This window comes from Caloenas nicobarica, chromosome 3 (assembly GCF_036013445.1).
Source record: "Caloenas nicobarica isolate bCalNic1 chromosome 3, bCalNic1.hap1, whole genome shotgun sequence".
Taxonomy (NCBI): Eukaryota; Metazoa; Chordata; class Aves; order Columbiformes; family Columbidae; genus Caloenas; species Caloenas nicobarica.
The window spans coordinates 33,788,621-33,907,593 of record NC_088247.1 but is presented as its reverse complement, the minus strand read 5'-3'; the positions used below and the strand labels follow the sequence as shown (position 1 = coordinate 33,907,593).

General features: G+C 37.3%; 1 protein-coding gene across 2 annotated transcripts; it reads right to left on the bottom strand.

Moving 5' to 3' along the window:
• Nucleotides 1-637: 637 nt before the first annotated feature.
• On the bottom strand, nt 638-79,762 carry SENP6 (SUMO specific peptidase 6). 2 transcript variants are annotated; one of them, XM_065631800.1, is made up of 24 exons: nt 79,162-79,762; nt 58,520-58,613; nt 52,564-52,627; nt 51,971-52,113; nt 45,816-45,917; nt 41,060-41,080; nt 34,108-34,178; nt 32,396-32,532; nt 30,761-31,166; nt 29,615-29,847; nt 26,870-27,040; nt 25,934-25,976; nt 24,483-24,662; nt 21,445-21,671; nt 20,771-20,877; nt 20,568-20,684; nt 20,010-20,132; nt 19,663-19,755; nt 14,090-14,523; nt 11,077-11,180; nt 8,848-8,936; nt 6,370-6,438; nt 6,125-6,275; nt 638-3,188 (listed from the first exon to the last, which is right to left on the bottom strand). In XM_065631800.1, exons 1-24 carry the CDS (start codon nt 79,211-79,213, stop codon nt 2,979-2,981), a joined length of 3,441 nt encoding a protein of 1,146 aa, XP_065487872.1. In that variant the 5' UTR covers nt 79,214-79,762; the 3' UTR covers nt 638-2,978. The 2 variants fall into 2 exon arrangements, with proteins under 2 accessions (XP_065487872.1, XP_065487873.1); XM_065631801.1 differs by lacking the exon at nt 41,060-41,080.
• Between the last annotated feature and the right edge of the window lie 39,211 nt (nt 79,763-118,973).

Sequence of the window (118,973 nt, the reverse complement as noted above, 5' to 3'; positions counted from 1 at the left end):
GCAACCTCAAAAATCAACACCACAGTTCTTCTGTTTGAAGTCTCTGGTCTTCGAAGAGTGAGCTCAGTTTCTTAAGCAAGATAAATAGGAATGTCACAAGGGACTACTTAGTTCTCTCTTCTGCTTTTGCAGCTATCCTGCAAACGTGCACCAGAAGTACATGCATTTTTTATGCTGAGTAATCTAAAACTTTTATAAGAATTCTTAACTGTTATTCCACCTGAGGTGAAACACAATACAGATACATTTAATTAGGTAGCCATCTGATACCTTACACTGCAAACAGTCATGCTGCTCTTAAAGCATTTGTAATCTTAAATCTTATAAAGGAATATCCAACTTTTACTTTCCTCAGTGGATGTGTTGTCATACAATTATTAAATAAACATATCTAGTTCCCACCCCACTAACTTCCACTGAATAAATCCGATCCAGAGAATTCACTGGTGAAACTCCTTGTTAGATTGCAAAACACTGTAGTGTAGTTGGACCATTATGTTAAGAACAAATACCTAACAAGTACATGTGGTAGTGAGCTTTTCAAAACAAGTCAGTAAGGTTTTAAATAACTCATTCTTAATTCTGTGGGTTTTTTTCTATTAACATCACATTTTATTAAAAAAATAACTTTCCTATATTTAACATGTGTATTAGCTTGCTGTATACGACTGAAGATCTCAAGACCTTTAACATTAAATGATAATAAAACACTTTCTTCACAGCTTTGAAAAAGGGGAGAGAGGAATAAGGGGAGGACAGGAAAGAGGAAGGAACAGGAGGAAGCACCAGGCCATTCCTAGCAAGAGAACCAAACAGTTCTACAGCATCAAATTAAGAACCTGCATCACAAATGTTAGAAAAAAGAAAACTATTATATTGATCAAATTTGGATATATTCCATATAATTAGAACATACCATTGGGAAAGACTAGACTGGGAAGGAATACATTCTATTTGCAATTGTCTCATCTATGTATTTCCAAGAAATTCTTTTCCTTCTCTACAAGCCATCACTGATTTACGTGCATTTGTATAAACTACTATTCCAGTATGTCAGTTGCACTAAAGCCAGATACACAAGACCCTGCAGGAAAACAATTCAAAAATACTTCTTCACAGATTTTCCCCAACAATGGCAAGAATGCTGGATAAACTTGACGGAGGAAACAACTTGGAGGTGTGAGCATTACATACTTAATTTGTAGTCCAGAAGATTTCCCCCACATACTTTCAGCAAGAAACCTGCATAGGAGTTACCTCTAACATAAAATAACATATATATGTGGTGCTTACATATTCTCTATAGGGCCCAGAGTCTATGCAAGAATAAAGAGAATGAACAACTCCCCCAGATCCCCAGGGTTACCTATGCAAAAGATGAGCAGCTCATGGTTGTGTTCTTCTATGTGCAATCACTGCCTTGGTGAGTGAATCCCCTCCTAAACAGAGGAGTTTCATAGCCAGAGTCATCGGTGCAGAAAAGCCCTGGCAGTAACGTCATTAGCAGCCACGTCTTCAGGGTTTAGCAACAATGAAACCTCATGGAGAACCTGAAGTAGTGGGTTAGACTTGATCTGGTGTATAAAAATTGATCTCTGGGGACACAGAGGTCACCTCATGAATTCTCTGCTGCTTCTCTTTGGGCGATGGGAATGACAAATGACATTTTCAGCAGAAAAATCAGGAGAGAAAATATTATTTGCAAGGAGAGATAAAAGTCCTTCTTTTCCCCACAAGATTCCTTCCTGGGAAGAGACAGTTTCGGTTCCCTTCAAAAGATATCTATATTAGAAGACTGGAGAGATATATATCCTTGCACGAAACATCTCTTACTTTCCTCATTTGACTACCAAAGCCTTTCTATAACAAGGAAAAAAGGCTACCTTTGCAGTTTGAGCAACAATGGCATTTTAGATGGTTGTGAAATCAAAATACACTGGAAATATCTAAACAAATCCCAACATTAGTCTGATGCTACCTAAAGCCAAGAACAAACAAGCAAGCAATGAACACTGGTATTTTGGTTTTTTGCGTGGATATTACAAAAAATAGTAATCATACACTTTTTTCTTTTTAAATGTTCATTACTTAGATAAAGCACATATGAATGTAACATTCAGAATTGTAACATAGAAAATGTAATGTGGGCAATCTGCTATTCCAAGTACACTTACCAAAATACAATTTTATAATGAAGAAAGTCTCAAAATACACCTGTACAACAACTGGGATCCACAAAATATGATTTAATAGTATCACTCAAGATCACTTCATTGAAACCACTGTTATAATACTGTTTGAATAGTAATCTCTGGTCAAAGAGCATTCTCCCCCTCTTCCTAGCCCGTCCCACTAAAGCAAGGGTGAAATTTTAATTGCAACGCATATCTTTAAAAATCCCAAATCTGAAGCAGTCCTATTAACTATTACACTGCTTGCACTTAGATACCGGGAGGATGGGAATCACCCTCTCTGAGGCCACGGTACATTGAGACACCCATATTATTTTTTGTAGCACAAGCAGAATAATCTTGTAAAGGGGCAACTAAATAGGGTCAAAATATGAATTATCTCACTACCAAATCATTTCCTATGTGTTACTTAAGCCTGTAACATTACAACTTTACTTAAAAAGAAAAAGTTAACCATTTTATCCTATAAATATTTCTTTATTTGCTTTATGTTTAGAAGTTGCTATTTAAGTTCTATTAACAGAAATACATAACAAAAGCTCCCTAACAAGTGGAAAAAAAGTAATTACAAATGCTGAAAAAGTTGGCCTCATTAACATATGTACAGACTTGCTTACTTAATACACATCTTTGTGGGAATTAAATCATTTTATGACACACATTTATACAGGCATTAAACATTCCCAAGTAACTTTGAGCAGAGAATACGCCAAATCTTTAGTTTGGGCAGACAAAAATGTATATTTTAGTTTTGACTGTGGAGCTAACATGCAACAGATACAACATTCACTCTGAGCTGCTGTTGAGAAGTTGTTCTGTTTTTTCCTGCAAAGATCTTTCAACTGAACTTGGGTCCTTTTGTCCCTTCTTTTCCTTGTTCTGCTGTTCCTGCAGCTTCAGGATTATTTTTTGTATTTCTTCTCTTTTGGTTTTCATTCTTGGGCGTGGAAACCAGTCTGTTAAGTTCATTGGTAGCTCAAAACTCAGAATGGGATTCTGAAAAGAAAGGTCATTTGGATATTACAGAAAGGAGTTATAAACTAAAAGACTGGAGACAACCATAGTGGGGTAAAGTACATTCTTCCTCACCTCATTCCACCAGTATGGAACAAAACGTCTACCATCTGTGTGTTTTGTAATTAAGGTAAAAATCAATCAAACTTCAGTATGTTACAGAGTAACATTCATCCAGATCAGTTTGGTTATAAAAGTGCTCAGATAATCAACTCTGTTTGCTACATCTTTTAGACAAAGTATTTGACTGCATAAACATATAAAATTGTTCTAATTAAAAAAAAAAAAAAAAAGGAGAGAAAATTATTGTAATGACAGAGCATATTTTTTAAGGATGACTAGCATCAAAATTTAGAGCTGATTAGGAATCCATTGCTAAATACTCTGGTTCTTATAAAATCCTTTAGGACCACAGCCAACTAGAAAAGTCAGGTTTTTTACATTTCACCCTAAAAAACAGGGCCTGTGAAAAGTCCCTGGCTATCGCCAGCCCTTTTTATACTTACATTCTGTTTTCTTGCTAGAGGTCATTCATCCAAAGAATTAAGAGAATGATTATTATGAGACATTATCTATGCCACTTCTGTGACACCCTACAACAATTTCACCCTAACCAAATAATTATTTGTGGAATAGTTTTTTCTCTCAAAGAAATTCCTCTTTTTGTGTATTCCAGTTTACATCATTAACAGGGTTATTTAAGAGTAAATTACATTAATCCATTGAGATAGCACTAGCAAGGCTACTTGGGAAAAAAATAGTGACATTTGACACAGGAACATGTCAATGCCTGATGCTGCACTAGCAACATTACTCCACATCCAAGCAGAACATCAACTAGATAATATGGCAATAAAAAAACCACATTGAACTGACTTTGCCAATGAAGCTACCCAACAGCAGCAGTAGGTAGGTTTCAGAATGCAGAACACCTTAAACAAAATCTGACTAGGTTGTCCACAGTTATGAAATAGGCCAAAGGAGTAAGAACACTAGCAGAAACTAATTAGTGTGGTTACCAACATTAGAAAGATATTTCAAATTAATCCGAACACATCCTTAAGTGGGGCTTTTTGTTGTTGTTCAGTGTGGGGAAGAAAAGCAGGGACATGGGTCAGAAGCCAGTTGTGCACGTATTGCCTCGGAGCTTCCTTCTTGCTTTGCAAGTTCTTTCACCGCCAACTGACGGCACCCATTCCCCCGCCAGCACCCCAGTTCCCGCTGTAGGGGCTTTTCAGAGGGTGGGCGGCGGTGTGCGCGGCCGGAGCCCGCTCGAGCCTGCAGCCGTGGCCCACCCGTGTCCGCGGCCGGATCCCGCCCCAGGGCCGCCCGGCCCGGCAGCGCCGCAGGCGGCACCACGGCGGCCCCTGGCGGTGGCAGCCACGGCCCGGGCAGCCCCGCTAACCTGGCCCCCACAAACCCCCCAAGGGAAACTGGGGGCCACGCATTTGGCAGCTCAGAGTTGTCTCTCGTGGGCCGAAAGGCAACGCTGAGCAGGCACGGTATTGAGGGAGGACTGAAGAAGTGCTTGCTGTGACAGCTGACAGGTATGCGCCTTATTACACTACCTAGCCTGTCAAATGAGTCTTGGTTTTAAAAAATACACATCATGATTTTAACCCTCCTTATTAAAAAGAAGATATTCGAAATAAATCCACAAAGAAGAAAAAGATCTGCCTGAATAGTCCACAAACAGCAAATTAAGCACCCCTCCCCACGTACTCCCCATTCAGTTTGTACAGCTGCTGAAAACAGCAAGACTTCGTACATTTCTCAAATACATTAGCAGCTGAAATTATTAGCTCAATAGCTGTGAAACAGTCAAGCACTGAACAGTCAGTACAGGTTTTCCTTTCCCACTAGTGTTACTTCTGAGCATAGCCTGTGATTTGCTCTCTGACACATCTACGTGCCAGCCCTGTTGCCCGGCAGACAAAGCTGCTCCATACTGCAAGACCAGGCAGGAGAAGGGATTCAGCCTGACGTAATTCAGCAAAAAGGAGGGGCCAAGATTATTAAAACTTGGTTTCTCCTCATATCCCCTGTGTGCAAAACAAGAAGTACTCAAGGATGGTTTCAAGCTCTCAAGGGCTCACTGATAAAGCAAAAGCATATCACACGTTTGGGCTTTATTTTGCATAAACGCACTCTGCTAAAGCCTAAATGCTCTCATACAAAGAATGAACAAGGGGAGGGAGGAGAAATGGAGAAGAAACCAGCAGCTTTCTCAGGAAAGGTTTGTTACAGGAGAGTTTAGGAACAGTGCTCTAAAGCACTATGGACTGTAAACAGTCAGTGTCCCGTGCAGGCAATATCTCATGCGACCATTTCTTCTCCCAACCCAGACTTGAGGGTGCTACTCCTTCCACTTGTGAAAGGAGCTGTAACTTGAAGGCTACGACAGTTAAAGTACGAGTTTAACCAATTTCTTCAGTGGAATCAAGATTTGACCTTTAGTTGTAATGATTCCACTTACATGTTTTCATGCAAGTAAAAGAAGTCTAAGCTACTGGTGGTGTAATGATGAATATATCCAGAGTCACAGTTCATAGAGAAAAAAGAACAAACTTTTTGTAAAACATCTTTAGTTTACATTTAGAACTCCACTCTTACCAGGTAATTTTAAAGGGTATGCTCTGTAAGAACATACAGGAAGACTCTAAATCTATTTTCTTAACATTTTCTCAGAAAATTCCATGGCTTTCTCTTTCTGATACATGTGTAAATAATAATGATAATTCATTTATTTTCCAAAAAATATTCATTATTATGTATGTTTAAATTAGATTAGAATGCACCATCTAATAAATAGCTATAAGAGCTACACTAGACAGCCTTTTATTCCTAATAATTTTAATAGCTCATATTTGACTGCCACGGGAGACAAAACAAACAGTTACACAAGCAGGCATATATACCTCAAAAAAGCTCTCCACATACTGCAGTATGTACACTCCACAATCACTGAAGTTGTTCTGTTGTGGCACTTTAGGGTTGGAACCTTTCATGACTTCTTTGGAAAAGCTTCTTTTGTTCCCTTTTCTGACTTCCCATTCCACCTCTAAATACCTATGATTAAAGACCATGCAAATTAAAACTCTTGTTTTCTTGCAGAATTTTGAAAAAACCAAAAAGCACCCCAAACCCCAGATGTGAAACTTACTCCCTTAGTGTTTTCACAACATTTGAGCGGGAAGGGCCTCTCAGTGAGTCCATAAGCAAAATGCAGGGCCTAGGAGAGAACACAGTTTTTAAGTACACAATATTTTACAGCAGCTTCAAAAACACAATGTTACACAGCTAGCTAGCTGTGAAATAATTTGTGGCGTGACATCGAACAGAACTAGATCAATATTATGACATTTTGCCAGCATTGCTATAATCCTCTAACTGGGATAGCAAAATGCAAAGTTATCTTTAGATTTAAGCATACACCAAGTACAGAGAACTTAGGAAAGCACATATAGTACTGTCAGACTGAAAGCATTTTTTATAGGCAAAGTCTAGTTGCCTAAAGCCCCCTCAGGTTTGTAGCGCTCTTTTATTTGCACAAGACGTCTGGGATACTGGCAAGAGACTAAAAAGTAAGGCTAAGAACCTATAAACATCCTTCTGGAGGGGCAGCCGGAGGACGGATGGGACAGTCCACAGTACCCAAGACAACACTAGGTATACATGTTCTAGAAGTGATCCCAGCCAATGAATCAGAAATCTACCTGACAGCCAAAAAACACACACCTACTCTATTGGATAGACTTGACAAAAATAATGTATCCATAAACACACATTTTCTGAAGAACCGAGTCTGCATGAACAGTCCTGTACACTACAGATGCTTACATCCTATCACTTGATCTAGAGCAGGGGTGTGAAACTCATTTTCACCAGGGGCCACATCAGCCTCGCGGTTGCCTTCCAAGGGCCGAATGTAATTTTAGGACCGTATACGGAAGGCAACCACGAGGCTGATGTGGCCCCCGGTGAAAATGAGTTTCACACCCCTGCTCTAGAGGATACCACCACCTTTGCAGTACTTATAACCATAATGATCCTATCAGCCACCTTATATGCAACAGCTGGATTTATACAGCAAAGCTGCCTTATACCAGAGTACAGAAACTCAGCATTAGATGCAAGATGTATTTTGAGGGATAAATAGGTAACAAATTACTTTTTGCAAAGCTCTGCTTTCTCTTTCCTACCAATAACACACATGCATTCATCACACAAGGCATCCTTTATAGAAACTGAAGACTAGGAAATTCAGACAAAATATCTGCATGCATTTATGTATAGGTTTAAATTTATAAATTATTTTAAATGTATGCAGTTTTTGTCACATAACCATATAACCACTTCAATAATACTTGCTTTTAATTCTACTTTCTTTGATTTCTGATAAAATTATTCTTTATATAGGCAATGCTCTTTAAAAATACACAATCCAGTACTTTGGGAAGGTGAGCGACAATAAGTGAAAGTTTTTTCAAGGTCATCTTCTTTTTCATGTAGAAGTAATTTAAAAATATGCTAATAATAAAGTATTTAAGTGCCCTCAATGACTTTTGATGCTTAAGTGTCAAATATCTTGTAAAATTTCATCCTTGGATTAAAATATTGTCTGGTGGAAAGTATTATGTACAGATAATCCATTACCAGAATGGGACAAATTTAGCCCAGCTATAATCAGAAGCTCATAAATATTCTTAAAATTCACAACACAGATGGATTTTTACCCCTTCATGAAAATGTATTAAGAATAATTCATACAGATTCCCTATAACGTAAAAATATACAATTTTATTCTGCACCATAAGATTGTACTGTGAAAGCCTTTACCTTTGTAGTAACCATTATACTCACAAAGAAGGAAATATAAAAATGGATAAATAATTTGTGAAAAAATAAAAGGAAATTGTCAAGACAGCAATACTAGTAAGAGTATTTCTGGATTTGGAATCATACATTTCTGTCACTCCAAAATGCAAGCAACTGCAGTCAATGACTATTAAGAAATAATTTCAGGGTTTCAAACAACAACAACAAAAATTTTAAGAGTTTTCAAATATAAACCAGGTAAAAAATTAACAAAAAAAGTAACAGTTTAGTACTGTGGAACACTCTATTAGAGAAAAAAGAGCAATACTAGGAACAGAGAGAGACAAAGAGAAACAGCTAGAACACTTCTAGTAAGAAATGAAGGCAGCTAAAAATGATTCCCATTTTCCTGTACTAATTTGAGTGGTGACAAAGGTTTTCTTTAGTATTAGTTTAATTATTTTCAGTTAAGACATTAATCTGCTTTTTAATATAGGATGCATTTGAACATTCTTCTGTACCTTCTTTTTGCAGGAATCTAAATGCAAGATATCAAAGAACACCCTTATTTAAAGAACCAATCTTCATTTGCCTGAAGCGCATACAGGCTTAACAGGAAACAAAAAAAACTATTATTTCACTAGCAGTTTCATTAATTAAATTTTCTGCTTACTGAAGATGATACTACAAAGTATAAAGTTCTCCAACACTAATAACATGCTGATTAAAGTGTTCGAAGACTGATGTATAGCCCTTTCCCATAGCTACTTTTACATTTCATACACCTTTATGAAATCTCCATTTTAACTGTTTTAATACTTACTGTTTGCAGATAGTAGGCTTCAGGTGCCACTGTCCCATTTCTGAATTACAGTTATCATCTACAAGGCCACCATCATCACTACTGTCATCCTACAGAAGCAACATGTTTACAGGTGTTTAAAAGCTAACATTGTTTTTCAAACAGATGCAAAATAAATTATTGCTATACTTACCATTTTTATTCAAGACCAATAACATAGGTTTAATAAAGAAGTGTTAGCTTTAATCTGAAAGCATTCATTATTTGTACAGTTTGCATTACCGACTTCTAGTCACACGGCTTCTCAAATCCATGCTGGAATGACACGGAGTGAATGGCGCTATTTATTTAACGACCGCTGAAACTAGAAAAAAGCTGCAACTGACATTTTTAAAGCAGTGCTGGCTTAAAATAGGTGCATCTCCAGTATTTAGTTACAATCCAAATTATTGATACTTTCCTTCGCTAATTATTACTAGAAAGTTGCTTGGCTGTTTCACGTATGTTATCTTGTAGATGAAATGAGACAAAATCTGCAATGAACTCAGATGTAAAATTTGATCTTTGCTTCAGAATGCACCAACTTGGTTCTTAGGGCAAAGGAAATTAAACCGCCATGATGTTATGTATCATGGGCTGCAGAAACAGTCATGCCACACATCTAGGAATATCCTTTGACCTTTTGATTTCAATATTGATTGCTATGAAGGATATGGAAGTCATAAACAAAACCACTAAGTTATCGTATCTAAAAATATCAGTGTGATCCATAGTTTCTTACCCTTCTGCTGAGTTCATTATCACTACCACAGACCATTGCATTATAGGGAAAGAGATGCTTTCTGAAAATGGGTACCCCCGTATAAGCATGATTTGTGAAATATTTGGTGAGAATTATGTACACTTCACTAATATGCAGGATCCTATGAACAAAACCCTCATTCTACACCATGAAGATGTTATCATATTAGAAACTGCTGCCTAGTTGCTAATACACTTGTTTCCGTTGCAACCTCAACTCTGGTTTTGGCAGATGTGAAGGTACACTCAGCTCGTCACAGTCCAGCATGTCTATACTTGGCTTTATCCATTCTAGAAGATATCAGTGACAGCTTCAGCCTGAGTAAAGTTCTAAGCTATACTGCAACCAGGGAACTCGGCATCTTTTCCTCCTCTCAAGGAACACAGCTGGTCATGTGCTTTCTTCCCTGCCTCATGCCACATACTTCAGATTGGAAACACTCTACTGCTCATGCTCCATCTTCAGGGAACTCTACTGCTACCAAATAGACAGAAAGGCACTTCCATCAGGTGAGAATCACAGAATGTTTGGGCAAGTGTCATGACAGGAGAGATGGGTTGAGTCTGTGTGAAAAGCATAGTTATGTTTCAACATAAACTGGAGCTTTTATAGGTGTGCACACATATACATACTATTTGGAAGACCTTACAAATAGCTGCAGACTTTGGAAAACAACTATTTGTTCTAGACTCAAAGGTGAAAAATAGCTAATTCCTAGAACATATATTTGATAGCCTCAGATTCTTTACTTTGGACAACTTGGAGTTACCTACCTGGAACATGAACAGGAAATCCAATTAGGAAGAGTAAATGTGTAACTCCCAGTTTGCTTACATTGAACTTACACTGTAGAAGCAAAAGGGCTATGGAATAATGTCCACATACCCAGTACTGAGTTAGTAAAGGACATTTTGATGATCAGTCTTTCCACAGCTCTAAAATCTAAACGTCTTCCAATATGAAGAAGAATACCACTTGATTATAAATCCATGCTGTTTAAATTTGATTTGGAGAACCCCCAATGAAACAAAACAACAGAATAGAACCTACTTATATAAAGGTGTCTGCTTATGTCTAGGAAATGCAGCTGAAAGAAGAGTAACTTGCTCCTGGGTCTGGTAGATAAATATGGAGAACAAAGGCAGAAATGTGTTTACCTTCAGAGTTTCCACTGAAATAGTTGTGTAATACTGTTACTATGCAAAAGGCTCACAAAATGAAATGCAGGACCAGTACAGCAGTTTCCTATTAAACAGTTTAATGAACAAATGGACAATCCTCTCCTGTCAGCTAATTTGCAAATGTTTATAGGCAACCAGTGCTTTGGATTTGACAATTGAAAAGTTAACTAGCTTTAGACAACACAGATTTACACTGCTTTTAAGCTGCCCATTCAAAATAAAACACAACAGTTCATATTTCCCAAATAAAATTGCTGAATTCTTTACCTGGTTATCTTGGTCTTCAGAAAAATCTATAAGCTCATCTTCATTTAGTTTACTACCATCAGCTGAGTCTTCACTGTAGTTTAGCCTGATTTTGTGCAATCCATCTGTATCAATCAGACAGCAGTATCTTTAAACATCAAATACTATGTGATCATTGAAGACCAAACTAATTTTAAATATTTTAGATTGCCTCAGGATTGCTCAGAATAACTGTGATACAGCTGCCATATAGTATTTTATTCATGCATATGAACAGAAGTGAAAAGTTTATTCTAAGTGACATAGCAGAAACTGTTCCTTATTCTGTGAAATGCCTAAAAAAAAATTCTAGAGACCCAAACTAAAACCCACCATGAAATTACCCTGTAGTTCCATGAAACCTTTACAACAGTATAAATTGATACCGCTGCCAAAAGGGGCAGTCTCATTTGATCCCTAATATAACTACTCATTCCCATCCTCAGCTGGTTCCTTCCATGTCACCAAATACATCCACACATAGAGGACCAGACTGAGAACTTTTTTTTAACTTGAACGCTTTTTTTTTTAACTTGAATAATTTTCTTGATCAGATTCACTGTGAAGTTATATGAAGGGAAAAAAGCAGCTTGGGAACATGTTGCTAGGGATGGTAGAATGCAGGATCAGCTCTCCTGGGAGCAGCAGCCTAGAGATGTCTGTGAAACTTCACTGTTAGCTACACAAAAGAGTTATCTGTAAATTCACTCTCTCACTCCTCTACTTATTTAATCGCTAGGGAAACAGCATCGGAAGAAACCATGCAAGACTTCAGAACAGACTTTGAAGGGAAAAAATAAGCTATGTGGAAATAAGTGAAAAATTAATATCTTATGCCAGCAAAACCTGAAATCTTCATCAGAAAACTTTTCCTAGAAAAGGGCTATATATCTAAACAATTACAAAAATAAAAGCATTGGTTATGGTGTCACTGTAGGACCTATTACTTATGAAAGAAAAACAGGATTTCTCTAAGAACATTAAATAGGGCAATGAACTAGCTAATGGAAAAAACGGAGAAGACTTGCATTCAAGAGTGCTTCAACAGAGAAGCTGAAGTAACTGGAAAGAGATTATCAGCGGAGTTCCACAGGGACAAACTTGGGAATTAGTCTTGCTCAATATCTTTGAAAAGACCTTAGCACAAGAAGTAGGCCATATACTAATACGATTTATTGCTGACAGATTCCTAAATTAGGTAAGTAATAAATATATATATAAATATATATATATATGATTATTTCTTCAAAGTTATTTAGGTATCAACTCCTACTGAATTACAAGTCCAAAACCAGGATTTAGTTGGAGATCAAGACATCTAAGTACAGGCTCCCATGTATAGTAGGCACCTAGGGTTTCACAATGCTAAGTGGAGACCATAATCAGAGCAGAGAACTAGTCAACTGAACAGCTACTCTATATCTGGTTTAGGATGAGAAAATGAGGTCGCTTGGTTTTATTGACTATACTATCAGAGGCACCTGCTGTCTTTTGAGATATCCTAGGATATCCAGGACATACGTATGGATTTGGCAGTCAAGACCCACACCCTTCTAGGGCAACAGCTGAAGGCTGGGCAGAAAACCTAAGGACTACATCCTCATTTTCCATCAGGCTGAAATGGAAGTTTAGATACACAACTCAATTTCGCTGCCTAAACATAGGCTTAGTGTCAATCTCAAATTGAATCTCACCCTTAAACCAGGACTGTGACCTGTAAGAACATCTGCATTAATGAAAGGGTGCATTACCTGCAACAGCTGAGCAAGAGAGTCTGAGTGCTTTAGTCAGCAATAGAATGACCATCCAATATAATGCAGCCACCAATATAATGCAGCCATAAAAAAATATGTAATCCTAGCAAAACCATATGTCATAAAGTACATTCTGAATAATCACAAATAACAGTAGCAGCATCCAAGACATGAGACCACGTCATACAGCAGCGATATCATAAAAAGTAACAATCACACGTAAAATGAAAAATAAACTTGAACAAGAGGAAACCTATGCACCTCCCCTGCTCCCCCAAGACCTTCTAGGAGAAGTGATAATGTTATCACAAATGAATAAATTTATATTAGAAAGTAGGAAAGTGTTTATACCCACAAAGATGTTAAAGTTGTACTGGTCCACAATATACAGATTAGATCATAGCACTGATAAGCTTTCCAAATCTTGTACTATAAGCTATGCAATTACTTCCTGTGTAAATTAAGTTAGTAGGAATACTATCAGTAACTAAATGTTTTTTGCATGAACAGATGTTTTTTGCATGAACACATATTTTGTACTCTATGCCTCAAGGGGATCCAAAACTTGCAGCAAGCAAAGAAAATAATCTTTTCCTAATTCCTTCATCTGCCTTTAAAAGTATGTCAGCTCCTTTGTTCACTTTGGTACAAACACTGTTCTAGACACTGAAATCAGCCTCCACAGCAGAAACGCGTTGGAGAAAACCTCCCTAAATGTAACATGGAGGTCATGTGAGAGAATTTTTTTTGATTATTATTTTCTCCTTACTCTTTTTACATACCTTCTACTGGGACATTAAAGAACTTAATGGTGTTGAAGCAAAACCTCAAATATTAGAAGACACTGGAATTACGATTGCTCACACAATCTTAATTCAGTCCCCCCATGTACATACATTATGAGGATCCATGGCCAACTACTATTCTTTTCTTAACAACTGCTGTCGTAAGTGATGCAAAGTGATACCTACAAAATGAATTTGTGTGAAGAAAGCTCACACAACTGAAAAATTAATCTGATTTAGGAAAAGTGTTTTATTTCCAGCCCTTTGCCATGAGAGTTATATCCACACCTACAAAAACATTTTATACGCAATGGCTATGAACTACTTATATTGCAAGCATTCAACTTGCATGTACTAAACTTTCACAGTATGAAATTTACACAACTACAAAAGTAGCAACAGATGTGAAAACTCCAAATTTTTCATTGAAATGTGCATATTTTTACAATTACATACCCATAGACTGGCTAGCAGCTGTGAATTCACCCTGTATACCGTTTTCGTCTGAAGTCCGATGGTCTAGTGTATGGCATGCTGATTCCACAGTGTTAGGTTCTTCCACATCACTGTCCATTTGATTTAGTTTTTTGAAAGCACTTTTTCCCCTACAAGGACTTCTTCTACAACATGAAGACTCACTGTCTTCGGTTTCAGTGTTTGGGTCAATTAAAGCTGTATTATACTTTTTGGTCAATGTCTTCTTTGCTGTGGACTTGGAAGGCGAGTTCTGTGCATCTAAATCATTTGGCAAAGGAGATGGTGTGTTGCTCTCTCTATCTGAAGAGGAGGACTTTATCGGCATTGTAGCATTTTCATGATAGAGGGGATTTGGTTCATATTTGGGTTTTTCTAAACCAGGAAAACAGATGACAGCCAAAAACCAGTGGGCACTGCAAAGGAAAAAAAATTATTTAAAAAGATTATTTATTTTTTAACATTTTCTTTATCACTGCATGAATTACTTATTGTCAAGTTCACGTTTTACGGCTGCATCAAGTTTTTTAGTAGTTCAGCACTAGCAACACAACTAGTCAGATCTAACAGTATAGCTGAATTGCCCATATTCTTCTGCCTATGAGATCTTCCAATCACAGACGACACTTCACATTTTTAAAGAAATATTGTCAACAGTGAATTAAAAAAAGGGGAGAAAAGAGTGTTTGTAATGCCATCACCATGACTGCTGTCCTCCTCACCCTTCACAGAAATGACATTCCAACCCTTTCAGGATCAAAAATCATTATATCCCCCAATACAAAATAACTTTTGTCCCAGTTTCCTCCTGCTGTCCTTGCCTCTTGAGACTTTACTAACTTGCCACTCAATAAGAAATGGAGCAGCAGCGAAGTCAGGGATTGGGGCATTGCAAGTAAATATTGACTAACCTGATTTAGAAATTTTCTGAAGGTTCTCTGATTCTCTACAGCAAATAACAAAACAGAACCTAGTTATGTATTATGCAGGTGAAGCCACATTTCAATATGTTTCAGAAAAAAAGAAAAAGTAGTAACTAAAAATGTATGTCTGAGATATTAAAAAATTAATTAGATTATTATGAATCCTAAATTCTATCAAAACTCAATGGCAGTTAAAGTGGCCCTTGAAAGCAGCAGGTGAAATATGGAGGCATTTTATCTTCAATGATTTACCACACCTAGTCAATGAATATATTAAGTATTGCCAAACCCTGGCATTTGTGTGTGCTATATTAATATAGGCTTTATGTACCAATTATGTAAACACATTAACCTGGATCTAAAAAAAAAAAATAGCTTGCAACTCTGAAAAGAACAACCTATTTCCACTGGAGACTGAAACAAAAAGGACTATACTGACAAAGGACACTGATGTAGTCATGGTTAAATCTGCCATGTTGTTCTGAAGTTAATTCTCCCCTAGATTCATCCTGCCCACCTCCAGTTACTGCAGTTTGACAACTTGTTAGATGATAAGCCCGCATTCCCTAAACTAGTGGAATGACTTTCTGGAAGTAGATACTAAAGTTCGGCAAATCAATCATTTCTAGAATGTACTCTTAAACTAGATGCCAGAATAAACCGCTGAGTCCTAAAAGACAAAAAAGCATCATCCTAGGCAGCACAGGACAAGCATTATCAGAAGCAACCATTAGCAGCATTCCTATAATGTGAGAGAAGTGCTCGGGTTTCCTCAAATCCTAGAATAACTTGTTTCACATAGTACGTAATTCAAGACACAAGGAAGAAACTCTGAGATTGGCTCTCAACCAGACCGATTTTGCCACAGATCAAGGTTTGAGACCTTTTAGAAGTAGTAATGAATGCTGATCTCTCAGTGGGACCAAAGAAACTCTTCCCCACCTTTGATCCGCTATTGTATCACACAGAGAAAATTTCTGTTACAAGGACTAATGACCAGTATCAAACCGGGTGGCAAATTCCTGAAAAATACTTAGAGAGTGCTGCAATGCGCCAAGTTGTGAACACTAGGAGAGTCATAACAACTCAAGGCTGTACATGAGTTATATGATCATACAGAAGACCCAGACAAGGAATAAACTGACAGATGTCCAGCCAAAGGCATGTTGAAAAAATTCTGAAAACCAGGTTCTCCAAAACCTACATAGAATAGCATATATTTTACTCTCTATGCACACCAGGCATTAACTGGCTGTCCCTCTTCACCACTGATTCTCCTAGTGTTTTCACCAATCCCGTGAAGTTACAAGGCAACGCCTCGATTACAAAAAAAACCCCTAGACAGCTAAACACCAAGTAGTTGGAAGTTATATTCTATTGAACACACAGCATCTCCACATGTTCATTCTTGTCAACACAAAGTGTGACAGTCCTCAACTTGCAAGTGAGAAACAGAAGCATGGGGAAATTTGGGGAAATTAGATGACACAAAAGGCAGCACACAAGGGAGTTTCTGAAAAAGCTGTAACCTACTACAGTTGCTAGGTCCCAGCCCATAGCCTTCATCATAAAACTTGAATATCCAAAACACTCACTACAGATTAAGAAGCCAACTAATATACAAATCAGCACCACAAATACATAAATTCGGCACAGAAGCAAGGTGGTTTCCTATTAACGAATAAAGTCCATGGACTATATATTTCATAACGCATTAAATACACAGGCCCAGAACGCAACATGAAGCTGTAACTTTACACAAACAGGATCTATACTGTACTTGCTAACCAGATAAAAAATCCTTCTTAGTATTTTGCCATTAACGAACAAAAATCACCACTGATACTTGTTGTCTCTTTTGTCAGCAATACGTTTAGTTCTAAAAATAAAACTTTCTGGTTCTATATCAAAGAGACTAAGCAGCACTTGAAGTGCTACTGTAGTGAAGTTAACTAAAATAAAACAGGAGTTACACGTCAGTTCAACATAAAGACAAGAGCTACATATCAAAGTAAGAGAGATAACTTGCAACAAAGTAACTTTTTTAACTGAAAAAAGTTAAGATTATTCCAGTTCTCTGCTCTTGACCCATTTTGATACACAAGAATACATGAAAAAGAGGAGTCAAATATACAGTAACCTTGTAAAACCTGATATTCTTCTGTGCCATGGCAATATAAGGAAGGGACACTTCACAAGTGACAGCTGTGCTAATAGCATAGAGGCCTAGAAGCCTCATACTTGCTGGCTTTTGTGTTCTTTCCCAGGGAGCTCCCCAGCCTCCTCTCTGTCCTGTCATACCAATTACTCCTCATAATGGGAGTATTTCATTGTCAAGTCACTGATTCTTTCGTAAGTATGTTAGCATCTCCCCCAAAAACTTCAGCTTTTTGTTCCTCAAAACTGAATTGGTTCCAGGGGATGGAAGAAGTGACATGTTTGACAACCAACAGTAAGACAAGGGGTAATGGGTTCAAGCTGGAACACAAGAGGTTCCACTTAAATTTGAGAAGAAACTTCTTCACAGCCAGGTGGCGGAACACTGGAACAGGCTGCCCAGGGAGGATGTGGAGTCTCCTTCTCCGGAGACATTCAAAACCCGCCTGGATGCCTTCCTGTGAAACCTCATCTGGGTGTTCCTGCTCCGGCAGGGGGATTGGACCAGATGATCTTTTGAGATCCCTTCCAGTCCCTAACATTCTGTCATTCTGTGATCCTGTGATGTTTGACAGGAGACAAAACAGCAAGGTGCAGCCAAGAAAAATGCTAGCAACTAATAACAATAAATCAAAAACCAAGAAGGAAAAAAAAAAAAAAAAGAGAAAGACATTCTAATTTATTCTTTCTTTGGCAGAATGCAGGTCAAAAACAACAATAAAAAGCAAATCCACTCTCCCCGCCCCCTCTCCACCCCTCCATCAAACCAGCACTTTCTTATCTCCCTGGATACTCGTTTTTTTCTGCTCTGCAATATTTTATTGCACACATCAAGAAACCACTTTTGCAAATGAATGTCCTACTATCACCACTTACCAAGTTTGACTTCACGGTACAGTTTTCTGAAAAGTGTGAACAGGATCATTTCCAGATGAAAGATGCACACCAAGAGTACACTTTTCATGCTCTAATCACTACTGGATGGGTACGTGAGACCAAGGTCGTCCAAAGCAAAATCTCCAACCCACACATGGTGTGAACATCTTGCCCTCAGTACAAACTGTTTTGCTCTGCAAATTCATTCCCACTGAGCTGCACTATTTGCCAAGGTAGACATTGCTTTAGTTCCTTATCAGTAAATGAACAAGACAGTGAAAAGTACTTTGTGTTAATTTACTAGTAAGATGACTAATTCTTGTAATGCCACAGAACTATTTCATTTTCAGGTGACTTTTAAGTCACGCTGTCTGGTATTTGCAGCATGATCAGTATCATTTCTCCTATGCATAACCAATGTAGATGGCAATGACATAAGACAGGAACGGTGGGAAGTAAACTATATAACAAGCTCTAAGACAATCAAAATTTAAATGACAGACTTCCAGGTTCTGGTACTTCAAGCTTCAAGAGAGAGGGATAGCAAGGATGAAGTCTGAAGTGGACAGGAGGAGTATCTTACACCTGAGTCATTTTTATCACCTAAGTACTGGATGTGTTCCCATGGCTGTACAAAGGTCATAGCATCTCAAAATCTTAAGTCAGTGCTTGTGAACAGCTTTCTCAAGGGTTTACTTACGACTTTATAACAAAGACAGACCTGTGGTCAGCTAGCCTGAGAATTCAGCTGGGGAGGAGGTGGGAAAAGAGAAGATTCACAAGTTTTGCTCCTGCTGCAAAATGGCACGGTATCTAGATAGGTTTCTTTGAAGAGTTTTTAATAAAAAAAAAAAAACAACAAACTAATCTTTGAATTTTTAAAAGATCAGTTGGGTATGCCTATGATAAGTTAATTACAATTCTCCTGTCTCTCTGTCTACTTTATTTATGTTTTTATTGTATATTTTTAAAATGCAGTAGTTTAACGCTCCTAAATATTTTGGCCTAAGGACTGCTTAAATTCTTTTTTTGAAATGCAGAAATGTGTTTGTGACAACTTGCTCTGATCTTAAGGAAAGCAGGCATCATTAAAAGTCCTTAACAACCATTAGAATGTTAACAGTCTGCTGCCTGATCTAAGCAAAATATCAAGACAAAAGGATATAAAGAAAAAGCATAAAGCTCCCAATACAGGGCAATAGAGATTTTCAGGTGTATTTTCTTCCAATAAAGTTTTATTCCAACCAAAGAACAATCTCATCTATACCAAAGAGATCTCATTAGAAGAAAAAGGACTAAAATAGGTAAATCCAAAAGTTATCAATGACAACACCTTAGAAGAAAGAACTCCAGAGAACCGGGTAAAACTCAGAAAAAGTACTCAGAAAAGTTCATTTTTGTGCAGTCTTTATACTGTCTGATACTTCTTAAACTACAAGAACGCACTTAAAAGCTCTTACATTACTATTTTGTTTTTATCACCTGGAAAAAATTGTTTAGTCTCCTAATTTTTAACTTCAATTCCCGCTATAACTTTTAGTTTTAAAATTGTGAAGCTTAAGCCTTTACCAAATGCAATAAAAAGGTATGTTTACTTACGCTTCGTTAAGAGGAACAAAAATGAAATCTTTCTCAAAAATGTCAACATGCCGTGTCCATGTTTTCACTCGCCCATGTCGTTTTTGTTGTATTCTGCAAGAAGTAACCAACACAGGATTTGCAAGGTGATGCATGTTAATTGGAAGACTACTTTTCAGATATTTTCACCTTAACAGCTTCTTAAGATTTTTTCAAGGCATATTCTATGTGTGTTATAGGTCTGGAAGCTTCCTAGAGTTCTGTTGGTATCATAACATTGCCTGTAAGTGTTTTTATTTCTGTAAAGCATGTGTTCTGGTAGCCTTCACTGTACTTAGCTCTTAGTTAAACTGATTTATATGACTTACGAAAGGTTTGAAGTTTCATGAATATTTCTTCTTTCTCTTTGATTAAGGCGTTTATAGAAGAATGAACTGAACACGTGTATTCTATCAGCATCCTCCTTTTTCAGTTTTTCAAGTACCAAATACCTAATTAGTTCAAAAAGGGGAAAAATTAATGGAGATGTTAACCCAAAGTATCCATGACCAGAGTAAAAAGGACAGCGCTACCTCCCCACCAAATTGTTGCAGCCTCTCACAAAACAGCTATAAGAATATTAGAGCTAACTAACCACAGGAACTAATTAATGCAAAAATCTGTGTCAATATTTCAAGGTATTAAGTGCTCTGAATTTCTGATGCTAAGAAATTTTAAAGAACCTTTTTTCCAAGTGAGGACAATGTCACTAGCAAGCAGGATAGGAGAGGAACCAAAATTTCTTGCAAAGATGCAAAACCTTTAAAATCAGAGCTATACATAGCTGGAGACCAACCGCTATCAACTGACCTATGAATTTTTAATGTCAGAACTTTTCCAGTTTCAAAGTAAAAGATGACTAAAAACTGATTTGAAAGAAAACTTACTTTAAATAAAAATCAATAATAACATCATTTAAAAATTCTCCTTCATTTAGGCAATGGAGGTCCTCATTGGTCACAGAAATACCACCTTTAGCTGGAGGAGGTGGATAAACTATCAACCTGAAAAGTAAAATACATTCAATAATAAATATGAAATTCCAAAAAACCTCAAGAGCATTGTTAGAGGGCAAAGATAAGTATCTTACTTTTCTATAGGACCAATAAATACTTTATGTGATTCTCCAATTTCTTCATCATCATCAAAATATGGTAACTGTTTATTTCGCTGCTGCATTTTGGACTCAGGGGCAACCTTAAAAGAATAAAGTCAATATTAATTTGCACACTGTGCTGAAATTTACCGAAAGATAATCAAGTCCAGCAGTGTAATATCCATTGCTTTTGAGAAGGACTTCAAGTTTGCTTCTTTTCCTTTCCTAGTTAACTTATTACACTTCAGTCTGTACTCATTTCTTGCAGAGCCACAAAACTTTCACATTTTTTAAGATGCAGTTTTGTTTAAAGAAAGAATTTATTAGACTTAACTACAAACTGCAATTTAGTTTCTTGATTAAAATATTCCAATTTCACCAGTAGATGAATTTGGAAACATTTACGTTGTCTGACTCTGGTGCAAATTTCTTGTCCCTTAATTTTTAAATGACAACATTACTTATGGACCATTGTACAACCTTACAATCAAACTAAACACACTAAAAATATTGTGAATGCACAGACTATTTCCTAGAATTTCATAACCCACCATGGACCAGCAGAAGTTGTTGGGACTTTTTTTGGTCTAGTGACCAACACACTACTTTCAGTGTATTTGTAAGCCAAGTAACATAATGACTTTGTTCTGAAACAAAAACATAATTACATTTTTAATTTTGTTTTCTCTGTGAGATGGGCTTCCTTTGGAACTCTCTTCCAAGCACTTAGTAAATGCAACAAGCCTGCCATTGGCTTCTTCAAAGGAAATTTTCACAAAGAAGTCAGAAATATTATTTCTAATACCAATGTCAGTAATTATTTTTTCAAATATTGAGTTCGCATGAGGATCAAGACCAGTTTCAAAAATCAAAATGATGTACTGTTCTTCTTGACCTACAAAGAAGCAGAGAGAAAATTATTCATTTAGAAACAAAATACGTCACAATTATAAACAGATTTCAAAGAAACGTGGGCCAACACGTGCACACTGCTGACAATACACACAAGCAGTAAAACACATGTATGTAGATGACAGAAGGATGAACTACCAAACCCTTCTACCTATACACACAAAAAGAGCGCGTTCAATTTTGGCCTTAATCCAGAAATGTTAATTTTTACACCTCTTACATTTTTAAGACACTGAATGCAAAGCCCAAACATATTTTGAAGGAACAGCTTCTCTGCTTACTGACACTAAGAGTCCATAATCAATACTTTCTCTTTTTCTTACTACAGTTCCTATCCTATTGTTTCAATACAATTTCAGAAATTACATATACAGCACAATTTCCTCTCTTTATAGGGAAACACCACACCCTAATTTCTCCCAGGTCAGCATTAAGAAATCCAGAGCAGCTCTCTCAAAAATCAATCATGATACATCCACCTGTGGAAATTTCCTAGAAAAGGAGAACTGTATTAAGAATGTAGATGGGCTTTTGTGGTCTTAATTTTTATTATAAAAATGGCTTTCATCAACTTAACTCCTTCAAAATCAACACGGTATTCCATTTTAAAAATTTCATTCTGCTTTTCTCTTACTTTCAAATAGATGTGATTGCAACAGGGGAAGGAAGAAAAAAGAGAGAACTAAGACAACATATATCAAATTTTAAAAGAAATAGTATATGATACCCCATGATTCAGAGAGATTCATGGTCTGTCCTGATGCTAGAAGTCTACAATAAAAAACATTATTGCTTTTTGAAAATTTTACATATTAAAGTCACTACAGTATATAAGCCCAGAGGTACGCAGCCTTTCAGCTGAAAAAGTCTCTAAGAACCACTTTTACATGGATATACAGCACTGACATCTGCATGGCAACTCTTTCAGCCAACAGAGATTCTCAGAAACAGTGACAAGTTGAAAAAAATCCTACTTTAACTTGGGGTAGCTAGCAAGTGGGACACAAAACTTAAAACCACTGCTTAGAAACTAAACTGAATACAATACTGAGGGACTGAATTTCAAGCCCACTGTTTCCAGTCTTCAATGGGAACATAAGCATGACGCTTCTTTAAAAAGTGGATAGAAACTGTATAACACGTATTAGAAGAACAAATTTATAAGAAAACTACTCTTATTGATTCTGGGCACTTGCTTGGTACAAAAGTACAAAAACCTGTAATGGCAATTTCACAAAAGAAACAGTTATTTTTCTCTGATCAGATTTCTGTTACCATAGAAACAGAAATCTCTTCAAGATCGCCAACCCACTGGCAACCAGTTTTCATTTCCGAGCAGTATGCATCTGAACAAGAAAAGGAATTTTAAATGTCACAGTAATAAAAAAAAAAATCTTCATCTTCTTACACAGATAAAGGGATCTTACCACCTAGAAGAGCAAAGCCCTGCTTTCAGGTCCTGTGACATAAACAAACCAAAACCCCTCTGCCCCCTGCGAACATTCTGTGAACAGAATACAGACAGGAGCTCTCTCATGCTTACTCTTGCTAGCCCTAGTAAATCTTGTATTTCTTTTGGTACAGTGGCTTAGCTTCAACAGGTCAGCCTACGCCTTAACTAAAAGTTGGAGAAAGTGAGTTAGATCAATCAGGTATTATATAAATACCATCTGCTTACAGCATCTGAAAAATAAAACAGCAGTAAGTTGTACTAAGAGGAATTTTTTTAGGCAGAGACACACAATTGCTTACACAGTTATGGATTCAGGCTTAAAGCAGTTTCCTTGCTCACAAAGCAAATAGCAACTGTCTCATCACAAAGTCCTCAGAAGTATCAAGTACAATAAAGCAGTTGGGTGTAAAACCAACCCAGAATCACAGCGTCAGAGGGAAAAGCTGTGGGGGAGAAAGGCTGAGAGTGACATGGAAAGGGGAGGATTTTTCACTGGACAACTCAGGAGGCTTTTCCTTTTTTCATCTGTGAACACCTGTGTTCATGTGGGATCTAATGCCTGTTCCCAGGATTGTCTCTAGCTCCCCTGCAAGCTCTCCAATTACTTTTGTAACTGTAATATTCCTTACAGCTCATACTTTTTATAGGAGCTGGATGATGTTAGTATAACAGTATTATATTTTGGAAGCAGACAATTCTGAGATTGTTGAAAGGATTCTTCCTCCATCTGAATGCATCACATATCTATGAGGCTGAGTACAGGTATAAATAACCACAAAACTTAACCTGGATAAAAGCCTATTTAAGGGAAAGAGGGCTCTATGCTACCTTAAAAAATAGTGTTGAAATTAAACTTAATTTTAAGAAACAGGAAGACAATCCACTTGTTTTCCAAGCAGATATTTGTCTATATCACATCACTACAAGCATATGGGGGAAAAAAATACCCAAGTCCACCCACACAACAGTTTCTACTGAAACTAAAGCCTTTAAGCAGAACAGCACAAAAAGCAGAAGTCAGTATGGCAAAAGTTGTCATATAAATGTAAAGGTCCCATATACTAAAGTTTAACAAACCAACTTGCTTTCACACAGTACAACCATTACTGAAAAAAGTTACTCTAAACTGACTACATGTAATTGCATGTGTTTGCACAGACAGAAGACTACAGTTTTGCCAAGCTGTCTGAACTGTCCTTCCCTCCTGGGATGGCAATAGTTCCTGGAAAAATATTACTACTACACCTGCCTCAGCCAATGATGGCAGTTCTATTCTTTAGTGCACTCAGTCACGAACCAAAACGTTTAAAGTTAATAGTAGACTAAAATTGTTTTACTTACTGTCTCCTTTACATTCGTACCAGACATTATCTTTACTCATTTTCAGTTGGTCTCTCAGGCTACTACATGTTGACGGTACTGTTTGTAGGAAAACTACTGGTAATTTTCGGACACTACACCATTCACATTTGGTAAGTTCTGAAGTTTTCAGGTTAATATCTCGGACATCACTTTCTGATTCTAGAAGAAAATAATGACATTATATTAAATTATAGTAAAAATACGTAGGTTTCCCTTACACCTTCCCCCTTGATTTTAATAAGAAATCAGTATGTGCCCATTAATTTTTAAGAAAGCTTTTAAAAAAAGTTTGAAATTAACATATATCCAGGAGGTGTGGTCTGTTAATATCTTAAAAGATGAACTGAATTCTACTGTCACCTCTCAGGAAAGTAATCATAAACTAACTGGTTTTTTCTGGCCAAGTTTTATCTAGTTTTTATTGCACAGAAAAAACACCATTTCCAGTGACGAATTAAATTTGCAACTATTACTATGACATATTTTACAATAGGTTTGTAAAACCTTCTTTGTAGATTTATCTTTGACCAAGTTCCCTTATGAAAAATAACTTTACAATGAAGAGGCAAATAAACACATGCAGAGAAATGATCTGATTGCCTGAGGAAACTAAGGTACTGCTCTAAATTTACTACTGAAGAGAACCGTCAGCAACATGAAAAATTTTAAACACTACATCTGATGCTGCCAAGGCCCATGCTGAGTTTTTCACAGCTTTTACTGAATTATAGAAATGGAAGGAAAAAAGTTTGAAGTCAAAGTTCTTTGAATTAGTGAAAAGACCCAAAAGTTCAATGCCAGTAATTATTTCTAGATCAGAAAAATGGTTAATGGTAGGCACTTAAAGCTTTGTTCCTTTACGTAAGGAACAAGACAGGAGAGAGGAGAAATGCAGATAACACAAAGTCCTTCTAATAAAAATATAATTTTCAAGACAACCTCTGCCAGTGATCAACAGAATATCTAGAGCTCTTCAGCCAGGATGAAGGTCAAGAGCTAGTGACCCAGTTGCACACCCACCACGAATTGCTCATTTCTGCTATCTGCAAATTTTCTGTCAGTAGACTAATTTTGCTTGGAGGAGACCCTCAAGATCATAGAGTCCAACCATTAACGTAACACTAAACCACATCCCTAAGAACTTAATCTATGCATCTTTTAAATGCCTTCAGGTGTGGCGATTCAAGGCAGAAATAATGCAAAATCATCTTGGTTTTTATTCACCAGGCAGTTCAGGTCAAAATTATATTCTCAATTTTTTTTCCTGACTACAGGCATCCAATATAATTTATTACATACATAACAAAACCAGAATCATTATGATTCACCTGTTAATTCCTTTGACAAAGTTACTTCATTCAAAAAAAAAAAATATCTATATAGAAAGAGAGAGAGAGAGACTATTAACATAAAAGGAAAGATGTACTCACCTTCTTGACTGTCCAGGCGTATTTTGATATAATCCAGGCAAAACTGTCAAAGACAACACAATAATAAGATTACACTTCTTCTCTAAATCAAACCTAAATTGACTTAATGCCTTTTAACTGTTAGTGAACATATTTCAATTGGCTAAGTACTTAAATAATGGAAATTTTAAAACAAAAATGTCTTTTTTTTATTTTAAGTGGACATTTTACCACAACTTAAGGAAGCAAGTATATTCTTTACTCTTCATTGTCTCTTTGGTCATATTGACTGTTGAAACTCAAGAACACTCCTAAGTACCTTGTTTTCAAAAAAGGTTTACAATACTCTGAAAAATACCATGAATTACAGGGAGGGAAAAAAAAAATCTTCAAAACAGAATGTTTTCTATCAGTATTTAAGCAAATCAAACAATAGTTTTGCAGAGAGTTGGAAAGAACAAGTAACACATCTCTGCTATTTACGTGCTTACCCCAGGAAAAAGTATGCATTTCATCTGGCTCGCTGCATACAACTAACATTCAATGTCTCCTTGAAAGTCTTCATGTAACTTAGAAGGTTAACAAAAAAATTGTTCTACAGAAGCAAAACTGTTCACCTGCAGACATGTTTCTTACTCTCACCTATTAATATCCATTTTTTTGGTAATTGTTGCCTTCAATTTTCTTAACAAATGCACGCTAATCCATAAGCCCTCACAAACAAGTAAAGAGGGTTTTCAAGGGTTTTGCAGGCATGATGTTTCTATTAAACATGAGAACTACATTGTACGTGTTAGTACTTAAAAGGACTTTGGGATTCTTTGGGAATCACAGCCTCTGAAATTAGAGACAAACTTACTGTTCACAGACTAAGGCAAAATATTACATTGTTCAAGAATAAAAAAAAAAGTCCATCAAAAACTGAAAGGAGATTTGTCAAATAATAAGTTTACTTACAATCACAGGTTCCACTACCATTCTTCGTAGCGTTCCTATTCGTATACTTCGACAGTTCAGAATGACACTTTCACATGAATTTTGATAATTTAGAGGTACAGTCTCAGTCACAATCTCTTGAGAAATAATTTTACGACGTTTTACTGGAGTGTTAGACACAATGTTCCCAAACTGAAAAGCAATTTTCAAGGTTTCAGAATGTCTCACTAAGATTTATTGCTAAAAAAAGCTTATAAAAAACTAGTGACTAAATTTTCAGCTACTTTTCTGTTGGTCGACAGCATCCACCTCAATCATATACAGCAGGTAGAAATTTCCTAAAGGACTTTTTGGAACACCTGAAGATGATAATATTGCCATATTCAAGAAAAAAAAGCTGACAATTACGGACGTTTTGTTAACATTTCCAAATCACAACTAACACTTCTAAAATTGCCAACACCAATCTAGTTTTCACCATTTTGAAACACTGTGCATTCTGGCAAAACAAGGTTATTTTTAATATATTTTGTTTATTTATATTAAAACACTAATACTGTAAAATCACCACAATGTTGTAGGTGTTCTTGTTTGTTTGTGGTTTTGTTGGGTTTTGTTTGTTTTGGTTTGTTTGTTTGTTCCTATCTTCAGTTTTTATTAGTCCAAGCTTTTGGTGAGTGAAAACACTCTGTAATTACTGAACCACAGTGCATCACCATATTAGCATGAGTAGAATCTTCAAGAAATATAAATAAATAAGCCCTATCAAAATTCCTTAAAGCAACTCCACAGAACTCTTACGATGTTTTTAGGACAGATTCCAGGGTCAGAAGACTAAACACTGAAAGGCGGCCACGTGGAGTTTGGCTCCAGTTCAAGAAAGTCTCTAGAAGCCGACTGAAATCGTAATCTCAATGAAGGCTCCTGTTTCCCAACAGAACAATCTTACAAAAACCTATTAAAATGAAAGCTGACTGATAGACATCAGACTAACATATTTATTTGTCGTATTGCTTATATTACTTTGTTGAAGGATTTTCTGTACGTTAGTCTTTGGTATTTATATTGTTTCATAAAGCTGTCCATTAATAAACATACTTTTGGGTTACAAAATACAATTAAACTCCCACAGAAAAACATTTTAAGGGATTCAATATTTCTATTAGGACTAAATCTCGACAATTATTTCCATGTCCCTAATCACTAGCCTATCTTGACCATCATTCAAAATATATTATTAGATGCTTCATTTAAATGCAGTGGAGAAGGCAGAGGTTCTAAATCCCTGTAATTAAAATATTTTCCTAGGACTCTTGTTGAAGGCAGCTTTTCATTTTTGTCTGCTGGACTGGCTAAATATTATTAAAAGCTCAAAACTCAAATCACAGACAAACAGTAAAACAGTAAACAAAGTGGTGCTATGTTCAAGGAGCTGATTCACTAAAGAATTAATGACTATTTGGAGAGAAAAACAAATAAACAAAGCTTCTTAAAGCTGCTTCTATCATATCTGATAAACACACTGTGATACCTGAAATTCTTGCTAGTTTCATTGAAACAATGTGAAATTTGCGTTAAATTTTTTTTAAAAATCTGCTTCCCTTGCTTTCAAAAGCAAGCTTTTCTACTTTTTTCCTAAAACACGCAGTTAATTTCCAATGTTAGAACTGGTTCTTAAATACCAGTGAACAGGAACATATGGATATACAAAGCAAAACATTTGGGAGAGTTTCAGAAGTCTGAGACACCAGTGCCTTCACAATGCAATGCTTTCAATTAATCGAGCACATAACGCCAGAATAACTGAAATTCAAAACTGTTTACCATCCAAGCTTTCAGCCCCACAGCTTTATGTAGGCTAAAGGTTCACAGCTTTATATTGATAGTGGTGACTAATTATACACCACATTATAAACATCCATAATTTCATCAATTACAGCACTAGAATGTTGGCTTCTGAATCTCAACATAGCACATAGGTTTTGTCATCATTACTTAAGTGTTCTAACTCAGAAAACACAAAGGATTTGAGATTGCAAGTGGAAATCTGATCAGACACTCTTGCTGAACCAAAGTCACAATAGTGAAATGGGGCAAGTGACCCAAGAATTGTTTTAATCAGCACTATTAATTCAACACCAGATGCTACAGGGAATTTATTCTTCTTAATGGCTCACTATTGAGGCGGTTAAGTTTCTAATATACCATGAAAGCTGTCCCCTTTGACAGCACTTACGGAGTCTGCTCACGGTGCATTTTTTGTCTTTGTTTATCCAATTCTTGCAGTGGTATTGAACTAAAAAACAAAAGCCCCATGATTAAATCCTTCAAATAAGTGCTATTAACTGGGACGGTTGTCAAAGTATTTTCATTTTAAAGGGCCACTATTCTTCCCAGTGTCTCTTTTCATATTTAACTTTGAATGTCCCAAGTCTTACCAAGCAACAGCTGGTACTGACATTCTTCTGCAAACTAAGTAGGCTCTTGAGTCTCAGAGGGATACCCTGCCCAGTCTCAAAGAGTATACATTCAACACAGAAGCATCTATGTTAAAAGCATAATTCAAACAATTATGAATGCCTGTAAAAATATAACGAACATATTTTCTTGTTTCCAGTATTATGTAAGCAGAAATTCTACTCGATGACCTGCTAAATAAGAAAAGCAATCAAATATAGTTAACTTCTGAGAATGCAAGAAAAGCCTTTACATTTTCCATTTAAGATTTGATTTTTATTTTCTTTAAACAAAGTATTAAATTAGTACCTGATCTTTCATTCTTGCTTTTCTCGGTAGTGTGACTGCAATTTCTGTATCTGTTGTTATACTACCTATTCTCTGTTCTATTCCACAACTGTTTTCCTTTAATGCTGCTTCCACCTTTCCTGTAGAAGGAGCTGGGGAGGAGCGGGCTGAATCTGCAGGACGAGGTGAAATGCTTTCCATTCTCCTAGTGCTGCCACTATCCTCCTCCTCATCATCATCACTAGACAAAACAACTAAACAGAAAATATTAAATTCTCAACCACTAAATTTTTCTATAGAAGAAATTTCTTTTCAAGGAATAGCTTAGAAGTAATTTATGTAAGTGTCCTGCAGTGCCAAAAGAAGTCCACATTTATCATTACATTATGTTTTTATTAATGTTTATGTGCAATCTGCTCACAGGCACTCCCTCATTTTTTATTTTTCATGACTAGCTATACAAGAAACAGGTATCCTTAATCCACCTCTAAACACAGAAGTAAAGGCATACATTTCATGGTTCAATAAAGAATTGACAGTGAATACAACTTAAGAAAAACTGACAAAAAATTATGACTTAAATTGTTCAAATCAGTAAGACAACACGATCTAGTAAACTAAGCATGGAGCTAGAAACAATCTTCCAAACTCCAGTTCCTTCAAGCTTATAAATTAATTTGAGTTTACACCAAAAAAGCACAAAAATTAACATTTTGCAAATCATGAAATTTAAATAAATTATAAAATCTTGATAGTGTTCAGATGCGTAGCTCGAAAGGAAAAATGGAGAAAATATATAAAAAAAAAATATATATATATAAAAGAAAAATCAAAAGACTCTCTTTCCCTTTGCGAGAATGAATGATGCAATTCTGCTGAGAATGTTTTTGGTTTTTTTTTTAGTTATAAAGTGTGAGTTTTTTTAAAAAGGAACAAATAAAAAGAAGATGCATGAAATATTTTTTTTCTCCCCAATGTTCATTTTTATCAGATAGTACCTCGGTGTATGAAAAGGAAATTATAAAAAGGTCTGTCCCTCTTCCCCATGAACACACCCACAAAAAAATTCAATACAAAATTAGTAATGTAAACCTCAAAGGATAGTTCCTTCATTACACAATATTTTGGGTTTCCAGTTTATGGCTATGTTCATAAAAAGGTACTTACTTGGATCATTTAGTTCAGATGGTCTTGCAGTCCTCTGTCTTAAGCTTCCTGTAATTTTAGGATTTTTTGTCCCAGTTATAAGACCAACTTTTCCATTCTGTCGTAACATAGAATGTCCTACAACTTCATTATTACTCAGTAGAATATCTGTTGGGCCTTTCCCAACAGCAGAACTATAAAACTTCTTTGTGTTGAACCCTGTACCTGAAGATTTTTGCCCTGTTGAATTCTGATGTATTGAAGAACGTGATAAAGGTCCCACAGGTTCACTTAATGTCACAGTTTGTCTGGGGACTCGTTGCAAATCCTTTTGAGAAGCACTTTCACAATGTCGGCATTTGGTCTGATTTTCAATTGCCCGTCCACAATTTGGACAATCAGTCACATAATCACTTTGTTCCAAAAGCTAGAGGGGACACACACACACACTGTATAAAGATACTGTTTCCAAATCTTGCATTTAATTTCTGTTCAGAATTAACAACACTGTATTAGCAATTACAGTAAACAGAGAAAGTAAACATTAAAATACAGTTGGATTTTTTTCATTTAAGAAAATGAAAATGTTCTAAGAGGAACAAATGCCATTTGTAGACATTTTTAAAAAGTGATTGGTGTTGGACAATTCAGATTTTCCTTCTTGCCTTTTTTCCTCCCATTTGTAAAAGGCTGCACACTGTTCAGATGTACATACGTATATATATATAAAAATCAGCAAGAAGCTCCAGTTACATCGTTTCTATAAAAATAGTTTCATTGGATGAAAATAAAGTAATCTAAGGATCCACAGAACAATGCTGAATAGGAAAACAGACAACCTCCTAGTTCATAAAGTTCTTTAGTCCTCCTAAGATATCTTCTAATAGTCTGGGGCAAAGCATACAGAAAAATTATTCCTCAAAACAAAACCAAAAAAAAAAAAAAAATGGAGGGAGAGAGAGAAAAAAAAGGAAAAGGAAATACGTTGTTCTAGAATCCAGTATCTCAGAAAAGAAAATGGGACCTGAGGAAAAGGAGTTCTTCAAACTTTCAAGAGGAAAGCAGGGGCTACAAAGGAAAATATATCCTATCACTGCAAAGACACAGATGTGTTCTGTTTCCTCACATGTACTAGGTCTCACTTAACTAAGTATCACAAGTGCAGAACTTGGACTTCCAAGTCTAACGGATTCAATACTAACACATAAGCTACTGAATGTGTACTGAATTGAATATGGGACATCTCTACAACTGAAATTTAATCTACATTATTATGTCATTTGAGCTCAGTGCTCCAGGAGATAACCAATGTACTGTGAACTACTGAAAATAATAAATAAATACCTACATTCCACCAAAAACTTTTTGAATCTATTTTCAAAATATAGCTACTACAATTTGCACCTCCCACCCCCAGCCATGAACACCTTTCCAATAAAGAGGACTACTTAAGTAGATGCGTTCTACCTAAACGTATCTGCCTTATAACTTGTATAATACAGCATTTTTTTAAACTTTGAAATCTGCAAAATACAAATACTCTGCCCTATCTCTAAAATAACATCAATTTATTGTACAACTGAATGCCTGTTTCCAAAATATGCATCAACTTTTATAGTTAAACAGAAGTTTCCATGTTTTTAAAATCTAACCCACCTTTAACTGAGTTAAGCATTTTTTTGTAGAAGACAGAGTCGAGTCAGACTGATATGAATTGCAGTGACGTTTCTGTTGCACCTTTCTCTTAATTTCAGATTCTGATTCTGACTCTTCTGTGTTTTCCATTGTACTGTCTAGGAAGGAAAAAGTGCAAAAATGTTAATAAGAAATGTCTACTCATATGCCATAAAAATTACCATCGACTTATTTCTTCACATACACTAACTTGAACTAAACATAAACACCCTTTTAAATACCCAACAAATTACACTGATTCAAGCATCTCATGATTTGTTGTACGCATAAGAAAAAATTCCCCAAAGTAACTTTGAAAATGTTGTTTTATTAATACTATTTCAGTGTCTCTTGGTGGCACTTTGTAGCTTAATATATTTGGAGGAGGCTTTGGACTCTGAAATCTATACTAAACTTCACTAAAACTAGAATGGAGCATCTGCTACGTGAAGTAGAAGGGGATCTGATGGATGATGCTGATGGTAATTTTCACTAAAAGACTGTATTTAGAATAACTGGAAATGTTCAGTGTAATAAGGGTTTATTCCTTCAACAGAAGACTCAGCAGTACAGTGAACTATCTTGCCATATCCTGTTTTATATTGGCTCATTCATTTAAATACTGGAAGACTGTAAGGGAAAATAAACCCATAATCTACTTTAAACCTAACAATGTACAGAGTGAGATTTTCTCAGAGTGAGATTTTATTTTAAGAAGTACAAGAATGCTGTAATTCAGTTTAATGTTAAGGTGCTATTTACACTCCCTAGTTTAGTTGCAGTCTCCATATTGGAATTTTTTTAAGCCTGTATTTTTTAACAGATATAAACACGTTTTCAATATAGATACTAATAGTCTCACAAACATTCTACTATTAGAAGACATCTCAAAACTAAAGAACCACTTGTTTCCAAAAAAGAAACAATGCTAAGTGAGCTTTTTCTAAGGTAACTCACTTTTGCATAGAATTGATGAAGTTCTACTTAACATTAACCTAAAAAGGCACAGCAGAACAGCTGGCTGGTGTGGATGGCTAAGCAGCTGAATAGCAGGTTTACAGACTGTATGTATGTCCTTACTGACAAAGCTCAACCAAACACAGTGATTTTTATTTTCCAAATTCCACAATTTCCACGCCCCAAAGCAAATTACATTTTCACTCTTGCATCTCCATCAATGGCCCCTAACCAATAATATAAAAGCATACTGAAGTTGAGCTACAAGGCAGTGCTGATTCTGACTCTTCTACTCACTACTTCGCTGCCTGAACATGCTTCATATCAAGTGCTATTTACCATGTTACATTTTGCACATACTACCAGTGCTACCAAAGTTCCTTGTCAATAGTTCACAAACATGCTGGGGGCTCGGGCTCAGACTTGATGATCTCCAGAGATCTGTTCCAGCTCCAAGAGTTCTGTGATTCTAAATTTTCCCAATTTCATTTGTTTTCAAAACAGCTGAAGCCTAATTTAAAATTAATTATAACATGACTGAATAGGTTGCAGAAATTCATCAAAAAGAGCAAAATCCTCCCTTCATGCATAAACTTGTATAAATCTAGAATAGCATGATATAAGGATACAAACAGATATGCTAAAGGTTACACAAAGTTCGGCAACACACCCGCCCAAAGCAAGTATTCAAAAAATTATCCTGCTTAAAAGAAATGAAAACTCTAAAGATAACTTACCCAGTCCTTGAGACTGTGGTAATCTAATGTGGTCTGCTTCTACTTTCTGAAGCTGAGGAGGGTATTCTTTTCTGGAAAGTAAATCAGATATAGAGTTGTTCTTTTGACAGACACTATTTTAATTTAGCCACAGTTACACATGAACAAAATAAATCTGAAATGTATCTGAAAGCTACAAATAAATAACTTCTCCTATTACATGCTATTTTTACACTTAAAATTACCAGAATGCCAGGAACAGCTACAGTACAGGTCTTAGAAATGCTTCTGATCTAAATGCCCTTTGATAGTAATCAATAGTTCCGGAGTCTCTCACAGCCTGCATCTTCTCTTTCTCTTCATTCATGAAGTACAAGACAGGTACTTTTAAAATCCAAAACCAGCAACAACTATTATTTTAATATTAAAGTAGATTCCACAAGTTCCACAACTTAAAACAAACAAACAAACCAACAAAACAAACAAAAATAAACAAACAAAAAAGGCAAGAAGAAAAGATGCAAAACAGACGAAAGAGATCTGATGTCAAAAATTATTGTGGCCAAAAAATAAAAGAACAAGACAAGAGAAGATATAGTTTCTGTATATTAGTTTTAAAAATATAATAATACAGACAAATTAATGGATAATAAAACTTTTGTTGGTATCATTTGCATAATATGCATTTCACAGTTTTTCATGCAAGCTAATGCAATATAAATCATTATAGTGAGATTTTTTTGAGTCTCTTGAAACCTATTTTCCATTTACACGCAAGCATGTCAGATAGTGTTACTGTGAAATTAAGATTCCTGAAGCTCACTGCATCTCAGTTAGTGCTTGTGGCAGTTCTCTTCCTCAGCTGCCTGACCCTGCTCTGCAGCTGGAGATAATTGTCCCTGTTATAACGCACCTGAAACACAGGAGGCCTTGCCAACAACTTCAGCAGAAACTGTCTTTATTGGCAATTTAAACCAGTGCACTGGGCTGCAAATGGGTCACACCATCCCATACAGCTTCTGCTGCTTACAAGGACGTCAACCGACAGCAAAGGGGCAAATAGAACAGCTGCAGGTGCTAACATCTCAAACTAGCAGCTACATTTTGAGGATCCACCTGACAGAAATTTGGCTATGGCTGAAGCAGACTTGAGCACTAGGCAGAAGTTTTCATTTCTTTCAGCACAGCATTTTCTAATGCACCAAATTATAAAACCTTTGAATTTTCTTCACTGAATTTTCTTCACATTTCTCAGTGAAATTATTATTATTAACTAATATCTTTGGAACAAGATGAATCTACAATGCCCTTTGGCATATTTCTTAACAAATCTGGCCCTCTGAATGTACTTAGGCCATTACTAAACACAAACATTGTGTTGAGGGGCTGCAGCATGAAGCAAAACTCGGGCAGAAAGGAGGACAGGCTGGGTTACAACACAGATGTCACAGTACTTCACCACGAGTGCCTGCAACCACATCACAGATGACAGATTAAATAGTTTGTTTGTGTCAAACATGTTTCAAACAATCCTGCTCCCCTCCAAAAATTGAACCAAAATCAGAAACTTGACATGTCTCTTTGTCCACAAATTAAGTGTATGACTTTTTCAAAATTTTGTTTTAAAATTCAAATCACTAGGCATTACTTCAAAGGCAGAGCTCAAACTAATCATTACATAATGAGAAGCTGTTACTATCAAAACCAATCCCAATGACATTCTAAAGGGTAAATACCCTGTAACATCATTATAGGAGATTTGAATAATATAAACTTTGCAGCAAGGATACGTGAGCTGTTGTCAGACGTGCTATAGTTATCTTCCGGTTGTATTTCATAACAATAAGTCTTGAACATAACCATTGCTAGAAATTTTTTCTCTAAATATTTTGAATATTAAACATTTAATTGATAAGATAACATTAAAACTATTTGACATTTAACTGAAAGCAATTAAAACAATATGGTAGATTTAGAATACTAAAATTTCTTTTAAAAATTAGTTTGACAATTCAAATTCTCTGGACATTTGTAAATTATGATTTTTTTTTTCTAAAAATCATACAGGTTGGTATTACGTTTTCAACATGCAAAAGGTATTTATCTTTTTTAGATAACAAATTCAACACTTACTATATATTGCTAAATAATTTTTTGACAATAAATTGGAACACAGTAGCATTATTTACCCTTGTCTGAATATTGTGTTATCAGGATACACTCGATACTTATTAAATGGCCAAACACTTGCAAGAATATGCAAGGGCCAGCATAAAACAAATTTCTCTCTTCTCCCACAACATAAGACTTTTGCTCACAATGAACCAGTAACACCCAAACCTAAGTCACGAAAAACAGCTCCAAGCAAACTGAGGCCACCCAACAGAGTTTTACTTGGTTAGAAATTCAAGGCCGGGTTTGAAGTTGTTTTGAGTTAGAAACAAAAGTGAAGACAATTTTAAACACTACCTAGTTGTAGATTTCATCTGAAAAAAAATGCTTTCTTGGAGATAGTAACAGCCCTCCCACACGAGGGCAGCAACTCGAAGCACCTCCTCTTAGTTTCCTATCCTGAAAAACCCACATGTAAACAAAGAGGCAGAGCTCACCACCACAAAATTTGGATAGATGACAAAACTAAGCCCTCTCCCAGCTCAGCCCAGTGTTTGTTGCCCTTTGAACAGCTGCAGATCTATTGATACCTTCTCCAGGAAAGTACTTAGTACACAGAGTGCTTTAATTGTAAGTGCAGAAATAGAATGGAAACTATAGGGTTTTGGGTTTTTTTAAAATCGAACGTGACACCAGGTTTATTTGGATAATAAAAAAGTTTTTATAAGAGATTAAAAAACATAAAGCACTTAAACCCAAACGCATTCTTGCTAAACACATCAAGATACAAGACTACATCCTGTGTCTAATAGAAAAAACAAGAAATACAATACTGATTGCTGTTCCTGTCATCCTAGTAAATATTAAAAATACACTCTTTTTTTCTTCCTGTTAGGGTTCCAAAAATATTTCTTAGGAGGTTTAGATTTTGCTTGAAGAACAAAGCTCCATACTCAGAGATTAAATCATTTTAGGCATCTCACTTATGTCACCCATTATAAGCAGTTATGATTTTAATACCTTTAAGTACAAGGGAGGTAGACCAGTATTTGATAAAAGCAACCTTAGGAACTAGGAAAGCTTCAAACCGCAAAACATGAATTACAAGACCAAGAAAGATCAGGCTCTTCCTGCAACACACATCATAAAAATACTGAGGTAGTCTGCAAACAGTTCTGAACTTTTGACACATCTTAAAAGTTAAATGGTACAGCATTCTTGACTAAACATGTTTTGCCCACACAAAATGGTGTCATTGATTTAATACTTTCAGTACGCATTCAAGATTACAGCCATATTCCTTTGCTGATGGAATTGGACCTGGTAGACAGCCCTCTGTGATATCTGCCCGTCAAAGTGAAATTTTCTTATTAAAATTTCTTCTTTAGAAAAAATAAAAGGGAGGGAGATGGGGTTGGGAAGGGACAACTCAGAGATGGGGACAATTTCTGTCTATGCCAGAAATGAATAAACCTAAAGAAACATCTGGATCTGGTCATTTAGGATAAAGTGCTGTCTTAAAGAGTTTTCCAAACTACTCACAGTATGGTATGAGCCACATCAAACCCACCATGTATGGCAGAATCATCATAGAATCATGGAATACCAGGTTGAATAGGACTTCATCTGGTCCAACCTTTCTTGGCAAAAGCACAGTCTAGACATCCCCCTAACTCCATGATTTCTCAGAGATTACAGAGACCAGCCTTACAACAATACCAGCCAGCTCTCTTAACCCCCTCGGGTGGATAGTGTCAGGGCCCATCGATGTATAGGGGTCAAGCTCCTGTAACAGCTCATATCCCACTTCTTCCTTCACTGACAGCAGGTCTGTGCTTGTATCAACCCGGATTTCTGTTCCCAAGGCCTGGGGCCCAACACTGCTGGTGAAGAAAATGTCGAGAACCTCTGCCTCTTCAGCATTGTTGGTGACTACTTCACCTCTCCTGTTTAACAGTGAGCCAACATTTTCCTTCTGTTTCAGTTTGTTGTTTACATACCTGAAGAACCCTTTCTTGTGGTTTTTGAAATCTCTGGCCAATTTCAAATTGATTTGAGCTTTTGCTTTTCTAACTGCATCTCTGCACACCCTGGCAATGCCCTTGTAGTTCTCAACAGTTATTCATCCACTTTTGCACCCCTGGTACATTTCTCTTTTGGTTTTGAGCAAACACAGAAGCTCACAGTCTCTTGCTCCATCTACTTCCCTGACCTTTAAAGGGGATTAACTGTTTCTGTGCTTCCAGGAGAGTGTTCTTGAAAAACTCTGAGTGCTCGTTTTCTCCTTTATCATCCATGTAAAATTCCCACAGAATCCCTCCCAACTGAGCTCTGAGTGATCTGAAGTTTGTCCTTCTGAAATCTAAAATCTTTGTCTTAGTAATAACCTCCGGTGTGCTGAGCAGGAACTCCACAATATTGTGACCGCTGCAGCCAAGGCTATCACTAATCAAAATATTACAACGCAGGTTTTCTTAGTTTGTGAGTAGCAAGCCCAGCAATGCCATTCCTGGTTGGCACATCTAACACTTGTGTGAGGAAGTTGTCCTCTATGCATTCCAGAAACTTGATGGATGACGTGAGCTGCTGTATTGTTCTTCCAACACGCCCAGATAGTTGAAGTCATCCATAAGAACCAGGTTCTGTTGACCCAAAGTTTGCTTAAGTGACCCAAATACTGCTTCATTTTCCTTATCACCTTTGTCTGCAGGTCAGTAACTAAGTTTCCCCCTGGAGACGACCTCTCTGATCTTGAAACAGAGGCATTCAATAGGGCTTCCAGAATCACCGTAGTTGACTTCTACACATTCAAGGTTCTTCTTAACACAGAAGGTGACTACTCCTCCTCTTCTTCCCTGCCTGTCTTTATGAAACAGCCTATAGCCTCCAGTCATGCGAGCTGTCCCACTATATTTCAGTTATTCCTATGATATCATAACTTTCCGACTCGATACAGAGCCCGAGTTCCTCCTGTTTGTTTCCCAGGCTGCGTGCACTGGTATAGATACACCTGAGGTGGTTGGTCATTCTGGTTCTCCTTTTGGGAGGCAGGTAAGGAACATTTGTCACTGCTTTGGTTGGCCTGGCTTACTCCCTAGCTGGATGCAATGGCGTGAGTGTTGCCACTTCAGACCCCATCCCACAGGTACTTCAGTTTAAAGCCCGCCTCACCAAGTTGGCCTTGCCTCTCCTAGACAGCTGGATCCCATCCTTTCCCAACAGGCTATGGTCATCACAGAGGCTGCACCAACTCCAAACTTTGTTGAGGTGTAGGCTCACACAAGAGCTATGTTTAATGTGCAGCTTGGCTCTTTGAGTGGCTGCCTTATTCAGCCCTTCCTCACCCTGCTTCGCTATACTGCTGCCTGCAGGTACACCACCGCAGGGAGGCTGTTGGTTTCTACATCATTACACAAAAAAAATCAGTAAAGCACGATAAGAAGTACCAAGCTGCTGAGGTGAGATTTACCTTCAGTGTGTCTTATAGAAAAAGCAAAGTACAAAAGTCAAAAGCTGAAAGAGAGAAGCAGCAGCACAAGGAGTTGAGTTTTCAGTATGCAGGTCAGTAGCCCCATTTGGCCCAGAAAGCCAGCTGCACTTGTCATGATGGTAATGATTAAAACTAAACTTAGCAGCTCCTGCCTAAATCATCCTGCTAGGACAGCAACATAAAGCAGGGAAGGAAAACAGAACATATCTAGTAGTACTGGATTAAGAAGCAGCAGGTGTCCCCAAGGGAAAATTACAATCGCCAGCATGTAGCTCAGCTGTAGTCTTCTGTGACATATAGTGCCAAATTAAAAATATTAATAGCTGAATAGTTAACTAATAGCATAGATCCAGCACAAAGAAAAACAAGAAAAAATACATGAACTCAAAGCCCAGGCAGTAAGAGGATGATCAGATCCCTTCTTAGAGAGCCAAAACTAACTGGTGAGTATCTCTTTGATATTTAAGAAATTACAAAAGGCTGTAAAACAGAAAGGCTTGATTTTACTACTGGATTTGAAATAAATCTAGAAAATCCTGAATTCAAAAAGAACAGATCTACACTAGATTTCTGTGTTATTTATATCTTTATCGGTTAAACATTATATACACTGTCTAAACAATTCTACTTGATATCAAGTGTATACTGCCAAGAAACACCTACAGAGACAGGATATTTACAACAGGTCAATTAATTCATTACTATCAACATTTCCACCAACATATAAATTTAAGCTATACAGAAAGAAAAACAAATGTCTGGTATTTCATATTGCTAACAAAATAGTAACAGCAGTAAACCAGATGCAAAACAAGTGAGAAATGAGCCTGAAATGAGCAATAGAAAACCAGTGTGCCTGGTTTTGCTATATGTTTTCTGTTAATTGTTTTAACATATGCACTTCGTGAACAGAATGTACACACTAATGCAATAAAAACCTTTAATGCTGTTCAAACCAAGCTGAGATGACAGAGTGAAAGCTGTTAAACACCTTACTCAGATAAGCTTCAGAACCACTCTATTACACAAACTTGCTGCTCTACAAAAAGAATTAGCAGTGAATTCTTAGATAAATTATAACTTTCTCTGGAATTTATTTTCACATTGGATATATAAATAGGTAACTGCCAGTGGAAATGTACCCAAAGTACACATTAACATGGCATTATTGAGAGGTGGATGTAAAGGCCCTTTTTTGGTCAAAGGGAGTAAGTGAACCATAAAAACAGAACAAAAACAATCAAGCTCCCTCACACATGAGCAGGTATGATTGGTGGATTGAATATTCTTTAACTAGCACTGATAAAGCACTCATTCAGTTAGTCTTCTTTATGCTCATTGCCATGCTCATTTCATCAACAGTGAGCTTACCTTTCCTTTCGGTCCAGATTGCTTAAAATATGAAAAAAGAAAAAAAAACATAAGATGCAAAGCCCCACATGAGTTGCATATCACTATATTCAAAAATTATTAAATATGAACTATAACTGTTTCATTGTCTCTTGCATTCACTGGACTAGTTTTCAAATGAGCATTATTATTTTTCACAGCATTCTTGTAACAGTAATTATAAATGCATAAACAAATGTTACTTCACAGACAGCAACAGTCAGTGGTCCAAATACTACACTGTCTTGCCTCTTTTTCCATCTGTAAAATTTGATTAATTCTGAACTCAATCTGGTCGTCTCAATTCACTGCAACGTAGAACCTGACATGACAGAATCCTAACACATGAATTAAGATCAAGCCTCATTTCTGATCCCCGACTGCCATGCAAAAAAGATAAAACAAATTTATATAACAACTCATTTCCAACTATTCAAAAATATTGAAGTGTTTAAATTGAGCAAAAAAAAAAATCAGAAAGCACTAAAATATTTAGGAGACCACATGCAATCACCCACTGGATAGAGAAGGATAAACAGAAGCAATCAGCCTGAGTTTCTGGCTAAAAAGAATCTCTAAAAATATTTAAGAATTAGGGACAAAAGTTTCAGAAATATCTCCTTTAACATTAAGGAATGTAGCTGGTGCTCACAACTCAGGTCTTTTGTATACCAAGACTGATATAAAAATAGATATAACTAAGACCAGCATGACAACAACTTGAAAACAGTATCTTTATCTCTCCTGCCTTTTCAAAACTTGTAATAAGGAATGCTGTAAGCTTTTAATCTGTGGGGCTGCTCCTCCCAAATATCAAAAGCCTGACAAACTGATGTCATATACACATTACACTAACATTATTCTAAACCAGCACAAATTCAAACTGTTTCCTGTTTTACTTCAGGCAAATTAAACAGAGTAATAATATTACAGAGTAATATAAACACACCCTCCTCACAAACAGAACGCTCACAAGAATAGAGCAAACTGAACCCTCTGTTACTCAGAGGAACAGCAGGATTGAAAGTAAACCAGGCAAGAAGGTAATCCTGATAATCCTAGAGAGTGCAGTATGAAAACACACTCAGTCTCCAAGGTGCTCTGGGTTCTGGGAAGACAGTAAAAGGAATTCAAAACCAAATGTGACCATTGCCACTTAGACTAGGGTTGGGGCAGGCAGTCAATGCTAAACACCATGTCTGTGCGGGTCACATCTGAGTTTATAACTCCGGTCAGATCCATCTTCATATTCTTGGCATAGTTAATATGTAACTTGGATTAACTGTTTATAGGTGCTGTAAAGAGTCCAACTGTTAAGAAGTGTAAACTTTAATAATAAGGAAACTTAAAGGCAGGAAAAAAAGATCCAGAATGCCTGATACTGTACATTGTCATTACAATAGATGCCTCACTTGCTTGTTTTAAAATCCCATATTATTAAAATCTATTTAAAAGAATTCTCACTTTTACATCTCAGAAAGGTTAAGAAATGAGAATCCTGGATAGATCCAGGAAACATAGTGAGCAGTGTCCCTACAAATTGCTTCATGCAGTTCATGCGTAAGATTTGTTAGACATGCTGTACATACATGCTATTCTAACGCCAAGCTTTAGAGAACCATCAGTCAATAGCATAAGAGAACTATGCATCCATTAAATCAAGCAAAATAGTTTGGACCAACTACAACAACAGGCTAAGCTGTAACTGAAAATCCATTGTATCAGAAGTGAACGAATTTTAATTTCCTCCCCAGATTCCACTAGAAAAAACATGGATAATATTTATCAAAATACTATTTTGAAATGACAATTTTGTCTGGAAACTTGTATTTTAAAAACAAGTGCAATAGATATTCAGCCAGAATTTAACTTAACATGCACATGCAAAAAAGCAGAGAAAGAAATGAGAAATACAGTACACATCACAAGCTCCAAATTCAACTTGATAAAGATTACAAGTGAGTTTCATAATTAGCTTGCCCCATGTGATACCATCCTCACTCAAAGTACGTAGCATAAATAACAGAATCTGTAACGCCAGTGCCAGAAACTCAATCTGCTCAGAACTAGTTTAATGATGTTTTTATTTTTGGTTATCCTTTCAATAATCCACTATAGATTTAAGAACGATACGTTAGGTTACTTCAGACTATTTTCCCCATGTTGTTATTGATCACGATACCATAAAACAATTCTACAAATGCGAATAATGTAAAAGGACATAACTTTGTGTTGTCTGTAAATTAGTATAGCAAAAAACCCCAACACCTTAGAAATCAATTTCCCTGCTACCAGATTTTCTTTGTCATGATATCTACATTGAATTTTATTCTTGGTTTGCCATCCACATTTTCTGCATATACTCCTTTCTGATGAGACACCACCAGAACTCCCTTTTAAACTCAACTATTTTCTAAAGACAGTAAAAAACTAGCAAAAAAAATATCCCAAACAACTAAAAATATATGATAAAAAAATTACCCACTCTATATGCACTGGAATTTTGTAATATGAACAGTTTTAAATAGTCCTCTCTTAGTTTTTTTTTTCCCTAACACCTATTCTTGTCTCATTCATAAACCTCCATTCCCCATACCAAGTAGTCTTGAGATCCCCCTTTTTTGTTAATTAAAAAAAAAAAGAGTATTACAAGAGGCCGTGTTCTATTAATTTTCAATTTTTAAACTCAGAAAGATATTTAGAAGCTTTTAAAAAGTAGCCAATTGGCAAAAGATACTGAAATTCAATATCCTTTGCACTGTTCCTCTAAAGCTCACCATCAGTCAACAAGATCATGTTCATACTGACATCTTTCTGTAGCAAAACATGGCTTGGAATTGTTATGACTATTTCCTGCCTTTGAAACTCCTAAAATATTCTTAGCATAAGAGCTATTTGTCTGTTGTTTGTGTAAATGAAGTACAACAACAATAGAAAAGAAAACATATTTAGAAACATTCAAGATGACTATTATCCAATTACTTCATGCAATATTCAGCTTGCTTGTATTATGCATTAGTTTGCTTTCTGCATGTCACACATACAAAGAAGTTGTTACTTTTTTTTTTCCACATTACATTGTAGGCTTATAAAGAAGCAAGTCCCATAGCTGAGAAAGACAAGCAGGCAAATCTAACATCCCCTCAAAATTAAGTTATCTCCGGAGCAGACTCTTGCATGCTGAAGAAGCCTATGGCACTGAACTAGGTGAATCCATGTTGACTGGCTGTTTCAAACAACCATCTTACAGCTTAATCAATACACTAGTATTATTAAGGTCAACATTCGTGACACAAGAAGAATCAGTCTCACATGGTTTTGCTTATTTCAAGTCATTTTAATTAGCACTGCAGATCAAGATTTTATCACTCAGACTTACAAATAAAAAAAAGTGAAAGGCAAGGGCATGAATGCTTAGAGATACCCTATGCTTTCCTCAATGGAACATCGAACAAAAATGTTCTAATAAGGTCTGCGTGTAAGAAGAAAAGAGCACAGGTGGTTCATCATAAACCACACTGGCAACACAAACCTCATCTTTCAGTTTAGTTCACGGGAAAAGTTCCACGAATCCTTCTTAGTCATTTCTCCTTGCAATGGTGGGAAGAAACGCAAAGAGATCTCTACTGCATCCACTGTTACTAAGGGGAAGGAAATGTCCATGCTATTTTCCAGTTACCACCAACAGTACAGTTTGAAATGGAAGGAGGTAACAACGGTGTAGGTCCTCAGGGACATGACTGTAAAATCAATTTTTCACTGTTTCTTCGACACCAGATTACCCTAATGCATGTTTGGATCACATCATTTATTCACATCAGTATATAGGCTTTGTTTTTCTGAAGGTAGCAAATGAAAGTGAGTGAAGTGGGATGAAAGAGAGTATGATGCCTACCTATGATCCCACCACCCCAAAAAATCTACACTAAAAAACAGAGAGGAAAGAAGGGAGCAGAAGAAGGAGGCTTCCAATTGCTAACAGGATAAAGCACTCTTGTGGGTTGGTGGAAATCCATGAAATTTGTAGATAAAAAGAGCTCTGAATGGACAAATTTTGAAAGAAAATTCCTTATAGCAATGGTTAGTTCATAAGTTTGTGACACGTGTTTGGTGTGAAAAGCCCGTAAAAACACCTGAAAAACAACCCTGCATTTTATAGAAGCCTGATGTAATTTAAGTTTTCAAAACAATGAAGTTCAATTCAGAATAGCTGAGTAAGATTCCCACTTTCCAGTCATCCATTCTAACAACTATTTATATAAATGCAAAACTTTGCTTCTGCGAGATGTCCCAGTTTATATGTTTTATGCTGTATTTACAGAATATACATGATCAACAGCTCGGTAACAATCTTTAGATGGAACTTACACAAGCTGGAGTTTCTGTGAGTTAGTATTTGATGACCATATTGTCAGTTATGTGAATTTCTACTGCATACCATGTTTGTCCATTTCAAAGTATCTTCTAAATATATTTACATTAGCAGGTGCTCTCCCACTGCATGTGTGTCATAGTGTGCTTTAAAAGTATTATTTATATAATCTTAGAATTTACTAAGTCCTAAATGGTAAGTTTTATTAAACTTTAGTAATTAAGATCAAAGCTCATGATCAAGAATGCACTGTATAGTTACTTATGTTTCTTTAAAACACTTCATAGCATAAGGAAAACCATTACGTACAAAACCAGAAGTGACTTTTTACAATGGGAACATCTGGAGAAACAAACGTAGTCTTACCTTTGGGCTGCTGTTTTTACTACTGGTGTCTGTGCATGTGCATGATGAAAACGTCTACCATGGACCACAGTTACGGGACAAGACATATTCTGAGTATTTTCACTGCAAATATACAGAAAAATTGTTTAAGAAAAGACTCTCATGTATTTGTACACTGTCTTAGCTAAAAATTGTGGTGTCCTGCTTTTACAATAACAGCCATACAAAACCAAAAATCAACAGAGTATTTCTGAATCAGTAATACAACTTGTTAGGATCATCTGACAGGCATAAAAACATTAATTCCTATAATAAAACAGACATAGAAGAGTATACACAATTTTATTTGTTCTCCTGGAAGAAAAGGTAAAGATTTTTAATAATTTTATCACCATCCAAAACACTGAACTAGCTCTCCTTTACTCAACCCCGTCACTGCAGAAAGACATTGCCTTTTTTAATGAATTATAGCCATCTATTATTAATATTATACTTCCAACTATACATTTTAATAATACATAATATTAACTTATTTAATATGACTTAAAGGACACAATATGTGAACAGACTGAAGTGCACGTTCAGGAATTTCCCTCATCTTATTACTCACAAGGAAAAATGAAACCAGCAAATGTATGTATGGAAGATGGCTGGTAACTCAAACAACACATCTCAAAAAGAAAAGACGGGGATTCTCAGGTGCTCAAATATCTCAGCAGGACTCTGCACAAAGATAGTATATTCACTCATGCCTTTTAGCATTTCTTTGGTTTCTTCATTTGTTGCCTTTTGACACTTTAATGTCATTACTATATGAAACAAGTAATTCTGCAGAGAACATTACTTGCCATTATCCTCTCTAGTGAAAGCTGATACAAAATACAGTAGATCAATAATACAGTATTGCTTGAAAGATTGTTAGACCCTAACAATTCTCCTGCATTCTTCTGTGACAGGACACAAAATACTACATTTGAAATGTTCAAAAAACATGCAACTTTTAACAGATAGCATGTTGATAATGCAAAATGTTTGTAATTATGGAAAAAAACACTTAAATTTTCCTTGTAAAATTGCTTGGAAATTTTAATTGCACTAAATAAAATTATGTGGAAAAGCATTCTGATTGATTTAAAATATTTCTCAGAATTATTCAGCAGAAGTTTTGCTCCTGCTGTTTGTGCTGTTATGAACAATGAAAAAAACTGAAGTACCAAAATTCTCAAAAAAGCTGACATGCAATTCCTAATCCTTCCTTTACATTCCCCCAAAAGATGAAAGTGAGCCAACTGCTTGCTTGCTTTTTAACTTTCTTTTCAGTTTAGCACTACTAAATCTTTCAGGAGTCTTATATCGAGTATCATAAGTCAATATTAGAAGCTTTCAGAGTATTTCTGACTGATTGCAAGAAGACTATTACAATCTGAACGTGACATGATCATGTACATAACAGAACGAGACCTATCAAAACCAACCAAACAGTAGAACTCTTTTCTAGGATATGAAGTTTGGAAACATCATAAATGTTCTGGGTTAACAGTTCAACTTCCTCCAGAACTAACCTAATAGTGTCCCATTCAATCGCCAACCTCTTGAAAGTAAATACACTCATCTCCCATGCTTCCAAACCAAGTCTATGCAACTCTAGCTTGTCAGTCATCATCCAGGCTAATTTACAGTGGACCTTCTGTTTAATGTTGTGACCTGAGAAATAAAAAGCTGACAGACACTTGCCCTGAATACTTTAGGGTGTCTCAAATCCTCTCTGGCTTCCGGTTTAATGTCTTTGAGAGAGATACTAGAAAAGAAGGAATGCCTTCTCAAATGCTTAAGACTTAAAGAGTTTAAATAAGCAAGCAAGTCTATAAATATACCTATCTCATGTGTTATAATTTTATTTGCTGAATCTGAGTTTTGCCAAACTGTCATGATAGGGAAACTCTAAGTCTTGTGCTCCCGCAGCACAAAAAACTGTTAAGCAGCACTTCTGCTTTCTGCCTTACACTCAAGTAGTGAGAAGCTCCAGTAGGTGCTGGAATAGAATATCGCAGCCTGCTGGGTGATCAGATTTTAATCAAAGCAGACTGTTCTAGATGGCACACTTAACTGGTTCATATGGCATCAGATATGCTTCCAAGTAGGCCAGCTGTAAAATACAATCTGCTCCATTATCCTGCTCTTTGAATAGAACATACCCAGTACAGACAGAATCACCAGAAAGTTTAATCATAAAGTTCTAGAAAGTCGCAAAATGGGCACAACCAAACTGAAATCTGGGTTTGCAAGTTTCTGCAGTTTCAAGAAAATTAACATACAACACTAAAACTAGGGTAACGGTCAGAAAGTTCACTGAAAGAACAAATGTTGTAGAAGTCTCAAAGAACTTACAATATATTAACAATATATGTCTCCTTAACCTGATCTTAGAAGCCACAGAACCATTTAAAGTCTAGGCTCTGATGAAAACAAGGTTACACTATTTCATTTTGTCAACTGATCCTAGAAACTTCTTAACGCCACAGATTCAAAAGGCAAAGCACAGAGAAATCTTGCACTGGGCAAAGAGGTGGTTCTAGAAGCAATGGACTATTAAGTTAGAGTTTGATACTAGATTTCCTTAACCAGATAACAGATGGTAACTTCTTAGTTGGTTTAAAATTTTGTACACGCAAGTGGAGATGTACAGGGAAAATTTCTTCTCACTGTCTTTACACATCCCTTCTTCCTGTCACTCATTCCCTGAATTCTAGGTAATATTGTACTACAATAACACTAATTTGAATCAAGCCCCACTGATCTGAAGAGTCTTTAATCCCTATTCTGCAGACAAAGTCACCACGAACAGCTCAAGTATCTCATCTTCCTATACAGAATCTAGCAGCTTAACTGCACAATCAGCCTTCAGAATTTTCTCTAGTTGAAGAATCCAGCTATTGAAAGGATAATTATTAAGCACTGTCAAAGTGAATACATCACCAATCTTCACTACAGACAGTGACTGGATAACAAATCTTTATTGATTTGGGGATTTCGTTGTCACATGTGTGCTACGAAATATAACACGCTGTCACAATTAAGGTATTAAATCAAGATAATCACATTTTCAAGCAGACTTAGTGACCAAAACCTGAAAGGAGTTTAATAATGTTGGTAGTGTGAGTTTTAATCAAACATTAAGTGCTTATGGCAGTCACAGTGGCCCACACACATTCATTATTCCCCACAAAATTTCTTCATTAATGACAGTTTATTAAGAAGAAGGTGGCTACTTATATTTTCCATTTAAATTCAGCATGCAGCTCAGTACTAGTCAGAAGGTAGACGGTGCTTTCAAAGTAGAAGGTGTGACCTTTAAGTAAGGTAATATACATGCAACAGATTTTACTTTTTTTTAGTTTAATTTTCTAAATCATACTAAGTTTTAGGTTTATAATGCAGCATTTGTCAATAGAATTAAATGTTTACACTGTCTAAAAAAACCTCAGCAATTATTTACTTTAAAAACAGAAGAAACCCACATACCTTTCTGGAACTTAAGAAAAACACAAATACAGTCAAGTCAAGACTGCTTTAACAGAAGAGGGACAAAAATTACATAGTAAGGTTGGATTTCAGTACAAATCCCACAGCCAGATAGAAAAAAAATCTAGTTTCCAGAGGATTAGAGGAATCATACTTTAAATGATTACGTTTCTCAAACAACAAATACAAGTACATGCATGGGCTTCTTCACTACTAAAACAGAGCAAAGAAGTCCTGACAGATTTATAACAGGCATTTCTATCTTTATGTCTACATCCATGAATAGAATCCTAAAGAACGGAAGTAACCAGAATGATTCCATGAGAACTGGCCAATTTGAAAAGAAGGAAGCCAGAAACTTGGATTTAATCTTATAAATCTTCTGTGTGTCTTAAAAATTAAAGACTGAAACACAAAACATCATTTGCATAGCATAAATCAAGGATAATGAAGTACTGCGTTAATTTGTGTAAAAAGAACTAAATACAGGGATGGAAGTACCCATATGCAGAGTTCGCAAGAACTGCCAAGGAAGTGCTTGAATGGGTTGAAAAATAACAGACACCTGTACAATGACTAAATTCTAACCTATGAAAAAAAATACCTGCCATTATTAAATCTATTTTATTTAAAAAAAGCTTTTAAGTTCCAAATAACATCCTATCAGTCTTCCTCAAAAAACAAGACACTGTCTGTATTCCCACCAAAAGAAAAGAGGGAAAATATAGGTGCGCTCTCATCAAAAAGCTCAGCGAAATAGTTCTTGTAAATGTCTGATTTGTGGATCTGATCAGGTCTGAAACATCTGTGGAGAGAATGCAGAGTTTGCTTTTATGTTTCCTTGGACGTCGGGAAGGCAGTGACTTTGGTTTAGGTTTATATGAACAAACCCTATACAACAAAACTCCATGGCTAGAGGTGAATTTTTAGACAGTGATGAGATGGGAGAGAGTAATACTTTTATGTACGTTTACAAGCATTTTTTTTTGTTTTCACTAATGTAACATTTAGCTAGAAAGCATGCATCTCAGACAAGTTCATGATCGAAAACTTAATAAAATGTAAAAAAAAAAAAAGTGTTAAAGATAGACACTTAAGCTTATTCAAAATACCCTACTATATAATACTTATTATTCTGTAGTTACTGCTCCAAACATACATTACATAATAATGTATGTCATTTATAAGAACAATAACTTGAACTATTACAAGTGCAGAATTTTACTCATCAGTGAAAGTTCCACTGGTTTTTGTCAAAACGAAGCCACCAGAAAAAGAATGCAGGATAAGAATAGCCATCATTCACCTAGTACATTAAACTATTGTTTATGTGGCCCTTACAGCAGTAGTCCCTAAGAAGAAAATGTTCATAACTGGTATTCTTTCATCAGAAAATTCAGGATCTGTGGGGGTTAGTTTTGTTCTGGGTTTGTTGTTTGTTTGTTTTGTTTTGTGGGGTTTTTGGTTGTTGTTGTTTCAGCTTTTTTTGTTTTCTTTTGTGTTTTTTGTTTTGCTTTATGGGGGTTTTTTGGCATTTGTTTGTTTTGTTTCGATTTAAGAGCATGCATTAATTTAAGACCAACCAGAAGCTACAGAAAAACTAAATTAGAGTGCTATGGATCACATTTGGTTAAGATAGTGGATGAAGAGTCATCCAGGTTTCGAAATGCAACAAGATAGATTAATATGTGGGAATAGGTTATGATTACAACATAAAGGCAAGAAGAATCCTTATTTTGACTGAAATATGTACAATTCTTGTAGTAGTTCTTCTCTATCAAACTGATGGACCACCAGTCCAGACTGGAAATTCTGGATTTGTTCCCTGTACACCAGCCTCAAAGATCAGAGCAGCAGGAGAGGACACACATCGCATAGAACCTCAAGAACTTATTTTCTCAAGTAACTCTGATAAGACAGTTCTACTAACCAACAATGCCCTATGGATCAGCATGCACGAATGAAGACGAGGACATCCCTCACACAGCTATGTATAGGTTAGATATTCGACAACTGGCCCAACTAGAGCTACCTATCTTATGAATTTTTCCTTCCTGCAAAGGCAACCAAATTGAGTGAGTGCACTTTATCAATATGAAACACTCCCAGGGAAAGTTACATGAACATATCACTTTTTATTACACACTAAATAAAGAGATCGCTCTGTTACAAGCTAGGGTCAATAGAAGCAAACAAGTACAGCACTGAATGTTTAAACGCGGTTCCTGTCAGCTCTAAATGCAAGCGACAGTCTCAAGCTACCATGTAGGAGTACAGGTATTTGCTGAATCCTTTAAAGGAATAGCCCATGACTCCTAAATCAAATGGTATCTTGCAGTAAAGAAAACAGAAAATACATCCTGAGTTAACCTTGGCAATTCGCAGTCATGGAAAAAGAAATTCTTGATGGTGATGTTAGAAATATCCTTCTACTTGCTAACACTGCATAGAGGAAACAAAAGCACACGCAAACAACATTGGCAATGCACTGACAAGTATGCCAGTGAATGCTCTATTTTAATAATCTTCTGGAATTTTAATAATGTGCTATTTAACATTTTGGAAGAGGAAAGACCTTAACGATCTAGTTCTGTTTATTTATTACTGATTTATATCAATGATCAAGTAAGTAAACATAAAACTAAATGTAGTACCTCAGTTTCTTGCTATTTCCCATCATGTTGAGGCCAATTGAGTTCCCTCTAAAAAGTCTCAAGCCTCCAGCTTTGCCTCGCCTGGCATATGGTTTTAGGGAATCACCACTGGTGCCAACAGCTCCAGGCCGACAACGAAGTGACTGTAACAAGAGGATTCAAGTACATTAAAATAGTTGTATAAAATTTAAAAGGAAAATACAAATTACAAAACATTTACGTAAATATTACTTAAGCTTCATTTTCAGACTGTTTTTATACAAAATTTCATGTAAAATACACCCCGTCTACACCTTTACTCACTACGATTCCTTACTAACCAAAATATGAATATTTTCAAAGTATTATGAAGCATCGTGCAGTAGTAAGCTATTTCAGTATATATCAAAAACCACAAGAAGCATGGCTTTTGCCTATGACAGAAGTTAGAGGAACACACAAATTAAGGGTACACAGATAAACATTTTGAACATATGTTGCTATATCAACACAAACTTTCATTTTGTAATACCACACAGATGACTATGCAACATTGTTTAAGAATCTAGCAAGCTTTAAAGATACATTTTCACCATGAGATAAACAGTACTTACCTTTCTTTCTTCACTGAGACTGAAAGGTCCATCACTGTCAGTTATGCTGAGCAGATTTGCCTCACTAGATAAGGGAGAGAAAAGTAGATACACTGTAATGCAGCAGAGCACCAGCAAAACACTTTAAACACACAAAGGGTGCTTTTTTTTCCCCTTCCCTAAGTTTAAATGTATCACATACACATATATATATATCTATATATCTATCTGCCCAAAACAACAGGAATACAAAGTGGGCAACATAGTGATTCAGATGTATTATGTGAACTTGAAGCACACATCAAATTATTTCACAAAAGGCAGAATTAGAACGATGTTATTAATTCAAAATACAGAATACTATTGAACCTTCAATACTGTTATGGCAACATTACAGATAACATGAAAGATCCTATGAAACCCTATGCATAAATTGAGTCAGATACCAAATTAACCCATAAACCATAGTTTTAGTTTGTTCAAGCATATTAATGTTCAAGTATGAAGTTTATAACTGCAACCTTCGCAATGCTTTAGGAGAAGAATTCACATATAACTTAATTTTACCCTATAGCAATTACTGCCAAAATATGTCTTTGCTAAAAATACTGTATTCAGTTTGGCTCAACTGCTCATTAAAATGTGTTTCTTCAGTACTTCTGTCTATTATCTTCAACTATTATAATGGGGAAGAAGATAAAAAAAAAAAGAAACCCACCCCATGATACTGTGAAAATGTACTCTTTTCAGTAATAGGCAATTATCCTCAAATAATCTTGAATATTTAAATTAAAACCCCCATCATACATTTATACTGATAGAAATGAGATTAGGCTAACGCATTCTTGCTTCCAGGAGAAGCAACCTGCAGATAATCCCATCTCATTAATTCTGACATGGTTACTCCTCTCTTGGCTGCAACAATATAATACAACTTTTAGCCAACTTGCAATTGCATGTATTTTAGGGCTTTTGGTTAAGATCATTCAGGCAGAAATTACTTAAGAACACAAGCAATTATGCCAGGAGTTCCAAAGAACAGCTACAGAACAGAAACAATGATGGAGGTGAAAGTGGAATATTTCTTAGGTGCAGGTACAACATGTTGACTGCAATATACATAGTGACTTCAGCTCTTTAGATATAAGGTCACTACTCAGGACTCCACCCTTCCCAATTTCCTAAAAAACTTCTTCCATGCACAAGATTTCCCTTCATGATACAATTTATTCCTCCATCTTATGCAATACAGATATTTCTTCTGCAAAATAAAAGAAAAAAGTTTTTGACTTGTAGAGTGAGAACTGCAGACCCTGAAAGTTCAGGAGATAATACTGCGCGCACAGTTGGTTTTGATATGGGAAGAATGTTGTGAATGTCAACGCTTTGCCACCGGCGCTGTTGTGTTTTCCTTCCATTTACAGACCACAACAATTCTAGGTGCAGAATGGTAAAACAAACACTGTAGTGGATCATGACTAATTTCCAACGTAAAGTGTCACAAAAACAAAAGAGTACAGTTGTACTTCTGTACAGACTATCCATGGATATTGAAATTTTAAAATACTGTCATTTTTTTAAGAATAAATAAAACATTGCAGCACAAACACGATACATTTTCCTCCTTCAGCTCCAGCTTGTACAAAAATCACGATGATTTTCAAAATGCCTGTGTACATAGCTATACTTCTAGGGCTTCAAGATGCCACAATACTGCAACCATTTTAACAAAGGGGGTTTGGGTCAGTGAAAGAGAAGGTAACAGACTACAAATGAAAAAATAGTGAAAAGAATCCTTAAACCAAACTGAACAAGTCTCATGATGCAACTAAGATGACAGGACTAGAAAAATATTTGGGAATTGGATGTTTTTAAAGAACCAGTATTTTTAGATTTTAAGGAATGCAAAGTATATGCACCAGTAACAAAAAGGCTGTTTTTTCAGACAGCAGAATACATAGCAACTGAGTAATGTCTATTTGCTCATGTATCACATGCTTACAGTTGTCTGCTTAAAATGTGCAATTTATACAGACAAGGAAAAAACCCACTATACCACACTCCCACATACCAGACAATACCATATTAACAGTATTGAAATGAAACCTCAGTAGTCTCACTGGGAGGAGGTGATGCCTCCACACTTTGCCACTTTTAACCAGGGCACCAGAGAAAGATTTCCACATCAGAACAATCATTTCTAACTTTTCAATATTTTAATTAAAATTTTATAACAAATTAAAGTTAAGTCCTTACTAAAATTAAGAAAAAAAAAACCGGAGTTCTTTGCAAAGCGCAATTCATAATTACATTTTCAAATTTAGGCATTGAATATGAAAAAAAAAAATCTTTGCACTTCACTCTAATCACTTGCCATTTGTTTAATGTTCTTAAACATTAAGAACTGTGCAATAACTACTTAGATACTTCAGTTAAATAGACCGTGTTTTTAGTACTATCTACAAGTAACCCAAACTTTAAACCTCTGTTGATCACTGAGGTTACACTCCAATGAGCTGCAAGCATTCTTTACTCAACTACCAACTGATGCAGTCACATTTCAAACATAATTGGAATTTACTTCTGAAAACTCTCACAGATAAAACCAGGCAGCTGACATATTTCCCCTCACAGCACACTGTGTACATTCTTTATTTTACATTACATGGTGGTAGGCAGCACATTAAAAAAAGCCCTGGTATCAGAGGTACAAGAGAAGCAGCAGTATTATTCAACTCATGCACAATGCCACCCTATTAAAAATAACCTTAGCTAAAACAATTAAAAATTAAGAACTGAGGCTCTGAATAGAAAGTTTTTTATCAATTTAAAGGTTATAGTGCCTTACTAACGGAGTCAAAAAAGAAGCATAAAACACCTATGTATATATGGCACATTTCTTGAGAAAGGAATAAAAAGAAAAAACGAATTGAAAAAAAGCTAAACAGAAATTAAAAAACCCCACAACTTATAATTATTTTTCCAGTTGGGAATACAAGGGAACAAGCAGCTTATCCCCCTAAATAAAATGAAACAAAAATGTAAACTTTTTGAAAGAAAATGTTAGTTAAGAAACGATACCATAGTGCAAGTAAATTAGACAGACGCATTTATTTGTATTCGTTTTTTTGACAAGGCCATTCTTGAACAAATCTCAGTGGAAGGTCCAAGTCTGGACTATTAAAAAAACCAGTATGACAGACAAGACAAACTGAGCCCATCAATTTACAAAACCACTATGTGGCATATATCAAGACATATTTCACACACATTTACTGAGCTATTAAAAAGGAAGTAAATATAAACTGGTCTTTTTTTCTGCTGTTCTACATAAAGGTTCCTCTCCTTCTGTGTGATCTCCAAGTACAAAGCAAGAAAAAGTCTTAAGTCACTTGCTATCATCTTGATTGCTATCTTAAGTAGATCAAATCTTGTAAATCATCAATAATGTTATTTTTACTCTTTCAAGTGGACTGACAAGCATCTGCAAGCATTTACTTTGGGATAAGATACTTGTCAGTTCCCATTTTGAATTTCCATAACTCATGCTGAGTATCAACTCCGTCAGCACTTAAAGAAATATATATTGTGTTGGGTGATCATTTATTTTTCCAAATCTTCTTCAGTTTACAGAAGTTCTTTACTCTTTTTGTGTTCGTTACTTCACACATTACCATTACAAGACAGCTCATCTAATTCCCCAAATAAGTTAAACAACACACTTCTTTTAAAATAAACTACCTACTCTAAAAAACGCTTTGGTAGGAAGTCATCAGCCACAAACTTTATGCTCATCTCACTGGAAAGATAGTCCAAACAGACATCCATTATTGACCAATAACGTTACCACAGATCTCATCGGACAATACAAGAATACAGCCAATCCTTTAAGCACTGGAATGTTATTCTTGGGCCAGTTCAAAACAAACTATTGTGTGTCTGCCATTAGGAGGGTAAAAAGCTGTGATAAGGTCAGACACTAAAATGCTGGTGCCTCAACAATAAGCATGAGACGGATCCAGATGTTTGCTTCAGATTTACAGCTCTCTCCATGCAGAAATACACTAAGTTCCAAGCATTGCTAGTAAATATCAGCATACTATAACAAATAAGAATGACACGTAAAAAAAAATTGCCAGAATGCATACTTATCGCATAGTATACTCAAAATATTTGTGGGAAACAAAGCTTTATGCTGGAACAATTCCGTGAACTAAAGCTGATAATCTTTGAAATGTTCTGCTAAGGGTAAAGGGAATTCAGAAAGAAAAGCACAATTTACTGTCAAATCATCTGTTTTCACAAGATTTCTTTCTGTCAGTATTTTGTTATACAAAGCAAAAATGTATCAGAAAAGTAAAACAGATAAATTATTTGAAAATGCTCAAAGCTTACAATGCCATTGAGACCAAAAAAAAAATCTGGTGTTACCAAAAGTAAATACGTGGGCAGCTTAAAACATAAAGCAGTTTGGAGGGAGCAAGAAGTTGCCTGAAACGGCATCAGAGGATGGGGAAGCAAAAAAGGCAGGATCTCCAGTTTAAATCAATTTTCAACTACTCTTTCATCTATACTTCCAAATAAGATTCTGCATAATTCATAGGTATAAAACCAAATTACTGATGTGAGTAGGTAATAAAATTTCAATACTGGCTATGGCAAAACTGTTCATTGTACAGAATATTTGAAAGGAATGAAAAATCACTCAGAAATACCATGTTAAAACCAGATACAATTATATAAAACATATGGTCTATAATCATTTTTTAAACTTTTTTTTAGCATCACTACACTGTGCATATCTCATCTGTGTTCTTAAGTCAACATCAGCTGCAGACAGATGGAAAACAGCAGTGAATTACTAGAAGAAAAAAAGCTGCTATGCTTACAAATATGAGTTATTTTTATTTCTCAAGTAAAATGCAAATACTAACTGTATTGTATGTACTGCCACTACCTTTAGAACATATTATTGTAAATTACTGATGTAAAATTGCTAAGAAAAAAGCAAGTTTAATTTTAGAAAACTAAAATGTCCCTAGATTGAGAACCTTTTAAAAATTGGTTTTAACTTCTGATACAGTTCTGTTTTGACAAAAGCCCTTAATGTTTACCTCACACTTCAATGAACTCCTGAACTCATGTTTTAATGATGAAAACATCACATTTCTTAATGTTTTTGTAAGATTACAGCATAGCCCACTGCTGCAGCCTAGGTGGTTATGTGTCTACTAATACTTTCCTATCTCCCTTCCAGTGCACAACATTTGGCAGAATATTATAAGATAAAAGTTCATATAAAAATTATTTTTGAACTTGAACTAAAGGATTCTGTTTCTCTTTACCAGAGATCCATAGCATCCTTTTAAAACTTACAGGTCCTATTCTCCAAATATCTAAGAAAAACAAATAAAGCTAACATGTATTCTTCATGCACGAAATGTTGTTCTTTTAACAATTCTTTAGTCTTTTTTGGAATAAATGCATTAATATTGAGAAAGCATGCTAGTAACAATAAAATGTCACAAGGACAAAGTATGTATTCAAACAACACACATGGGATTTAAGCATCAGTCAAAATCCAAACATACGAAGAAATAAATGATCTGGGAAGAAAACCAGCCATAACTCTACCCAGTGAGCTAAGTACAAGGGAGAAAAACCTACAATCTTTTAAGCTCAGTTTAATTTGATGTAGGCCTACAGCTACTGAAGTACCTTAATCATAAATGTGAAGTACTGACTAGCATCACCACTAAAAGGAAAAGTTGAAGCCTCACGTTCACAATTAAATTTACATTATAATGCATTTTTATATGGCAATATCATTTAAAATAATCACTTATTTGAAAACATTTTTCTTAATCACTGACATTTTCAAGATACTATATATTGTTTCTTATTAATAAATTACAAAAAATTTGTATTTATAAATAGACACTTATACTTTCAATAGCCTAGATAAAAGCATTCTTACTCTTTCTCTGCATCTCCTTCACTTTCTTCAGCATGATCAAAGCTCCAATTATTTTTAAAACCTCCATCTCTCTTGGACTGTGATCTATCCAAAGCTGAAATGAGAACAAGTTACGGTAAGTCTTGATTTCAAGTTGAGTAATTAGTTAACACAAACTAGAGGAGTAAACCAGATGTATATATTTTCCACAAGTATTTATTTTGTTGATGTCAATGTTTATCATACAACAAAATGAGTTCATCAATGCAGTGGTGATTCATTTTCCTAAATAAATGAAAGTGAGTATCTGTCAACACCTTGATTACTAATGCGACAAGCTAGCAAGTTATTAAAAATGATGACATGAGGTAGTTTTACAAGGATTTCAACTGTTTTACTTACACCTGTAAAGTTAAGGGCTCCTTCTCTGATATCAACTATACGCCACACAGAGAAAAGGTCCTTACATTTATGATTGAAATGTCTAATATCCAAGCACATCATTAATTTTTCCATATAAAAGCAACCACCCCAAGTAAAATTGCAACTTTTTTTTTTTCTTTTTCTTTTTTTTTTTTTTTAATTCAACATCTGACACTGACTTGAATTAACATCTGATGCTGGCTGAAATTTCAGTGTTAGCATCAACTAAGTGAAAACCTGGACATTCTGAGAACTGTCATACTACATCAAATTTCAGATTTATCTACTGCAATATCTAACAGTATGGACATTTTGATATAATATGATAGCACTCATTAAAGCACAGCACTGTTCATCCCATGACCTAATTCTTGTGGCTAAGAGCTGTCTCACACAAATTCTGTATGCCACACTATGCAGCAGCTTTGATTTTGGTATAATTTAAATGTAACTTTTCCTAATACGTTTTTCTTTACATAGCTGGAAATGCATTTAGAAATCATGAAACTATGTTTTGATAGAAAAGAAAAACAAACAAACAACACAGGCAACAACAGATGTCTAGGGTAAAGTATAAACAGTGTACACAGAAATATTTACTGCATATTCAGCCTCTGCTTCCAGCTACTTGTATCTCCTGAGGACTTCTTAAATCATGGGTGATATTTTTGTGTTTAATAGCCTTTGCTAGCCTGTTTTTTCTCCCCACTTGCTTTTTTAAAATCAACCCTACTTTATAGCATCAACACAATCTTTAAGCTGAGGTACTCTCTGCTGCATTACACATTATATAAGTAAGTATCTACTTTTGTTTGTCCTGATCCAATCTGGCATCTTTTGCTCCTACTTAGTACTCCACTTCTCCAGTTCTTGTACTTTGGAAGATAATAAGTCATCCTTCCCTATCCACTCACGACTGCATAGATCTATGTTGTGTTCTTTTACCATCATACTCTTCCCAGGCAGAAAAAGAAAAACACTGAGTCTTTCTACTTAATTTTTCTTCACTGGTGGTTTCACATCCTTAAACCACTCTCAATGCTTTTCTCTGAACCTTTCTTTGTCTACTGTACCCTTTTTGAGATGCGGATACCAACACTATGAGGAATATTCAAGATATATACATGCCATGAATTTCTACAGATGAGGCATGATGCTTCCTTTTCATTCTTTACTCGTTTCCTAATAAGCCTTAACATTGGATTTGCTGTTTTCCTTGCTGTGGAAAACTGCATTCATCTTTACGTACTAGATAATTCCGTCTTTCACTCACAACTGGTAAGAACTGGTTCAGAGACAATTATTATCTACAAAAATTCTCTTTCCTACTTCTCATTCACTTAGATTACTTGGCATTTATCTACACTGAATTTCACATAACCCAAAACATGAGCATCTGCAATTTTCTCTAAATAGCTAGCCATCACACTAAGCCAAGTAGAGTCTGCAACATCTTTGTCACCCCCCTAACAAACCCTTTTCCTTATATCTGTGCACCAACCTTAACACAGAACCTTGTGGAATTCAATGGGTTACTCCTTCTATTACCAAAATGAACCAGTTTTAATCTCTCTTTCCATCTCTCACTAGTTGTTCCTTATACAAGTATTCTTTTTATCCAGAGGCAACTTTGCCTCTCCAACAGCCTTTGGTAATAGACTCTACAGAGAGAACAATGAAATTAATGCCGGTCTTCACTACCATTTCTACAAATTTGGGTTCTATGGTCACAAAGCTCACAGATGTAAAGTTCCTCAAATACCTCCAACTGCCTTTTTAAAAAGCTGCTATCACATTAGCTACCTTCTTTACTGGTAGCAGAAAGACGATACTAACCAACTACAGTCATTAGCTCCTTTATCCCCGAGTTCCTCTTACAACACAGGGATGAATGCCATTTGATCCTGCTGCCTCGTTCACTGTTTACTTAATGTACTGCAATTTCTTCCACTGATTTTTCACTTTGAGTCATATACTCTATCACGTTCCATCTTAAGAAACATTCTGGCATGACAAACTCTGTAACTGTTGTCAAAGCGAGTGCAAGCAATTCCATTTTTCAACTATGACCATATATTCTCCAAAGCTACCTTTTACAACTTGGTTGTCTACTGACCCTACAGATACTTTACAAACCTTTCTGCTGAGTTTGAAGACAAACTTAACAATAGTTTTTATGACTGTTATTCATCAAAGGAGTTATTAATCAATTTTTTTGTCTACCTCATTATAATCACAGGTTTAATCTACTAGCTTTTATATTATATCTATTTTCCTCATTCAGACAAAAGTTCAGATTGAAGATGGATGATGTTTTATTTCAGACATCTCTTCTTACCCTTCCATGCCACCATTTGGGGGGCCTTTTGAAGTCTGTTTAAATAAGCATCACGCATTTGCTGCAAGCCTCCAAGATGGTGTCTTTAAAAAACTGCCAAGCCGTCCACAGGTACTTTACACTCCATCTGCATCTTTTAGTTCCTTTTCAAAAAGTTTATTAGGATTTTTTGTAGTCCTTTTTTTAAATTAAGCATTTCTGTATTGGATGGTTTGCCTACCACTACAGACCAACTCAGTTGCCCATGGAAAAACAGTCTTAGTATCCCAGCTCTACTCACTCAGCTCTGAATCAATTTTTACTCTCTCCAGCATTCCTGGTCCTACCAAAATGCAAATCTAGAAGTTTACCATCATGTTAGCCAGACTGTTCACTTAACAGAGTTACTTGTTCTGAATGGTCACTTGGGATCCAATTCTATACAGGACTGGGTTTTTTTAAACAGGGATAAGAAGTCATCTGTCACACAGGCAAAGTTTCTAACTATTTTGTAGTAAGACTTGAATTTGGAAACTCTGTGTTGCAATTTTTACTATGTACTATCAAGGCTATTTTAATCAGCAAGACATTTTCAGAGCCAGAATGAAATATTTAAATAAGCAGGTATTGAGCCAACAGAAGCCCATTGCTATAGCTCTGTCCAAGAGCTATATAAGGCATCATGCTGGAGCAGATTTCACTAGCAATGACAAATCATTTTTTCTCCCACTACAAACTCCCTTTGGTGCTGTTATATCAAGGGTGCTAAGCAATTCTGGGCCTGAGAAACTAGACGGAATTTAAATGGACATCTTAAACACGTGTATTTAACATATTTCACCGCTTTTTTTTAAACAACTGTGATCGGTATCAGTTACAAGCAATTTTTAAAAAGCCAGTTAAAAAAAACTTGCTGAAAAAATAATTTGTATTTTAGTTTTTATTAGGACCTTTATGGCATTATCGACTACATCCTGAAGCTAGCCTTTTAAAAATCCCCATACGGTCTATTTGTGTAAAACCCAATTAACTAATTTTGGATTACAAAACAAGGTATGCTTATAGGGAGAATGGCAGAAAGTACATTAACACTTTTAAATTACTGTGTGTGGGCACTGTTTTGTAAACTCCTTAGCAGGAGTTACTATCATTCAACCATGTCGTTAAGCAATCCCTAGACGGAAGGAAATAAGTTCACAGTGAATCTCCAGGAAAAAAGAGCAAAGTTGTGCATTTGCAAAAAAAATCCTCTAAAATTAAGCCTGCCTAAAACACTGAAGTGAGGAGTGACATATACAGTACTTAGTAAAGTGTTGGTGTCCAACAGAAGATAACATCTTAGAAGACTTTTTTGCACGTCTTGTACCTAGTGCTCTAAGGCAAATCATTCCCTATGGATCTATATTACAGCTGACCAGAAAAACATACCGATTTCTTTTTATGGTTTTGGAAATGATGCTGTATTGAGTTTGCGTGGCAAGGTTTTGGCACTGGGTGGCTGCAGGGGTGGCTTCTGTGAGAAGATGCCAGGAGCTGCCTCCCACAGTGTGACAGAGCCAGTTCCAGCTGGCTCCCAGATGGACCCACCACTGGCCAAGGCCAAGACCATCAGCGATGGTGGTAGCACCTCTGGGACAATTCATTTATGAAGGGAGAAAACACTGCTGTGCAACAGCAATCAGTAGAGAGGAGACGGAATATGTGAGAGAAACAACTCTGCAGGCACCAAGGTCAGTGCAGAAGGAGGGGCAGGAGCTGCTCCAGACACTGGAGCAGAGATTCCCCTGCAGCCAGAGGTACAGACCATGGTGAGGCTGGCTGTCCCACTGCAGCCCATGGAGGTCCCTGGTGGAGCCGATACCCACCTGCAGCCCAGAAAGGTTTCCACACCAGAGCAGTCGGATGCCTGGAGGAGGCTGTGACCCCATGGGAAGCAGGATCAGCCCCTGGCAGGACCTGTAGCCGCTTGGAGAGCAGAGCCCAGGCTGGAGCAGGTTTACTGACAGGACCTGTGACCCCACAGGGGACCCACGCTAGAGCAGTTCATAAAGAACTGCAGCCCACGAGAAGAACCCCTGTTGGAGAAGTACATGGAGGACTGTTTCCTGTGGGACAGACCTCTTGCTGGAGCAGTGAAGAGTGTGAGGAGTTCTGCCCTGAGGAGGATGGAGAGGTAGAGACAACGTGTGACGAAGTGACCACAACCCCCATTCTCTGTCCTTCTGCACTGCCCAGGGGAGAAGGCAGAGAAATTGGGAGTGAAGTTGAGCTCATCAAAAAAAGGGAGAGGTGAAGGAAAGGTATTTTTACATTTGTTCTTACTTCTCATTACCCTACTTTGATTTGATTGGTAATAAATTAATTTCCCCAAGTCAAATCTGTTTTGCCCATGACAGGAATTGCCAAGTGATCTCCTGGTCCTTACAACCCAGGAGCCTTTCATCATATTTTCTCTCCCCTGTCCAGCTGAGGCAAGGGAATGACAGAGAGGCTTAGTGAACACCTGGCAACCAGTCAAGGTCAACCACCACAGATGTCAAATGCATTTACTGGCCACATGAAGACCAACTTTCCTAGAAAAGTAACACTTTCAGATGTATCACTGAACTGCCAGAACTCCCCACCACCCCTGGAATACAACTTTAAGATTTCTATTACAACACACAGAAGCTTTTACAAGTCTTTCATCTGCTGAGATCACATTTCTTTCTGCGTCTCCAAGAACCACCTTAAACGTGAAGCCTAAATCAAACAAAGGCTTGGTTCAGGACCAAGGAGTTCTAACAGGAGGACACAAAGTTTACATTCTTTTTCCTCAGTTACCCTAGTCTGGAAAAAAGAAATAATACAAGTCTCACCTTGCGAATGCTTAGGCCATCACAACTGCAACAAACTTATTAGATACTGCAGCATTCACACAAAAATGTGAATTAAATTAATTGCGCTCAGAATCATTGCCTTCATGCGGGCTCATATTTAAGTAAATTAAAAAGAATGCTTCTGAGCTTTCTAACTTGCTGCTCATTCAGAGTCATCATGTATATTGTTAAGAGCATACCAGCACTCATAAAAATCTGACACAGAAATATTTGTAAATTGTTTTACTTTCACTGCTGCTTCATTATTCTTTCAGACAGGCTTCTTCAGGCTTCTGTGCAAAACAGCTTCTCATCTTCCAGCTTTGATACCATCAGCTCTAGTATGTCAACTGTGTAACCACAGCAAGGTTGCATTTTTTCACATCCTGAAGCAGCCACTACATGAACAGGTTTACACACCCCCACTTTTCCTAAAAGCTGGAGCTTCTTGCTCCTGTTCTGAATCCTGTGTAGGTCAGCACAGCTGTTCCTTCACTGACAGCAAACCTTGGAAAGTAAACTAATTCAGGTAAAAATATCTTGAGCAGCAGGGGAGGGGGAAAGTTAATTTTCAGCCATATCATAGAACCATCGAATAAAAGAAGGTCCTGAGTTGGAAGAGACCAGTTTCCTCTTCTGTTCAACCACAGCACAGCTATGAGAGCACAGCAGAGGCAAGGGACATCCAGGAACCAAGACTGTTTTAGGCACTAAGGATACTAAAGGATACTAAGGATACTGAAGGATACTAAGGATACTCAGTTCAAGAAGGATAGGGAACTGCTGGAGAGAGTCCAGCGCAGGGCCACAAAGATGATTAAGGGAGTGGAGCATCTCCCTTATGAGGAAAGGCTGAGGGAGCTGGGTCTCTTTAGCTTGGAGGAGACTGAGGGGTGACCTCATTAACGTTTATAAATATATAAAGGGTGGGTGTCACGAGGATGGAGCCAGGCTCTTCTCGGTGACAACCATCAGTAAGACAAGGGGTAATGGGTTCAAGCTGAAACGCAAGAGGTTCCACTTAAATTTGAGAAGAAACTTCTTCTCAGTCCGGGTGACAGAACGCTGGAACAGGCTGCCCAGGGAGGTTGTGGAGTCGTCTTCTCTGGAGACATTCAAAACCCGCCTGGACGCCTTCCTGTGTAACCTCACCTAGGTGTTCCTGCTCTGGCAGGGGGATTGGACTAGATGATCTTTCGAGGTCCCTTCCAATCCCTAACTTCCTGTGATTCTGTAAAGAAATCTGCATGGAACCATTGCCTACACTACATTTATAGGTACAAATATAGAGATCTACTGCCTAAAAGATGTTTGAACTTTCTTATCCCTAAATTAGAAACAGATGCAAAAAATCTGTCAAAATCACTTCCAATAATAGGCAGTAATCATAAATTGATTGTGAGATATTATATGAAGCATAGAGTTCAGCTGTAAAGTTCTATGATACCAGTGTAACGGATACAAAGTATGGACATTATTTCAGACATGAAGGCAATCTAATTTCTTAAGTGGCTAATAAAAACTCCACTCTTTCAAGAATGTGATGTAAACAGAAAACCAATAATAAACACAGAGCATCCAGCCCTGGACAAAAGGTTTGTAAAGAAAAAGCATTTATAAGAGGTCTGTAGTTCAAAGATGGAAAATCATCTGTATATTCTGATAAACGACTTTTTCTTGTTTTCAGTACTTTCATACACATTGGGTTGCCTACCATGCAGAATATCATGTAGAATGATTGAACTCAAGAACACAGAACTGAGTATGTTTGATCATTTGCTGAACTGTGTTTAACATTTTTGCAGTATCAACAAGGAGTAACAGATGAGGATAAAAGAACGACAGACCTCTGAAGTATGTTAAACCTTTTCTTTGTGATGTCTTTGAAGGTTTATCTGGTAAGATAGTGGCGGTAACCACACAATGGACAACTAGTTTTTCTTGACTTTTTCTACTGATTCTCCCAACAGAGAGGAAGTGGTATAACTGAAGGATGCTACCCTTATGGTAGGATCAGAAAACAATGCAGAAACACTTTCAGGAGAGCTTCTTTACCTACACCAGCAGCAAAGGAATGCTAAGGAAAATGTGGGCATACTGCTCAATGAGACAGGAACCTAGTGACAAAGGACATGAAAAAAAATGGAAAAACTTGATCCTTTTTTTCCCCCCCTCTGCAGATTTCCCCGGTAAGCTCCGCCCTCTGAACTCCTATTTCCCCAGCTCTACCAGCAGAATCTGTGGGAATGTAACATAACCCATCATTGAGGAAGATATGATTAAGGAACGCTTATGCCCATTGTACATGTAGAAGTCCCTAGGATCAGACAGGATGCCTCTGGTGGTGTTGGGGAAGCTTGCCAATGTCACTGTTAGGCCACTCTACATTATTTTTGAAAGGTCATGGCATGACAGAGGTTCCCAATGACTGGAATATTTTCAGCATGGACAACAAGGATGATCTGGTGAACTACAGGCTAGTCTGCTTCACCTCAGCCCTTGATAAGGTTATGGATCAAATCTTCCAGGAATCCATTCCCAGCTACGTGGTGACAAGAAGGTGAATAGTCAGCAAGGATCTGCCAAGGGCAAATCATGCCCGACTAACCCAACTGCATTCTAAAGTGAGATGGCCAGCTGTGTAGGTAAGGGGAGAGCAATGTGGGTTGCAAGTCCTTTGATACAGTCTCCCACAGGGTCCTTATAGCCAGACTAGAGATATGAACAGAGTAAATGAATGAGAAGGTGAGGGGAAAACCAACTGGACCGCTGTGGTCAAAGGGTGATGACTATCAGTACAAATCCAGCTGCTGGAATCCCTCAGTGATCAGTACCGGAGCTAATACTGCTTAATGTCTTTGTTAATAATCTGGGTGCTGGGACCAAGTGGACTCACAATGTTTGCAGCCAGTACCAAACTGGGGGAAGCAGTTGATACACTGGAAGCCAGTGCTACTATTCAGAGGGATCTGACAGGCTGGAGAAATGGGCTGACAAGAAGCTTACAAAGCTCAACAAAAGCAGATGCAAAGTCTTACATCTGGGACCAAATAATCCCATGCAGCAGGGCAGGCTGTGAGAAGACTGGGAAGTAGCTCTTCAACAGGATCTGGGGGTCCTAATGGACAACAAATTTAACATGGGTCAGCAGTGCCTCCCCATGGCAAGGAAAACCAACCATATGACATATTAGCAAAAGTGTAGTCAGCAGTCAAGAGAAGTGACTCCTGCCCCCCATACAGCACTTCCATATGAAACTCTAACCAGAGCACTGCATTCAGTTTGAGGCTCTTCAGTTGTTAGGGAATCGACACCAGCATAACAAAGACATTGACACACTAGAGCAAGTTCAGTGAAAGGCTGTCAAGACGGACAGGGGGAACGAGCATACAAGGAGAGACTAAAAAAGCTGGGTTTATTCAGCCATCAAAAGAGGGGCGAGGAGACCTTTTTGCTGTCTTCACCTACCTAATGGGAAGGCAGAGAGAAGATAAAGCCAAACTCCCCACAGAGACGTACAGCAAAGGGACACAAGGCACTGGACGCAAGCTGGAACAAAGACAATTCCAACTCATTGAAATAATTTATTTTCTACCACGAGGGTGCTCAAGAGTGGACCAGCTTGACCTGAGAGGTCATGGAGACTGAACAAAGCCCTGAGCAAGCTGCACTAACTGGCTTGGTTTGGACAGGAGGTTCCAACCCACATGATTCTAACCAGCAGCCAGGTAAAACCAGTGACTACTCAGAGGTACAAAGCATCACCTAAGGCAACTGCGCCATCATCAAACACTTCCAAAATGAAGTACCTCAGTCATTTTCCTTCTTTTCTCTCTAAGTCTGCCACCCGCTTAAAATTTCCACACAAGTAAAATAATTTAAATAACACCAAAACCAGGATACAACAAATGGGGGCAAAAGAAAGAAAAAAACAGGTAATTTTTTCATCTCTAGCATTACGAACCTATATAATTCTCTACTTACATAAGACCTTTATTACTAGACTGGAGAGATACTAAAAATTCAGAAAGTAAGATGAAGTTAGTACTTTTATAAGGAAAGATAAATATAGGAGAGATATCTTCCTATTTTATATGAAAAATTGGAGGATAAAAGGTTAGGATAGGCTAGGGACAATTTCTGAACTGCCAATTTACTCTCAAAATGTGAAAAAGTATACAAAGCTAACCAGCCATTTCAAGGAAGATGACACTTGAATTGGAATTCCAGAGTACGATTTCTGTGGCAGATCAGTATGTGATGTTAATCATATATAATCTCAAATTCTAAACACTGGAAGAATTTCATAGAATAAGCAAAATACAGCATGAAACCTTATAGTATATTATGCATCTGATTTGCACACTTCTTATTTTAGACTTACTTACGCGCTGTAGGATCCATTTGCATTAAAAAAGCTAACCTTGTGCAACTGAGAATATAGCAGCACTAAACAAACAGCGATCTATTTTTAGAAAGTGCTGAAGGCAGTTACATACAGAATAAGATTAATAACCTAGCCTAAGTACCTGGAAAATAGGCGAGCAACACTTTGAGAAGGTTTCCAGGTTTGCTGCAATAATTGGAACATCGGGTTGAAATAAAGCACTGTATCTACATACCAAAAGGAAGAGAAAAAAACCCAAGAAGTTGTATTATTTAATATTTCTGGATTTATCCTGCAAACTTTCAAGGACGGTGTCAGGTAGATATTATCTCCTCTATAAAAACATACAGAAATTAAAGTCCAGAAAGGTTCCATGCCTTCTACAAGAAAATAACTTGCAAATGTAGGACAGAAGAAGAAACTCTAAAATGTTGTTCAAAATTCACCTGAATTGGACAGCGTAAAAAGCACACAAAAAGAGAACACTCAAAACCAAGAAAACTTCAATAATTGGGTCAAAGGAAAAAGGCACATCTCAGCAAAATCTGAACAAGGAAAGGGTGAAATGAGGATGAAAGAGTTAGTTAAACTCTAAGCTGTGAGAAAAATTTACATGTGCCTTTCTGTAAAGGCCAAAGACCTGGTTTCTTTCCTTTCTTAGTGACACTGGCAAGCTTTCAGACCCATATGAGAGGGCAGTCAGCTGGATTCGATTGCTGATATGGCTGAAAAGGAATACAGACTAGTTCCACCTACACTTCCCTACCCGGATTAGTTTTCTGCCAATTTAGTTCCTTCAGCCAACTTGCCATGAAGCCAGAGAAGTGCCGGTGTTGACCCAATCAAAGCGGTGAGCGCCCTGTCTCTGGGAGGGGCAACAGGACCATCACTCCAAGCAGCCCAGGGCAGAGAGGTACTGACTGTGTTGTACATTGCTGGCAAAATTACTTGCATGGCCATACAGTATGGCCCCCCACAGGGCCCCCCTGCAAATACACATGCAGTAAAAAAATCAAGGAAATGATGTCTGTTTATGAAGTAAATAAACAGAATCAGAGAAACGCAACACAAATATAAGCAACAGCCTCCTGCTCGCATTAGATACACTATATATTATACTTCAAATCCCTTTGCAATTAGATATCATCAATGCAGTGAGGCATTGATGGAATGCAACTACATTACTGCACTAAAAACACAGAAATCTCTGTAATTACAAACTTCACTAGACGTAGCAAGTTTATGGAACATTGACAACTGCTAACTAAACCACAGTATGCTAAAATTCTCTAAGCAGGCTTTATTTTTAAAAAGCTAAAAAATAACTTTAGTATCCCTGGAAATATAAATATTTTCTCATTAATAACTTGTAAAGGCAGTGAAGATGAGGAAGTGCAATCGATCAACTAATTTTAAAAAAACAAGCTAACACATACCAGCTCACTAATTGCACCTAGTTATCAACTTAGTTTTCAAGAAATATCATTCAAAAGACAGCCTGAAGCAAAACATCCAACTTCTTAAGTGACCATCCTGCAACTGGAGATGAGTTTCAGTCATCTTCATCCAAACATGTGGTTACATGCTTATCTATCTATCTATCTTATCTATCTATCAGTTCTTTCTATCACAGAGCTCAGGGTACATCTTTCTTCCAAATAAGGAGCAGCGTCTTTTCCATGTAACAAAGGCTTTGCTATATGACAAACAACTTCTTTACTACATTAGTGACAGGCTTTTTTTTGGTTTTATGATATTCACCTGTTAAAGATTCAGCTGCAACATATTTGCCTTATGGCAGAACTAGTAATCTCTAGTTAAAGGTTTACTGTCCCACTGTGCCAGGTATACGCAACCATAATAACCTGAACCAGAGTAGGCCAGGAGTCCACTTTTGAAAGTTTATTCACAATCGTAAAGGATCCTTAAATTGCCTCTTGAGCAGTCATCCTTGGTAGAAATAAAGTTTCGATGGACTCTAGTAAGTGTTTCTAACAGAAGTGAGCCTCAGAAATTACAAAGACCATTGTAAATATGAAACCTAACATCTACTGCATAGTTCAAATTCTCATCTAATGGGCTCTTGAATAATCTTTCTGTTACACTGTTGTATTAGATTCTGTCATCAGCAGGATAGTCATATTTTGGTAAATGGGCCATAAAAATTGGACATGCCAAACAAATACAACACTGTATCCTACAAAATTAATAAAAATACATCAGTAGAATGAATTTTAGTACAAGTCAAACAACTGTATGGCACTGGATTAAAAAAATGGTCATGAAAATAACAAATATTTTTGCAACTGTTTCTTAAAGACATAAATATCTAAGATTACATGATATTAATCATGTTATATAGTATTATGTTTTGCCACACCAGCAAAATATTATTGGTATTTATCATTCCTAAAACATCACTGTGGGAAGTCTTATTAAAAAAACCCAAACAAACAAAGAGACTTTGCTATAGCTACAGCATAAATAGTCTGAAAACAAACAAAACCCCAAGAAGGCTTCTCACAGTTTCTGTATCATCACTGTTCTTTATTTGTAATAATTCAAGATTTAGTCAGAGAAAGACATCCCAAATTCAATATCCTTCACTCCAAATTATTCTTTCATAGGAATTACTGGGACATGCATTCAGAAATACTTCCTTGCCTCACGCAGCACTTGGAGCACTTGCCTGTTAACAAAACCATTTTAAAGGCCTGCCGACCAACCTGGAAAGAATAACCACAGCCTGTTAATTTATTCCCTCCAGTCTCCAGCCTTCACCATAAACTTGTTCTGTGCAGAAGTTAAGCTGTTATTTAAAATAATTGAATTTCCCTGGGCAGAATAAAGCTGCTGTTACACAAAAGTATTTATTTTAAAGTTTAAGCCATATATAACACCTTAACCTGATTTAACAGCTCACCAGAGAGAGACGAAAGGGGAACATCCTACTCCTCTCACATGCAGAGTCTGTCTGCTCTCCTCAATCCAAGCCATTGTCCTACCTCTCCCAATCACCCTTCAATGAGCAAATTCAACAGAAGTTTGGCAAAGAGCCAGTCTGGCAAAACAGTACACATCAAGTTCAATCTCTTTGGCAATAAACTGGTAAGTCTCAGGGGTGGTGGACAGCCACAAGACAAACTACAAGGCTGGAATGTGCAGGTGGCGAAGGCGTAAGAGCAGCAGACCTCCCCCTCTTTCCTACCTGCAGCAGTGAGCACTAAGAGCAGCACAGCTGCAACACAGAACTCGCTCTAATCAGTTAATAACGTTCTGTTGCTCCCTATGCCCAAACCGGTTAATAATTTTAAGCCTTGCAAAGAAAACCAATAAATAGCTGGCATGCAGCTTTACATCCAAAATGGAGTCACAGCACGATAAGATAAAAGCAGCAACGCCACAGTTTACTGCTTTAGGGAATTCACACGCCAAATTTATTATTCCCTTGTGTAAGACAATAACAGTGTACCTTAATCATTTTACTATTCTTTGGACAGTTTATTTTGAAAGAATTACTTTCAAATTTAATATCCATGCTACAAATGTCTAGCGTACATTAGCTACAAGATATAAGTACTTACGCATTTATTACAATCCTTTTAATAATCAACTATCCCCATATATCAGAACATATATATTAGAACATAATTCCTTCCACAGATTATTTAGAAAAAAAGTTATTCAAACAACAGCACTGCAAAAACACTATTTCTTTAACTTGTAGCAGACATTACGCCATAAATGAAAACAAAACAACTTCTCAAAAGTTATTTGCCCTTGTTAGCCACAGTGACCAAATAACCATTAGCCATTCTGTAATCTAATTTATACTAGACTGTAATTCAGAGACTGAATTCCATTTGGCACAATCCCCAGTTCTGTACAGGGAGACTACAGCGCACGAGAAAATTAAATAAGTTTTCAGTACTTTTACTTTTATGACATTGCATTGAAAGTACTCAAAAGACATCTCACAAATGTGTCTATGTACTAATGAACTACTAAGCTCTACTTATAACGTGACAGCAGTTCTCAAAAATGCTTCCAACTTAAACGTGTGTCACTGAATTAGGCAGTGATTTAATGCCTGAGACACAACATTTGGTTTTAACCCATTATTCAAGAACTGGTTATCTTCTCCACATTTCCTAAAAGAAATGAAATTTTGTGGCCTCAGCAGCAGAAAAGAATATTTTTTTATCTTACATTTGTGAAGGATTGGGGAAATAAGGATTGCCAGGTAATTTGTTTTGCATCAATACATCTGTCAACAGAGGCTGCGGAGCACCCACTATGGAAGTGCCATTTACTCCTGTGAATACGACTTTCATAAGCAACTGACTCAAGCAGCATGACACATCAACTTTGACTTTATTGCAGCTTAAGATCAGCTTCACCTGAAAATATTACGAATGCTAGGCTGCTAAATACAGTAATAGGAAGCTTAAGAACACATACTTTAAAAAATTAAATATGCAAGATAAAATTACCACCAGGTTTATTTCTATATATCGAATAATAATTGTAATATTTTTACCAGTGCTTTAATTTTCTTAATTTTAAGCAAGAAGTAATCACGTGGGGAGCATCAGACAGATTTCAACCTATGTAAGAATATCCCTACCTTAAAAACCTCCAAATTGAAACCAAATAGGTGCCAAAACATGGGCCCAAAGAAAGGAACTTTCCAAATCTGCTTTCCCCACCCCCAGCCCCAATGGAAGTACCTTTCAGAACAACCAAGAGAAGAGCCACATTTGCCCTTTTACCCCCCAAAATAATTTGTTTCCTGTATCTCTACAGCCTGCCCCACCACAACAGCTCTATTTTTATTTTATCTTCTTGTCTCAGCCTCCTGCAGTATCTTAAGCTACCCTGTACACTCCTCCACTCCTTTCTGGAGTGTGGACAGACACGGAGCCATTCCCTATCCTGGGTATCAAGTCCTCCAGCTGACCTGAGCCCCAGCTGCTCAGTCAGTGCACGTATGGACACCAGGCAGCAGCAAACCCATCTTGCTGAGCCAAGACTGAAACCTTCACTTCAGGAACACTAATTTTGACTTCTCTGTTTTATGGAAGTGGGCAAGTTCGACAAAATTTCTAGCTATTTACTTTTGAGATCCCTATAAATCTACAAATAAAAGGGTTTAATAACTGTTAGTGGGAAGGGAGTAGACAAAATTATGAGAGAGAACTCAAACCCTTTCATCTTCTTATAAAGCAATATTTAAAAGTGGCGAGTTTGGTGATTAGTCTCACATTATAGGACCCACTACAACACAAAACACCTGGACACTCCCCAGTTACGCCAATTAAGAGACACCGCTAAAACTCTATAGAAAAGGTAAAGTCTGATACTGCACTGAAATGCATGCATAGTCTTCGAGAAACAACAGTAATAAAAGCCAAAGTTGTTGTTGAAACCATTATAATAAATAATCCATTACATTTTATCCTTGTACATAAAACAAGCAGCACAAGACTAAAATAGCCAAATAGGCTCATCATAAAAGTATCTGTGGAAGCAAGACATTCGCAAAATGTTGGTTTATGCTTGCTATCAAGCCACATATTGACATTATTACTTCCATTATTCCTATTACTTTTGTATTTATACTTATATAAAGAAGAGTGTAAGGATCTCTTCAGGAACATTCTCGATTTTTTTTTTGGCCACTAAAAACCAGTAAAATTTCTGTACTTTTTCTGAGAAAACAGTAGTGCTTTACTACCAAACCCAAGAGCCAGAAAACAACAGATGAGGCATCCCATAGAAGATAGTTACTCTTACACCTGAAGCTTCTATGTCCCACTTTGTGCAAACTTATTCTAGCAGCAGCTACTTAGGAAAAACTACCAAATAATAAATGCCTCCATAATGATAACCAGAAAATTGCACACAGATGCTTTCCAATCTACAAAGCCGAATAAAAGCCTCGATCTTACATGTCAAAATTAAAAAGAAGGTGATGATGTGTAAGAGGACTTGGACACAAGCTATTATTATAAAATGCGCTACCAAGCATATTACAACATATGTTATAGAGCATTAATAAATAAATGAAATTTTTAGTATCATTCTACATGCTTTAAGAAGCAGCCTGTCTTTATATTTCATGCTACCCATCACCCAAGTTAGATCGGCACATACAAATAACAAAGCAGAAGATAGTTTCAATTTGACTTTGCTGAGAAATAGTTCTCAACAAGTGGGTTGTATTCCTAGAAACTAATCTGTCATTGAAGTCAATGAGAAAGTTTCTTATTCTTAAACTCACTAGAAAGGACAGCTGAACAAAGGTTGAGAAGACGGATATGCAGTGCTGGAAAGAAATTCTGAATGGGTTGGAGAACTGGGAGACAGGCACAAGCGAGCCATGGAAAAGTCAAGAATTTCCCACTTTCAGACAGAAAACTACTCTCAAGAAAAACAGAAGGAACAGAACATGTCTGGGTATTGCTGAGATTGATACAAACCAGAGAAGAATTCAGCAGCATAAAGCAGGAATTTGGATTATGATAAAGGTACACAAGAAGGTGAATGATACCTGAAAGATCCCTTCCCCTCATTTTCAAACTAACACGTCATTCCAGTAGGTCATAAACAAAGCATCAGAGACTGCTTCAGAGACAATTAAAACAAGTAATAATTAAATTTCACTGTTAAAAGAAAAATTAAGTCATAGCAGGTAGAAAACTTGTAAGTGTTCTACCTGAATATAAACTCCACTCTGACCTAATTTGTCTTACCCCATCAGAGACATCTCAATATGACTAAGAAGAAAACAAAAAAGGCAGAAAAGGCTGACCACCTCTTCAAATGGTAGCTCTATGTCTACATACTAATATACAAAAGATGTGTGTTTCTGTAGCACTCCAGAATCTCAGCTACCTTTAATAAAATACACAAGTCTACAACTCTTTCTTTGGTGAAGGCAATTCTTCACATGCAAACTGAATGAAAAACAGAGTCCTCTGGCAGACAACAGTGAAGTTTCTTCTGCTCTTGCTAATCTGTAGTCCACATTTCTCTACTGCTATTAGGAAACCTGTTCCCAAGAAAATGGAATGAAAATTGAGCAAATTCTCATCATGATTGCCCTGAAATCTCTCAGCAGCTCTGAAGGTAGGGACTGGCAACGTTCTTTAGAAAGGAGGTCCTCAAAAATTAACTTCAGTATTGGTTACCAGTATAACTACTGTAACCACCAGGAGACTGAAAAATACAACAGGAAGGAATAAAATGTTTCTTCTTTCTTCTGGAAAATACCTGCATTTAGGAATACTTCGAAGTATCCCTGTTATTTACTGCACAAACACAGTGAAACTTTACATTTAAGGCTGGAAAAGAGAAATCACAATTTCCTTGCAACTCAGTAATATCCAAGGAGGTAGATATAACACGAGTTCCCAAAATTTTTTCTCCAGGAGTAATGATCAACAGTACTCTCTATTCCTACACATTGATCATCCCCCAATTCTAAATCCAAACAGATTTGCCTGTCATTGCTTTGTATTTTAGGTGTGACTATCAATTAAAAAACACGGGAATTCCTGCAGATGGAAATATACTAAAATTTAGGCCTCCAAATCAGGAAAGAATTCCCATGTAACAGGACTACTTTGTAAGTGTTAATTTTCTGCATATTCTGCCCATAACTTTGAAACCTTACCTAGGAAAGTAAATTCAAAAAATGAGGTAAAGGTTTTACTAATTCCACATGCAAACTAGCTTAAATAACAAAAATAAGGTACTTGCAACACTTCTGAATTCTAACAGTCCTGACATTTCAAGAAAAGTAATCACACAGGTCATGTATATCAATGTATATGATGTGTATCAACTATTAGCACTGCTCCAGAATGATAATAAATGATGCTTTAAAAAGAGTCAAACATTAGAGTTCTAGGGATCTTTTTCACATTTTCCATAAAATAGTCTATGCGACACAGCATAAAAAATGATGACACATTAGATACGCAAAACTGGACAAAAACCATGTACTAGTATGAATCACTGTGTTCAAGAACAGCATTACCAGAAAGGCAACAGATAAATCACTCAAGGAACATGCTTCCAGAATGACCATTTTGTTTTTATTGGAGACTAGAATAATAAAAATATTAAAAGGAAGCACTTTAATAGCACAATGACAGTCATATTTCTTTATAGTAACATGTGTTACACTAAATGAGAGAAAAGCAGTATCTTATTGGACATGTGGAATCAAAACCAAAATTCTTAACAACTATCATACTTAAAAGCAATTAATTTCATGTAACTGTATATTGATCTTAAATCTGACTGATAGTTAACGTAATCATGACAGCACGACAAGTTTCTGTGTACATATATATACACACACATACAGGTACATATTTAAACAGCACAGTTTCCATTACACCGAGTTCAATTAGTAATACACCTAACATACATCTGGCACTAATTCATTGTTTTGTGCATTAATGGCAGGGATGGACAGAGAAGTCCTCTCCTTCCTCTCTACCAGCCTTTAATATAACACTGCCAAAAACATGAAGTAAACAGTTTCTAGCTGTTGCTTACGCAGACTCCAACAGAATCCATGAAATATACACGACTCAGCCTAGTTATAACTCCGGGTTCATGTATTAAGCATCATCTTGCAACAGAAGTTGCCATATTTCCTACTCTATACACTGTTATTCCTGGTTTTGTCCACCTAACAGTTATTTCAAAAGTGTGGCACCCTCGTGCTTGTCTAGTTTTTGGATAATGGTGGTTCTAACATCATTAGGTTGATCTAACGTGCTGCTGCATGTTTCCACATTACAGATTCCCAAAAGCCCCATATATATATATATATATACACACATACAAACTATGCCTTTACTTTTTCCCATAAAAATCAACATCCCTAAGAAGAACAACTCAAATAACGTCTGAAAGCCTTCTTTTTCCTTTGCTTCAAATAAATACAAAGTTTATCAGCTCTTATTAGATCTGCTATAGTACTATCATTCCATTTGAACTTGGGCCACCCTCAGAAATTTTTTGTCACCATCATCCACATTAGGTTTTCCTCACACGTGTGTGCACTCTTGCACACTCTTAGGGTTTCTATCACATCATCAGTCCTAAAATTAACACATTCCCAAATAACTGAGAAACATAAAACCAGCTGATAACTTGGTTCACCAATCAGGGAACACTGAAGCTTTGAATGGGGATGCTATCTAGTGTCACGTTGGTCCTGCTCTTGGAAAAAGATCTCAGAAGTAAAAAATGTGTGAGTGTTGCACATGAAACCTGTCTTTTCTTAGCCACCTGTCCAAATAGCAAGCAGCCAAGGTGCACACAGAAGACAGTGACTAGTCATCAGCCTAGTTGTCTGCACAAACCTCACTACGCTCTGTGGAGAGAGCTCGGGAAAAAATGGAGTGTCTGCATTTCACCACCAAACATTTTACAGGTAGAAGGGAGGTAACATGGCAGAGGTTATTTATCAGAAAGAGTTTCTGAATATCAGATTAATTTTTCAAAACAACAAGCAGTATTTTGTTCATACAGCACTTCTATTCCAGAACCTCTAGTAATATAAAACAAAACCCAACATACAGTAACAAGAGAAAATCTGCAAGATACATGTTCTGCATAACACAGGTACTACGAAAATCTTCAATGCTAAACTTATCCCTGACTTGAAAAACTCTACTTATGAGGAGTAATTTATTTCATTAACATATATTTTTCTTCATTATTGTCACAGTAATTTAGCAGAATTTAACAGACTATTGACCTATGTCGTCAGTATATGTGCTTAAAGTAATTTTGCAAGACTATAATAGCAGGTTGGTGGGGTCTTTTTATATATTTTTTTTAAATTTGTGAAATTGTAAAGGCTCAACAGTTAAATATATTCGAATTTCAGGAGACTTCTTCCATTACAATCAAGGGCTTTACGGTGATAAAAAGCCCCCACCAAACTCGCACATCAAAAACATTACTCAAGGCTTTATAAAGCCTAAAGGTTTCTTTCAGTTTCAGCTGATAGATTCATCACCATCTTCGTATCATAAATGTAAGAGTGATCCCCCTTACAAAATTAACCTCACTCCCAGACCTTTAAAGTAGCATTTTAGAAGCATGCGACACTCATTTTACGGTTGGGGGAAAAGGTCGGGGCTAGGCCGGGGCCTGGGAGCAGAGGAAGGCAGGGCAATGCAGCGGGAGGCGGCAGAGCCATCCGCGCTTCCCCTCCTCACCTAGCGCTAACCTTGCCCGGCCGCCCACCTCACAGCAGATGCCTCCCGCTGCAAAACCGGCCCTGCCGCACCGAGCCCGGGCTGCTCTCACCGCTCTGCCTCTACAAAGAAAACACTGCACTTCCAAAGCCTCCGAAAATTAAAAGAAAGAAAAAGAAATCGAATCGCCCTCACTAACCTCTCCCTCAAAAGCAGGTCTCTTCACACCAAATCAAACCACCCCTTACGGCACCCACCCTTCCCCCACCACGAAGCCACCTCTCATTGTCGTCGTCCCCCAAAGGGGACCCATTCTTCTTCCCCCCCCCGCCAGATGCACACACACGCCCGCCTCCCCCATTCCCCAGTCTCTCCCGTGCCCCTTCCTGGTTGCCAGAAGGGAAACACAGCCCATGGGCCGCATTCTCCCCTCTCAGCCGTGCACGCACCTTCCAGAAACAAGCTGTCTCTGCAGCCGCCGCCACCGCCGCCACCGGCCATCTTCCTGCTGCCGAGCCTGGCTCCCTCACTCCATCGCCCAGAGAGGCGGCGGGGCCTGGCCCTTCCCCCGGCCTGCGCGCTCCGCCGCCCACCCCCACTGCGGAAGGCTGGGTGACCCGCAGCGGCGGCGGCGCCGCCGAGGCCCGGCCCTCTCCCGCTCGCTAGTCCGCGCGCACGGCGGGCCCGGCCGCGCTGCCTTCCGGCCCCGTGCAAGAGGAAGCGGCGGCAGCGCGCCCGCTCCTCCCTCACCGCGTCCGCCACCAGCTGCCCCCCGAGCAGTGGCCAGCCGGGCCTGGCCTGGCAGCCGCCGACGGCGCCCGGCGGGGTAGACGGGCCCGGCTGGGGCTCCGCCTGAGGCTCCTCCGAGCACACGGGGAGGACGCGGAAACGGTGCGCGCCGCGCGGCCGCCCCTCTCCTCCATGAACGGTGCGGCGGGGCCTCAGCAGCGCTCCCCTGCCGAGACCCCCGGCTCGCCCGCCACCCGCAGCGGGGGCCGCCGGCTTCCCCGGCCCCTAGACGATAAAATGGCCGCAGCAGCGCTGCGCCCGGTAGTGTCTCGGGCTCTGCCGCTCCCCCCTTGCTCAGCTCGGAGACAGCAGCTTCGGGGAGGCGAGGAAGTGGCTCGGCGTGCGTCAAATGAATGAACTTTGAGGAGAGCTGGAGTCCATGGCGCAGGGCTGCGGCCCGCCGGCCTTCAGCTCCTCACTCTCGGACAAAAGGCCACCAAGGCTTTGCGAATTCTTACCAATCATAAACTCCTCTGCGGCCCTGTCACGGCATATTTAAAACCAAAACTTGGATTCTGCAAAACATACAGCGTTGCACAGCCAACTATACAGAAATTGCAAGTCATGACCTCAGGTGTATTTGACTTTTAAAATTAAATCCTTGTTTAGCATGTAAGGTTTTAGATTTTAAAAAGCTTTCTTGTGAAGCACGAGTACCTAAGTACCAAAACCATGCATCCATTAAAAACTGGAATGTAAACAGTTGAGAGTTAGGGAAAGCCAGATGCTCTTTTCTTGGACAGGTTCCTTCATCTAGAATTCTACTGACCCCACTTACACTGCAGAATCGTGGAATTTTTATGTCTAATTTGAAGTACCTTGTTTCTGAAATGACAAATCCCTGAAAAATGAGCTTCCAAAAATGCTTGAGCCTCAGTGTTTTGAGGCTAAAGTCCTAAATTAGGTAAGTTTGAAGACCTAGTGCATATGAAAATTAAAAGCTAAAGACAGGAAAAGTCTTAGTTTTCCTTTAAGTCTTCTAAATTTGTTCTTTTCATTCCTGAATTTTCTGCATCAATACTAACAATATTCATAAGCTAGTGTGTTTTAAAATACTTTTAGTGAGTGTGCTTAGTTTTTCCACAAATAGTAGGTAAAAAGAAGCAAAGAATAGCTCAGAGCTGGCCTGGAACAAGACACAAGAGACATCAGACTGCTCCTTGAATGCTGTGTCACACCACTAGAGCTACCAAGCAACTAGAATTCCAAAAGCTGGAACAGTGTTGGCAAACCTACATATCTCAATCTTAAAAATCTCCTTAGAAATCTCTAAAAAAGACTTTGCCAAAAGAGGGATCATAAAAAGTCATTTCATTAGTAATAAAATTAACAGGAAACAATTAGGAAAAATCAGTGCAAGCTACTTATCCAGAAACCAGAAGACCATATATTTAACAGAAATCTAATATTAAAAAAAAAAAGATGAGAAAAAGAAGAAACATGTAAATTTAGAATCTAATTTTTAAAGAACATCCTATTGTATCTAAGAAGGGCATTGTCTAGACAGAGGGTTTACTGTGCAGGTTACAGCATCAATCCACAGAAACAAGTTCCTAGTCACAGTTGAGACCAGACTGGTTCAAGTCTACTTAATTCTTCACAAGTTTTTAAAAACTAAGGGTTACGAGTTACAATTATGAGTTATTTGAAAAAGTGTTTGATACACAGTAGTGTGCTTTTGTTGATCAAGTCAAGGCATGAAATACAGCTTCATAGTCTGATTTTTCGTGAACTGAGGCAAGTAGATTAGAATACCTTTTAAAGTAGAAATAACAGGAAGAAGTTGTCAATATTCATCTGGATGCATGGTTGATTTTAGACTTTTTGATTCATAATTTAACATCTACTTTTTTTATGGAGAAGAGCTGCCCCAAAATCACATCTCACTGCAGTGTTCTTTTTCCCTTTATTTTAAAGCTCTTGAATAATATGTAGTCAAATCTCTTGTTTGTTTTTCATGAAGCTTTTATTAGTAGTCCATTCTCAGCCTTAGAGTCTTGGGTTGTGTTTTGTTTTGTTTTTGAGAAGAATTTGTGAGGGAATGCAATAGTGATGACACTCAAGTCTTACAAGATCTTTTCAGCATCATCTTAACTTTGCTTAGAACCAGAGGACTGAGCGATCAGTGAGAAAGGGAAAATTACCATTCCCCTTCCTGCTCAGGGAAATCATAGAGAATTTACTGAGTTTCCTTGTCAGCCAAGTGTTAATTATATTCACAGAGTAAGAGTCCAGGGATAAGATGCATCTGATTGTTACTTCCTGGCCGTCAACAATCACTAGAAGTTGCCTAGTACCAGTATGGGTAGTTGACAATCACAGGAGACTGTCTAAGGTCCTGAATTAACAGACGTTTGCATGTGCACAGCTCTGTTGGCACAGCTCTGTGTAGAACTGAAAAGCTGATTACTTGATTAGGCAATGATGAAGATTTTTTGTTTCACCTTGGGAATCCGATTTTCCTTTTCACGATGAAAAAACTGTTATTAGCGAATGTGGCTTGATGATTCAGTACTGAAATGGTGGAAAAAAATAAGTCTTTTTTACTTTGTCTTTCTGATTCCTTCTAATTACTTCATTTCCTCTATGTTTTGTAAGGTTAGCCAACAAAATGGAGGTGGCTACTCCATAGGAACACTATTTCCTTACTTATGGAATAAAATGGAATTGGGATTGCAGTTTTGCAGCTTCTGTAGTTGTGATAGTGTACATTACTTAAATTTTCTTTACTGTTACAGGAATTACGTATAGAAGTTTAAGGGAATTTATCGGCACCTTGAATAATTTTTTTGTTATTTACAGCCCATGAACCCACGCAACAGACTACAAATCAATGCTTTAATGGTTATGGGTTGAATTATTTTTCACTGTTTTCCACTGTTGTGCTCAGAACTGTTCCTTGAATGTATTGATGACGGACAATCTGTGCCCTTTGTTAAAAAAAAGAATAAAGTTCTGTTGCTGTCCTCCTGACCTGGTTCGTGTTTTTTCTCTGTGCATTTTTTAAGCAAAATCAGATTTATTTCTTGTGCTTGCTATGTCTTGTTCTTGCTATTAAGGCTAGTGTTTTAATTTTAGGGGAGTTTTGCCTGATATTATTGCAGGGTAGCTGACATACTGTAGTTACCTCTTCAGGAACATTCCCTAATGGAAAAGTACCATTCGTCTAGGGGCTGGGATTTATAACAGTACATCGGGATGTGAAAAAAATTTTGTTACATCTTGGTATGAAAGATAGCTTGTCGAGTAAGTAGTAAATAACTACGGACTGCTTAAGATCACTGGCACTTTGACTAGAATGTTTTCTTAATTCTTCCTTGAAGGAGACCTGTTTTTAAATCTGATCAGCCTGTTTCAAAACACACTATTGTGTTGCTAGAGAGTAACCATAATAAACAAATACCTGTTAGGTTTCCTACTACTGTCATAAACATTTTGAAAATAGAAATTCCGTTATTCACTGCTGTGGCTGTTGCTGAAATATCTGCTGCACTGTCTTAGCCATTACTACATTATAGTAATTCAAAAAGAAACAGTTTAGCTTTAGATCTGCAAGTTCTCTTGTTAGACAGTGGGATCAAGCAACTGTGTTGGGCTAAAAAACTTGTGACTTATTAAGTATCAAAGTGAGATTTATAGATCTAAAAGTGATTGAGAGATGCGTCAGCATCGTTAGCCACATCACAGCATTAGTTATTACTTTTGGAAAGAAACATTTCTTTTTTTCAGGGAGTGGGCTACACCTAGAAGGCTATTTTTTCTAGAAGAAAAAAGTAACAGAATTTGGTGCACAGCCCAGAACCAGTATATCAGTGATCTCTTCTAAACAGAATTATAATTATGGTTGTCAGAAAAAGTGGAACTTTATAAAAGAGAATAATTTAAAATGTATGCATGGAATCAAAGAAGAAATGACCAATTATAAATCAAGTATAAAATATTCCATCTGAAAAATTTGGGATAATCTTCTATATTTTTCATTATTCCTTAATAATGTACATTGGGTAATTATGACACATTTTGAAGCAAAGATTGATCTTTAACTAAATAAAACAAAAGTGCTGATGGTAGTTTTGTGTTAAAAGAGGAGCACATAAAAGGCTCAAGAGAATGCACGAGATCTGAGTACTTAGAATATACTTCCCAGTGCGTATCAAAATGTCTGTATGAAAGATATTTCAATATACTTTTATCATATTTGCTGGAAGTTTCCTGAAGCAACTCTGTGTTAATTTGAAATAAGCCTTTCCTTTTATCTAATATTTTTATGCTGATACTCTAATGGAAATATGTTTTTGCATGTAGACTGATTAAATCCATTTATTGATTGCAATCCAAGCTTTATGATGAGTCAACAGTGTAAATTTGCTGTTTGTCTTTCAGTGTGACTCTTTCATCATTTTACTAATAAGAACAGAAGTTCTAACCGATTTAAAGGAGGAAAATTAGAAAGAGTTGCATTTGTCAACATTAAAAGTATGGCATAATAATAATAATCTTTCCTCTAATAACAAAAATAATATAATGAATTCATCTACAGCACAAAATATTTAAATCAGGGACTATGTAATCAGAAAAATAAAATAATAGAAATTTTTGCCACAATAAAAATAAAAGCACATTGAGACTCAGATTGTTATTTAAGGCATGTCAGGCATCCAAAACCGTCCAGCATACAAAACGTACTATGCATATATGCACAGGGTCAGACCCTGTATCCCATCTCTTCCTTTTCAAATCAATGGGAAATATGCCCAAGTCAACTTGTAAACTATTTTTAAGCACATTTAATAGATATTGAAACTTCTTTTTGTATGAAGTCATACAGAAATCACTCTCGCAATCACACATGGAAATAAATACGTATTCTTAATTGGCAGCTAAGAAAGCAGAACTTGCAAGTGGTCTCTCTTTACAATGGTCTCACACCTATCAGAAAAGGAAACCCTGTTTTGTAGCTGAAACCCTTGCGAGAGACGTTGTCAGTAATCATTAGCCTCAAGAACTTTTTGTTAGTAGAGAAGTGTAATTTAAACAAATGCATATAATAAAGAGAAAATACCTAACCGAAATTGTTTCAGCGGGGTCACATGTCTTAGAGGAGAATCTCCTTTCCTCTGCCTGTTTCATTAGATGTCTATTTGTCTAAAACTTTAAGAATACTTAGGTTTCAGAGCAATCTTTTAGCAAAAGTTATTATGTGTTTTTTTGTAGGAAGCTTCTGTGGATATCTGAATCATGTTTGTAAAAATAAACTACACAAGGGCACATAAACCAGCAAATATTAAGCTGTACACATACCAGAAGAAATGCATACTAAACCAAAGAAAAAGGTCAGGTTTATGTACAAGGGATTGTATTATAATCATAATGAAAGCACGGGCAAAAAATCACTACATCCTACCTACAGTCAGTGTGCATGACTTACTCCGCTACTGCTCATGCTGCTGGCTAAGACACTGAGTTTGTTTCTTACAAATTCCCTTTCTAATAAAAATTTCTGAAACCTCTTTCTTAATGTACAAAGGAGATTAGAGATCTGGACTATGATAATGGATGTGCTTCTGAGTACTTTAGTGGTTAAGTACAGTAGTGTACCTGGTCTCATCTGTGAAGTGGAACCAGAAAAAGCATATGTAGGAATAGCAGTACTGCAAAGAATAGAAGCCACACAATACAGGATTTGAAAACTGTGAAGAGATCACTTCATTTGTCTTTCTACATAGACATAAGTGGTAAAGACTTAAAATGTCACTGGCCTTAAAAATCTCATCTTAAGATTGATCTTCAGTCTCCAGAGATAGTGTATTAGAAATATGGGGTTTTTTTCCATATTAACCTAAACAATCTTCTCTACAAAAAAGTTTCTTCTTCTGCCTCTAAGTTCACTGTGCTCTTTTGAGTAACTTTTCTTTACTGGGAGATTGCGGTTGTGTTTTCCAGTCTTTTCTACCGTTCCCTCAGTCTTCATTAATTATTTTGAATCTTTCTGGAGTCTCTTTAAATTGTCTGTATTTTAAAGTGAGGCATTCAAAACAGGATGCAGTACCAATGTATCACAGAATCACAGAATGTCAGGGATTGGAAGGGACCTCGAAAGATCATCTAGTCCAATCCCCCTGCCAGAGCAGGAACACCTAGGTGAGGTTACACAGGAAGGCGTCCAGGCGGGTTTTGAATGTCTCCAGAGAAGGAGAATCCACAACCTCCCTGGGCAGCCTGTTCCAGTGTTCCATCACCCTCACTGAGAAGAAGTTTCTTCTCAAATTTAAGTGGAACCTCTTGTGTTCCAGCTTGAACCCATTACCCCTTGTCTTACTGTTGGTTGTCACCGAGAAGAGCCTGGCTCCATCCTCGTGACACCCACCCTTTACATATTTATAAACATTGATGAGGTCACCCCTCAGTCTCCTCTTCTCCAAGCTAAAGAGACCCAGCTCCCTCAGCCTTTCCTCATAAGGCAGATGCTCCACTTCCTTAATCATCTTTGTGGCCCTGCGCTGGACTCTCTCCAGCAGTTCCCTGTCCTTCTTGAACTGAGGGGCCCAGAACTGGACACAATATTCCAGATGAGGTCTCACCAGGGCAGAGTAGAGGGGAAGGAGAACCTCTCTCGACCTACTAACCACCCCCCTTCTTATACACCCCAGGATGCCATTGGCCTTCTTGGCCGCAAGGGCACAGTGCTGACTCATGGTCATCCTGCTGTCCACCAGGACCCCCAGGTCCCTTTCCCCTACACTGCTCTCTAATAGGTCATTCCCCAACCTGTACTGGAACCTGGGGTTGTTCCTGCCCAGATGCAAGACTCTACATTTTCCCTTGTTATATTTCATTAAATTTTTCCCCGCCCAACTCTCTAGCCTATCCAGATCTCGCTGGATGGCAGCACAGCCTTCTGGCGTGTCAGCCACTCCTCCCAGCTTGGTGTCATCAGCAAACTTGCTGATAGTACACTCAATTCCCTCATCCAAGTCATTGATGAATATATTGAATAGTATTGGTCCCAGAACTGACCCTTGAGGCACTCCACTAGATACAGGCCTCCAACCAGACTCTGCCCCATTGACCACGACTCTCTGGCTTCTCTCCTTCAGCCAGTTTGCAGTCCACCTCACTACCCGATCATCCAGTCCACACTTCCTCAGTTAAATGTAGGTCTCTCCAAAGCTGAATAAAGCAGAATAACTGTCTTCTGCTTCTGACATACTGCAATTCCCTTTGATATACGCTAAAATAATTTTCAACAAAATCACAATTAGATCGTGGTCAATTTGTAATCCAAAATAAATTCTGTGTCCTTTTTGGTACTGTATAGCCATCTATATCTCTTTTTGGATTAGTTAATTTGATTTCTCCTAAGGTGTGTGATTGTCTGCTTATCTTCACTGCATATCATCTTGCTGGTTTTAGATAATTTCTTTCAATTTATCCAGATCTTTTTGAACTCTAATCCTGTCCTTAACCTAAACACCTGTTAGGTGCTTGCAACTCTTGTGGTCTGGCAGTGAAAATAATAGTAGCATTATGTCTGGGATAAACCTGTGTAGAATCAAGTGCCCCTCTCACACTCTCATTGAAACACTGACAGTGTATTTTTTCAGCCTATTTCTGGCTCTGGTTTTAAGAAGTCATACAGGACAGTGGCCAATGTCTTACTAGAGTCAGTATCACCTCCATTCTCTCCCTATTTATCCTGCGTGCTAACTATTCCAATGAAAATGGACAAAATTGTAGTGTGACATCACAGCTTTCCGGTGATTCTGAGGAGACTGGTATAGAACTCCCAGAGATGTGTGAAAAGACCTTCATGTGTGTGTAGAAGCCCAAAGTTCTTTGCTCTTCTCCATCTTTTTCCTCTTTTCCACAAGATGAGGAATGTCATTTGGGGACATTATTTCCTCTGTTAGAAGGATGTGGATGTCCACTGCTATTTTTGAAGATGTCGTTTACTTTCTTTAAGGGAGGCATATCCTAACAGTGCTGGTCCACATGAAATACTCAGTTGTCCATACAGTAATAGTCAAATGATAGAATGTGTGTTTGGAAGCCTCAAGGCAAGATGAAGTTTTCCGCAAAATTGTGTGGATAACTGACCTAGCTCCTGTGTAATCCCTATGAAATAAGAGTTAAGAAATATTCATGGAGTAGAGCCTTGACCCTGATGGAGCCTGCAGAGAACATTGGTGTAAGCAGTATGAGCCCTGAGGTAGGGGAGGTTAAAGAAATGAGAGTTGTCTTGTGTGCTCACAGTTATACTGTGTAAGGACGTCTCTGTGTGACTGGATGTCCTAACTCATAGTGGTGAGTTCTGCAGTATTTGTTAACAAGCTGTCCTAGTTTATAAAGTGGCCTATCACAAGCAATTGTTTGAGGTTTAAAGATTCTCCAAGTCTTTCTGCTCTTTGATAAAAGACAGTGTCTGTCATTATGTATCTGTCTTTGATTCATTCCAGGCATATATCATCCTCATCATTATCTGCAAGTGTAAAAATGAGATAAATCTGGTTGTCATTGGTGTATTATTCCTGATGGGTACCATCAGGTCACCTTCTTCAAGTGGTCACATGTCGCTGTTAAAAGTCAGGGGCCAAGAGGGTAGGAGACAATGGGATCAGGGAATAGCTGCTACCACTCTGAGTTCTGTCAGAAATCACTGGAGCACCTATAATAACACACTCGTGTCACATAAAAGAGTCTCACCTAAAAGAGTCACTCGTATCACTGTTGATTTAGTCAAAAGCTGAGGAGCTGTTAACTACTATGAGCATAACTGGTATGTGCTTGGCCTGCAGATTTTAACAGGAGTGGATCAGACTGATTTTGGTGTTTCACTCCTTTTTCTGCTAAAAACTCTTCAGAGTCATTTCAGAAGTTATTTGTCTTTTTTGGGAGCATGAGGTCCACAGCAGTTTGTAAGCATATTGTGAACATGTGTAGGTATATTACTCAGACTATTTAGTGCTCAGAAGAAAGATACTATTCCTTTTAATATTACGAAGATATTGATCTCTCTTTTTGAGAAAACCCTGTAACTGTGATTAAATTGCCTACTTCAATATATTGAATTCTGTAAATTTCTATAAAAGGTACCTAGATCACAAGCACTGTTTATTTTTTAACAAAATAAAAATATGAAAACTAATCAGTTTTCTGTCAGTTTGAAGATATATGTACTTTGAGGATTTATGGTTGCTAAAACAATGTGAAATTTTAGAAGACTGTTTAAATTACAGTTATCATATGAGGACATTTGAAGTGGAGCTGACCTATTATTTATGTCTATCCTGTTTGCTGCCTTGTAGTACAGAATATAAATGTATTGTTTTTCAGCATATAAAAGTTTTAAAGTACTATATCAATTTTCATCGTAAAAATTCCAGACTCTCTACCACCCATAAGGATGAATAAAGATTGTAATAATTCAATGGAAAACTCAGCAAATGAAATATAATCTTCTTAAGAATAGGTAATATAATTTAAAGAAAGGAAAATTAACTCTTCTTCATTACCCATAAGTAGTTTTCCAAGAGGAAAATGATCAAATGTCATTTTAAATATATTGGGAAGAAATTAAATGCTATAGAATGTTTCCATTCTTATTTTATGAAACTTTGTTGCTTTCATGCAGCAGAAGATTTGAAGAGGCCCTAGAACAATATATATGCTATGTATATTAAACTATTTTACAATGGTTTTGTGGTTTCTAATTTGTAGGATCTGATTAGCAATGTCTTCATAATTTGAGTGTATTTTGAGTTCCATTACTGTCAGTTTATCTAATAGCAAACCATCAGTGACCATCTTCTCCTCCTCCCCAGACAGACTCTCCTTGTGTCCAGAGTCTCTTTAACCACTTCTGTCTCACTTCTCCCTGTGCCTCCTGCACTAAACGCAATCCTTCAACTTCTTGTCTGTCATTGCTCAAGTTCTTCCCTTCCCTCAGTTTTCCCTCAAATCTTTCTTTCCCTTCTCTTTCCCTTCATTCAGTTTCTGTTTTCAGCTCCTTTCCACGTACTCTCTCAGTACCAAAATCCCTCCCATCCTCCTAACAGAGATTTCTCCAACCCTTTTCTCTCACAATTGCTACCCCATTCCTGCCTTTTGTTGTGGCTCCCTCCCACTGCTGCTTTTGCTATATTAGTTAGGATCCATGATCCATATTCAATAACTGAAGATAGTGAAAGTAAATTTTATCTAGATGAATAAAATCTTGTCCCTATTTCTTTAGTATATTTTCTTCAGCGACACAATTCATTTTAGTAATAAAACACGTTCTTGTCGTCTTGTATTAGCCAACACGTCATGCTGTTTTTAAAAATGTTGCATACATTTTTGTTACATTGCAACTGGAACAGCAATCCAGCAAATTTCATACTCAGTGCAAAGAACCTCAACAAAAACATAATTAATGCAACGCGATGTTTGAGATTTTAAGCCAACAAAAGCCAGACCATTTAGAGCTAAGGTTCCCATAGCAACCTTACTCTATCTCCTTCTGTGTCTGTGTGATAGGGTCTTTTTTTACTTGACCACATATTGCTAGAGAATGTGCTGTATTATACCATAAATAGAACATCAGTTTAATAGGTGAGTTAACTACGCAAGGACTTACAAAATTATATATGTCTTCAAAGGAAATTAAATTAGTGTGACTTGTGGAGGTATTGTGCATATATAAATACTAGAAGAAATTTTCATGTAAGCTTCAACATGATGTTAAAACATCATTAATATAAATCCTGCCTGCAAGTGAATTTTTGGCCTGTATTTATTTTACCAATTATCTATTTCCCTGTATATATAGAAAATATAAAAGCTAAATAATTATAGGAGGAAAATTGCTGATATTTCTTAAAAAATAATACAAGACACTTCAATTTTAAATTATTATTTTCCAGAGTAGGCAGCTACATTAAAGCACAGTTTAGGGAGGCAGAGTAACATCTCCAGAGGATGATTCAGTCCTCCTGAGATGTGAATTGCCTTCTGCCTATCTTACTCTATTGACTATACAGTAGGTCTGGAGAAACCAGTCAAGATTCCTTCCTAGCACAATTTATTGCTTCAAGTATGATAAATACAAGCTGTATTGTCCAAGAAAAAAGAATGAGATTTTCAGACATCTCTGAGTACTTAGTGTGTCTTACGGGTCAGACGCAGGAATCTCCACAGACTATGTTGATATCAGTGTCTAAATTAATGACTTCATGTTCACTTGACAATACAAATTTGTCCTGGATTAGATAGGACAACACAGGCCACCACTTTTGAGCAGATATAGGAACAATACTGTGAGTACTCTGGGTGTTCATTGACTGCAGAAAGACAAACGATACCTTATTTGACCTAATATTAGAATGTTGCAGACAATAATACCTGTTTTATATATGAAGACTGTTGGAAACACTTCATTTTTGTGTGTTTATGTGTACTTGAGCCAGCAGAATGAGTTAACATTCACATTCTTCAGCTGTGACATTTTTAATATAGGACTGTCTCGGAGAACCTAGGTATATGTCTTCACAGGCACTGGGCAAGGTGCATCAGCAGCCAACTCATGAGTTTTTATTTCTACTTCTGGACGCTGGGTTAGGCACTACAGCTCAAAAGTAATCAAACCCTAAGTTTTTTGTTGGATCTAGACCAAGGTGACAAAGTTGAGATCCCTGGTAATTTATCTGTACCCTTGAAATGTATATTTGGAATTGGAATTGTTTTATATGACATTGATACAAAACTCTGGCAAACCAGATGGCAGTCAGTTAGTTTGGAGAGGATTTTAAAGCAAGAATGGTATGATGAAGAAAAGCAAGGAATAACATTGAAAGAAATACTCCAAACACAAAAGAGAGAAATGTCATCCATTTCCTCAGTTTAGCTGCAGAATAAATTTTCCGTATTCAGTTTCTTTGTAAAAATGACCTACAGAGAAAAACCTGGTTAATGTTCTGACAGTTGTTAGAAGCTAAGCAGGTGGATGCTGCTAGCATTCAGCCACTGTTAGCTCTGAAGAAATCTGACACTCAACAATTAGATGGCTGGCAAATCCCTGAAGTATCTGCTTTGCCATAATAATATATAGACAACAATGAGACAATGTGTCCAAATAAAAGTGGGTAGCAGTCTGAAATACTGAACAGTTCCTCTGAGAAATCATAATAAGGAGCTATTCAACTAATTTTCTCACAGAGATGTTGCAAGGCAGTAATCGTATTGTGCTATGCTGGATTAAACTTTGTTGGAAGTAGCACATTTAGATGTAAACCTCCATTTAAGATAGTGGTGAGAGAAAGCTAAGATTTTTTTTCACCCAGACAAAAAGCAAATGCATGAGATCCTAGGAACCTGAATGGTCTGAGTTGAAACCTTTCATCCACATACAGTTCAGGAAGATGAAGTGGGGAAATATCTCAGATGAAAATACATAAACAACAAAGACAAAAATAATTGGAAAAAAACCTTGAGAGTTTGAAGAGTATGAGTGTGTGACCACAGTTTGAAGTCAAGGTTTATATGTCAGAGCACAGGCTAAAATGGGTTCTGATGCTATGAACAGGGGAACGCTACGTTATCTAAATCTTTTTATACCCAGGGAAGTAGAGCCTTGCAAATTCTCTTAAGTAAATGGAGTAGCAACATGAGTATTTGACCTCCTCACCAATTTGTCCTCTTAGTTGAAACAGTTCAAAACATTCTCTATACCTTTAACCTACAGTACAAAGTTCACAGAAAACAGTATATTATTTCCTCTTCTAAGACAGAAATAACTGCAGTTTCTCACTAGGAGAGCAGCATCCAACCATCAGCACCAGTCAGTGCGTGAGGAGTGCCGTATGCTTCAACTAATGCAGCCTGAGACAAAAACCTCATTAGTCCTGAGGGTCCACAGGCAAAAATATTCTTATCAGGTTTTAGGTTGACTATTTTTTTAAACTTCACACATAGTTACTTACGGTCTTGTAGTGACTGCCTGGAGAAAGCAGGTTTTGACACAGGAGAGCAAAACATCTTCCCTGCGTTGCCAAAGGAAATGCCCACGTGTCCGAAGAGGAAGGAAAAGCTTTGACGTGTGGGAAGAACCAAAAAAGATGCGTCTGATCCAGAAACAACGGTCACCTGTTGGGAAAGCCTTCTGGTGAGGTTTTCCAAGGCAACTCTTGACTAGCTCCCTCTTCCAGCACCTGCAGGAAAGCCTGGGGCTGCCTGGGCGAAGCCGACAGCGCACCTGCTCTGGCAGTTGCCCGGACCCACCCAACGGTCACCCCAACCGCCACCTCACCAACTGCCGCCTCAGCGCCCCTCACCACCCGCCCCGGCACCTGTCAGCCTTGCCGCATCCCCCTCGGTGCCCCTCGTTTTTACTCCCCGCCTCAGCACCCACCAGCCTCACTCCCCCCTCAGCACCCGGCGGCCTCCCGGCCGGCAGAGCCCAGGCAAAGGCCAGCCCAGCCCGGCCTGTGGGGCGCGAGGGCGGTTTGCCCTGTGTTTGCCCAGAGGCGCAGGGCTCCACACTTCACATGGTAAATGGTGGTAGTGGAGCCATCCCTCAAAGGGCTTCTGGCATCACTCTCTTCTCTGGCTGCCTTCTTGTTTGTGCTGGTCATGAAAAAGTGAGGAGAAAGCATCTTTTTGGCCAAGTGTAAAAATGGATTCTTTTCTGTGTAATGAAACCTGAGGTTACAGATACAGTTAAATACAGGCACTGTGTTACCCACTACTGTGTGTCCTGGTTTCTTCCTAGTAGCTTGTATAGAGCTGTGCTTTGGATTTAGGATGAGAATAATGTTGATAACACAGGGATGCTTTGGTTGTTGCTGAGCAGTGCTTACACTAAGTCAAGGACTTTTCAGTTTCCATAGGAATATGAGGAAAAGCTTCTTTACTTTGAGGGAACCAGAGAACTGGAACAGGCTGCTCAGGGAGGTTGTGGAGTCTGCTTCTCTGGAGACATTCAAAGCCCGCCTGGACAAATTCCTGTGCAATCTACTCTAAATGAACCTGCATTAGCAGGTGGATTGGACTGGGTGATCTCCAGAGGTCTCGTCCAACCACAACCATTTTGTGATTCTGTGATTATCACACTGCACTACCAGCGAGTAGGCTGGGGGTGCACAAGAAGCTGGGAGGGGACGCAGCTGGGACAGCTGACCCCAACTGACTAAAGGGATATTCCACACCATAGGATGTCATGCTCAGTATATATTACTGTGGGGAGGTTGGTGGGGGGGCAGCAGCTGCTGCTTGGGGACTGGCTGGTCATCAGTCAGCGGATCGTGAGCAATTGTATTGCGCATCGCTTATTTTATATATTTGTTATTATTATCGTTGTCATTGTTATTTCCCCTTCCTTTTCTGACCTATTAAACTGTCTATATCTCAACCCATGAGTTTTATCTTTTTTCTGATTCCCTCCCCTATCCCACTGGAGAAGAGTGAGCAAACGTCTATGTGATGTTTAGCTGCCTGCCAGCTTAAACCACAACCCTGTGTTATTCTAAGAAAGCAATTGACAAATATAGTGAACATAAGCATTATCTTCAACTGGAAAACTCACGAGCTTTCTCTTTTTTTTTTTTTTTCCTTAGGCAATGAGTGAAACCATTATTATTTTGCCCAAGCTATTTGTTAAAAACTTCATAATCATCTACATTTTTCACCATCATTCATATCACGTGCAGGAAGTAAGTATGCTGGTCATAGCACTTAGGTTAATAAAAATAAATAGATTAGCCTCGCAACACTTAGGTTCAGAGATATATATGATACTAGCATTGCAAATAACAAGTGCAATATTTCAGTTTCTATAAAACAGTAGTAACTCATAAGCAAAAACTTACCAAAGAGTGTTCTGAATTACCCATAATTTATGTGTACCTGTAAGAATAGCCTACCACCAAGGGTAAGTGCAAAGAGATGAAGTTAGCTTTATCATCAACATTTGCCTTTTTTGGGTCATGAAGATCTTCTTGATGGTTTTACAGCCAACATGTATCATTTGAAACCCATAGTGCCATGGGAAGCGTCGACTTTTAAGATACCATAGAACCATCTTGGAACAGTGCAGTGGCATTCTGATACAGACCTCTCTGGTTTAAGAAATAACCACCACTTCTAACTTAGATGAACTGAGAAACTGGCAACATACATTTCAGAGGTAAAATTTTGTGGATGCCTTTCTGGAGCAGAAGTTAGGGTTAGTTTGCTAGAGATCTACCATGTATGATTGTCTGAGGCATGCCTGCTTCTTAATTGCAGCTTCTGGTACAATTATTACTATTCTGTTTACAGCAATAACATAACTTTTAAATATGTTGTTTTCTCATAAATCCAAACAATAAAGATTAGCAACGAGATACCAGTGCTGCAAAGTACATTAACCTGTCACTATGAGATAAATGAACACTTAGACTATTACTCTTTTGCTTTGGTGCACCATTAAGGAAATTGAGAACCAGCAGCCAGCTAGGGAGTGGAAAACCCAGTTTTACTCTTGTTCAATTTCAAATTGATCTCTAATACAAGATCTTGAAAGAAGCTGATAAAGGCAATTCGTTTAGGTTTCAGATAGAAGCTATTGAATACAGCAACCCTTTCAATTATGGGAGCAAGGAATCTGAAGTACTAAAAAAAGTAGAGATCAAGCTGAGAGGGGAAAGATACTGTGAATGAGAGCACATGAGAGAGAACAAGGAGATCCACATCAAGCTTTTAAGTCCATCAGCAGGAACAGCTGGTGAATGTTTTGGAGAATTGGGTAATTCACTTGAGCAATTAAATATGAAACCAGAAAATTAGCACTTGGCCTTAGTTTGTGTTTTAGGAAATAACTGCATGATACAGATAATGCTGACTGGTATTTATAAAACATGTGGATGAAACCAGGTCTTATTAAGAACAAAATATATCACATTTATAATCTCAAAATACCTACCCAGAAAGGTAAGAGTTCTTTTAGAAATACTATTATAAAAATAAAATTATATTTTAGTTACCTGGCCCATGAGAAGTTGGTCTTTGAACTATTTGCAACTTGTAATGCCTTAAAATTCTCTTAATGAATTAAGAAGTACTGTTATCCTCGCTTATGGGAACATAGGCACAGACAGTGGGATTCATCTTGTCTTTAGATAACTGCAGAACTGTAGTCTACATCTGAGGTAGAGGTCTAGCATTCTTTTATGTTTAATGGAGAAAAACAGGCACTTTTAAGGTGTGAGTCATCTGAGATATTTTTAGATATCTACTCGAGAATGAGAGGAATTGCTATCTTAAATCTCCTGTTTCTTTCCGTTAACTGTAAAGGGTATCTAGACATCCAACTCAGATGTAGATTTCTGTAGTGTAGGAGTCCCTATTTGATTAGATGAATTGTATCTTGAGAGACTTATCAGAAAATACAAGCTGGCTGAGTTCCACATACACCCCTAGTCTTAAAGAGGAAAGTATTGCATAATGTTGTATTTCTATGCCCTGTTCAAGAGACTCAAGATTAACTTAAATTTTTATTCTTTTCCTCACTGTTTTTTTCCGAGCAGGTTCTCTAATGCTTTTGGACCTTGATTTATGCTCAGAATATGCCTGCAGGTCATGCTGTGAGTAGACACAGTTTTTCTACGCTGGTGCTGAAAGCTGATGCAACCTCACACTGCAAGTGTTCTGAGCCAACCGAGAGCCTGTGAACTCAGTGCCTGGTCCTGCCTAATTAATTGTGCTGCATAGCAGCCTCGTTAGCTCTGGCATGGTGCAACATTTACTGCACTCACACATCTCTTGATCAGCACAGGACATAGGCAGGGTGATCTGGGGCCAGTCTAAAGTCATCATGTAGCCAAAGCTGCAGAAAGGCTATAACCCCTCCTTCTGCTTTTTTTTTTTGCAGCTGTGCAGTCTGCTTGTCATCTGATTAGGATTAGGACTCTAATAGAGCACATCACTGCATATAAGTAAAATAGAAAAGAGCTAATGATGTGTCGGAGTTGGTGAGCATATAGCTTCTTCTCTCTTCTGTGTGATCTGACTGAGTAGACAACTCTCAAGAAAAAAATGTCCAGTCTTCTAGATAGGAAGAGCCAAAAAGTAGTGTTACACCAGTGTGACTAACGAGTAACTAACAAGAGCTATTTTTAAAGTTGCGATCAGAGTGATTAAGATTAGACGATGTCCTATACTGGGCAAAGGATGTGATGTACAGCCATTGGGGTGTGGTTAAGACTGAGATTCTGCAGTGAGATGGCTTTTACAAAAATGATATGTGAAGTCTCTCCAGGAAATTCAAGCAACAACTTCACCTCATGCAGTCTGTATCTATAATCATCTCATCCACAGTATTATTTTCTCTTTTTCTGAGCTTCATCACTTACTGTGTAAATAGCTATATGACATTTTCCCTTAACTGTTGTGTTATCTCGTGGGAACAGGGAACTTAGAGCAAATTCTTTCTTATCCTGCCTCACACAGATGTCATTTTACTTGTGGAAGCAGCACCTTTAATCAGTTTTGGTTTGGACTCCGCTATTCTATCATCTCTGAAATGAAAATTTTTTCGCCATTTTTTCATCTTATGTAATTATGTTTTTATGGCCATGTTTCATAGTGCTGACCTATGCATTTGGTGAATATATGTAATTACGGAATTTTAAGCAAGCATAAGAATTTATAGACTACTTGTCCATGTTTCAGACTAAAGTGGAATGCTGTCCTTCCACAAGTCATTTACAAAGTAAATTGAAGGATTATGTTATTTTGATTTTTTTACTATCTTATAAAATTGAAACTGAAGAATGACTATTTTCAAGTTTTTGCAGGAGTGTTTTAATTGGTGAGATGCAGAACAGCTCCTGTAAATGTCAGTAGTTAGGCAGTCTTGGCTTTCTAAACTATGTATGTACAGTAATAAAAGAGGAAATGCCCTTGAATATTACTTTGTCACCTTTTCAAATCATACTTTTAGAACTATACTTTTAGTCAGATGAATTGCAGCTGAAAATACTTCATGTTTATGAAGCTAGTCTTGACCAGATTGTGCCATTAGCTTACTTTCATTTACAAAACAACAACAACAAAAAGTCCTGGCAGTCTTAATTGTAAAAACAGGTTAAACTAACTATGAAAGTAGGTACGAACATCTCACTCTTCAGAAGAATTTACAAATCTTAGAAAGTGCCCTGTGATATCACTTATTATGACACAAGGAACCTCAACATTAGGATAAAAGTAGCCCAAATTGGTATATATATAAGCCATCAGGAGACACTGCCCTATTTGATGACAGACCTCTTCTATGACTGGCATTTAGTGAATGCATTACAGTGGAATTTTAGTGGACTACATTTAGTGATGCTGTATACTCACAACAGCTTCAAGAAGCTTTGATATAGCCAGTCCAGCTTCCATTTCAGTTTCAATTACTGAACTGTCCATTAAATTTTTTAGTGTAAAGATTCCAGGATTTGATTGATCTAACAAGTTTTTTTAGTCTGTCACAAGGGGGCAGATTAGTACCGTTGAAGTTTCTAATTTTTTCCCAGCAATCGGCAGTAGCAATCTACAAGAGAAGACGTATGTTCAAACTGATCATTTGAGAAATCTTGCAGTACGTTTTTGCCTACAGTTTTATTTTTCGATATTGAATAATGAGGTTTTTATTTAAATATTTCAATCACAGAATAAGTGCTTGCTCTGAGGGATTGCATTTGTAACATTTGGAATGCAAGAAATAGAATTAAGCAATATAGTATAACGGATTTTCCATTCTACTTGTCACACTACTCACATGTTTGGTTAACCATTGCAAATGATTAGCTATTGCCATGTATGTAACTTTTATAACTTATAAACGCAAATGACAAATATTAACTTCATCAAACCTTGTTTCAAAAACTTCTAACTCTTTCACAGTTTCTGGTAATCATGTAATAATAGTGTGTAGTACCTGTTAAAAATAAATTTTATTTATGAAGGTAAATTAAAACAGTAGAAATTGAGTTCCATAAGTAGATCCCTTTCAGAATAAAACCCAAACCTTTATGCAGTATATTCTTACCTCAAACTGCATCCCTCTTTGTTTCTTTGCTACAAGCATAATGCAATAGCCCACTCAGTTGCAGGATATAAACCAATTTACCTTGAATATTTCTCATATACTTTTCCCCCATTTTGTGAATTCTACTCATTTTTAGGTTTTCATTTTCTGCTGAAAAGTAAAATTCTAAGTTTCCTTTTTTGATATTTACTGAATTAAAAGTAACAGCATTCAAAATTATTTATATTCGATCTGGCCTCGCTATGTTTATGTATATACTGAAAGAGGAATAGTACTTCAACTTACGGATTTTTCAAGATAAGGCTGTGCTCAAGACCTTAAACGCTTAGCACAAGCTAGTGTCTGACTCAAATGAGCTGTTGAAGAATCCCTTGAATTTAGATCTAGAAAATAGAAAACAAAAATTTGCTTTGTATACTAGAGAAAACCAGTAATAAATCAATTTAATTTACTGTATGCTGTAAAGAGAGGAAAAAAAAGCACTTCTGTTAAAATTCTTGCTTAATTCTATTGTAGCATGACAATATTTCCTGGGTTGAGAAGTTTTAGACTGAACATGCACAGTAATACTTTATTTGAGCAAGTATTTTTAGAACATATTTATGTACTAAAGAATGTCTCATTTTTAATACCTATGATTCTAGGAAAATAAGGATATAAATAATAAATCAATATATATTAAGAAGCTGCTAACAGGAGAAAGAGAAAAGTGATTTCCACTTCTGACCATATACAACAGAAATGTTACTAGTATTTCTTGGAGAAAATACAAGAAACACAGATGATAATGTGAAAGCAAGCCTAACTGATTTTCAGGGATGAATTTCACCAAAATACTGTCTGTTTTCTAGACTCCAACATGGAGACTAGTCTATATAGGCAGAGCCTTCTCTCTGCAAATCTCTAACAAGCAGGCAAACTTTTAAGCATTTGCCTCTTAAATATGTGCAAAATAAGATGATTGAGAAGGTTATAATTTGATATCAAATAGTGGCTTTACACTGCAAAAACAACCCACCTATAGAAGTATTGGGTCTCTTATGTAAGACAAGAAACAGAAAAACAAGCCTTAATTTTGGCAGAGTTGCAATCAATCTTCATTAGAAGATGGCAAGAGGTTTTTTTTCTGAAATAAAATGTCTCAAACCAAATAAAAATAACCCAAGCCTGCAACTCAGACCACATGTAGAAAATTTCAGCTCAAATGTTTTAGGAGAAAACTGTAGGATATAGAACCTATCTAGCAGTTTCACATACTATATATACATGTTTACATATATGTATATTTGTGTATAAATATATATATGTATAGTGATAAAAGCTCTGTCAAAGGAAATGGCATTTGACTAAAATATTTGACATATTAAATTCTCATGGCAAATTCAAACACAAATTTTTTAAACGGGGTTATGTATCTTCATGTATATATATGCACATGTATCTTCAGATGTCAGGATTTGTTACAAATAAGCAAATGCCTTAGATAACTCTTCTTCATTTGCAGGTCATATGTATGTGGGATGAAGTACAGAGTGGTGATTGTTCTAAGATAAAAAGAAAGGCATTAAAAAGCCTTGTTGAAATTTATGCTGTTTTTAAAAGAACAAGATGTCAGTTTGTCTTTGCCTTTTTCTACATCAAAACGGTGTTATTTAAAGTTATATAATTGTTACATATACTTCTCATGGTTTTAAGTGTCCCATGGTAATACTTAATGAGACAAACAGAAATGTATTTATTATGCCAAATATTTATTCCATGCTGCCATTACTCCTACTGGTAAATCTGGTGTGTATTGACCTTATTCATTGTAGTCAGGACATTATGTAAGGGAAAAATATGCATAATGTTGTTACGGACAGTACATCCCACACTTAAACAGAATCAAAGTATTCTTTGAGACATTTTCTAGAATCTAACCAGTGATACAGACCAGATGGCAAGCATTCAGGACACTGTGCTTGCAAGTTTTAGCTGTGCCCTCTAAGAAATCTTTCCGGATGTGAATGGACTTTTTACTCCCTATGCACTTGAAAACACCATTCAGGATGTGTAGCTGATGTTTTCTGTTTGATTTTGAACTCAGTAACAAAGCGTAATGCTCAGAAACTTTTGGAAAACAGTGAAAAAGGCAATGGTAAGAAAGTGGTTTTTTATTTCACTTTTATGTTATATTTAGCGCTCCTACAATAAAGTTGTTGGAAAATTAATTTTGAAGCTTAATTCAGTGCATAAATTGATTGTATTGTTTAACATATTTTCAAGTATTAAGCCCATACTGAACACAGTATGAAAGAAGACCTGATGTCATTTTTGCTATTGCTAAAGGTTATGTTGTTTTACTTGGATTTTTTGGCTATGTATACTGATACATACATTTCCAGTATATGCATATATGTAAAGTGTATGATAGTAAGATATTTGATAAGTTTATTACAGTTAGAAAAAATAATTTAACTTCTATTTTTAGGAAGGTATTTTTATCACTGTTTTACTGATCTCATGGCAAAAGATTATACATTTCCACGAGAAGGTAGAGGGCACACAACTAAGTGGGAGCTATAGTGTTTTAAAAAAGTCACTAACGAATTGAAAAGGGTACGATGTGCTTTACATGCCACTCAGTCTTGCAGTGAAAATCACTAGAAACACACCATCTTAAAATGAAAGCTTAGACTGAAAAGGGCTGTTCAGGAGACGTGTAACAAAGCATTGAAAGTGCTCCCTCTGTGATCACTTTGAAGACCACAGGGTGGAAGTGGAAAAGGGAAAAGAGTTTTTGAATTATTTTTATGAGAAATGTTAATAAGTATGGTTCATTTTATTCACCTACTTGTATATCATGATTTAAGGCCAGAAGTGTTGACAACTTCTTAAGAATGGGCAGTGAGAGATGGTTGTAGCTCGTATATTCAGGACTGTCTTGGTATACATGAACTATGACAGAATGTCCCCTTCTAAGAAGTTTTGCCTTAGAAAGAAAATAGAAAATACACATGCAATGCTCCAGGTGCCTAAATTTCAATTCCAATTCAAGCCTCTAAAACAGGAACTTTGCTGTCCAGTGACACTGTGGTTAACTGTGCTGTAGGCCTGAGAAGGTTGGTGTAAAGCTGCTGGAACGTTCATAAACCATTTCTTTCCATTCCAATCTGAATACTGTAAAACATAATTTATTTCTGAAAAGGCTGCCCCGTCATCTCCCAGAACATCAGAGGGTTTTTTTTGTACCAGGTGGGAAGCTCTCCAATAGAGACTCAGCTTTATGGATGTAGCTGAAAGAACATCTATGAAAAAAAGGAAGGTACATCTTTAGTGGTAAATTAAACTGTGGGCCTGAGCACTGACACATGACCATACCATTAAATTATCAGAGCAGACCCTGTGACAATTTTGGTTTGTGCCAAGCAACATTTTCCTAGATAGTGCCTTGGCAAGGTTCAGGTTAGCACAGGCCAGGGTCTGGTCCCAGTAGGCAGTCTGGAAGCAGGTAAAGGAGACCTATGTGACCACAGCAGTATTTATTAATACAGGTGTAGCCAGAGATGGTGAAGCCAGAAACCCAGTGTCAGGGTGGTGAGACTGGCAAAATGGAGACATTTAAAGGCTGGTAGAAAATGGTTTATTTCCAAAGGAGTCATATAAAGGATCCAGTTGAACAAGAGCCTCAGTGGTTCATCTTGCTTTACAGGGCATAGAACAGGGGAGCGTGTACCATGTGGCCTGTTCTGCACTGACTCTGAGGTGTGACCTCCACAGGTGGAGCATCTATGTTAAATGTGAAGAGTTATAAACATATAATCACATTGAGATTAATTTTTCACTGTGAATCTTGTGTTTTCTTTTGCTGATAGCTGAAATATATTTGCATCAGTTGTGACAATGGATGCTATATATTTGCCCTGAGACTCTAATAACTGGTTAGCTATTGTGCCTGTTATAAATGGACAATAAAACACTTTTAAATCTAAGTGGCTAATAAGAAGCTTTGAAATCTTTAGATTTAGAAGATCAGTTTGTTTTAAACACTGAAGTCATAATTGCAATGGTTTTGGTCACAAGTTGGACAATTAGACGTCTTAAGTGACAAACTTTAATCTAAATTTAGCAGTTGTTAAAAGAACTGAAGCCCTATACCACTAGATGGCATTATCTAGTCATCTAGGATCCATGGGAAGGTGCAGAATACTAATAACCCGTACAGATCGTATGGAAATGGGTAAGTATTACTGCACCACAATAAATTCTTTTGTTTTCAAGTAGTAATAAAAATGTCTCATACAACTTTTAATGGTATCACTGTAAGGGCGGGATGTAAGATATGATATTTGGATATTGTTTTTAACGACATGCTAGTAATTGAGAGCTTATTAACTCAGACTAGCAGTGTGTGCACACACTTAAAATGATCTTCAGAAAATTCATTAATATTAAAAATGGGGACAGATGGCAAAGGCACTGTGCACTCACACAATGTCCCATCACTGGAGATATTCCAGGTCAGGCTGGACGGGGCTCTGAGCAACCTGATCTAGTTGAAGATGTCCCTGCTCATTGGTGGGTGAGTGGACTAGATGGCCTTGAAAGGTCCCTTCCAACCGAAACTATTCTATCATTCTATGATTCTGTGGTGATGTAAGGTTTCTTCTTCAGTACCTCCATTTGTATCCAGCCTTGACTTACAGCTACAGATAGATCTCAGTTAAAACCCTGGAGATTAATAACTTCAAACGCTGATGATGTTCAACACTCATTTCCAGTTAGGAACTTTGCAAATGTTCCCCATGTTTAGAATGGGACTACCTCCTGGAACCAATTATTTGTGAACTTTAGTGTGCTTCAAATCCAGTCTCAGATTGAAAATCTGAGGCCTCAGTATATCTGTACCAAGAATACTGTGGCCCCTGGGACTTTTTTTAACAAAGCCTATTCAGCATACCAGTTGCTGCGATGACTTCATAATGAGAGAAAATATCCATGAGAAACTAGTTTTCAAATGCCTCAGTTCTGCAGACAATGCCCACAGCCCAAAGGCTTGTTCTATTAGTAATGGCCCCAATTCTGACCAGTTCTTTACAGGCATATAGCTCTTGTTGATTCACCTTTATAAATGAAGGCAAATTTAATCATTAGATTTCTCAAAAATCTTGATAAAAACCCCCAAATTTTACTTATCTCTTAATCTTGTTTGTAAATGCTTTTAGTTTAAATTCCTAAAAAAATTCTTATTTCTGACCTGTACTAAGTAGACAAAACAATACTGATGTTGAGCAAACTGTAGTCTTTTTCCATTTTACTAGAGTAGTAAAACCTGACACTATTTAAGGTGAAGAAAAGCCAAGCATTGTCTCAATTTTGTACTGTTCCAATACGTCAGCTCCCGGATGCTACATCACCTGATTAGAGTAGGGAAAAGCCTACCCAAAAGGTCCATGACACATGTGTGTCCTGTCATAGCATGTCAAGGGCTTCAAGCATAAAGTTTTTGATTGGGACTGTGACTGCCAGTGAGGCTTCTGGGAGCCTGGGTCGGTGCCGGGTGATGTGCATGCTGCAGGTCCCCATCAGCCTGTGACACCAGGCAGAGGTGCAGCTGGAACAGGCCAGCCAGCTGCACGGCATGTGCTCAGGGCTGGGGCAAGAGAGTGGCCCTGATGGGCAACTGCTGGTCTTTGAGATGGAGGTGCAGCAGTGGGAGAACCTGAAACTCCTGTCAAATGAGTACCATGCTCTGTGTAAGGTATTGGACAGGTCTGGCAACAGAAAAGAGATGTTGTTCCCCAGTAGCATCTACAAAATCAGGAAGGGAACTGTTCTTTTTAACCTTTCCCACAGTTTCTGCTGCATGACATAGGTTTCTCTGAACAAAGGAATTGTAATAATAACTACAGTTTGGTGATAAGTAAGTAGCTCATATGGGCCGTTGGTAATAGTACCAGCAAGGAGTGGAGAGAGAACATCAGTCTCCAGAGCGGTTCATGGTGGAAATCCCCCATTTGTAGCACAAGTGTCAAACCCCAGAGGCAATATTTTTAGTGAATGCCAGAGTAGACAAACTCTTCAGTGGATCACTACAGGAAGAAGCTTTCCATCCTACATGCTTTTATTATTTGTCATTAGGATATGTGACCAGAAGATATAAAAATGGACGTTATTTTAAGTTTTATTCTTTTTTAGGATTAACCTGATAAAGTCTTATTCAAATATAGGTATAATAAACATAATCTGTTCTGTCACCAGTCACATTCATTCTACACTGGGTAGTATAGTAACGTAACATCTACTATATACCATACTGGGACATATACATGCAAATGTAGCTTACTAATATAGCATGTTAAGTCTCTTTGCTACCAACGTATGACTGTCCAAGGCATCTTAATTGTTTTCTGGCTTTTTTTTTTTTCTTTCTTTGTTTTAGCACACCCTGAGTATGATGAAGTGTTCTTTTGAAAGATCTGATGTAAATAGGGCTTGGGTCAGACTCATTAAGCTTTCCTGAGATAATCAGGATGCTTTCAAGGGGTTTTGGTATTTTCTGCTATGCCGTTCCTTTTTTATGCTGGCTTCAGCTGATGTAAGCATAACCACAGAGTTAGTTTGCATCAAGCTCGAGTTCAAGTAGAAAAGCTTGGGTGAAACTAAAAGCAAAACATTATTAGCATATAATTGCATTTATTCCCAAGCCACATAACTCTATTGATCCCTAGTCAATAGGTCTCAGTAGTCTTCATGAACTGTGGTATGATACTCTGGCTAGACAGAAGAGCTGAAAAAAAATGGAAAACATAATGCTGCTTAATTTAATGAAATTGGAGAACAGAAAATTAGCTATTTAAAATAGATTCTTATATGAAAATTTCAGGTTTGTGAAAGAAATGCGGTTTTGTTTTCAGTGGTACAAATAGATACCTGGAATCTGAAAGCAACAGTTAGGATGGTAAGGGTAAGAATCATGTCATCTAGTTTCAGATGTCAGGAACATCTGATTTAATCTCAGCATTTTATGATCAGTGGAGAGAAATAAACACTCCTAGGGAGTGATTTCACCAACTGTATTAGTAGGAGAGGAGCTACTTTTTAGAAGTGCTTGTTTCTCTCAACAGCGGAGGGGGACAGGGCAACTAGCGCAAAAGTATTCATGAACACTACAGATTTCTGTATTAGTAGAGCTGAATCCCATGCTGATCTTAATGTATATGATCTGTGGTATGGATATCATAATATAGTGATGATGGGGGCTCTATCTTGCTGCTCGAATCAGACTGTGGGGGAAAGAGCTCCTGCTTGCTTGTCCTTCCTCTAGAAATTCCTCAGGTTTGAGATGCAAAACTCTTTAAAATTAATAGGTGTTTGGTACAAAATGAATAAATTTGGACAAGTTTTTAGCTCCAATTTATTGACATCTTTCTACTTACCCGTATAAAGCACAGTTATTTCAAGGTCATTATAGTTGTGTTTTTCTTCCATTTAATGTAAATTGGCTGAAGCACAAAGTTACAAAAACTCCTCTGAAGTTTTCTAAACTGGAATATCTAATCTGAAGTGTCTTCTCTTCAGGTTTCAGATTTCTCACAGCTGTACTACTTGTATGCAGAGCAATTGTGGGATTTCTTCTTCTGACCAGTAATAAGATGGTGCATTTCTGTGTAACCACTATTAGCATCCTGAATTAGTTTCAGAGGTGTGGGATAGAATTTGAGCAATATTTTCATTCTATAATACAGTGAAAAGCTGCAATATACAGTTTGTTAAACATGTGGAGCTAGACAAGTCAATTGGGGAACTTCCATGCTGGGTTTTTGACAAATAGCACATTGCTGTTTTACCATGAGGTGTACCACAGAAAGAATGAGAAGGCTTAGAAGCTGTGGGCAGTCCAGGGGAATGTATACCACTGTGATTCCATTTTTTGCAAAGGTCAGGTGAAGGCTGACTTAATTTTGTTAGTAGCTGAACTGAAGACAAACCTGTTTACATTCCAGAAGAATTAATTTCATGATTGTGGTGAAGTCAAAGAAGAGGAATTTGGGAGGGTTCACTCATTAGTGATCTTTCAGAATAACATTTTGGTGCTTTTCCTTTTATATGCTTTAACTCATCTATTTTTATTTCGTTCAAACAGTATAGAAGAAAATGCCAATGTCTTTGTTTTTGAAGTTGTTCTTTATAAATAGTTTGCTTTAGGTATACTTACCCTGTTGTAAAAAAGGAGGTATTTTCATAATATTTATAAAATTCTAATTTGTAAATGTAATAATGTTGGAGAATTATTGAAAACATGGAAAACTTATTCTGCTGCCTTCTCGTTTACTTACTTATTCATTGAGGAAACCTGAGGCGAGATCTGGGATGTCAGAAATATTTATGTAAAAGAATAGAGAGGTATTCACGTTCAGTTCTATAAATAGGTTTAAAGTTTATATGATCCATGTATGTTTGGACTAGATTTTGTTCTTTGTGGAATCTCTAAAAGGTATGCATCTTAGTATTTTCGGAGTAACCTATCTTTCCATTCATTCTTGTAACGTAACCAGGACAAAAAAATCTGGGATAGAATAAAAGGGTATGCACTACCTAGGATTAAATTAAAAAGCAGGGAATTGATGGTAACAGGAAAAAAAAAAAAAAAAAAAAGAGTGCCTGAACAGTCACTAAAAACCCTCCTGCTTCTGTCCATGACTTGAAGACAGTAGTGGAAGGACCACTTCCCACAGTGCCTCTGTAAAGGTTTTCCTGGTTTTGATGGAGAAAAATCTGAAAGAGATACTACTCTTCACTGGGAAGCAAGTCCCTCCTGAGGGTGACTGATCCTGCCTGTGTCCTTGTCAGAAGAGTGGAGGCTCTCTCTTTGTGCAGTCAAGGAACTTCAAACCCTGGCCATCCTTTGCCTTTCTGTGAGTCTACTATACTCAACTATCAGTAAATCCCTTATATTCAAAAGGAAAAATGTGTAGCAGGCAGCTGGTGAGGAGCTGTATAATTTCCTATCATCCTAATAAAACTTCTTATAGGTAGCTCTCATTCTACACCCAACTCAGTTCCACCTTTGCCATCCTGATGATTTCAGATCAGTAGTTTCATTGCCCAGGAGTGTCACACAGATTACCAGCTACTGTTAAATACAGTGTTTGTCCAGGTTTGCTTTGTCCTGTCAGTTCTAGGTCTTCACAGGGTGTGAGAGGCCTGTGATCTGCTGCTGTACCCTGCAGGTCCCACTTACAGCTCCGGTGACTCTTTCTATGCTGCTGCCTGGTGCATTCTGTTGTTCCTAAGACCTACTCCAAACATGCTGTTTAGCAAATGCAAAACAGTTATTTTCTGTATTTTTCTCTATTTTTTCTGTACTTCCTGGAGGATTGCAAAGAATATTTTTTTTTGCACTTTGAACACAGTGATGATGTTGATCATATGAGTGACAAGGTGTAAAATGCTAATATGTGCAGAAACACGTGGAAAGCATACACACTGCCTGCCCATCGCCTTTACTGTACATGGTGGTAGGCTGCCCATTCCTCTCTGTTACTTCCTTTCAAAAAGAAAATCCTTTGAAGACACAATGTTTGTACAATATTTCAGGCTTTTAGAAATGAGTGTTGCCCTCAGATGAGTTTCAACATCTTGATTTAAAGTCTTTCTCTGAGGCCTGAGTGAAGCTAGAGTGTTTATAGTAATCTCTGTTCACAAGAAGCTACCTTTTACTTCAGTATAATAGTTAACCAGCTTCAATTATCAGCAAAAAAAAAAATTAAAATCTCTTGCTATTTTATTTTCTCATCATATTTCACTTCTGATATTACACTAGTCCATGAACATGTCTTTTGCATTAATGATTGCTGAAGTTTGTTTAGATGTTTGGAGGTAAATTGGTTTATTATATGTCTCTATAGATCTTCCTATACATATACGTATCAAAAAAATCAAATCGCCGTGTTTGCATCTAAAGGTCTATCTTGGTGGCTGTCTCTTGCTTTATGTGATGGCCTCTGTTTTTGTTATGAATGGTGGAAATAAACCTTAGTGCAGTTAAAGGCTTGAAACTCATGCTCCTACCAAGAGTATCTTGGATTTGGAGGGACTTACATTTAATGTCTGACAGCTGCCAGTGTAAGCCAAACTGAGTGCACAAAACACTCGTTTATGTCTAGTTAGGTTCTTAAACTGGACTCATCACTGAAACTTCTACACTCCTGCTACAATATATTGGGTGCACTAGCTGCCCATCCCACCTCTTCACTGGTTTCTTTTCTTGTCTGCATCAGGACATTTTTACCTTTTTCTGTTTTCTTCCTTTTCCTGTTTGGATGGTTTGGCTATTTCTGAAGAGCTTTTTCTCTCACATTTCTCATCTTATTTCTTAATAGCAAAGTATAATTACTAACATTTAAGGTGCAGGGTACAGAGCTCTTCTTAATCAGATTTTCCTCCTGCTTTGACTAGCAAGCAATTATTTTGGTTTGTTTGTCTTACAGAGCACTACAGCTGTGTGTAACGAACCAGACATACCCTTCAGCTACAGCAGAATTAGTATTTTCTTCAGGTGCTCTTGTTCTGCTTCAATACTTTGCTAGCCTCTGTTGAAAATGATTTATTTTACTTGTTTTGCAGTGTTTTTCTGACTTGTCTTGTTTTTAACTTAAAATGGTCACGTTGTACTATTCTGTTTGAATTAATTTCTGGCTGTGTCACTATGGTCTGGAGAGTATTAGCTTTTTATCTATTACTTGTTTTCTGAAGGGTAAACTGCCCCTAGAAGGATCTCGGTGGTGGTGCCCTGGAGATTTGTTATTTGCTGGAAATTTTTTATATCCCAGCCTATCATACATGCAACACTAAAAAGCAAGCAATGCAGAGGCACTTAGTGGATGATCTGGAGGGCATCCTTTTGACAGAAGTATGGAATAATAATTCGAGATTCATGAGTGTCTTACTGACTTTCTAGAAGGATTTACTTAGACCTGAGGGAGAAAGAAAATTTGCTTAATATGAAAGAGTTGTGGGAAAAACATGACAAAATAAAGTAAGCTTCAGTTTTTGAAGGTATATATATGGGAGCGAAGCACAAAACATTTAAAAATCTTGGCCTCCCGCCTTCTGTAAAAGGAGGAATGTGAGGGTAATATTTGCCAAAAAGAGATCTGTTTCTGGTTAAAGGAATCTTAGGCTTGATATAGATTCTAGGAATAATACAGCCGAAGTGGCAAAAAGTGCATCAGCTCTGAATATTAATGGAATTATGTGTTTTCTCAATATCAGCTAAATGTGTAGTTCAAGAGATTCTTTGGACTTTTCTTATGTAGTTAAACACTGTCCTTCAAAGGCAGTTAGATACTGTGCTCTTCAGCGTTGGAAGACCTGTAGCACTTAAATGACCAGGACAGACCTTTTGAGTTTAACAACCAGCAGTTGAACTTCCTGCCTGACCCTGGTTTTTTTAGCTATGTGCTAACCATGAAGACTTAGGTCTTGATGCTCAAGAGTCTTGAAAACATAAAAATAACCAGAATTCTGGGAAATTTTTGGAAAATATCTGTTTTATTTACTTTAGCGTTGAACCTAAGGTTTATTTACTTCTTAAAAATGTGTTACATAAAATAGCAAATGGAAAATACTACTAGATATACTCATGAAATTAATACAAACTATTACTCTGGAAAAATGATAAATGTAAGATATAGAATTGTGCTGCGGACTAGGTTCTTCTCACATTCCTTGGACCATCCAAAAAAAGAGTGTTTAATCATCTCTTCTGGATGAAATTGTTTGCTTTGATTGACTATCAAAGGAGCATAAACAACCACCTCAGATTGTATATCTAACTTCATGGCTGATTTTGGTGAGATTAAATCTGATCTGACGTCCTGCTCATTTTGTGTGTTGACTCAGTCCTTGGAGATATTCTGAAGCCATTTGGACAAGGTCTTGGGCAACCTGCAGTAGGTCATCTTGCTTGAACAGAAGGATTGAATGAAATGACCTGCAAAAGTTCCTCCCAATCTCAACCACAACCCGATTCTGTGACATCTTTTAAAAAATATGAAATTGCAAGTAGAAAGTAGCAATACTAGTGATTCGTAAAGGGAAATGTGGCCTAATAAAGTAAATAGTATAATGTAATTTCCCTACAAATTTCTTTAGCCAGTACTAGCTCTGGCTTTTCTGCTCAGCAGTCTTTGTTCTGTTATGCTTTTGAATACTGAAAGAGGGGATACTCAGGAATTAGCTAAATATATTATAGATCTACTTTACTTAGGTAAGAAAAAGAAGAAAGACTACATTGCTACCATCAGTGGTGGTTGTTCCTTACATTTGACGTAGTATGTACTTTGTTCTGTTGAGGTTGCTTACATCCTGAAAGCCAACAGTTTAGTGGATGTAGAACGTTTAAGGTACTTTCTGTGTTTGTCTCACTTTCATTTTCCCTGTGAGGAGGCACTCTCCTCCTTGCAAGAGCAAGTGCTCTTGCTACTGTGGGTTCTGGTTCCTCTGTGTATCCCCACTCTTGATTTCTGCAGTGTGCAGTATCACATTACCCTGTTGCCTAGGGATTCCCTGTCTCACCTCCCATCACTATTTTGGTTTCTCTAAAAAACTACATCCTTATTTACAAGGACTCAGAGGAACCTCAGGTAGTTTTTTCTAATCTGAAGGGATTTTCTTCTCAGTAATTTCTGTTAATAGACAGCTATTGGACACCAGTCTGTACCAGACATGCATTGTAGGTTTTGGTTTGGATGGATTTTCTAAGCAATTGCATAGTCAATATAAATGGAAGAAAAAGGGTTATATTTGTCAGCTTGGTCTTTAGCACCGTGAGCACATGGTTTCAGTGAGTCACATACTGACGTGATCCTGGTAACCTTTTCCTACTTCAGTGATGTTCTAGCATGGTGCTTTGTGGTCAGAGTGGAGGTGGCAGATTTAATATTCAGTCCAAACATGTTATAGTTTAAACTGGTTTTGTTATTCCAACTGCTGACTGGTAATAACAGGACTTTTTTTTTTTTTACACCCAATGTTTCCTAACAGATATGTTTTTTTCCCAACAGATATGTTTTAAAATACATATCCTCCTGCTGTTTGGGAGGAAAAAATAGAGTAGTTGTATACTTTTAGTGCCAAAATATACAGAAGGTGTATATGCTAATATGGAAAAGTTGGGGCATAACTGGCCTTAAAGCAATAAATCTTTTTTTTTTTAATTCACATTTCCTATTTTCATAATCACATGTTACTGTTAAAATTTTGTTATCTAAATTCTCCTGCAGTCAATAAAAAAGGCAAAACAAGTCTCTCCTAACACTCCCCTGTAAACTATGTGCTTAGAGAACTGTTCTAAACATCACTGCTTATAAACAAAACATTTTGAAAACCATTTTATTTTTGAGTGTCACTGGCAAGCAATGTCTCTTCATGCAAGTGAATTGAACAGCAGTTTAACTGAGCCTTCTTCATTATTGTTCACCAAATTATTAAATAATAGGAAGTAGAAAGAAGTGCTTCAGCAGATTCCTCTTCCCCACATTTGTGAAAATAAAACCACAAAGTGTAAATTATGGCAAATGTTCAGAGATATCTGGAAAACAGGGCCTATTGTTTGACGGAAGTAAACTATTTTGCATATATCCTTTTTTTCTTTATATTTAAAATGGCATGTCTTTGATAAATCATGGAGATTATAATCTAGAATTTCAAAACCCTGCTTCTGGCCCCTTGCAGAGATGTTCCTCAAGCATGGACTCCTGCCTGAATCTAAGTACCTTATCTCTTCCCTCTTGTTCTCCCACGCAGTGCACATGAATTATTCTTGCAAATGCTATGACTGTCTTTGAGAGGTGTATGTGTACAGTTTGGTCATGGGACTAGACACAGTTCTTCATTAAAAAGTTAGTTGGACTGTTATTTACATCTGGAATACATCTGTGGCTCATCTCTGGGGCGTCTTGTCCTGAGACTTCCAAGGAGACAAAATCAGGAAAGGCTGCTCCTGCCAGCCTGCCTTTTCCCAGAGAACTCCAGGCAGGTACCTATTTTGAAGCTATCAGGATGTTTATACATGTTTTAGCCGCTCCTTTCCTCTCAGCAATTCAAGTTCTACAGGTCCACAGAAAATGTAATAATGAGTTTAGGTTTCTGTCAATAAAATCTACAGGAGTACTAATGATATGAGTATTAGCTGACAATGTCTTAAGCAAAGTAAGGGATGACCAGAACTTGAAACGCAACGTGTAAATGGGACTGAGTTGGTGACAGAAACCAGTGTCTGCTGGGACACGCAGCTGCAGTCTGGGGGTGGGCAGTGGGTGCAGCCTCCCCCGGCCCGCAGGAAACCGAGCCAGGGAGCAGCAGAGCAGCGGATGATGCTGAAGGGGGTGCAAGGAACACAGTCCTCTCTCTCCATCCTCTCCCACCGCCTACCGTGAATTAATCCTAACGTATAGATAGGTGGCACTGTGTTCCTGGAGATGTCAAACCAGAGCTCCAGATCTGAACCACTCGGGGACATCCAAGAGTGCATGACACTGTTTGCAAGGGTAGAGATGCTGTACTTGGTGATCTAGCCCTTAGGTGTTGCAGCTTTCATAATAAATTCAGAGGATCTGTTTTGTTTGGATAAAGCATTCTGTTACTTTTGGTCTGCATATTTATTGTGCAATATTCTTAGTTTGCAAAGGCTGCCATGTGCTGCATTTCATTTGAAGATGGCGCAGTTGCATAGAGGCAAGAGATCTAGTAAAGATCACATTACAGCAGAGGGATCTTACCAAGTTCTGTCGATGTCTGTACCATTATGTAATTACAATAATGGAATTGCATCTAGCTGATAATTCCAGTTTTCCTGCAAGCTGTTCGACTAATGAAGGCAAGACAGCAGAAAGAACTGAAGCCATCCTAAAGACATATGACCAGACCCTCCACTGTTATAAAATAGATGTTGATCTACTGACTGCAATTAATATACAGTTTTCTGTTTCACAGCTTGTTAGATTTTCTGAAAAGACTGGGGTGTGGAGTGGGCTGAACACAATTAAGCTGAGCTACAACAAGAAGAATGTTTTGTTTGGTCTTATTCCATTAAAAGTGTAAATGAAGTTTGTGTTTAATTCATTAAGAGCAAATGTTTATAATACTCTTCGCATGTGCTACTGATAATTACCTACCTGCAGCTAATATTTTCATGTTCCTTTCGGAGTGTTTTTCCCTTAGGTAAATCTTTATTAAAGTAAGATTAATACTAATATTAAACAGAAGGTGATATTTCAATTGCATTACAAAAATCTGTGGCAATCCTTTTGACCTCCCTTCAGGGTTGAAGGGTGCACAAACGAATCTTGAGAAAATACGGGACTATTTTCATTCAGTGCAACATCTCATTATGGGACTATTCATGAAACATATTCTAGGTGTCCTTTCAAGGAAATATTTAAGCCTCAAAATAGTATTCTATTTTTGTCTGTATTTATCCAGATTTATCTGATGGATAATCTAACGGCACAGGATTAGACAAGTAGGATGCTTGCTTATTTGCTTGATTATTTTTTAACAACTCTAGGTAATCTGAGTGGGTTCTTTCATAGTATACATTAATTACCTACTTAGTGAAAAGTGGTGTAAAATTGTTTTCACTCTGTGGTCCAATGACAGCTGTGCACTATGTCCAAGGGGGGCACAAACCCCAGGAAAAGCACAGCTAGCTCCTGTAGGCTTAGATTTTCTCTGCAGGGTTGTTAATCTCCACAGGAACACTTTTAGAATCGAATAAATTGAGAGAGGCCACTGACTAGCAATCTCATGGGCCAGGAGCTAAAGTCACCCACCATCAAGCTGGAAATAAATTGCAAAGTTTTGGTTTCCTTGAAACATTAATTGTAATTAACTGTCGGACTGCATTATATATTGCTGTGGCCAATTATCCATAATTGATTTTTATATTATTTCTAAAAGATGTACTTCAATTCACTGCAACTAGCTGTGTTGCATGAGGAAAATTCCACAGCTTTTCCTGCATAAGAAGCTGTATTAGATTATGAAAATATTTTATTCTGGCCTTAAAAGCAATTAATCCATGTTCAGCTCATTTTTATCATAGTCTTTGAGAAAGTTGCATACCACTCCTGGGGTGTGGCAGTGAGGCAAATAAGACGATTTACTGCATTTCCAGAGGTCCGAGTTGGCACGTTCCTCTAGGCTTGTGCTTCAGACTGTCTCCATTTGACCCAGCTGTAAGTGAGAGCCAGGTTCTGGGGCTTTGGACTCAAAAGCATCCAAACATGATTCTAAAGTTATCACTATATTTCTGACATTTTTGATAGACAGTTTTGTGCCCCTCTAAGTCTGATGGATTATCTGATGTTCTTGATGTGGCTATGTCTTTAACTGTCTCAAGTCATCTTTGAATTGCACCTCACTTCATTTGGAGAAGACTTATGAAATGCCAGTATTTTTGTTGGCACAATGGAGAAACACAAATTTTAAAATAATGGAAATGGCGAAGTCTTCTCATGTGTTTCTTTCATTAAAATTGCCACCAAAAAGAAGGCAAAAAATGTTTTTGAAGACAGAATGTATGATCACAGCAGCATATGAAGACTCAAAACAAAAGACACCCTGTTTTTATTTCGTCGATAAAGCATGCAAAACTGTTACAGGAAAGACTATAAACTCCAGTAAGTGTTCCTGGAGGTTTGTGACTGTGTCAAAGATCTTAAGACACTGATTTTTTTAATATATCTGACATATTTACCACTAGCAAAATTAAGATTAATGGCATAATGTTTGCAGATTTCAAAAAAGGGAGTAAATAGCGTAAGGCAAATAGCAGTGTTAATTATGCAATTCACTTTTTAAATTCTACATGGTTTTCTTAGGAAAATAATTTATGTACCTGGGAGAATATTTGGGTTGAAAAATGTTACAAAGTGTTGGGTTTTTTTTTATTTTCAATAATTTGGCAAGGTTATAAAACATATAACTAAACTACATTTCTGAGCTAAATGACAGAAATGTGTTCTTTGTTCTAAAAAGGCAGGTATACCAGAACTAATATCTAAAAAGTAATATCAGCTTTTATGAGGTGACAATAGTATCTGGAAAAATGAAAAGAATAAATACCTACCCCTCTCAAAATGGAGGTTTGAGGGGGTGCAGCCAAGATCAGATTAATCGAAACTCGATCAAACACCCTCCCTTCCAACATAGTATAGGGCAGCACAAGTTATATTGTAAAGCCAAAACAAAGCTAAAAGCAGCAGCACAATCTAAAATAATATAGCTTTTATTGAAGTATGCACTAAGTATTATGAAAGCAGGTTATCAGAAGACTGTGGTGTATTACCCTTCAAGCAAATGAAAAATAAATTTTTTAGAAACTAAAATACTTCAATGCATTTTAAGGAGCAACTTAAGAACAGATAATAATTGCTCACACAGAATTATACAGATAGTAGAGCTCCTCGGGACATACAGTTAAGACACACTAAGCCTACTTAGATAAATTTGTTTCTAATATATTGGTCTAGTTAATGATGATGTAAAATATTTGAAAAGGATAATGGTAGAAGGCTGTATCTCTGGATGCCACTATAACTCGAGTGATGGACAGCTGAGATAAAAATTACATAGTAATACTATTGTTTGTGTTCAAGAAAAAGCTTATTTATGGGTACATATTTTAAGGTCAAGAGGGACCAGTAAGGTCAGAAGAAGGCATCTGTTTTGACCTTCTCTATAAAAATAATCAAGTTTCTGTCAGTGATTTCTACCTCAAGCCTGGAATTTCTACAAAGCAGCTCAGGTCTTAAAAAAATTTATTCCATTTTCTGGTAAAGCACAAAGAAATATGATAGTATGAACAATGACAACCCCTCTTCTGTATTTGTGACTAACATTATCTTGAAAAATGGCAACAAGTCCTGCTGCTGCTCTTGTTCAATCTCTAGAGCCACATTTTGTCCCCGTTGCTTTACATTGTTTTGGCCTTTAGCGTTTTGTTTGAAATAATGCTGAGAGCTTTGGCTTAGAATCACAGAATCATAGAATGTCCTGAGTTGGAAAGGACCCACAAGGATCACTGAGTCCAACTCCTGTCCCTACATATGACAACTCCACAGTTGACACCATGTGTCTTAGGGTGTTGTCTAGTCTCTGACAGGCTTGGGGCCATGACACCTCCCTGGGGAGCCTGTTCCAGTGTCCACCACCCTCTGGGTGAAGAACCTTTTCCTAATGTCCAACCTAAACCCCCCCAACACATCTTCCTGCCATTCCCTCGGGTCCTGTCATTGGTCACTAAAGAGAAGAGATCAGCGCCTGCCCCTCCTCCTCCCCTGTGAGGAAGCTGTAGAGCACCATGAGGTCTCCCTTCATCTCCCCCCTCTTCTCCAGGCTGAACAAAGCAAGTGACTTCAGCCACTCCTCATACAGCTTCGTCTCCAAACACTTCACCAACTTCGTAGCCCTCTTCTGGACACTCTCCAATAGCTTAATATATTTTTTACCCTGTGGCGCCCAGAACTGCACCCGGTGCTGCAGGTGAGGCCACACCAGTGCAGAGCAGAGCGGGACAATCACCTCCCTCGCCCGGCTGGCAATGCTGTGCTTGATGCACCATTGGAAGTTTTGTTAGAAATATTTACTTTAGACTCTAGTATCTTGGTTGCTTAATTAAGAGATAACCTAATTATCAGAAATTATAAGAAAGTCACATTTTAGACTTAGTTGCATGTTGTCACTAGGACTTAGGATGGTGCTGTGTATTGACATCAGGACCTGATGTAGAATGCCGAACTAAAATGTCTCTTTTGTGGTTCTGTTTTTTCTCTTATTCCCCAACCTCCACAACCTATCTATTTATAACTATTTTTTCCATCATTCAGTGGGGGAAATGCTTAGATGTGAACCGTATTCATACTGCACAAAGTTAAAAGATTTACACTTCCAGTAATCCAGAGTAATTACACTCTTTCTTTTGCTAGAAGTCTTTATGTTTTCTTTGATTCACTTGCACAATCTTCTATGTTCCCCATTTTTTTTCCTGAAATTCCCACTGTGTTACAAGATTAATATTTATGGTGCACAGCTTGAGGAGTAAGTTTGCAAGTGTACAAGAATGAGCAGGCTTGCATCAGCAGGTCACTATTGAAACCCACCCACAAGGGCTGGCAGCAGAGATTGCCTCCTAAGAAGTTGTATTGTTTTCCACTCAGTGAATGTGCCACTAACTAATGGGAGAGAAATGCTGAGAATTGGGGTTTTTTTCTGAGATTTATGAGCCAAGTTAATAGTTTTGTTTGCCTGATTTATTATACATGAATGGATAAAGTACTATTATTATAGTATTGCAGTTTGAGCAATAAGTTAGGGCCAGAATAGTCAAAGAGTTACTCGTCTGAGTGAGGGAACAAAATTAGATGTTCATCTTAGAATGTGGATATATATAACTCACTTCAGCGTAAGTGTAAACATTTAACACCAAACTTTGTGCCAATATATTATCTGCCTCTACAATGATCTTCCAAATAGCTGTTTCTGTAAAACAGAAGTTTTTCTATCTTTATACATTCTACATATTCTGTCCAAGTCCAATATGGAAATGGACAACGTGAAACTAGTGATTATTACTTGTTCTCCAAAATAAAATACATTTGACATGATGGAAGTGTTTGGGGCATTTATAAATGTGTCATCCATGTCTAAATATCAGTTACTTGACATAATACCTAATATTAATTTTCTCCTTATAAGCTCCTTGGGAAGAAAAGTATTCTTTCATTGTTTCCTGCTTGTTTAGACAATAACACAGATGAAGCAGAAGTCATTCCAGAGACAGAGTTAGAGCACCAGCCTACAGCTGTTTCCTGCAAGGGCTTGTACTCAGCCCCTGGTATCTCAGACAGTTGTGGATGATTAGGTTCCTGCATGATGAAATTGCCACAAAGAACATGGTACCATTTCACTGCCATCCTGCTCTTTGCACAGTGACCCAGCATCACTGAAGAGTACTGTTAGGCTTTCCTTGAATCTTCTACTTTTGCTCTGAAAGGTCGCGGTGTCTTCATGTATAAATATTGACAAGTGAATTTTTGAGCATCTTTCTACTTTTTTCTTCCCTTTCTTCTTTCTTTCCTTCCTCCTCATCTAACCCCAGATGAATATCTCAGATCATCACTAGGGAAAAGCTTTCCAATAGAGGCCCATTCTGCATTTCACTCTGAAGCACAACTCAGATGAGAACAGGATTGTTGGGGTAAGGAATTTTCTGTTCTGCCATGAGGTGGTAGAGCTTCACTGTGGAGTCTGGGATCTGCAACATCTTTGGAGAATATTGATATAATGGTAGTTTGTGGTCTGAAAGCTGTCCAATGTTACTACTGGTCTGTTGATTAAGAGACTTATGGCTTAAAATTAGGAACAGTAATTAGGTCCAGA

Excerpts from the sequence above, each read along its gene's own strand:
- SENP6 (XM_065631800.1), bottom strand. The coding sequence starts at position 79,213 with ATGGCCGGTGGCGGCGGTGGCGGCGGCTGCAGAGACAGCTTGTTTCTG. Across the intron at positions 34,179-41,059 it reads AATCTGGACCGAAAGGAAAG|AAAAGAATACCCTCCTCAGC; the intron begins GTAAGCTCACTG and ends TTTACTTTCCAG. Across the intron at positions 14,524-19,662 it reads TTTGTTCCTCTTAACGAAGC|TGCCCACTGGTTTTTGGCTG; the intron begins GTAAGTAAACAT and ends TTTCCTTTGCAG.